The following is a 144,179-nucleotide window of genomic DNA, read 5'->3' as shown; positions in this document are numbered from 1 at the left end:
TCCTTTTTAGAAAATTCTAACACCTCATAGAATCATGGGGACACAAAGGATTCCTCTGAGATCATTTAGTTCATGTTCTTACTTTAGGGATTAAACTATACCAGAGTGATTAATTCTCATATGCTTTTGATATAAACAAAAAAATAAATCCATTTTCAATTCTTATTTGGTTTCCCAGTTCTAAGACTATGGAAGGATGTGGCAATAAGCAGTACTGTGTGCCATTGTGTAGCTTTTGGTGTTGGGGCACTGACGTCAGAATAGTGGACAGTGTAAGCATGATTCTGACATAATCAAGAAAGTCTTCTAGGTTTCCTAAAGATGAATGCTATTGGTTATAACATCTCCTCTCTTCTTTAAATAAAACATTATCAATTTCAGTCAAAAGCAAGGTTATTTTATTGAGTCAATCAGCTAACCAAATTGATTTACACAAACTAATTATTTTACTTGTTTCATTACCTTTTTTACATTCTCCATAAGTTTTACTTCCATTTTGTTCTCTCAATGTCCCAGGTTGGTTGGTTGTGTCTCCTCTGACACCAGCATTTGTAGATAAAATGAAGTTATATAAAGAGATTAAGTTCTAAAGTCAACACTGAACGCAACGATCTCAGAGACTGAAATTTGATATAAACCTGATATTAAAACATCACATTGAAGATTGCTCTACCTTTCTATAAATTCGACTCATCCAATTTTTCTCACAATGTTGAACGGATGACTCGTTTTGTTTTGTTTTGTTTTGTTTTGTTGGTTGAACCTCTAATATATATGTGACTTATGCTTGGAAGCCAAGGGCCATGATGTGCAAAAATTATAAAAAATACCTTATAACAATAGAATTACATAGCATGGCAAGATTCTCAGTTTACAGAGCCAACAAAAACCAATACAGACTGGGAAATCAAAACCATATCTCTCCTGATGTTTATTGTTGGACATATATACACATTCTCATTGATTGGAATGTCAGACGGAATTGCCCACATTATTTAGATTGTTATTATTATTACCATTATTATTTTGGCTGAAGGCATATGACCGAATTCAAGTAGGTTAGATATATACATATATAATGGATCTTTACCATACTTTACTGACATTTCCCATGCTAAAATTGCCAATGATTTCCAATGCATTATTTTCAGTCAATGGAACTCTGTTACAGTTGACACTAGCGACCACTTTCTCTTTCTACTTATTAGTACTATTCTTCCTTGGTTTCTACAATTCTTTTCTGATTCATCTGTCACCTCTGTGTATACTTATTCTGAGTCATTATGGGTTTCTTTTTCTTAAACCAACTCTTAAATATTACCGTTTCTTTGATTCTTCTTTGCTTTACTTCTCTCACTTGCTCACAGTATCACTTATCATCTTGATTATCCTGAGTTCCAAATATTCAACCTGAGTTTTTTTGTTTGTTTGTTTTGTTTGTTTGTTGAGACAGACTCTTGCTCTGTCGTCTGGGCTAGAGTGCAGTGGCATCATCATAGCTCACTGTAACCTCAAACTCCTGGGCTCAAGTGATCCTCCTACATCAGCCTCCCAAGTACCTGGGACTACTGGCATGTGCCACCATGTGGGGCCTCTAACCTGAGTTAGGGGCCATTTACCACATTTTATTGCCCCCTTACCATTTCAACCTGGATATCCCATAGACATTTCAAAACTAAGCACATGATCTTTGTTCAAACCTTCTACAACATTTCTTTTTTGGAAAAAATAATACTATTTTTATTTATTACACTTAAAGAGTCCTAAATAAGTTTGTTATTATGGCTTGAGGAAAAAATGGGGTTAATTGTTTTTTAAATGGACAACTAAGATTTTTTTCATATTAAACTCATTAAGCCAATACATACATTAATTCATTCACTCAACAAAAGTATAATTCAGACATGGTACAAAGTACATATTATGCTAGATTCTGGGGATAAAATGGTGAATAAAACAAAGACTGACCCTGCCTTCGAGAACTTTATGATCTAGTCATAAAAAATACATTAATAAAATATTGACACAAATAATTTTCACAAACTGTGGTAGTTGCAATGAGTTAAATGATTATTGACCTTTTCTGGAATGCCAGAAAGTTTTCCTGAGGAGAGATATTTGAGCTGGAATTTAAGGAATGAGCAAAGGTACTTGGGTTAAAAAAGAGGAGGAAGAGATTTCCAGGCAGTTATAAAAACCTACGTGAAGACTTTCACCAAGGCCAGGGAGGCTGGAATACAGAAGGTGATGTGGAACGTGGCAAAAGACAATGCTGGGGAATTTGGCAGGGGCTAACACCTTGAAAGCCACATTAAGAACTCTCTTTGGTCTTTATCCTAAGGGCAATGGAAAGTATGAGAGGATTTTAATGTTTTGAGCAAAGAAGTAAAACAATGAATAGATAACTTCTGGTAGGACTTTGCAAGACAGAAATTCTACTTTTGCCACTAAGGCAGAGATAGCAAAAATTCTGCACCTATATTAATGAATCCTTGTGCCTTATCCATGGCAGACATCACTAATCAATCATGACAATTTCCTATTAATAACTTGTTCAATTTTCCAAAAACCTCAGTCATTCTAGCTTCCATTTTTGCCATCAAACCTTATATATTAATAAAATTAGTCTATACATCCTATCACGGCCACCTCGTGAATCTCTCTTAAATCTGTTCCCCTCTCTGTGGCTACTGCTATAGTTTAAGCCAATGTTTTTTATTTCTTGAATTATTACCAGAGCTTCCTTAATGGTCTCGCTGGTACTAGCTTTCTTTCCAGTATGCCAGCTACAGTAATGCTACCAGGATAATCTTTGGGAAATGTTTAATATAATACAATTATTATGGCTTAAATTGTGTCTCCCCAAAAATCATATGTTGAAGTTCTAACCCCCAGTAACTCTCAGAATGTGAACTTATTTGGAAATAGGGTCACTGTAGATATAATTAATTAAGATGAGCACATATGGGAGTAGGGTGGGCCCCTAATCCATACTGACTAATGTCCTTACAAAAAGGAGAAATCTGGACACAGACATGCACACAGAGAACACCATGTGAGTATGAAGGCAAAGATGGAGGTGCCATGTCTACATCCAAGGAACACCAAAGATTTCCAGCTAACCGCCAGAAACCAGGGGAAAGCCATGGAACAGATAGATTCTTCCTCACAGCCTTCAGAAGAAAAGAACCCTGCCAACACCCTGATCTCAGATCTCTAGCCTCCAGAACTGTGAAACAACAATTTTCTATTCTTAATCCACCCAGTTGTGGTACTTTGTTAGGGCAACTCTAGAAAACTAACACAACAATCGTATAATATTCCTATACTCTAGATCTTTAAATTGTCCAATGGCACCCATTGTCTGTTATCAAACATGGATGTCTTATCATGGTAGAGTATACAAGACTTAATATGATCTTGGCCATATTTACCCCTTCACTTTTATTTCTCATTGCTTTCTTATTTACTACATTTCCTTTCTCTTATATTTTTTGTGCTTACCAATCTGTACTTGAAACAGGATTTTTGCCATTGTTTCAATCTATTATGATGCACCGTGGCATCTTATTCTCTATAAATCACTTCAAAGCAGATGTAGATTTCCATCCTGTCTGTTCCTTTGGCATCCTTTCTCCACCACTTTTGTCATGTTTACCAGGACACTTTCAACCTTTATTGATATTTCCTGCCCACTCACTCATTCCTCACACATGGAATTCTTTAAGGAAAGAGATTTTTGACTTGTGCATCTGGCACTAGTGGAAGTTAAATATTTTGAATAGATAAATGAGTCCAGTCTTCAATCCTCTCTTCTTCACTCCTTAAGGGACCCTCTTTCTTATTCAGGAGGGTGCCTTGATGCTCTATGCATTCTCTTTTAGTTTTACTTTATGGTTAAAAGGCTAAATTTTTTGTTATTTTGTTTTAATCAGATGATACATTTTCTTCAAAGTTGATATTTATTTACAAGCTGGTGAAAGAACATGTTATATATCTTTTAAAGTCCTGTTGGCCAGGATTCACACATTTTTGAACATTCAATGCAGGAAATTATTAGGCAAGGGAATAAAGTAAAGCTGTTTTACCTTATCAAATGTCTTTCCAACTTAGAGGTTTGGTTTAGAGCTTAATACTAAAGTGTACCTCACAGCAGTGGTCAATACTTGAAGTTTAAAGTGAAATTCAATAACTACACAATGTTCTTGGCTAGAAATGCATTGCTGTAGAAGACAATATTGTCAATGGAAGGAGAAAGAAATACAAATTATCCAATACAGCATTACATTTAATATTAGTTTAGCAATATTTATTTTAGCAAATATGTATGATAGTTAATAGAATTTTGGACATAGTTAATAGTATTTCCTTAAAAAGAAATTTAAATATGATCATTTTCAGGAAATTATGAATTCCACTTGCTGAATTTTTTAGCACTGTGTATCTCAACTCTACTCTTCTGTTTAGATAGGCTGGAAGTCATCATGAGGATGAGAGTTGAACCAGGGTGGCCGCCTCTTCTTAAATCCTGCAGGTAGTGTTTGATATCTCTTTGGAACTCTTTATGAGGATTCCTAATGCCTATTCGCCATAACTTTAGGGATTCAGCTGAAATCCAGACACACACACACAAACACACAAAATCTTTGATATCCTTTTTATATAAACCTGAACAAGTCAATTAACCTACACAGGACTCAGTTTTCTTATGTGGGAAAGAGCACAATCTACTGTAAAGTACTCTAACCAAGTACTACTGACACCACTAGGACAGGTAGGGAGACACTTTAAACAGGAGGTAGAAGCACTTTGATTCTGGACTTATTTGCATACTAGTAATAAAAGGTAGAATTTGGTACTACATTCTGAAAGCACAAAATACATTTTTGAACCATTAAACATTTTCCTTTATTTCATATTGTCATTTCTGATTAAATAAAACATGCCTCCAACTGTACTGGTCAAATATGTAGGTCTTCATTAGGCCAATTTTAAAACACTTCCTATTTTGTGAAACCCACAGAGCTTACACTTCAGAATTTTCCATCCCTAACTATTCCTTTCACGTCATAGGAAATCTATTTCATTTAAAATAAAGAAAAGATTTTAAATTAAGACACAAAAGATCCAGAGAACTCTAAATTCAGTCCAGTTCTTCTTTGAAACTGTAACTGACAAAAAATTTCTTTTGCTTACTTCAGTTTGTGTTACATTCTTAATTTTATTTAAATGTAGCTATTTTTTAATTTCCGTTTCCTTTCATGTAAAAAAAAAAAAAAAGAGCTGTCCCAGGGGATTATGGGCGTAAAGCTTCCTGAATTACATGTATCCTGCAAAAGCTAGCCTGTGTATCATGCATAACCTTCATAAACACTACAAGGTCCACCTAATTTGGTATGGACTCTCTGGAGCTATCACCTGTCATCAAGTTGTGTGTATAGCACATAAGTTAAAGAAATTCATAGCTTTTATTTTACAAAGGCCATACGTACAAAAGAAAAAGAAGAATCAACTTCCCACTACAAGTGCATAGAAAAAGGTTAAGTTTAATACATTGGTAATCTTATTTTAGGTTTTATAGAGGATTATTTTTCACTTTTGAAACAAAATATTACAGTAAACTAGTATCTCAATAATTAAACATTTAATGATTTTTAACATGCCCCATGGCACCTGTACTATGTGAAATCCCGTTTTAAAGTATCAGTCCTCAATTGAGAATACATAATTTTCAACTACATAGATACTTAAATGTTCATAAACAGGAACCACACACTAGAAAATTACACTTGAGAGTTTAAAGGAATTTTAGGTGTCAGCTAGGAGTGCATGCAACAGGTACCAGTAAAATAGAAAGAATAAAACAAAAGGAAAGAATTGAGTTGTTTTTTTTTTTTTAATGTTAAGTAGCTCTATTTGGCAACCACATCTGATATCCTATTCTTGCATTTGATAATTTGAAAGCTATCGTACTAGTGGTAGGTACTGATCAAATTCACACAGGAAGTCCAGAGTTGAGAAGGCACTAAGACCACCTAAAAGGGCTCTACATCCTACTAGTGTGCTCATGTAGCTTTCCTCATGGGAAGGATGGCCAATTGCTATAAGGATTCTGTTACTCTTCATTCCAAAAGAAACCACAAATTATGTTGGGAGCTGCAAGGTGATAAACCCTTCAGAGAAATTAAAAGATCAGGATTAATGGATTTTTATCCTTTGCTATATTGAAGGAGAAAATGTTTTCCTGGATAACATAGAAAAGTAGCCTAAACAAGAAATGGAAATACAAGAGGTTTTGAGAAGGCAAAGGGAAATAAAACCAGATCAGGTGCAATGAATGAAAGAATACTACACCAAGGAAAATGAGAAAGAGAAGGAAATTTAATCCATTAGAGGGATTTTTGGAAAGAGATGTATAATTTCTGGAAAGAAAGTAATATGCTATTTCTTTGAAAAGACAGGAGCTTCTTCCAGAGTTAGGAAACATGAAGAACTTAGTTACTGGATCTACAAAGAAGAAATAGAATAGAGATAGCCATTTGTAAAACCTACATCGCCATCAGTAGTTGTTCTCTCTTCCTGAAATGAATAGCTTGATCATGATGGAAAGTTGGCTTGAACTTACCAACTTACTGGCCTAGTATAGTACCTGGAGTAGTCAGTCAATCAATGTAGTTTGAAGATGAATAAATAAATTAATGAATTGTCTGGCTCACTGTCACTTACTTATCATGTTGATTGGGGATAAATGACATAAATGAAGAAATTTGGGAACAGTTCTTGGAACTATGAAGACTTGAGAAGGAAACTAAAGGATTTTTTAGTAGCATGGTCTTATGTATGCTTCTATTAATATTTTAGAGTTGGAGATTTTGTACACAGAAGATTAGAAAAATAATGATTAGTTAAATAAATAGAACAGGTTCATTGCTGCACCAGGGATTATTCTGCCAAATTGATAAACACATGGAGTATATTGCACAGAATCATCTGGAAGCTTGCGAGATTTATACCATAAAATCAAAATCTAGGAGGAGGAAAACATTGTAAGATAAAACTATAAAACTAAATATAATGAGGGACATTGGCTATTACAATAAAACAGGCATGTAAATGATAAAGATGAAAAGTTCATAGTGAAAAATTACTAAAAAGAAGGTCAAGAACACTATTATATGCTCAATGCCCATAGTGTCAGCAACATTTGAAGTATAATTTAAGATAGTAAAACACTAAGATTTGTCCTTTGAAACTCATGATGACAACATTGAAAATTGTACTTTGTCCAAGTAAAGACTTAGAAGAGGTAGATGGATTCTACACATCATGTCATGAACATATAAGCTTTTGTGGAACTCTTCAATTCTGCTTTTGCTATCATGAAAGAAAGCACCTCAGTGAACATGACAGAAGGGAGAGAACAAAGTAAAATAGTAGAGAGAATTTTCCACAGCTGAATTACTGAAAGAAGGTCTTGTTTCTGCTTGTAGAACTAGAATGAGCTTAGACCTGGAATTGTGCCTAGACATGGCTCCAATGTAGGGGTCCAGGGCTGGATCATATTAGGAATAGTGTTCACCTAAGTAGTTAAAGGCCTGGTAGTTGGAGGAAGAACCTGGGTCTTATTTGAAAGGAATACAGTACTGAATGGCAGATTTTAAAATCAAGCCAAGGCAGAAAATAGGAGTGGTCAAAATCAGAAGAATTAACCCATTAACTGCCATGTGAGTTGTATTTAACTCATGCTAGTTTTGAGCCCTGGGCCTTGTGAAGCGTATATAACTCACACATCTCTACCTTGGGAGCCACATGGTGCACAGGCAACTCACGCTGCCATGCCATAGGATACATGGAATGAGTGCCCCCGGGCAAAACCCTGCAGTTGGTTTGTGAAAATCTTACTTGTTGATGTTCTTATTGTTACAATTAATATTGACAATTTAATTCTAATTTTTTTTCTTTTTTGAGACAGAGTCTCACTCTGTTGCCCGAGCTAGAGTGCCGTGGCATCTAGCTCACAGCAACCTCAAACTCTTGGGCCCAAGCAATCCTCCTGCTTGAACCTCCTGAGTAGCTGGGACTACAGGTGCACACCGCCCCCCCAGCTAATTTTTTCTATTTTTATTAGAGACAGTGTCTCACTCTTGCTCAGGTTGGACTCGAACCTCTGACCTCAAGCCATCCTCCCACCTCGACCTCTCAGGATGCTAGAATTACAGGTGTGAGCCAACATGCCCAACTGACAATTTAATTCTAAAAACATGGATTAAATGAATAGAAATCAATGAATTTCATTTTTCTATTTATGTTTACCTGTAAATTATACTTAAGCTTGATAAGTTAAGAAAAACACTTTACCCTTATGAACTATTTTTCAAGTTTTCACATTACATTTTACATTACTAATTTTCAAGTTTTTATACTACATTTTTATTGAAAAAAACAGAAAACAATAAAAGAACACACAGTTTTCATTAAATTAGAAAGGATCATTTTGTTTTCGAAGCTTTTATTCTATGTTTGTAATAAAACACCATGGCTCCAAAGAAAAAAAATTTTTTTAGTGTGACAGTCAATGTGTTAAAGGTGAGCAAGTATGTTATAGAACAGTTTGTGACAAGTAATTCATGGTGAAAGCAACAGACAGAGAGCAAGAGAGTGTTTGGATTACCCTCCTAGGGGTTGTTTCCTGCATGAGACATGGGTGTGGGCAGGAATACAGACAGGTGGCAGTGGCAGCAGCTTAAGGGAATCAAAGAGCACAGATCTGGAAGGGAAAACAAATATCATGATGTTGGGAATTTCCAGCTTCCCTGTAATCTGTTAAAAGTTTCATTTTCTCATGGGAAAAGGAAGTTTAATATAATCTTGTAAAGTACAGATTTTAGAATCAAAAAGGCTTAATATGAAAACTGGCTCTGCAGTACTCTGTGACCTTGGGCAAATAATAATGATAATAGTATCTATATTGTCCTCAAATTCCTTATCTGTAAAATGAGAATTATAATAGCAGTAGTTATAGTGCTGTAATATCAGCAAGATTAAATAAGATTCAAAACAAATTCAAAGAGTCGTACCTTGCATATAGTCATCCCTATGTAAATGTTAGTCTACTCTTATTATTAATATTCAGTTAAAGTAAATTATCTGATAAATTCTTTATTTGCCTTGTTGTAAATAATTTTCCACTAAAATTCTATCAACTTGACTGTCAAGGAAGATTTTGCTGGAGGGGTGGAAATGAGAGACCCTCTGGAGAAAGTAATTCTGCTCTGTCATCTTAAAATAGTGCTTCTCTAATTCATTGTGCTTATAAAACACCTAAGTATCTTTTTAATGTGTTCAATTTAATCCAGTTGTCCTGGCACAAGGACTCTTGATTCCACATTTATAAAAGATCTCAGGTGATGTTTATCCTGCTGGTCCTTGGACCACACTTTGAGTAAAAAGGCCGTAGAATACCTGAAATAGAGTGAAGAAAACATGGCAGAAAGTGTGACATGTAACACAGATTACCAAAAGGCAAATTTCAGAGGCCATAGACTGTTAAGATTTCTTGGACTAAGGCCTGAAAAGAAGATGGCTCAAATCCAAAACCAATGATATAAAATGCAGTTTTCAAAAGTGAAATTTTGACTTTATAATCTCAAAGAATCCTGAAGGGGATTTCCATATACCCACAAGCATCAATTAAATAAAATAATAACATGTACAGAAAATTAAAGGAAAATAACTAAGGAAGAAGAGTGATCTAAGCATGAAAGAATAATGTTAGTAAGTTGATAAATCTTAGAATATATTGAGGTTTCTTAAGCACCCCAAATTACTTTTTAATGATATTTTTATAGCAAGAACAGCACAATAAAAAGACCCATTACAAATCGATTAACCTGTCAACTGATGAGAGAGAGAACTCCAAACTCCTCAGTTTTCAGCTTGATTCTGACTATGGTCTACACTCTGGAAAGTGAAGAAGGAAAATTGATACAAAGGATAAGAAGCTGATTAGTGATAGAAATACTGTATTATACCAATTTCTCTAAACAGGTTTGAATGTTTCTGTTTAGGTAGGTTGCATTCTCCACTAATTAGAGATCATTGAACAGAATCTTTGCAAAACCATGATGAACATAACAGTTCTAGAAGGTCTTAAATGACCAAATATTGTCCCATTTGTTTTAATAGTGGTTTGCATGATGAAATGTCTAATGAACATGATGCTAATTCTTGACTGGATTTGGTACATATTTTTTAAAAGAAAAAAAGATAAAATATTTTTGTACTATTTTTCTTCTTTGACAAATGGATTCCTGTTCATCTTTAAAGAACCCATCCAAATGTAATTTCCTTGATGAAATAATTTTTCATTTTCTTAGATAGAATTAGTTACATTCTCTGTGTTCCCATTAAACTGAGAATAAATTTCAGTCACTGTACTTACAACAGTGTATTTTGGTTTCTTATTCACATGTCTATTTTGTAATTTTATAGGGAAAGGCTTATTTTTATCCTTGTAATTCTATGTTCAGCACAGTATATGAATTTAAAATCAAAATTTTAAATATCAAAATTGGAATCTACACACATAGAACACATGCATACACAGAATATAATTCAATCTTAGGTTGTACTCAAAAAATCAAAATATAGTGTCTAGATTAAGGGAGGTGTAAATCCCAGTCAACTTAGTGGTACTCAAACTATGTCAAAAGTATACATTTTAGAAAATACAGTACAGTTCAGTCATCAAGGGCACAGACTCTATAGCCCAGACTACCCTAGATTCCAGTGCCGTCTCTGTCATGTGCTTCAGCATGTGCTACTGCATAAAGCTGCTAGAATGAGTAAATGAAATTAGCTATATATAAAACACTTAGAATGGTGGCTAGCACAAAACAAGCACTGGGTGTTATTGTTACTATAAGTTATTGTGAATTATTATGGGTACTGCCCTGTAAGAGCACCACTGATACACAGCCCAGTCCAGAGAGAGGTGACCAAGAGAACAAAAGAATCAAAATCATTTTATAAGGAAGTTCAAAATATCTCAAGCTTGTTAGGCTGGCATTGACATTTGGGAAGGGTGGAAGGGACAAGAGGACAGCTGTCTTCAAAAATGAGAGAATGACCTAAGACACTCAAGAGAACAAAAATTGTACCAAAATTGGACACCATAGGGAGGAAGATTTAGGTTCAAATAGGGAAGGCTTTTCTCATATGGAGTAAGTAGAATGGAATACTCTGAGGTATTTAAGCCGGATTTAGAGCACTTGTCAGGGATGATAAATATGAGAATGAATCATTGAACGGTAGGAGGGCTGGGCTAGCGGATTCATCTGAGACCTGAGTTTTATCCTATTTATTTTATGAATGAAGAACTGAAGGCCTGAAATGTGAAGTAACTTGACCACAGACAGACAGAGAACTAAACAGCTGCAGATCCTGGCCTAGAACCCACTTTTTCAAATTCCCCCTCTAGGGCTCTTTTCTAGAAAGTCTTGCTTTCAGAAGGAAAGTATTTTCCAGAACAAATAGGCGTGTGCTCCGAAGTAAGAGCCTGAAGCAAATGTACAGGTGAGGCAATGCATAGGTGAGAAAAAGTGAGTAGAGCAAGCCATGTAGCATAAAGTCACTAAATCCTGGATAAGCAATGCCTGGGGCTTCTCTGGTGACTCCTTGTATGCTATTCCCAGACATGAGTTCTGTATGTAAACTTGATCACAGAGTGTTCCGAAATGTAAAGTTTTGTGAGAATACACTACGTAAACTTGAGAATGTATTTGCCAATTTTGCTCTGTGTGTCCCAAATTTTCATCTGGAATAAATGTGTACTAGGTTTTAGTTCATTGAATACAATAATTGAAATCAAACCCCCTCTCTGATTCTTCTACCAAGGAGTCAGGGAGTCTATGTTCGGATATCTCAATAGACATCATCCCATTTTAACTATCTTTAACAGTAATAACAAAACTGAATGAGGAGGGGAAAAGAAATTTTCTTTACATAAAACCCTGTTGGTTTATAGAAGAATTTATTCTACTTTTTCAGGCATTGGTCATATAAAGAATAAAATATTATTTAATGGGTTGATTGATAAAACATGAGATCATTCAAGTTTATTATGGACAAAATAATGAACAAATCTTAACTGGGCTATAAAACCGTACTCTATACTCCAAGTAGGTTTTGTAGTCAGCAGATATTTTGCTCACTGTGAGCAAGATGGAATGTTTTAGAAATCATTCTTCTCCCCAACTTCTTAAAATGTTTGAGTATTATGAATCTGCTCCTTTGTCTTTCCTTTCATTAAAATATATGCCTATGAAAGCAAAGTCTCCGTTTTGTTCACTGATATACCCCCACGTACCTAGAATTATACTTGACACGTATAATTTGTACTTGATAAATATTAGTTGAATAAATGAATAAAAAAGTGAATGAATTGACAAGTGGTGGTGGATAGAACAGGGGGAAGGGTAGCTCATCAAAACTACTTTAAGTTTGCCAGATTTAGCAAATAAAAAGGGAGTTCTTATAGTAAAAAAAAAAATCATTGTTCATCTAAAATTCAAATTTAATTGAACATCCTGTATTTTATCTGACAAGTCTACACTTAGAAAAAAAGAAAAACCCTAAGAACAAAAGTATGTGAGGTCATTAATATTTATCTATAATAAAGGAAGAAATAAATTTTCTTTCAAGACAATGTTGATGGATGTAAGGAAATCACAATATATGTGTTTAAAAAATAAAATAAAACTTAAAAAGAATCAAAAGGGATAAAGGTAAATCCTCTTTAAAAACACAGTTCAGTTTTTAAAAATCTCTCTAGACTCAGGGATGTTATCATGTATTCAATCATGTGTGTATGTGGGCGTGTTTTGGGATAAACCCTAAAACAGTTTTTAAGTGTTTTTTTATGCTTTGTCCTTCTCTACTTGGAGGTCATCACAGGAGAGTTGTTGCTGTTTGTCACAAACATGGCATTACATTTTGGGTTTTACAGTGGACTCTTAAAAGAATTATTACATTAAAAATAAACATCAATTCACTGTTCCAAAACATCAAACAGGAATTATTTTATTCGCTGGCACTGAGAACTAGGTACTTGACAATTCTCTTGGGCTGACAACCTCTTAATGATCCTTCAATACTCAATTTAGCAATTAGCAAGGGTGAAAAAAGATATTATTTGTGAGATTACATGTCTCCCTAATGATACCATAAACTCCAGGAATATTAAGAATCACATAGGAAATGTCCACCTTTTGTGTACCTGGAGTTTAACATGGATCTTGGTACATAATAGGTACTCAATTATTGATTTAATGAATCAAATTGTAAGACAAATGAAACAAATAGGAATGTCACCATCTTTTCTATCTTTTTTAGTTGACTTCTCAGCAGTATGTTCTGTTCCCTCATACCCTTATAATGTGTATTGAATTAGTAAATTAATAAAACCCTCGTGCCTCAGTTTCTTCATCTGTGGAATGGAGATGATAATATGCTTATCCCATAGTGTTGTTATGAAGATTAAATGAGTTAATATGAGTAAGGTGCTTGGAATAGTAACTGACACATAGTAAATGTTACCCATCACCATCATTAGAAGTAGCAGCGGCATTATTTATAGCTAGGCTTTTTCCCAGTAAGAGTTTCAGACTGGAGTTCTTTTGTCCTTGTAGTCACTCCTCCAGTTAGAAGCTTGCTGCTTGGGCTGGAGAGACTATTCTTTGGAGTTTTTTGTTTGTTTGTTTGTTTGTTTTTATTTCAGCTTATCATCATGGGGGTACAAAAGTTCAGGCCACATACACTGCCCATGTCCCGCCCATCCCCCTGAGACAGAGCTTCAAGTGTGTCCATTCCCCAGACAGTGCGCATTGCACTCATCATGTAGTTATACCCCCATCCCCTCCCCCCACCCCCCACGTCAGTCCGATACCCAATTGGTGTTATTCCCAAATGTGCACTTAGGTTATGATCAGGGAAACCAATTTGCTGGTGAGTAAAAGAAGCATCAATCCTTCTGTGAAAGCCTAGCCTAAAAAGTTTCCTTGAAAAGCAATGTCTTCCCTCCTCCCTGGGTTTGTTAGATTGTTTATGTTTCTTCCCCTTCTCTGCTTCTTTAGAATCCATTCCTGAACACTGGTTATAATAGTTTAACTCTGTTTAACTGTACTGTTGGGTGCCACAATTTCTCCCTTTTATTCTAAAAGCCAATTGGCTTATTGTGATGTCATTGTTTCTGTCATTTTTAATAAAAAATACCTCAACTGAAAGTGGAGAATGATCCTACAAATTGATTTTTGTAAGCCAGAAACACAGAATAACATGTTTTGTATTATATTGACTATTTAACAATTATATTAGAACTCCCTACCATCTATTGCTTGAATAGACTCAGATTAACAGACCCAGATTAAAAGTTTAGCATATGTTATGGCTTGGAAAATCTACTATACTAAGCTACTTAGTGTTCTTTCTACATTTATAATATCTCACAAGTTTTCTTAGACCAAAATTAGATTAATAATTTTAATTTTATCATTTAATTTTTTTTTTTTTTTTTTTTTTTTCATTAAAACCCTTTTTATTTGTTATTTTGTAATATTTACAATAATTACAATGTTTTAAACAAAATTTTAGCCATTATTTTTCTTAGTTCTTTTTTTTTTTTTTTTTTTTTAAAAAACAATAGTTTCATATTTTTTTCCCCACCCCCCCTTTCCCGAGTCAGCACCTTCAAGTGTTATATCATTTAATTTTTATTATTTAATAAACTCTACTTAGCAACATTAATCTGTGGTTATTACATGAAGTTGTTAAAATCTTCCCCCATATTGCCAAAATTGTCTTCCTGAACCATCTTGCATAATCACTGAAGATAGTAGACTAATTCCATTGAGCTTTATTGTTATGGAAGCATAACTTATTTCTGGTGAGATCATGTTCTAAACCTGCTAGAAACCAATGTCCCATTCCCTTCTTGCTGCTTTGTGGACTCCAGGGATGGTCAACCACCCTCAGTTTCCAACTTCACTTAATTCACTTAGCCTTTAATCTGTTTCACAAAGTACTTTCTCTTGCAATGAATATGTAAATATATACAATTAACTTTTAAAATATTTTTCAGTGCTAATAAAAGTTTCCGTTTTACAAAAATATGTACCTGGATGCATCTCTTACCTCTTTTTAATTATTCATACCCTAGAGAATCTAACCTAGTGGCTCTCAACTTTGGCTCTATGGTGTTTTAAAAATATAGCAGAAAAATGAACTAACTTCCAGAAAAGTGAATGGAAATTTTTATGGGTGGAAACCAGGCATCATATTTTTAAATAAACTCTATAAGACATTCTGATGCTCACCTGTGAGATTTTTCCCATTTCATTCTAATCAAGAAATAATTCGAAATAGTAATATAATTATTGTTTTATTATAGGCTAAAAATTCTTCTTGAAATGTACCTATATAAATAATAAAGAATAAAGCCAATATCCAAAAATAAGGAAGAGGCATATATTAGTCTTATTCCTTTATGTCCTGGTACATTATCTTATAATTGGGAACACATCCTTTTTGGAAAGCTTTGCCTGGGCTCTGGTGAGGAATGGTGGAATGGTAATGTTGCAAAGTTGCCTTAAGTATTCTTTAAGATACCCTGTACATGAGTGACATTAGAGTTTTTTGCTCTTCAAACGCCTTTTTTTTTTTTTTTTTTTTGCCTGTGAATTCTGCTTGTTGAAAAGAGCCAACCTAAAGTACAGTCACATTATGTAAATTAAGCTCTTCGGCTAATTATTAGTAATAATTTACAACGTGATGAAAAGATGAATTCATTTGAATGTTAATGATCAGCTTATATTCATACACTTTTAAAATAACTTGCAGCTTAAGGAAAATAGAATATGTAAGTGCACGTTAGAAACTTTTTCTTAATCCCAAACATATTGTATACATTTTAAATAATGCTAGACAGAAGATACCATATCATGATGCCTCAATTATCTATTTTAATATTAACAAAATTCAGAGAATTTGCTAATAAATATGCATCATGATTAAACAGATAAATTTCCAAGTAGTTTTGGAGCCAAACTTTCAGAAGAATCTTAGCAGGGGGCAAATATCCTTTCATGGAAAGGTTGTACTCCTAAGTTTAAATAATTGTGACTTGATCACTGAGTTATATAATGTACACTAATACCTGCATATAATAATGATACCTTAAAAAAGAATGTGGTCCACTGATTCCTAATATATATTCAAATATAAGCTAATAGCTCAGTTATTTAGGGGCCTATTTTCTAGTTTATGAATTATTTATTTCCTTTGTTTTGAAGAGGTTATTATAGCTTTTAGGGACAAGAAAATAACAAAGCTCCAGAGCTCAACAATAGTGTTGTGAGATATTTAAGCATGAGAGAGAGGCATTAGTTATAAAACCAAATAACTTTTAATTTAATGCCGGGCCAAAGCAAAATGTTCATAATTCAAAGACTCATTCTTTATGGATTATTGAATGGCATAAAATAAACTCTCCAAGAATTCCCATGTGCTTTAGGTTTGAAATGAAATATAACAGATAAGATTTTTGTCAACATATCTAGGAAAGGAGCTGATATCAAAAACTGTAGCCATGACATTTATTTGATACCACTAGTATTGACTGCCATTGATTGCGCTTGGCTGCCCTGAGCTCATTGAATTCCAGTATGATTTAAGTTTTTCCAAGGGGTATTCTATTTGGCCTTTACCCAGGATTAAATCTGGGCATAAGCAATGGATGTAATAGGACTTAACCCACTGTATGATAGGCAATTTTGAACTTGGTACAAAAAATTAATTTCTAAAATTTGAGAAATGCTTCTAATATCATCAAAATAATGACCAAACCACTAACTATGGCCACCACTAACTATTATCAAAATAAAATTTGAGAGTTGAGCCCAATCTCTCTCCCCCTACCCGACAAGATCCTGTTGCAGTGATCCCTACACCTACTGAAATGGTCCTGAATAAAGTCTACCTTACTGAGCTCTTTTTTTTTTTTAATGTTGCTTTATAGATATAAGGCAGTGCTAAGGGTAAATGTTGTTAGTGACAAGTACTGACCTGATTCAGGAAAATTCTATACACCTAAAACTTCTGTGAACAATATTCAGCTAAAAGCTACCATTAATTCAGCTCTCTTGAGTGTTGGAAGATTTTTGGGTTATTTTACTGCCAAAACATCCAAAAATCATCAAATGAAAAAGCTGTAAATTTTGTAACTACTCAAGATTTTACATCTTTTTTATTAAGCCATTTTATCAATGTCCCTCTGAGTCCCATTAAACATTAAGAAGAAGAATTTATAACCACACATGCCTAAGGAAAGTGAACTTTCTATTAGGCAATAGAATTGACACATTCTTTATTGCAATACAATCTTATTAGACTTAATTTACATAATGGATGTGAAATAAATTAATAGCTAACATAATCCTGTTTTGGGACATTCAACACCTCCTTCATCATCAAAAAACCAACATCTTTATGACACTGATTTAAGTATGCTAAAAAGTTATTTAAATTATCTTACAACTTCCTACATTTTAGTTAAATTCACTCAAGATATTTACTTGTGACTGATATAATGCTATGCTTCCTCATAGAAAGCATTCTTCCATGGAAACAATTGTAGAATGGCACTAGATGGCTCATGAAATAGGAGGAAGAACTCAAAAATAGGTCACTTACTAGCCATCTATAACAAATTTTATTGCTTAGAACAATGTAAGCCTGGAAAACATCTGTGACAATTGTCCAATGCAGTCTGAACTATTTGATTTTTAAAGTGTTTGATTTTTAAAATTCTTATTCTGATAACTCTTCTTTTAAAGTTGGTGTACTGAAATTAGATATGGGTTTTGCCTCTTTTATAGTTCTATTATCCCAATAAAAGTAATACTTAAAGTCAAGAGTTAGCTATTATTTTAAAAAAATAACTTCAGCCATAAAATGTCAATGACATCATTGCCCAAATCAAACAATTACCAAAGTTCCTTGGACATTGTTACTAGAGCATTTAAGTAAAAAAATAAATATATTGTGACTATAAAGCTAAAAGTGTTCTTTCTCACAAATTTCAAAAGCAGTGAACATAGACATACTTTTGGGAGGGAATTACAGATCTTCAGATCTTTATGATAACTTAGGAGCATTAAATTAAGAAATTTAAAAACTAATAAGATACTTAAGTATTAACAAGAAAAATCGGTTACAAAAAAAAAAAAGAAACAAGAAAAATCTTCTAGCATATACATTTCAAGATACCTAAACAATCACAATATTATCTGTCTGCTTTTCTGACTCTTGTAAAGAAGAAATTTGTTTTCATCACTTAGATTCTTCTTGATGACTTACCTTTGGAATGATCAGAATCAATGTTTTCCTAAGTGCCACCTTGCCTGGATTTGAATGTACTCCTCATGAACTGCCAAATGCATTTCTTCCCAACCCTCATGTCCTTATTTTCAGTCCCTCCACCTGGAATGTTAATATATATTTGATGATTATACTTTACAGTCTAGAATTCAGGGATCATGAACTCAAAAGCCATCAGAGACACAGAAGGTAATGTTAATTTGTAAAGCAGCTAGGAGAAAGGTAACTGAGAAACACAGAACCTATGGTGAACTACAAAGTAGATACTTACCCCAAAGCATTCAAATTCAAATTATTAGAAAACAAACAAATAAACAAACAAAAAAACAGAGCTAGCCCAGCAAGATAATTTAGCAAGATAGATAGCTTCAGCCCAACAGCTGCCATGTTGCAACTTTTAGTCTAGATCAGTGGTTCTCAAGACAGGCTGCCCAGTAGAGTCATGGCATAAATGGAAATAAAACAAAACTATACATGATCAGGCCCTTCCCTTAGAAATGTGGGTTAAATGGTCTTGGGTGGGTGCTAATGCCAAAGTTGAGGACTTCTGGTCTAAAGAAATAGATTTTATTGTATCACGTGGGTAGTATTTACGTTTTTCTACTTAGATGATAATTTCTACAGATCAGGAACAGGTGGTAATTTTCATATTTATAATAAAGCCAATTTATGGAGCTGTTTTTCAAATTCCAGTGAGAGATTTTCCTACACTGTTTTTGGTCACACATTTATTTTTTAGATAGTTAGCTGAGATAAGGGATACAAACAGCCATTTCAGAACATTACTTCTGTAACTATGTGTATTAGTCAGGGTCCACCAGAGAAACAGACCCAATAGGAGGCATGTGTCTGTGTGTGTGTATATAGAGAGAGACAGAGACAGATAGAGATAGATATATAGATAGATACAGACAGAGAGGTAGGAGTGTGTATGTGTGTGCAGTTGGGTGGGGGGTATTTTAATGCATTGGCTCATGTCATTGTGAAGGTTGGCAAGTCCAAAATCTGCAAGGTAGGCCAGCAGGCTAGAGTCCCAGGGAAAAGATCATGTTGCAGTTTTAGTCCAAAGACAATCTGGAAGTAGAATTCCCTCTTCCCCAAGGGACCTCCTTTTTTCTCGTAAGGCCTTCAGCAAATTGGATAAGGCCGCCCACATTATGGAGGGTTATGTATTTGACTCAAAGTTTACTGATTTAAATGTTAATCCTCTCTAAAGGAATATATTTACGGCAACATTTACACTGGTAATTGACCAAATATTTGGATATTATGGTCTAGCTAAGTTGACACATAAAATTAACCATCACACTATGCTAACTACCACACAAATGAAGAATGGAACTACTTGCTTTTTATGAAACAGAATTACATTCTCTTACTTACAATTAAGACTCTTGGTTACCTATCTGTTCTAACTAGCCAAACTAAGAGCTAAAAAAAATACAATTTTTTCTTATTTCCAGGCCTATGTTCCTTCTTTTATATTTTGTTTCCTTTAGAAGTTTTTGTGTTATCAAGAGAATCCTCTCTATCCAAGATCCCTACTACTAGAAAACTTACTTCATTTTATTCTTTGCCTATTTATCTTTCCATTTACTAAGTTAATGTTCTCCTCAAAGTGACAGACTTATGCTTCACAGGCTCAGAAACTAAAAGCAACTTAAACAGCTGCTGTAGTCGAAAGTATGAGATATGGAAGTACTATGGTTTGAATGTTTCTCCCAGAAAGTATGTGTTGGAAACTTAATTCTCAATGCAACAGTGTTGGGAGGTGGAGCCTAATGGGAGGTGTTTAGGTAAATAAATTAATGCCAATTATTAAAGGGCTTGAAGCTGTGAGTTCCATCTCTTGTTCTCTCTCTTACATGTGCTCTCTTGCCCTGCCATGTTCTGCCATTAAATGATGCAGAAGAATGCTGCCACATGCAGGGCCCTCTACTTTGGAATTCTCAGCCTCCAGAATTGTAAGAAATAAAGCTCTGTTCTTTATAAATTACCCAATCTCAGGTATTCTGCTATAGCAGCACAAAGTGGACTAATACAGGAAATATACTTATAATAACATGGTGGTTTTAAAAGATGGTTATAATTTCTTTGGATCTCCTCCCTTCCAGAGGTAGTGACTATGTCTCCCCCTTTTGAGTCTGAGAAGCCTTATGACTATTTCAACAAGTAGAGTACAGCAGAAGTGATGTTATGTGACTTCCAAGACTAGATCATAAAAATTCTTGCAGCATCTGCCAGGCTTTCTTGGGATTATCACTCTGAGAAAGGCTAACTTCCACAGAAGAAGTCTGACTAGTCTGAGATTGCCATGCCAGAGAAGCCACATGAACGAATTAGAGTCCTGCCAAGGTGTCAAACAAGTAAATGAAGTCATCTTGGACTCTACAGACCAGCCTATTGGCTGAATACCAATGAGTGACTTCATTTGCTACCATAAGGAGCAGATCTGATTTCTACCTAAATTCCTCACCCACAGAATTAATGCAGTACAATAAGATGGTTGTTGTTTTAAGCCACTCAGTTTTGGGATAGTTGTTACACAGGAATATAATCGGAACAACAAATAGTCAAGACAAAGGACTAAAAATTAAGAGCTGAGACATCTATCTTTTCTCTTGAGTTAAATGCAGAAGCAAACTTGAATGGAGCTGATACACAAAGAAGGCTGTCATAAAGCTAAATGCTCTCAAGAAAGACCAGCACAAGGGTGATGATAGCATCGTTGTGTTCTGCTGTCTATTTAATAACTCTGCTTTGATATAAGGAAGGGAAGCACTTCAAAAAATACATATCTAAGACCTCTTAATTTTTTATCATCCAGCTGATCTATCCCCAGTCATCCTCTATTCACCCAATTATTAATCCAGTGCAAGAAATTCAGAGTAATCCTAGTCTTCCCCCTTTCCTTCAATCAGCACAATAAATCCTGTTGAGTCTGCCTCCAAAATATTCCTCAAGTCCACTAACTTCTCTGCACCTTTCCATTGCCTTCCCAGGTCACCATAATTTCTTGCTTGGTTTATGGCAATAGCTTCTTCACTGGTTACCTCACTTCCTCTCAAAGCATCTCACTACTCTGCTTAAAACCTGCCTTTTCTTCCATTACCTTTAGAATAAAAATTCAATGTCTTCACCATGACCTACAAGGTCTTGATTGCCCTAATCCATAAACAGCATCTGCAATCTTATATCAAGGAGATCCACTATTTACACACAACATTCCAGCCACACTGGCCTTCCAAGTACCCCAAACTTTCCGAACTCTTTTCTGCTGCAGTGTTTTTGTGCTTGCTGTGTTCATTGTCTTGAACACTCCTCACATGTCTGACTCCTCATTCTCACATTTCCTAATATTCTCTATTATAGAGCACTTATTGTCCTCAAAATATTAATTACCAATTTCAACATTTATCATCACACTTATGTCTACACTTTCTATTTTTCCTACTGGCAAATAAGCCCCAGATGGAAACAGAGATCTTGTTTGTTCTAATCCACCACTTGTACTACCATTGTCTAGAACCATGCCATAGACATAACAGATGCTCAGTGAATATTTCTGAATCCCTGAGTGATTGAATGAGTACTTCAAGTTCTGACACTTTATTACATCTGTGAATAATTGAGTGATCTGAATGCCTAGATTTGGCTACGAGCACAGACTCTGCTGCAAAGTGCAGATCTGCTTAACTAAGACATTCTCAATAAATGTTTTCAGTTGTCATCGGTATGGCTCTCATTCATCTGTTGATTTAAGTATTTGCTGAATGCCTGCATTGTGCCCCATTACAGGATAGCGTAATGCAACGCACACGTGCCTCACCAATCTAGGACACATCACAGGCCACATTAATATTAGTACTTTAAAATTACTGTTTCCAACTTCTCAACTTCAAATTCAGGAACTCAAATGTCTTGATCCTTCCCACCTCTTCAGCAACAAAGGGGTCTTATATACATTCTGATATCAGCTTGAACTTCCTACTGTCCACTGCTACTCCAAGTTCTGCCTTCATCACATTGCTGTCTGGTTACAGTATACAGGCCTCTGATTTCATTAAGGTGCATATTCCTACCTTTTTATTTGCAGCATTAATGTTCTCAATCCTAGTAGTACCACAATATGTCAGTAGCCTTTGAAATGTTCCATCCCACTCTATTAAGCTCCATTGGAAGTGGGTGGGGTCCCATAGCAGGACAGCTTGGGCATCTGAGCTAGTTAGAGTAGACTCACAATACAAGTAGACTCAAAAACATATAAGGCTCAAATCAATAGAAGTACCTTCCTGGATCATGTGAGATAACAGGTTGGTAAGGCTGCTATCTCCCATGGAGTCATACAGAGACCTAGACTGATGAAGTTTCTGCCATCTTCAGCATGAGGCTTCCAAAGTTCCCTTGGAGAGGTTTCCATTGCAAGCATCAGGAAGGAGAAAAGAGCATGAAGAGCATGGAAGAACACTATGTGGGTCTTTCACAAGCCAGGTCTGGAATAGCGATATTACTTCTTATCATATTGCACTGGATAGAACTCAGTCATCGGGGTAACACCTAATGACAAGGAGAGATGGGACATGTAACACTTACCCGGGAAGTCACTTTCCAGTAACAATTCATGAATTTTTGTTCTCCCTGCCACAGCCCATAATTGTTTCAGAAAATAGTGGAACACTCCTGTCAGTTCACACACAGCCCTTCAAGTCCCCAGGATCTTCACATGATTCCACGGTATTTATATTGGATTGGTTTCAGGACTTGGCACCCCACATATCCAGACATACCATTCCACTCTGATCTTTAGTCCCTTTTGCTGAATCTGAAAACTTCTGCAAGGGTTCAATGTTCTCCCTATATCCTGGCTTCCAGAGCTTTCTATTGAACCATAAGCTATATCTGTAACATTTCAAATAAAATACAGTTTTTTACCTTCATGTAAACTCTTCAACCCTCAAACAAATCACTGAAAAAAAATAGATATTTTCTGGTAATAGTGCTGCTTAAAATCATCTACCAGTAATACTCATACCTCGACGCCAATCTTTCTGGGATCTTTGTTAGAAATTTGAAATGAGCCTGGATATTGTTTGGTATTTATGAAGCCATAGGGGCTAGAGAAAGAATTCCAGATAAGAGATAAGACTTGAGCAAAGACCAACAGGAATTCATCATTCATTCATTCATTAAATATGTATAGCTCTGAGGTTCAGAGAAAGAAAATAACTTTCTGATTTATGAACCAGATATTATACTCTTTACATTGCCTTTAAACTACTTTATGGTAGAAACTGTTATTTATTCTTTTACTAATCTTCAAAAATTTGATTACAAATCCCATTTCACTAAAAATGTAAGAGTACCTCTTACAGTTTAAAAATAATACTTGGAGGCCTTAATTCTGATTTCATTGATGACAATCTTCTCTCAATCAGAAGTAAGATTAGAATAAATTCAAATAGATTATACATATTTTCAAGATGAAGTCATGAAACAAACAACAATAAAAAAATAAAGCTGAAAATAAGGATAATATATTTGAGAATTGTAAACTATAGGCAGGAGTCCAAAATTTATAAAGCTCAGTCTTTAGAGCACTGGGTAAGTAATAAAATTTTGGAAAGTCAATAAACTGAAATGTTCCAATCCTTCTTTCTGAAGGAAAGCTGGACAGGCATGGCCTAACTGGCTCAAGTTTGAGGGGCTGCCTCAGAAGGCAGGAGTGCCTTTTGCTTGCATCTGTGGTGCATAGTGCCAGAGTCCAAATACCAAATTGTATTCCAAGAAGAGATGCCAAGGGTCAATTTGCAGAAATGTGTCCAAATATGCTGTCAAACCAAAGAAACCTGAGAGTCAAACCCACAACAGCCAGGAATCCAGGGAAGGGTACACCAAGAAACAATGGGTCAAAACTGGGTAATGACCAGAATCTAATGTTTTGGGCTGTCATTGTTTTAGGTGGGGTGGAGGGTAGGATAACCCAGTGTATTTAAAGGACCTAGAACAAGGAAGACAGCAAGAAAATTGGTTTTTGAAAAATAGCAGGATAGAAATTAATTCTACCAGAGAATATTTCTAGAAATGTGAAATAAGCAGTAATAAATGTAACTTGAGTTGAAAAAAACCGATAGACCTTGGCTCTTTCTAAACATATTATGTTGACTAAATTTTCAAATAGAGTTTTGAATTTTAACTAAAAAAGTCATTGGTGTAGAATAAGAAATTATTTCCAGAAGATTTATATAAAATATTATAACTTTAACAGGTTCTAATTCATAAATCTCCTTTTGAAACAGTTTAATTGGTTGTTACCCAGCAAAAAAAGCAGAGATTTACAGAGTGAAGGTTTGATTATGATAGTTTGGGAATTTGATAGCCAGATATTTTGAGTGTAACTCTCTTAGATTGGGTTTCCCTGAAACAAACTCAAGATACAAGAATCCACGTGCAAGTGATTTATGACAAAAGTGCTCCCTGGAAAAACTAGTAAGGGCATGAGGCAAGCAGGAAAGGAAAGGGAACAACCCAAACAAGAATGCAATTTCAAGAAAAGCCCCTGTCCTGGAGGATAGCTGCAACTCTACTCCACCAGGGTTCTCTGTGGTGTAGAGGTAGGCTATACTTCAGCGTTATCCTGCCCCAGAGCAAGACAGCTGGCTTCCATGCTCTTGCACTGCACCAGACCATCATTAGCTAAAAGTCACCCTTAGTGGACATAAATACCAGGCACTTCCAGCTCTCTTCACAGGCAGATGAAGTTAATCCTATTTTGAGCAGTCATAGGTACAGGTTGCTGGAAGCAAAAGTGCAATAAACCTAGGGTCAGGGCTCAGTGAAACAGTAAATGTATCGGAGGGAATATGGGCAGAAGATTGATAATTGTGGTGGCATTACAGGTTATTTTAGTTTATGTATGTGTCTCAGTCTGTTTGGGCTGCTATAACAAAATAACTTAGGCTGGGTTATTTATAAACAACAGAAATTATTGCTCACAGTTTTGGAAGCTGGTAAGTACAAGATCAAGATGCCAGCAGATTCAATGTCTGGTAAAGGCTCACTCTCTGCTTAATAGATGGTATCTTGTTGCTGCATCCTCACAAGACATGAGGCACAGGAGTTTCCTCAAGCCTCTTTTGTAAGGATACTAATCCTATTCATGAGGACAGAACTCTCATGTCTTCATTACTTCCCAAAGGCTCCCCTTCTTAATACCATCACATTGGGTATTAGGTTCCAAATTATCAATCTAGGGGAACACCAACATTCAGACAATAGCAGTATGTAAACTCTGTTCCATGAAAAAATTCTTTTTACATGATCATATGATTAAATATTATTTTACAAGGGCATAATATTTAAGTCAATTATAAGAAAAATTAGAAATCAAATAGTATATTATACTTCTTAATCATAACAAAAATAAACCCATAAACCTAGCCATATAATAAAATATCTAAAAGTAAATTATAACAGAAATTATCTGGGATGACAATAAATTGATCTAGCAACATAATTTTATAACGGCTGAAGAGAGTGTAAATTCACCCATCACTATCAAGACAGAATGGCATGAATTAGATTAAAAGGTAAATTATAAGAAAAATATGAGGTACACAGGGATGGTAATTGCATTATGATAAAATATATTATGAATGAAAATATTGCATAAATGATTTTGACATTTTAAATAAAAATGCTTTTAAGATGTATTTATAAAATCTGTAAGACATTCAGGAAGCATTTGATAGATGTGAGTTATAGAGCGGGATTTAAATTCACCTGTACCTGTCAATGCATAATTAAACTAATTATGAACATAGTACGATCAATACTATTCCTCAAATATATATGTAAAATCTTTACACCAAAAATACTGATCAGACCTTCATAAAAAATGAATTTTCTCTAATAAGTATTCAAAAGCAATATATGTTTCTTATCACAACTGAAGCAATCCAAAGATATATAAAGGAAAAAAATCTAAAGCTCCCACAAATTCTCCTCTATTTCTACTCCCTCATGTAACCAATTTAAAATTGTTAACTATTTATTGTTAACATCTCTACTGATATTTGTACAAATATATAGATATGTGGGTAATATTTGTTTTTATCAAAATGATAACCACATACACAGTACTTTTTACCTTCCCTTGCCCATTTAATATTACATGACCACCCTTCCAGATAAATATATACAAATATAAATATATATACACACACACATTTATCTCATTTTCAAATCAGAAAAAACTGTTCAATAACATGGATGACCCAAAATGTATTAAATCATTTCCCTATGAGTGATGGACATTAAAGATGATTCCTTTTCTAGATCACTATAAAGAATGAGACACTAAAAATCTTGTTCCTATGTCCTTATATGCCGGTATTTTATTTCTAATGTATAGATTCCCAGAAGTGGAATTACTGGGTCAAAAAGTGTGTAGATTTTTTAATTTAAAGGGTAAAAAGAAATTCAGTTGATAACCTAGTTTTCTATTTCACTGAGAAAACAGAAGCAATCAGAGGGGAACTTTGATAAGCTACTTGAGAAAAATTTACCACTTGCCAGTATATGTATCACATACCATGTCCTCCCAACCATCGTACATGAAATATCCATTCTTTTTTTTCTGACCATTTGCAATTTTTTAATTTTTAATTTTTATTTTTTATTTCAGCATATTACAGGGCTACAAATGTTTAGGTTACATATATTGTCTTTGTCCCGCCCAAGTCAGAGCTTCAAGCGTGTCCATCCCCCAAACGGTGCACACCGCACCCATTAAGTGTGAATATACCCATCCCATCCTCCCACCTCCCACCTGTCCAACACTGGATGAATGTTACTACTATATGTGCACAAAATGTGCACATAAGTCTTGATCCATTAATACCAATTTGATGGTGAGTACATGTGCTTGTTTTTCCATTCTTGTGATACTTCTAGTCTCTTCACCCATACACAACATCTCATTCTCTCTTGCCTACTGAAGAGCAGTTTTACTCCCACACTTCTCCCCTTTTCCTCTGTCTCCTACACAAACTCAGTTTTTCCATTTCCTCAAGACAAAAAATCTTGGTGTCATCCTTGATTATTCTCTTTCTCTCATGCTGCATATACAGTATAAAAATAGAACAAATCATGTTAATTATACTCTAATACGTATCCAGGATACAACTACTTTTCACTACCTTTAATGCTACAACCTTTGGTACAAGTCATTTCTTTTTCCTGGATTATGTCATTATTACCCAAAGAAGATAGTTCACATAATGGCTCACTCTTGGTGTTGTACATTCTGTGGGTTTGGACAAATGTATAATAACATGTAGCCACCACTGTACTATTGTATAGAATAGTTTCATTGTCCTAAAAATCCTCTGTGCTCTGCCTATTCATTACTCCCTTCTCCTGAACCCTTGGCAATCAACTATTTTTTTAATGTCTCCAGTTTTGCCTTTTCTGAAATGTCATATAGCTGGAATCATGTAGTATGTATTCCTTTTAGATTGATTTCATTCAATTAGTAAAGTGCATTTAAGTTTCTTCCATGTCTTTTCATGGCTTGATAGCTCATTTCTTTTTAGCACTGAATATTATTTCATTGTTGGATGTAGCACAGTTTATCCATTCATCTACTGAATGACATCTTGGTTGTTTCCAAATTTTAACACTTATGAATAAAACTTCTATAAACATCCATGTGAAGGTTTTTGTGCAGGCATAAGTTTTCAATTCATTTGGGTAAATACCAAGGAGTGTGATTGCTGGATCATATGGTAAGAGTATGTTTAGTTTTGTAAAAAACTGCCAAACTGTCTTCCACAGTGGCTGTACCATTTTGCATTCCCACCAGCAAGCAAATGACTTTCTTTTCTCCTCTGTATTGTCCTTCTTCCTCTGTCAAAGTAGAGTTGACTATATTTATATATTTCTGGACTTACTATTTTGTTTCATTTATATATTTGTCTCTTCTTTCACCAATACCTCACTGTCTTAAATACTGTAACTTTATAGTACAGTGCTTTAATTTGGGTGATATCAGTTCTCTGATATTATTCTTCTCCTTCAATATTTTGTTGGCTACTCTGGATATTTTGACACTCTATGTAAACTTTAGAATCAGTGTGTGAGTATCCACAAATGAATTTGCTGAGATTTTGATGTGTATTGCCTTAAATATATAGTTTAAGTAGGGAATAACTGCCATCTTGACAATACTGAGTCTTCCTATCTATGAACATAGATTATTTCTCCATATATTTAGTTCTTCTTTGCTACTTTTCATAAGAGTTTTGTGGTTTTTCTCATATAGATCTTACACATATTTTGTTAGATTTAAACCTAATTATTTCATTTTTTAGATGTGCTAATGTAAATGGCACTGTGTTTTAATTTCAAATTCTATTTGTTCATTGCTGGTATATAGGAAAGTGATTGACTTTTGTATATTAACCTTGTATCCTGCAACATTGCTATAATCACTTATTAGTTCCAAGAGTAATTTTGTTGATTTTTTCATATTTTCTACATAGATGATCATGTCATCTAGAAACAAAAACAGATTTATTTCATCCTTCACAGTTTGTATATCTTTTATTTCCTTTCCTTGTCTTATAGCATTAGTTAGGACTTCCAGTGTGATGTTTAAAAGCGGTGGTGACAAAGGACAATCTCACCTCATTCCTAACTTTAGTGGGAAACTTCAGCTTTTTCCATCAGTAAGCATTATGGTAGCTGTTGCTTTTTAGCTGTGGATTGTGTGTGTGGGGGGGGTGTGTGTATTCTTTAATAAATTGACAAAGTTTCCCTCTGTTCCCAGTTTTCTGAGAGTTTTATTATTAATGGTTATTGGATTTTGACAGATGATTTTTCTGTATCTATTGAAATGATCATGTGATTTTTCTTCTTTAGCCTGTTGATGTGATGGATTACATTAATTAGAATGTTGATCAGCCTTGAATACCTGTGATAAATCCCCCCTGGTCATTGTGTATGATTCTTTTTATACATTTTTGGATTCAATTTGCTAATATTTTGTTAAAGATTTTTGTATCTATGTTCATGAGAGATACCTGTATGTATTTTTTTGTCTTGTAATGTCTTCATCTGATTTTGATATTTGAGTAATACTGGCCTCATGGAATAAGCTAGAAAGAATTCTTTGTGCTTCTATCTTCAGGTGTAAGGAATTGGCATAATTTCTTGCTTAAATATTTGGTAAAATTCATCAGTGAACCCATTTGAGCCTGTTGCTTTCTGTTTTGGAAGGTTATTAATTATTGATTCAATTTCTTTAATAGATATGTATATATTCAGATTGTCTATTTCTTCTTGCATGAGCATTGGCAGACGGTGTCTTTCAAAGAATTGGTACATTTCACCTAGATTATCAAATTTGTGGGCATAGAATTATTCATTATATTTCTTTATTATCTATTTAATTTCATGAAATCTATAGGGATGTTCCTTCCTTCATTCTGATGCTAATCATTTACATGTCTCTCTTTTTTCTGAGTTAGCCTGCCAGAGTTTTATCAATTTTATTGATCTTTTCAAACAATTACGTTTTGGTTTCATTGATTTTCTCTACTGATTTCCTGCATTCAATTTCACTGACTTATGCTCTAATTCTTATTATTTCTTTTTTTCTGCTTACTTTGGATTTAATTTGCTCTTCTTTTACTGGTTTCCTAGGGTAGAAGCTTAGATAATTGATTTTGTTTTTTTCTTTTTCTCTTACTATATGCATTTAATGCCATAAATTTTCCTCTTTGTGCTGCTTTTGCTGCATCTCACAAATTTTGATAGGTTGTGTTTTCATTTTCATTTACTTCAAAATATTTTTAAATTTCTCTTGAGATTTCTTATTTGACTGATGTGTTATTCAGAAGTGTGTTGTTTAATCTCCAAGTATTTTAGAATTTTCCAGCTATCTTTTTAGTTTGATTTCTAGTTTAATGCTATTATAACCTGAGAACAGATATTTGTATAATTTTTATTTTTTTTAAATTTGTTAAGGTGTGTTTTATTGCCCAGAATGTGGTCAAAATTAGTGAATGCTTCATGTCAGCTTGAGAAGAATATATATTGTGCTGTGTTTAGATGAAGTAGCCTATAAATGTGTACTATATCCAGTTAACTGATGGTGGTGTTGAGTTCAACTATTTACTTTTTTGTCTGTTGGATCTGTCCATTTCTAATAGAGGGATATAAAAGTCCACAATAATAGTGGATTAATCTATTTCTCCTTGTAGTTCTATCAGTTTTTGCCTCAAGTATTTTGATGCTCTGGTGTTAGGTGCATATACATTAAGGAGTATAGAGTTCTTTTGGAGAATTGACCCCTTTATTATTATGAAATGCCCCTCTTTATAACTTTCTTTGTTCTGACATTTACTTTGTCTTAAATTAATATACTCTTGCTTTTTTTTTTATTAGTATAGCATGGTATGTCTTTCTCCATCTTTGTTTTTAATCTACATGTGTCTTTATATATGAGGTGTATTTTTTTTAGTCAACATATAGTTTGGTCTTATTTTTTAATCTATTCTGACAATCTGTTTTTTAATGGTTTGTTTAAACCATTGATGTCTAAGATGATTATTGAGAGATTTGAATACTATAATTAGTCACTATTATTGTTATTATTTTAAATAAACTACTACCTGTTAGATCAATTAAAAGTGAGAAGAATTTAATTTATGATTTCATTGCCTAACATCTACAATCCAGTATTGAATAGAAGTGTACCCTTCCCTGGTGGTCTAGTGGCCAGGATTCAATATTGAATAGAAGTGGCGACTACGTACATCTTTGCATTATGCCAATATCTGGGGTAACTATTCAACAATTTACCATTATATATGATACTAGCTATAAATTTTTATATATGTCCTTTATTAGGTTAAGAAAATTCCTTTCTATTCTTAGTTAGTGATGATTTTTATTGTAAATGGGTGCTGAATTTTCTCAAATGCCCTTTCTGTATTTCTTGAAATTGACTTTTCTTTTTTATCCTATTAAAATGGTGATTTACATATATTTATTTTAAATATTAAAAACAGGTGGGCATTCCTTGGGATAAATTTCACTTAGTCAAGATTTGATATACTTTTTATAATTTGCATGACTCCATAGAGTAATATTTTGTTAAGTTTTTTTGAGATTTTTGCGGTTTTGTGTTTATATTCCTGAGAGATATTGGTCTTTATTTCTTTTGGAATGTCTTTGTTAGATGTTCTCTTAGTCTCATAACATAAGTTAGGGAGCAATTGGTCCTCTTTTCAATGAAATATTTTCTGTAATACTAGGATTATTTTTTCATCAATATTTCTTAGTATTCATCAGTGACATCATCTTGGTCTTTAGTTTATTTAGTTTATTTTCTCTAGCAAATTAAATTTCTTTAAGTGATATGGGTCTGTTACTCATCTAAGGTGGGAGTCACTGAGCTTCTGTAAATCCATGAATTTGTACCTTTCACATAGTTGGGAAAATTTTGGCCACGATTTCTTCATTCTTTTTTTTTTTTTCTTTGCCACATGCTCCTCTTCTGTCTTTTGGGACACCAGTTACATGTATATTAGAATTTTTAATATTGTACTATAGTTCCCAGAATTTCTTTTTATTTTCAATTTTTTCTCTGTTCTTCAATATATAATTGCCTGATTCTTCAGGCAATCCTGAACTGAGTCTTCAGTTCCACTGATTGTTTCCCTTGAAATCTCCATTCTATTATTAAGTAAAATTTTCATGGAGGATGTTGTATTTTTCAGTTCCAGAATTTCTTTTTTTTCTTTTGAATAGTATTTATCTATCTGCTTAAATTTCTACCTTTTTAGTCATTGTGAGCATATTTTTCTTTACTTTAATATACCTTATTGAGCATAGCTCCTTTAAAGTCCTGCTATGTTAATTCCAACTTTGGGTCATCTTGGTATTGGCATGTGCTGATTGTCCTTTCTTTTAAGAAAAGATCACATTTTCCTGATTCTTTGCATGTTAAGTGAATTTCAGTTGTATACTGGACATTGTAAATGACATGTCGGGTATTCTGTTGTGTTCCTCTAATTGATTAATTTGATTGGACTCAAACTGTAACTTCTGTAGTAGCTTAGATCTCAGCTCAGTTCCTTTATCTTTAGCTAGGGTTTGTTCCACAGATATATGTTTCAGTGGTTAGACAGATATTTTTTTTTCTGCCAGAGAATTGTATACAATATATACAGAAAATCTGGGGTCCCCATTCTCTGGCTCTCATCTTTCCAGGATTGCTCCTCACTTTCCAGTGGTTAAGGCTGTCGTTCTGTCTTTTTGTGTTTTTGGCCAGAAAGCCTGTGGTTGTCCATCAGAGATTTAATCATCCCACATGGTCACTAACTACAGTCTACCTTCAGGCTTCTCCTTTCATAGTCACAAGCTCTGCCAGAATGCCTGAGACCATATCTACATATGACAATGGCTGGCATAAAAGAAGAGACATCTCTTTTTATTTATTAGTGAGGTTGCCAGAAGCCTTCTCCTATGCCAGAACGGAGTCTCATGTCCATCCTAAGGCCAATCACCAGCAAAGCAAATATATTATATTTGGCTCAGTGAGTTATATGGCCTTAAGGAGAAGGGTGGGTTCACCAAATAAATTAGAGATTCTGTCACAGAGGAAAAAGCTGGTAGTAGTTCTTGGATAAGCAGCAAAATAGTGTCTGCTATATAACCCTCTGCACTGCAAAATTCCAGAAGACACTTTTCACATAGACTAACACAAGAATTGTGTAATGTGGTGCGGTTAAAATTAATTACTACATAATTTATAAAAATAGAATTGGAAAATTCATAATGTGAAAACCGGGTTTATTTCCAAGTGCAGAGCCACTTAAATGGGAATGAGATCAGAGTTGGTTAAAATTCAAGGTATGGATACTCTAAGCATGGTTAAAAAGGAACGAAGAGACCATTCTGGGGAAAGCATATAGATTAATATATAATCATATTGACAAAAAATACAAACAAATAGAAATTATTAAACTAAGATTTTTCTAAAAAGCCTACAGTAAGTTTTCTCAAAAAAAAAAAAAAAAAAACAACGAAGGAAGTTGTATTAGTCAGGGTCCTCCAGACAATAAACCAATTATATAGAGAGAGAGAGAGAGAGAGAGAGGGAGAGGAGATTATAAGAAATGGGCTCACAAGGATTATGGAAGCTGAGAAGTCCCAAAATCTGTAGTCAGAAAGCTAGAGACCCAGGAGAGCCAGTGGTGTAGTTTCAATCCAAGTCTGAAGGCCTGAGAACCCACAGAGCCAACAGTGTAAGTTTCAGTTTGAAAGTCAAAGGCTTGCCACCCAAGAAGAGCTGATTTTCCAGTTTCAGCTTGAAGGCAGGAAAAGAATAATGTCCCAGCTCACCTAGTCAGGCAGGAGTTCCCTCTTATTCATGGGAGGGTGAGACTTTATGTTTTATTCACGCCTTCAATTGATTAGATGAGGCCCACTCACATTAGAGAGGGCAATCCTTTTTACTCAGTCTACTGATTTAATCTCATCCACAAACACTCTCACTGACACACCCAGAATAACATTTGACCAAATACCTGGGTAACTCGTGGCCTAATCAACTGGAGACATAAAATCAACCATCACAAAAATATAGCATGAGGTTATGGTAAAAGCAAACTTCTCTACTTAAAGAATTATTCCCAGAAGATGACAGGACCAAAATAGGCACTGATGAGATTGAGTTAGTTCAAGAGTGAAGACTGATATTAAAAATTAAGTCATCTTTTCACACAGATGAAGGGAGAGCTAAGGATTTTTTTCTTTGGGATAAATTCCTGGGAATTATATAATTTTTCTTTTCATTCATACAGTTTTTGAAAATTTGTTGTCAATTAATTCCTATTGGCTGAGAATTTCCAACTTCTGATGACTCCAGTGTCATTGAGAACTACCAAATATTATAAATGTAAATAAATAATCAGACAGGGTGGGCTTATCTCATCTGCGATATCTATTCTCGGTTTATTTTAATCAAGTACTATCCTAAAATACCTAGATTTACGTCAACATCTTTTTATGAAAAAACTTAACATGACTTAAAAAATATATTTAGAGTTCCCGTGTATCCACATTTGCATTTATTTACTCACTATATTACTCATTATCTTTCTTAAAAAAAAACAACAAAATTTTATACTCTGTTTCCTGCAAAATACTAGTATCACGAAAAGAATATTAGAAAGCTATGACACGTGGCTTCTAAAGGTTCTGTCATTAATTAACTGGACAATCCAAGGAAAGTAATTTTCCTCTTATGGAACATAGTTGCTTCATGTGCAATTGCAGGAGAAAAAAATGAAAATAGAGTTTGGTATAAAATAGGCCTTTCAGTTCCATCATTCCATGTTTCTAAGAAATAAGTAACAAGGTCAGGCTTTCTGCGTTAAATACCATCCATTCTTACCATTGCCATGGTGTACTGTTAATACAGTACATGTTTCTTTGGTCTGAGTCTCGTGAGTTAGAGAATTTTAGAGCCAAAAGGTCTTTATCCCTTTGTCTAAATATTATCCCTAAGCCACACAATTATTAATGTCAGAAGCAGAAATATGATCTAGATTTCCTAACTTCCAGGGCTACTTCTCTTCTTTCTGTTTCTAGTCATCTGAAAATGTAATGATTACAAAATATATAAGCCTAATGAATATTTTGAATTTCTCTTTCCTCCCCATATGAAAATTATGGAAGACACTATTTGTGAAGTAAATTAAAGTACAGGTTATCAGGCATTGGTCATTCCACATCTCAACTGTAGATTTAGCATTCTTCAGCAATATAAAAGTCTAAAGAGTGAAAGCGAAAAAGTTGTTTATTTTCCTATAAGAAACACTTTCCAGGAAATACACTTTTGTCAGAAAATAAATCCAGAATAATACTCAACAGCATACAGCACACACATCTGCTGAGGCAAACACTGATTTGTTTCAAAATATTGTCCAATTTAAAACACATGGTCTTCACACTCTATATATGTCATTTTTTTTATGAAAAACCATAAAATATCTACTAGTTGGAGATTCTTTCACTGGTGTTTCTATCTTTACCAAATATGTGGTTTTCTTGCTGTCTGTATTTCATTTCCCTTGCTTATTTACCAAACAAAAGCATGTTACTTTTACTAACTTTAATATCTAGACAATAGTTCTAGAAATAAAACTTTACAAAAAAAATTAAGTGATGATTTAGGTAAGGGGTCTTAAAATGGTGTCACTTTTGGAGAGGGACGGCCATGACCTTCTGTCCCTGTTCTTACCTAAGTGTCCAACCCCTCCACCGGAACCTCACACCCTCCCAAAATTGAGAACAATGCCTCACCCACTTCTCTCTACCGAAGAGGAGAGTGCTGGGGCTCAGGTTCTTAGTCTTGCAGCTTCTTGGATGAAAGGCGGGTGGCAGAGTGGGGGTGGGGGGATGGGGGGATCAGAGCGCCCTCTGTTTGCGCCATCCCCCACTTCACTGGACCCTTGTAGGGAGCAGTCTGTCTGGGAAAACATTCCACCTTCCCTTCAACCCCCCTGAACTCAATTTTCTATTTCCAGCTTCTGCTTTCTCCTGATGGAACTTGGGGCACAGAGCTTTCTCTTTCCCCTCCTCCAACATAATGTCAGCCACAAATTTTTCATTTTCCCTGACAGTCACTCAACCTCCCTCAGTCGAGGTAGCTCTGGAAGATTCATTTTGTAATAAAAACAGTTCAATCAGGAAAAAACAAAAAAAAAAAAAATAAAACAGATTCTCTCCAAACGACAGAAGCAAATACTTTTAAGACAGCAAAATGATGAAAATGAAACTGGCTCCCAAAACTTTATACTACAATTAATTTCTTCCTAAAACATTTATCTGCTGTCATGTAGATACAGCCGTGTGTATTTTCAGTAGGCCTAAAAGGGTAGTGTTTATCAATAAAATGTTCCAAAGTACCAAAACTAATTATACTTTATATTGCTAAATCTGGAAGTTGCTTTATTTAAAAAAAAAAAAAAAAATCTGGGGTTTCTATCTTTACCAAATATGTGGTTTCCTTGCTGTCTGTATTTCATTTCCCTTTCTTATTTACCAAAAGATAACTAGTCACTTTTTCCCCCTGGCTTTGCTTAGTTATAATTTTTTAAATCTTACAAACAGTTTTATTTTGGACTTTGATAATGGGAGATCCTGTCTTTAGGTTGGCTCTGTTTAATTTAAAATTTTACTTAATTTAGAAATGCACTAACTAAAATTCAACAAACTCAACATTCAAAAACAAGTGAAAATGGCAGCAGTTTGTTACCTAAATTCTAACTCTTAAGTAATGAGTAAATAGGGATTTTGTTTATTTATTTATTTTGCCCACACAGTCTCCTTTGTTTTCTAAAATAATGAATCGACATCATGCCTCAGGGAAGCTCCAAATGCTCAAGCTTGAAAAGCTTGCTCTCTGCTGATTATGTAGAATCTTGGTGCAGCCATCCAGCCTTAGGTTTCTAAGCAAAATAACAAAATTATTTTTCCTCTTGGCATAAAAGTAGACCCAGAATTAGGTCTCTGCCCCAAGGGAATGAAGAAAAAGGGTTAACTTGACACAGAACACAATCCCAAGTCAAGGACAAGAGCTCTCTTTACTGTTAGTGTTGTAGTATTGATAATTAAACAGTGGCTGGGTGCAGTGGCTCCCGCCTGTAATCCCAGCACTTTGGGAGGCCCAGGCAGGAGGATCTCTTGAGGCCAGGAGGTCCATATCAGCCTGAGCAACAAAGTGAGATCCCTTTCTCTACAAGACTAAAAATTAGCTGAGCATGGTAGCATGTGCATATAGTCCTACCTACACCAAAGGTTGAGGTGGGAGGATCCCTTGGGCCCAGGAGTTTGAGGTTGCAGTGAGCTATGATTGCACCACTGCACTTGAGCCTGGGTAACAGGGTGAGACCCCCATCTCTAAAAATAAATAGATAAATAATCAAATAGGGAAGGCATTTGTGCAAAACAAACTTATGCATTTGGGAAAGAAACAGAGAAGCAGAGGAACTGCTTTTATTTGAGTATACATTCAGAACTTTCTGGAACAAACAATAAAAATAGACACCTGAAAGAGAAAAATATAAAAAGACATCAATGCAAAGTATCACTGTCCTTTCTGCCATAGCCCCTCTTAACATAGATACACGCCCCCCTCAACTTTGCTAACTGGCATTTCTGAGATTCAAAGTACGAATCGCAAAACCCAATGCTTTCCTATGCACAGGATTGTGTTGGAAGATGGAAATGAGTCCTGGCTCTACCATGTATGCAAGTGACTTCATCTTCCTGGACTTGGACGTACATATACAAGGTCCATGTCCCTTTCTACTTCCTCCCCTTTCTTGTCAAACTAGAGAGCAGAGACCTCACATGTCTATTTATAGAACACTTAAATTTCTTTGATAAATCAACTATTCAAAATTGCTTTCCAATTACAATGGGCTACTTTTCCTGCTCTCAAGCAATTCTTTTACTAAGGCTATTTCTGTCAGTCTAGCAGGTGACCTCCAAAACCGACAGAATCTAGCCTGAATACATATAAATAACATTTATCTGTTATAGGTAAATATTGAACTGTGGAAAAGTTGTTTATGTAAGTCTGTCAGCTTTCTTACTATTATTTTTTAATCAATTCCAAATGATCTGACAGGTTTTTTTTTTAAGGATTCAAAACAAGAAGAGATGTCTAACAAGAGGTCCTTGAAGGTGTGTGTGTGTTTGTGTTTGTGTGTTTGTGTGTGTGTGTATATAAAATGACAGGATTGAGCAGGGTAATTTACCACAATTAAGTTTTAAATTGCAGAAAACACAAGATTAAAATATTTCTCACATATATATGTCCCTATTTTACCCACAGCAAATAAAGGTGAAACAGTAAAAGAAATACCAGCTAAATGAATAAATCCAGGAAACATTGTTATCTAGTGCTATAAAGTAGGAAGAGTATACTCTAATCCACCCACAAGTAAGCAAATGCATGTTTCTTTCTTACAAGTTGGCCAAAGAAATATTTCTAAGTCCTTTCTCCCTCTGCCAATAAAATTGAAATATCAAACCAAAATATCCAAACCTCCACTGATAACCAAAATAGGAATATGAAAGCCAGAATTTAGACCTAACAGTATAGGCAAGAAGGAGCCATTATCAATTCTTGTGCAGAAATGAATTCGAAAAGGACATATTTTTGAACCATTAGCCTGGGAGCAGTCTCCTTCACCCGTAACTCGCATTCAAGGGATTTATCAAGATGCTTTCCTAATTTAGGGATAGCCCAGTATGTTCTGAACCATAGGACATGATTTTCTAAAGGCACAAGTTGGAATAAACCCTGAGAATTTTCCAACCATCACATGCTAAATGTCCCAGAGAGAGTCTGAAATGTTCCCTTTCTCCCTCCCTGCCCCACAGGCTCAAAAGGGGCCGCTATTATTCTTGGAAGTGTATTATATTCTTAAGCACGTAAAGGCTGACATCCTTGTCATTTGCTAGTTTTAGTGCACATGGGGCAGCTTCCTTTGAGTTCCCAGAACTTTTTTATTTCACCCGTACAGGCAGTAGGACTAAGAGAGTTAAATTCTTTTCCAGCTATATAGATTCAAAATTCTATAATTGCCCAAGGTGATAGGTGAAAGGATGAAAGACAAAGCCTTGATCTGGGTTTTGTACATTCTAGGCTATATTGATTTCTGTAAGAAGTCATTTGTCTGTGAAATTTGTGGAACTGACTAGATAGTAATCAAACCACAAAATTATCTGTACATATATTTTATCTTGGGATTGTTGGTACTGTGCCCAGCCTTTGCATCTAACTACACAATTCAGGAATGCTTACTTCTTCATTTTTAAAGAACTGTCTTCAGTTGAAAAACAACGTTCAAACAATAGTTCTCAGTGGGCCAGAAAATAATGCTATTAATTTCCCTCCTTTTTTCTATACCAAACTATAAGCAAGGGTCAGTGTAACATGTTTATTCACAAAAAAATTAATGGTTTTAAAGATAAGTAAAGATTTATATTAAGAAATATTTAAAATTGTCAAAGTAAACTGAAAAGAGAAAGTTAATTTTAATCTAAAGCTTTAACTTCAGCTTTCTACAAATGTTTGTCATTTACGATCATAATTTCTACTTTATGAATTCCTTTTCTGAAGTCATTTAGGTACAAGTATTTTACTGAACATTCAGCAATAAAAATGATTTACTCATTGATTTTGGACCTCAAAAATCATTAGCTAAATAAAAAGCTCTCTAATAATCAATCAAAATATAATACTAGGTTATGTATTTCTGAAGGGCAATGCCATGTGTCATTATCTTTTGTACAGTTCAAAGAATCTAGCATATCACCAAGCACAATGTGCTTTGTATTAAATTGCACTTCTCTGTTATCTTGAATATCCACAAAAACCACATTATTATGCACTGGTTACTTACTGAAGAAGGTGTATATGGCAGTCTGCAGTCTGTCCTGAAGGACAAAATTCCTTCCAGTTGATTCAAGAGACTTTAATGAAGTTACCAGTTACACAGGTATAGGTACCATTAAAGGAACAAGCAAAGATGATGATGTCAGACCAGCAAGAGAGAGAAATTGTCACCACTCTTCAAGCTAAAGCAGGAGGGGAGGAAATACTATGTTATGGATGTCAGTGATAGCTGAGTTCTGGAGGCAAGGCTCCTCTGGTGGGAAATGTAGATCTGGAAGGCTACAGCCACTGCCAGAAAAGTAACACAAACAAAGGACAGGAAGAAATACCTAGTTTTCTCTCCTTTGGTGAGCTGATATGAAGATCCCATTCTCCTATTGACAAAACCTACAGCAAGTCATCTGTCAAAGAAACACTGGTGGTGCATAATATCGGCACAGAACCGAGCAGGGGAGAGAATGAATCTGGGGATCAATCCAAGAAAAACCAGTACAGAAAACATTACATTCCCTCAACACAATAATATTTCTGTTACTACCAATTCATAGAAAATACATCTTCTTTGTTAAAGTCTATTTAATAGAGGTAAAACATGTCAAACAGAATGGAAATCAGGTCAAATTACATTTGATAATATGTATGCTTTAATAGGAGGTACAGAGAACAGCAGATGAATTAGGGAAATTTTATTGGGAAGTAATTAAAATAATAAGCTAGAAGACATGAAATATGTGTCCAGGAGTTGAGGAGCAAAAGGAAAGGAGAGCAGGTCAGGTTGAGTTGACAGAAAGGAAGCGCCCAAAATCACCACACTGTAGGAAAAATCTAGAATGAAGGATTGTGCCAGGGACATAAATCAGAAAAAGATCAAGATTCGATCCATCCTGAAGCCAGTTTCCCTTAGCTCTTTTTGTGGGAAAAAGGACAACCAGAAAGAATTTTCAGGGGCTCTTGTTTCTCATCACAAATCTCTCCATCTGCTTTCTGAGTCCTAAGATAACTTGATTTTGCCCATCACTAATGATAAAGTACCTAAATTCATTTACTCTTTCTTGCATGCATTATTTTTACAAGTTGAGTTGCTCTGTCTCATTTATTAAAACAATCCTGCACCCCTTCTAATGTCTAGCTAGCACATAGTAGGTAATCAATAAGCTTTAGTTGAATAAAAACTAGTTAAGTGAATGGAACGAAGAAATGAACACACTGTGTCTGTTGCAGCAAGACATCAAAGCTGTAAAAAATAAAATTATAATCTGCCAACTAATTCACAAACATAAATGGCTAATATCAGAATGTTTAAAATTTTGCCATAGGTTAAAGGACTAAGAAACCTAGAGGTCTTGAACTGGAAGGAGGCACACACCTACAAAGGGACAGCTGAGAACACAGAAAACAAACAAAACTCTTCAGTGACTTCACAACTTTGTCAAGGGAGGGTTCTGCTTACCGTCAGCTGGGAGGGGACAAACAGCAGCTTTGTGGAAATACACTTGTTGTATTGGGTGCCAGGATGCAGAGTTCAATTTCCAGGAATTTTTGGTGATTTATTGTACGTTTTAAACATTCTCATATATAATTTTTTTCGTTCAGAAGATCCTTTTCACCATCTTGGCCATCTTTCTGTCTGAATAACAGATCATGAGTCCATTTGAAGGGGAAGAAATAGAAAATTTACCTTAATTTTAAACTGTGAAAAAAATATTTAGGCAAACACCTACGTTTTGAAATATCACACTGCTTTATGAAAACTTAATATTAGAACACAGCAAGCTGGATCAAATTATAAATCTACTTTTCTAGTAGGTGCCATCAATTTCCTGGAGGAGAACTTATAAATTCAGGTTTATATATGTGTGTGTGTGTGTGTGTGTGTATAAATAAATCCTTGGATATCCTGAAAATAAGTGGTATACATTGCTTTCTAATTGCATTCATCACACAAGCTGTGATAAAATATTCTCCTTTGCCAAGCCTATATCAATATTTATTTTGGCTACTCAGCTGGTGCTTAATAATTCAATGCTAAACTACTTCATTTATTTCTCTGGCTAATCTATTGCAGCAAAGATATATTGATTTTCCATAACTAAAGCCTCTAACCCTTCTTATCATTTCCACTCTGGCATCTCAAACATAACAGAGTGATGAGTGGTCAATGATAAGAAAAGCATCAGGGAGGAAGAAAAAAGAAAACAGACAAGACAGGTGTTGCAAAAATTAGGGTAATAGCCCAAGGTCTATCATGGGAGTTCCAAACTCTGTTCTACTACTGAGTGACCTGGGAATCAGTTCATTCGCCTATAAAATGCATGCATTGGATTCAATTATTGCTAAGATTCCCACTGGCTCTGAAGTACTGCACTACTCTCTGTGGGTTAACACTTCTTTTCCTTCCACTTGAAGCTACTAATTCAAAAAAATAATAATAAGATATCACTACTTCATTTGCACAAAGGTCACTAATTATAAGAATCTTGTCTAGCTGCAGCAGGGGAAGCCCAAAAGCTCTTAAAACTTGCAACTCCTATATCCAAAAGGGAAAATGGGGAGGGACACATACTCGAAAGAGCTGCACAACATGCTTAAAAAATGAGGCCTGCACATGTCTAAATTGCCGACCACCCTGGCTGACTTTTGACCTGACTTAGCATTATTTGAAGCAGCTTACTGACACTGCCAATAACATCACACATAATAGAACACACATCTTGTAACTGAACCACAGGTAGTATTGAGCAACATAAAGAATCCAGGAAATACATACTTAAAATGTAAAGTGCTCACAGAGTAGCCACTGAAGGATCTGGTAGTACACAGATTGCTTCTCTGAGGTTCAAGAGCCACGTTTTAGGATTCTTCAATGGCTGCTGCCATGGACTTGCTTTAAAAATCCTCAATCATTTCTCAAGACATCACATTTAACAAAGGGCCACATCTAGTTCTCTCAATATAGAGTTAGCCTAATATTACTAGATATGTTTAGGGCATAGAAATAAAGCATGCCTTCCAGAAGTTGGATAAAAGAGAAAAACAGCCTTTTAGAATTAGTAGGTACCACTCTAATCTGAAGCTTATACTGTCCTTTTCAATCCTAGCAGAGAAACAATTAATAAAGGAACCCATTAAGACCTGATTATTGCTGCTAAAAAAGGAAGGTAGAATTTCAGTCCTTTGAAGTAACTGAGAATGATTCAGGCCTCATTACAGAGATATAATCTACATTCATACATTTATGTTAGTGATTCAAATCTATTGGGAGAGATTGAATTCCGTTAAATAGTGCATCTTTCCTGTGGAACTTTTCTCAGGCTTTCTCGGGCTAACCTAAGAGGTGACCTAACAATGCAAAGTAGTTGGGTATTTAGGGCTTCAACTGTGCTATAAAAGAAAGGCTGTACAGAAAAGAAAAAGAAGAATGAGATATAATCTAAAAAGCTATGTCAGCTTTTCCTTTGGGCTGTTTTGTAAATGCCCTTCCTGTCATCATGCTGTACAGAAGAGTGGCGAAAGGGCTCTAGAACTTTCAAACGCTGCACCTGCTGCAACTATGTTTTAATATGGAAGTTTTATAGATGGCTTTTCCCTCATTTTAGAGTAAAAATAAAACTTCTAGCTAAAAGATCTGAATAGCTTCTTCTACTGGAGCAGAAAGTTGGTAGGGTGTGTGTGTGTGTGTGTGTGTATGAGAAAGAGAGAGAGAGAAAGAGAGAGAGACAGTAGCTTTGGGTTGGGAGGGTGTCCAGTGTGAGTTAAAATTTTTTGAATCCCAAGCTGGCATCAATAGTGTTGGTTCCCAGTGTAGAGAAACCCCAAAATAATAACTTCCTGTGTTTTGTAACTTTTCACAGCAAAGTTTCTATTGTATGGTTTCATCAAACATAATTTTTAAAAAACATGTAGTTTTAATTAGTTGTGAATCCAAACATTTGGATTCTTCTGAACCATTGGGCTGAAACCCAAATCCCTTAGAAACCCTGCACTTGCTTTCAGACATTTTTCCGATTAGGTATAAAGCTGTGAACTCGAAAATTGGAATTAGCACTATGGGTTTACTTTTCAATATCCATGCTTTAAAGAGCAAGATTTGTTTGACGTATGCTTTTTCATTTGCTTAACTTTCCAATTAATAGCTACAGAAATCGGAGCTAATTATATTAAAGTCAAAAATCTGTGATGTTCACCACATTGTTGAAATCTTCTGAAAAAACATTGCAATGAGTTATAAATAATGCAATTAAAATCTTGATTCTAGCATTAAATGAGTCTATTTAAAGGCTCTGAATGCACAGGAAAATATAATAGAGCATGCATATCAATACATTTTCAAATCACTAAATATGTAATTGGGTAATCATTCCTAATGCCCATCTCTAAAGCTAAATTTTTAATTTCTTTGTATTTTCCTTGCTCCACAGCCAAGTTTGAGGCCAAACCCACATTATAGGGATTCTGGCTTGTTTTGTGAATACAGGCTCTTCCGATTAGTTCCCTCCAAATTACAGATGCAGTTGTTAGACTCTCCAGTTCACCTTGAAGTGTTTTCCTGTCTTAGACTGACAGACTATTAGGTTGAACCATATGAAATTGCCACTTTTGTAGGTGGAAAACCCTAAAATGTTGACAGTTTCATAGGCTTCAACAAGACACAAATGTCTAACTGCCTTACATAACAAATGCTTTACACCAATACATGTTTAGGCATTCCTTCTAGTCAAACTTTGTCTAGTTTAGAGTCATTCCTAAAGAAGGGGTCTTCTAGGATCTTACTCAGATTGGAACGGATTATCACGGTATTCCCTTCTTTGTGCCTCTAAACTCTTGGCAAAGGCTTTCTAGCCTTGGACTTAGTTCTGTCTGTACCTGGGTCGTCAGCTAGTTTCTGTGAGCAGTGCGGGAGCTGGTGACGGAGTGTGTGTGTGGAAATGTGTGAGAAGGAGAGAGTGACTGGTAGTGCAGTTATATTGTAAAACAGAACCCTTTAAATATTATAATTGAAGATAGAAAAAAAAATGCCCCTTTATGACAAAGCGCAAAGGAAATTGCACAGAAAAGAAAACAGACAGCAGGGTATTCGACCAAATTGTATGGTAAAATCTTTGCGATCTCAATAAAGTGCGTTCGCTTTGAAGTGCACGCGTGATTCAGTAAAGGACTCATGTTAGCAATTAGAAATCGGTTATTTGGGTCCCTGATTTCATTTGCGCCGAGAGAGGCGACTTTTAAGGGTGACGATAAATCTCCCTGAGCTTAAAAGTCAGAGAGGGCCAAAGTGTGAACTTTTTACTTCAGCAACGGAAGCGAGAAATCAGTGATTCATTAAAGCGGAGACCTCCTTGGAAGCTGGCAGAAGAGGAGGAAAGGAAGCTAATTAATGTCTCCCTTTTCTGTGCTCGCTCTGACCAGTTTATAATTTGCTGCTTTGGAGGGTTTATCCTCAGCATCTTCTGCTTTCTCCCCAGCCCTCCCCGCTTCTGGGACTGAGAGAAGGGGGGAAAAGCCAGCCAAGCACCAGGCTCCAGGTGGCTCTCAAGTACTTCACTGCCAAAAGAAAGAGGGGGAAAAAAACAAGTGAGAAAGGGGCTCCGCAGAGGGGATTGGTGCAGCCCAGAAGACAGCAAACTTCGGGAAGCGTGAGGACACAGTTCGCGCCGGTGGCCGGAGCAGCGAGCACAGCACGCTCCGGCAGCAATTAGCCCGGGCTGGAGGCACCGGCCGAGGCTGAGGCTGAGGCTGCGGCGGCGGCGAGCAGGGACCCGGCAGCCCCCGAGCTCCGTGCAAAGGCATCGCGCTCTCTCCTCGCTCCCCTGCTCTCCCCCCTCCCGGCCCCTTCCCCCCTCCCTCTCCCTGGCGTTCCCAGCAGCCGAGGGTTTCAGATGTCCCACCGCCGTTTGACCCCCTCCCCCCGCTTCTCCACCCCTGCAAATGAGGTTTGACCGGCAGAGGCAGAGCCCACCTCTGGCTTAGAATCACTGACATTTAGACTCCGGGCTTCAACCTGTTTACAAGCGGGCTTTCCAAGAAAGGGGGTGTGGGGGATAGGGCCAAACAAAACACTAGCCGCCGTCCCCCCAAACCAAAAGTGACTTTCCGGAGGCTTCAAATCAACAGGCACCACTAAAAAGAGAAAGGAAGAGGGGGAAGAAAACAACGGCGACCGGGCAGCTGCCTGCAGTTCTGACAACTCCAAGGGGACACCCTTTTAGAAGTGGCCAGCAGGCTGGGGCTCTGCCGAGAGGGACCAGAAGGTGCCAACCGCAGAGGGGCGCAGATATCTCCCCACACCCCCACCCCACCCCCTTTGGGTTTTGTTCACCGTGCTGTCATCTGTTTTTCAGACCTTTTTTTGCCTCTAACATGGTGAAGAAAGGAGTGAGAAGAGAACAAAGTAACTCCTGGGGGAGCGAAGAGCGCTGGTGACCACCGCCACCACCGCCACCACAAGCTTCTGCTGCTGCGGCCACCCACGTCCACCATTCGCCAGCGGACTCGAGAGGCGCAGACAGCGAATCCTAGAAAGGAGCGAGGAGAGTCGGCTCTTCCGAGGAGTTATGGATGTTGGTGCATTCACTTCTGGCCAGATCTGCGCCCAGAGGGAGCTAACCAGCAGCAACCACCTCCAGCTGTTTCCTTGCCTTGCACCAGGTCTTACCCTTCCAGTATGTTCCTTCTGATGAGACAATTTCCAGTGCCGAGAGTTTCAGTACAATGTGGAAATGGATACTGACACATTGTGCCTCAGCCTTTCCCCACCTGCCCGGCTGCTGCTGCTGCTGCTTCTTGTTGCTGTTCTTGGTGTCTTCCGTCCCTGTCACCTGCCAAGCCCTTGGTCAGGACATGGTGTCACCAGAAGCCACCAACTCTTCTTCCTCCTCCTTCTCCTCTCCTTCCAGTGCGGGGAGGCATGTGCGGAGCTACAATCACCTCCAAGGAGATGTCCGCTGGAGAAAGCTATTCTCTTTCACCAAGTACTTTCTCAAGATTGAGAAGAACGGGAAGGTCAGCGGTACCAAGAAGGAGAACTGCCCGTACAGTAAGTCACAAATGCGTGCTCCCCGTCCTTCCAATTATCCACCCCCACCCAACACGGGGGGCGGGGGGGGAATCTGTTCCAGATGTGGCCAGCTAAATATTTACGTCCCCAACCCCTGTAAAGTGATTAAGTGGAATACTTTCACACTAAATCAACGCCCCCCCCCCACCCCGCATATACATTGTGCTGCCTGATTTCCTCCTCTAGGCGCGCTCTCTCCACACCCCCACCCCTTGCCACCCCATCCGCCCCTCTCTCCAGCCTGTCACTCCCTGGACCTCGCAGGGCGCCCGAGAGGGCGGCTGCTGTGCGAAGATGCCCCGTTCTGTCTCCACCGCCCTTCCCCACCTCATCCAAAGATCTCCTTTTCCTTCCTTCTGGATATGGCTCAAGTAAACACATTTTGTTTCTTTTCGCTGGCAATCTTGTTACGAGTTTTGGGACAGGCTCCTCAAGCTGAAAATAATTACCCGCTGTCAATTATAGGAGCTTTATGGGAACTTTAAGAAAGAAAAGTCAATTCCACTCGTTACCCACCCCCATCCCTTTACCCCACTACCTCTAGATAGGAGCGAAAAGCATTTTTCTGGTTTTGATTTCTTTTTTTCTTTTTCTTTTCGTCCTCCTCCCCCTCCCCTTTTTTTTTGGTCCCTCATGTTGGTTTGAATGATTGCAGTCCATGAAGTTAGCTTTTCAGGCAGCACCGCTGCTATTTGTCTTCTGCTGCCTTCCCTCTTGGTAACATGATGCTCATGTCTGCATTGTCAATAGCGTATGTGCTGCTTTGTGGTGTCCTGTTGTACTGTTTCTTCTGAAACCTCTCATATTGCAGAGCCATAGTACTACAACATTGTAAACATCTGGGACTGGATTCATACAGACCTCACACAAATTTCATTGTCATTCTTTTATTTTCAAAGTAAAAGTCGTAAGTCTGTTTCCATGGCTATAGTTTATCCCAGAGTGTGAGGTTTTCTCCTCAGTATAAATTATGCCTGGGATCCTTAGAAGTGTCTTTCTTTCTTTTAAACTGTTTCTCTCTGTTCCTTTCCTTCTCCCTCTCCCTCTCTCTCTTTTTTCCTTTTAGGATTGTGGGCTGGATAGGGGGAGGGAGAATGAGCAGAGAAGGGGTGGATATTGTGTCTCTTCTTGAGTCAATCCACCAAAGCTAGATTACTCTGTTGACTTCCTTTCCTGGTTACTTTCAAGTGGTGAGACTTACTCATCTTCTATTGATTGTTATTCGAAAGGATCCCAAGGCTATGTAATGGCACACTGAGGACGTAGACAATGACATTTAAACATCTTTAATGACCAGTGGTCACTTGCAAGTCAGCTTTTAATGGGATTTTGTGTGTATGTGTCAGTTGTTGGGAATTCCAAGCATATATTTGTAATACATTGGTCACACATTTCAAGATTCCTTGGTTCAGAAAGTACCAGGTACTAATGGGAATGATGGTTGACTAGAATTTAGCATTTTATTTTTGAATAAAGACTTAGAAGAATTAAGACCTAGTTTTCTTCTTTGGGGACTCACACACATTCAACAGTGAGTTCTGTTCCTCCTCAGCTACTAGTTCTATTTACCAAAATTACCAATATGTTTGCAAGTAATAAAATTATTTGTAGAAGTATTTTAAAGTGTTCCATTTTAGGTTTAGTACTAGAGATATTAAATACTCCATTACCTATGTGTTTTTTTTTCCCATTCTGATTCATAGAAAGTGTCTGAAATAATATCATTAACAGTGAAGATTATTTTTGCCTAAAAGTCATTTGTTACTTGAATTCATTAGATACTATATACAGCCTTTATGGTTGCTGATTAAAATTTTAAAACCTTTGTTTACTTCTAAAACAAAATAATTGTGGTGTCATTCAGTTAGGAGGATGGGGAAGAAGCTCTCCAAACACTGGGCTGGACAGAGTGCTGGGAATTAAAAAAAAAAAAAAAAAAAATTTCCATTGACTGAATTTCTTTCTACTTTTAGTTCAAAAATCAAAAACTTTTGAGTTGAAAACTCAAAAGAATATATTGAGATTTCAGAGTGTTAGCCTGGAGCTTTTTTTTTTTTTTGTAAATTTTTGACACTAATGAATTTGCCTTTGCTGTATTTTAAGTGTCTTTTTGATGTGATGCAAGAACAAATCTGCAGTATTTTAGTTTATGCAACTTAAATAACTGTTTTCTAAAATAATGATTGCTGTGTGATTATTTAGTAAAATGATTTCCACAGTACACATTGAATTTTATGTTTACAATAAGAACTATCTGCAAAGAGAAAAGCATACAATTTTTATTGTGTAAAATGGGCGTGGACAAGTTCCATTCTAACTGTCCAAAATGTACTAATATTTTTTCTGTGTGATAAGGTATATTAATAGTCCTCGTTAAAATTACAAGCTAAAGATCTTATATAGTAATGCAATCTTAATTGATAAAAATAAAAAAGGAGGTTCACTCTGCTAAATATTGTCAAATCATAAAAAATTTAGGCTTTCCAAGAATCTCTGTATCAAAACGTAGCAAGTGTAAAGTACAAGTTGAAAAAGGCCTAATTTCAGATGTGGCCAGGTAATCAGAATGCTGCTACAATTTCCAGCTGGACTAATTTAGCTGAAATAAGTGGTATCATGAAGATATTGTCTAAATGTTGCGTAATTACATGTGAACAAACTTTTGCCATGCCCACAGTGTAGCCAGCCAGCCAGCACACCAAATGGTAGCCTGTTAAGTATTAGGATACCTAACCTCTGAAGAGTGTCAGTTCCTTTTCCAAAAACCACATTTCAGTAACAATTTCCTAAACAAGTTATTAATTATTCTCAATACAGAAAGCTGTTCTTTTGAGGTTTCCTTTTTTGAAGATTAATTTTCTTTGTTACTTTTGACCCTAGTATTATTGCTGCTAAAATACAGTAACAGCTTATCTAAGAGGTTATGTATTTGTGATGTCCTGGGTAATTAAACAACTGTTTTACTGGCTTTTTGCCAGCAAAATGCTAACAAAAGAAAAGTAAGGAAATAACCCATAAGTATTGCAAAATCATTTTTAACTTCTACTTCCAAAGCTAGTTCCCAGAAATTGGATGGTTCTAAAAATACTGCATGTGCTAAAGAAACTCTTCTCAGTTTGGGTGATTTTTATAATTTCTTTTCTGCGGGGAGGGGGACTTTTTTGTTTGTTTGTTTTTTGCTTCTTTGCCATCATATGAGAGTAGAATAAAGAGAGCAGAAATAAATTATGTTTCTCCTGCTAGAAGTCGGAGAAAGCTTGAATAATTTAGAATAGCTGTTGTGTATCTGTCACTAGATATGTGCAGGCTCATTTAGGTTTTGTTTTATCATTCTTTACATCTAGAGCTTTGCCCTTGAAACATTACCACTCGGCTCCAGTTCTTGCCTCCTAGAAAGGCTGGATACAGCTGTTAGGTACCCTTGCAACTGGGACCAGTTGACTTATTTCTGGACATGAGTAAAACAGCTGTGGGCTTCTCCCATGGTTGTCACTTGTAGAAAAGAGGAATCTAGTGAAAGGAAAATGTATCCCTAAACTTGAGACAACTAAGGATGGATTCCCAAAATGGAAAGTCACAGAGCTTATGGGCCTTTCTAGGAAAGGGGTATGGAAACAATGGAGAAATCAAAATGTTCTGAGTACGTGGTGTGTGCCTTTTCTCTTTAAATAGGTATTTTATTTGATATAGTAGTCCCATGATTTAGCTATAACTATCCATATTTCTCGAATATGAGCTAAAGCTAAAAAAAGTAAATTGTCCAAGGTCATTCAATTAGAAATTGGCAGAACCAAGTTTCGAGCCTAAGCCTATTTGGTTATATCTCTCCTTATTTACTATACCTCTCTGCTACTTCCAACACTGATATCAATTTATTAGAATTAGACACCCCAAATCTCTAAAAAACAAATTATCCAAAACCTTACTTACTTCTTACTATGAACACCAGTTCTTTAGAATTAAATTGGAACAGAAGTAAAATGACAGTGGGATAAAAGTGAAATATGTTAAATATATCATTGCAGGTGTCCACACAGTATCAGACAAAGTTAGTGTATTCTCTGGGTAAAATCTCTCTTTTAATATTATGTTTGGAAATGTAATTGCTTATGGACACACACAAAATATGCATACATCAATCTCACTTATGGTAACAGAGGTCATTAGGAATACATGACTATTTAAGAAAAATCCATGAATGTCATTGTGTATAGTAATTGTTTACAGCTGAGGGCCAAATGCTTAATTGTTCCCATGTGTAATAAAATAATTTGATTGTAAATACCTGTGGGAAATTGGGCTGTTGTAGAAACTTCTGATACATGACTCTAAAAAGGGAAACATCTTAGAGACTTAAAGCTATATGTATATTAAGAAAGTTTTAAAATGAGTCTGCAAATCAGAAAGGCATTTCACCACATAAAAATGACAGATTATTGTCTAGGGTTAAAGGTTTGCATTATTACTTTTTAATCAGAACTAGAGCTTATTGTAGGAAGCTAAATAGAGAAAAATAATTGTTGAGGAAAATAGGGACTCAAATATTATCTCCTAATAAACACACAAGAGTTTTCTGGGGAGAAAACTATAGACGATTTATGGCTTTCACTGGTATCTTATTTCAGTTGTGGTTGTTTCTAGAATTTGGTTGCATAATTTATAACCGGCAGCATTTAATCATGAGCATCGAGGATTTATGAAGGTGGAAGGCACTGTATTTAATGTTTACATGACACTGTCCTGTTACCTTTACTGCATTCCTACCATATAGACCCTCCACTTTGATGGCTTTATCATAAATCCACTGAAAATGCACAATTCAAGAGCGTTTCCTCTTCATAAACCTGATTTATAACCACCTACTAGAAGAAATTCAAGAAAACAGTTGGCAGGAATCACATACCGGTATTGGAGTATGGGAATTCAGAGACACCAATCTCTAGGTCTTGGATATTACAGTAACCTATTACCCTACCCCAGGTATGGCCCACTCTTTAAAAGCAGGTGTTTTCAAAACGATATTTAAGTACAGAATTTTTTAAAAAGAAGAAAAGAAGAATCTATGTCTTATAGAACCAAAGAAACACTATTGTATGCATATTTCTTCTACATTTTTACTATCCACTTTAGAGTGAAAAGCTTTATTCCAGTGCATTTCTTTAAAATTTAAAGAACTTACAGCAGAGCATGAATGAGGACTTTAAATTCTTTTACAATTACCTTAATGTTCAGAGGCAAACTCCATTTATTATCCCAATGTCTAACTTTCTACAAGCCAAAATGTTGGAAAAAAGTTGACAGCTCATTTGAAATGGAACTAATGTTCCTCACATTTATGAGCTGCCTATGAATATCTACATCTTTCCTAAGCCTTAAATGTCTGTATGCTTATCCAAAATTGTAGCGCAAATGATATTTCTTTATTATGCTTCAGAAAGAAGAGTAATACATGTGTGTTAGTTCAAAGTGATTTTAATCTATCTTAACATTAATTCTGTGAACTTTGCAAAGAAGAGTAATTCAGATGACATTTTTAGTATTACTGTTCCAACATTTGTCAACATTAATAGTTGATGTTTACTTAAGCAAGTAAAATATTAGCATTTTCCTCTCAGAAATTAAAGAACTCTTCTAATTTTCCAGTAAGACAGGGAATAAGATTCATACTTACGTAGTTTTAATACAGTTGTATCAGTCTAGATATATATTGAACTTCATTTTGTCTCAAGTCCTTTTCCTTTATGCAGAAATTTCTTAATCTTTCATGGTATATTGCAATGATCTAAGATCACTTACATTTGCCATTTGACCAAGGATGTTTGTTACTTGGTTTTGCAGGTATAAAACATTTACTTTTTATAATAGGCATTCTTTTTTCTCAGTGCATGTTACCTTTACCTGTGCCAATCAGTCAACATAATAATGAAGAAATAATTTTAATTAATTCATTAAAATTAATGAAAGGAAATATACCTGCATCTTGGGAAGTCACCAGTGACACTAGGACACTGAATTACTGAGTGCAAAATGTTGATGCCTTACAGAATTAAAATCCATTATTTAATATGTACAGAATTTATACAAATAGAAAGTTTTCAGATATTTAAAAGGGAGCCAGGTCACCCACAAAATAATGGCCTTAAAGGCTCCTTTGCCTTTAAATCAGATCAGCTGTGTTCTTTCTTTGAACACTGTGTTCTAATTGGAACAATAAATCAAAGAAGACACTCAGAGTAGATTCCCATGTAAGGTGGACGACTGGACAGTGACTTTTTGCTGCTGTTAACACGTGCATCCAATTACCATTTGATAGATTCATAGTGCTGGCAGTAAAGCATTGCCTTATTTTATAGTTCACCTAATAATTCTTCAACCTAAATCTATCCACCTTTACCTATACCTAATCTGTCAGTGTTTGTGTTATTAATCAGGAATTTTCAAATGTTTGGCATGCTTCCTACAATGAATGATGTCATTAAGATATTAATGAATCATCCTACTAATCCTAATAAAAGGCAAAATATAGATTAAGTTGATGTGCCCCAAACTTTAAATAATCGTTAACTAAACAAACCTAATAATTTTACCACAACTATAAACTAATTTTGAAAAGTATGGGTTAAATGCAACCTAATTCTGAAGCGCATGGCATAGCCTCAAGATTTAGAGCTTTTTAAAAAAGGAATTTAAAAATTTTTTAATAATTATTAATATTACATTCTTTCAGGGACCTTGTGTTAATTTCCTTTACTAATAAATATGCATGTTATTTCATCATTAACCTCTTTTTGGAGACATTGCTCCAGTGTTAAGGACAACCTGACATATTCATAGATTTTTTTTTTTATAATTTATGGCTAATCAATGTCTAATAGTTTTATTTTGAGTCATTCTGTGACAACACGCTTCTGAGGCATTGTGAATTCCTCATATTTTACCATCCCTTTGCCACTCCATTATTTTCTCCTGCTTGCTTGCTTGGCTAGATTTTTCCTTTTCCCTGGTTGATTGGTTGGTTGGTTTTTTTCCTTTTCCCTGGTTTCTAAACCCATTGCATACCTTGAAGGCCAGGGAAAGTCATTCAGTAGTATTTCTTAGCACCCCAGGTGACATTCGGGGCCAGAGGCCTAAATATTTATACTCTGATCATTTATATTCTATGCATAAAAATCTTTGACAATGTAAATTCAATATGCTCCATCAGAAGCCTCTTCTCATTTTGAATCTCCAGTGAATTCTTCCTTATCCCAGCACTCAAGGCCAATTTCTTTTAAGCTCGGCCTTCAATGAAGTAGGCAAACCACAAGCAAGCACCCTTCTGCGAATGGATGCTGATTGTCACTAGGTCATCATTCTGCATCTTTCCTCCAGGTTAAGTTTCAGCTCCAAATAACTCTCCCTGCAGGTTCATTTTACCTTTCTTTTAATTTCTTTTTAGTATATGTAATACTTACTAGCTACTTTGTCATGTTCCTTTCTGCCTTTGTCAAGACTCCTATAAGAGAAAGAAAGTGAAGGTGATTTAGGAAATCAAATACTTATTTTTCTTCTACTTTAGTCGTCATTTATTTCAAAGAAGGTTAATGCTGATTTGGAGGTCTTTGATATTTCCAAATTCCAGAATGTCACACAGATTATCGAGCTTCTCTGTATGTTCCAGCCAAACGTATGTAGCTTTTTAAAACAAAATGTATGCTCTCATTAATACTGGTTATTAATGGCAAAACAATGTAAAATATACATGCAAATGTACTTTGGCTTGACCAAACATAGAAATGCACAGATCTTTATTGGAAATATTTTGAAACACTGACAAGAGTTAGAATCTGAATTAATACTGTGTGTTCACATACTTCTGAGGAAGAATTTTTTGGCATTGATTGCTGAATTAGATTTATATTTATTACATATAGAATCTGGCAATTTACATATGTTAAATTTATCTCTTACTGTAATAATAATTAAAAGTTAAATGTCTTTTTTCAGTTGTTTTCAAATATTATGTAATTTCATAAAGAATTATTAAAAGAATAATTAATATTCTGTAACATGGAGAAAATAACATATGACACTGATTTATATACAATTTATGATATAAAGTGAAATATATTTAAAATGATATTAATAATAGTAATTACCAGATTTGGGCATTTTTCAGATATTGCTATAGAAAGACATGATTCCCATAAATATGAAAAAAGTGCTAGAGATATTAATCAGATTACAGTATAAAAACTTGATGAACAAAAATGCTGCAGTGTTTTAAAGCTGAAAAATGCTGATACCCAGGGAGCAAGAGAGATGGTAAAGAACATATAATAAAAATGTTAGAAGCCAGAGGAAAAAGTAGAAGAGTCTATAGAGTGTTTCGACACATACTGTGAAAGGAGGAGAAGATGCTTTGCTGGAGTGACGAAGACAAGGGTTCTGAACTCCCAGGAAAGAGATTAAGCTAATGAGTAGCACTGTAAAAGGGCTGACATGACAAGAAAGGTGTGAGAGAAATATAACCCCTGCCCTGGCATTCAACTGGATGTTAAATTAATTGCAATGAGAACCTGTGATCTGAGAGGAATCCCACAGAAGGAATCACGGCCATCGTATCAAAGTAGGGAAGGCCGAGTCCTGGTTCTGCTAGTGAGGCAGTAGGATAGAGTGATTAAAAGGGTGGGCTTTGATTCAAAGTGAACGAAACTATGGGCCCAGAGTAACTTTGGGCACGCTGCCATCATAAAACAAGGACATTAACAATACTTAAAACCTCTTTCCTACATGATAAAGATTAAATGAGATCATTTATTCATTCACTGACTCATTCAGCAGAAATTTGAATGGCTGCCTTGTGTCAGATACCGGGTGAGGCACTGAGAAGATAAGGTGTTGAAAAACGTTGGTGTTTCTGCTCTCAGTGAACTTACGCTCTACAGATAGTGTCAAAATCCAACCAAACAAACAAGTAAGCCAAGAGATATAAAAAAAATTGAGGTGAGGGCTATGGAAGAAACAAACGGGTGCTTTAACAAAAAACAACTGGGAACTATTCCAAACCACATGGCTAGAGAAGTGTTTTGAAGAGGGAGCAGGAAAGGAACCCCATGGGGAGAGTTTGGTGCCTTCTCCAAGAAGTACAGAGAAGGGAAGGTACGTTAAGTCTTGACTTGGAAGAAGTTTGGAGAAATCTGAATTGATGAATGTTAACAGATTAATGGTTCCCGGCACATAATAAGGCTTCATTGAGTGGGTAATAAAGGAAAAGTAAATGTGATGCTTCCTCTCGTTTCAAGGGAAAGCATCAGGAAAGCAACTAATAGATCATTTGATGAAGCGGGACTTAACACTGGAATTGAGGAAAAGGGCAGGAATGAAGAATATACATGATCTTAAAAAAAAAATATTAAAACTACTTGAAATTTGATTTGAAATTACAGTATTCAGAGTGTTCTGAAGTATTGGGGAAACAGCAGAGGCCTGGTTCTTCAAGATAATGGTAGCAGACACAGGTTGAACATCCCTACTCCAAAAATTGGCAATCTCAAATGCTCCAAACTCCAAAACTTTTTGAATGCCAACATGATGCTACAAGTAGAAAATTCCGCACCTGTCCTTATGTGATGGGTTGCAGTCAAAACATAGGCACACAGCACACAGTTAATTCAGTGTCCTCAAGGGAGAAAAGACTCCTCCAGCCCCCCTCAGCTGCTGTTCTTTAACAGCTGTTACAAATATTCTGGTGATGCTACTGTGCTGCCTAGTTACCACGAACACATTTTTTCACTGAATTAATGATATGTCATGTTTCTTACTGTTAAGTACTTATGTGTGAATGAGGAAATGAGTAAGGAAATGATTGCTTTTTGGCAGCATATAAATTCAGAGTAAGGAATGATGGTGATGCCAAACAACCACAAGTTGTCCACATGGGTGACTGAGATGGTGACACCTTTGCTTTCTAATGGTTCAATGTACACAGACCTTGTTCAATGCACAAAATTATTAAAAAATTTTGTGTAAAATTACCTGCAGGCTATGTGTTTAAGATGTATAGGAAACATAAATGAATTTTATGTTTAGATTTGGGTCTCCCCCCCAATTTATCTCATTATGTATATGCAAATATTCCTAAATAAAAAAAAAAAAAATCCAAAATGAGAAACACTTCTATTCCCAAGCATTTCAGATAAGGGATACTCAACCTGTGTTTGAAAATTGAAGGTAGCTTGAGAAAATAGCAAGGAGTTAAAGATGAAGAGTAGAAAGTAACAAATGTGTTCAAGGACACAAGCTATAAAAGAACAAAAGAAAGAAAAAAACAAGAATAGCAACAAAACAGGCAACCACAGAGATTCAAAGAAGACAGATTATAGGATGAAAGGCAACAAGAGAAAAGTAACTCGTAATTTTTAAACATTTCTAAACAATTCTTATATTTCAAGTTATGATATAGTTTTGAACCAGGATTATCATAAATGCTCAGCTCTCGGTAAATTCTGTAGTTGTTTCTTTTTTTGTTTGTTTTTTTCTCATCCCATGACTGAGAACTTTTTGGCTCCCATCCCTCAGAGAGTTTGCAGTCTACATCTAGAGAGTGGAGATCCTCACAGGAAGTTGGAACATCATATAAGGCAGTGTATACTCAATGCCAAGAAGCAGAGCGGAATTAAGTAAACAGCAACCTTTAACTGAGGGAGGGAGACATGACAGCAGGGGCTCACACTGAGGATAAGGGATCCAGCTAGACATAGAGTTATATAAAAAAAGAGGAGTAAGAATCTCCTAAAAGAAGGCACAGAAAGAAGCATGTGGGTACAGAACCAAACAGGATGTTTTCAGGAAACAACAGGCAGGGAGCAGAAAGTCTGCATGCTTCTGAGCATCTTATGATGGGCAAAGCAAGGTACAGTAGCATGTGCTATCATGTGAGAGGGAAATATGTAAATATCCTTGTATTTAAGGATGTAAATTTTCTGGCAAAATATTCCATTAACATGGTTTTCATTTAAACTTGGTTGGCCTTCTTTATTTTTATGTTTTTGGTTTTTTGTTTTCTTCTTTTGTTTTGTTTTTACTTTTTGAAGTAAAGAAAAAACTGAGAAAGAAAGCGGAACAATTTTTGTAGGCTATTATCTATATTATAATCGACATAATGTAAATATAGTAAATAGAAAAAAATTGTAACTTGATTTAAAAAAAAGAACTAATTTTATACTAGGGACATGAAAAAGAAGCATTTCTGCTGATCTTCGCTTGATAACATCACCCTAGTATTCCTGATTTGCCAAATGATCTTTACCTTAAAATTTAAAATACTCCCTCGAAAAGTTCTTAATATGTATTTATCACTGGGAAGGGGTCCAGCAATTTCCAACAGATTCCCAAAAGGAACACCTGAGGCATCAGTATTTCTTGTTCCGGTTGCATATTTTCTTTTGTCACTTGTAGTTTAAATTGTCTTAGATTTACTTGATTTAGGTGATCAGGAAAAGAAAGTAGATTGTACTTCTATTTTTTGTGAAAGGTTATACTTAAGTATTTTTAACAAACTTGGAGAAGGATGTAGACAGCATATATACAATTACATACACTATTGAGACCATGAGCCCTGGAGTGAGATTTCTTGGTATAGAATCAGGGTTCTAAAACTTCATAGCTGTGTGACTTGGCCAAGTTACTCCCTGGGTCTTGGTCTCTGTGTCTATTGAGTAAAGATAATAATGTCACCCACCTCATCAATGTTAGGAGGATGAGTTCTAAATTTACAGATGAGACTATAAATGTGAAATTGTGGTGAATATAGGACCTGGCAGATTTTAAGGGTTGAAAACATTAGCTTTCATTACTCTTTTATGCTATGACTATTTGTGTTATTAATTATCCCATTATCTGAAAAGATCCCCAAATCATGGAATAATTTTAAAAATTAGGCAGAAAATTGATAACATATTTCCTAACTCACTTTTATAGTTTTTACATAAAATGTTTTAATGTTTTCATTAATTGAGTGAAAATTTTGTGATATGGGTAAGATAGTCATTGTTACCCCATACTATGTTTAGATGAGAAAATTAAGCTTAAAAGTTATCATGCCAGACTGAAGTAATATAGTTAGCATACATGAGTCAGGATTCAAACCTAGCCAGTCTTAGCTGGGGTGATTTTCTGTCTTGGTTTGCCTGAGACAGTCCTAGTATATGCCTCTTGTTCTGGCATATTTATTAACAGCACTCCATTCAGTCGCAAAATTACCTATTACAAAATCATCCTCGTCTCAGTCAGTCTGGTCTACATTAGGCACAAACCTACACAAGCTAGTTCCCTATTAGTATTTCAATTTCTTCCCAATGTCCTCAGAATAATATCTGCCTTCCTTCTCATGTCATATAAGGCCATCATAATTTGCTTTCTACCAACCCTCCAGGCTTATTTCTTACTATACTCCCCATTATAGACATTTTAAGTTGATTTTTGTTTAAGAACATGCCTGTGCCCTCATGTTCAGCCTTTGCAGACACTGCTAGGTCTGCCTGGAATGGCATCCCTGCCCTCATCTCCAGCTTTTCTTCCTTTCAGATTACAGTTAGATGTCGTCAGTGGGAAGCATTCCTGACCAGTCTGCTATCTTCTCAAAACTTGTGCTCTCCCCAAACTCTATACTTACTATTATAACACAATTCTACACTTGATTAATTGACTGTTTACCTATCTAGTTTTCTCATAAACAGAAAACTTGCTGAGGGTGAGAACCATATCTCAGGGACCTTTACAAGCAAGCACTTAATATAGTGTCTGGTATATAATAGGTTCTCTTTTATACATTTTTAAAGTAAATTACTCCTGTTAACTGCATGACCTTGATCAATTCATCTGATCTGGAAAATATGATTACCATACTACCTACCTAAAACTGATGGTTGAAATAAATGGTCTCTTAAAATTTCATTCAGTTCTAAGTTCTACAATTCTGAGAACGTGCAAAGTAAGTTAGTAAGGCTATCGTTATTTAACTGACTGTTAAGTACTTAAATGCATTCAAATTTCTGAATAAAAATTATGTAATCAAAAACTGGATAATTTTTTTATATTTCTCCAATTTTCCTATCAGAGGTTCCTATGGTTTATGTTAAAAGGAGACTAACAATGACTTTACTCCCCTTTAAAATTCCTGCTGGCTGTGAGATAGTTATTTAGGTTTCAGAGCTGTATTTGAATTCTGGGATAATTTGGTGACAATTAAGAAATGAACAATTTTTCCTAATAATTTTAGAAAGAAAGGATAAAATACTGCTAAGAGTGAGAACAGAGAGAGATGGTTTGTAGTCTTGGCTATGTCAAAACATTTACTGTATAATCTTAAGCAGGTCATTTATTTTGGTCTCACAGACTTAATCTACAAAATAAGTATATCGAGCTAATTATTAAAATAGTTTAGTATACTCATTTCATGGGTTAGCGGCCACATTCCAGGATCATGCTATATTAGGAAATAATAGCTATAGTATGATGAATAATGTCCACCCAAAGACATCAGGTCCTAATCCTTGGAACCTGTGAATGTTACTTCATGTGGTAAAGTTTTTGCAGATGTGATTATGATAAAGATCTTGAGATGAGGAGATTATCTTGCATTATCTAGGTAGGCCTTCCTTAAATGCCATCATCAAAGTGTCTTTATTATGAGAGAGACACAGAGGGAAATTAGACATACACAGAAGGCAGAAGGCAATTGGACAATGGAAACAGAGAGAAAGATTCAAAGATACAATGCTGTTGGCTTTGAAAATGGATGAAAGAATCATAAGCTGAGGAATCTCTTCTCTAGAAGCTGGAGGAGAAAAGATTATATTCCTAGAACCTACAGAGGAAGTTGGCCCTGCTTGATGTTGGCCCAGTGAAATCGATATTGGACTTCTGACCCCCGAACTGTGAATACATTTATAAAAGTACAGGTTTTAAGATACCAACTTTGGTAATTTGTTATAAAATATAAAAAATGAGATGCTGCTGTAGAAAAACCTAAAAATGTGGAAGTGGCTTTGGAATTGAATAATGAGCATAAGCTGGATCAGTTTTCAGGTACATGATAGAAAAAGCCTAGATTTTCTTAAACAGACTTCTGTTAGAAATATGGACATTAAAGGAGCTCTGCTGAGGACTTGGAAGGAGATGAGGGGTACAGGAGAGAAAGCCTACATCATCTAGAAAATATATATATACATATATATACGTATATATATCTCATCATGAAGAGTATGTTGGTAGAAATATGAGTATTAAAAGTGCTTCTGGTAAGAAAGGAAATGAAGCTCATATTATTAGAAATTGGAGGAAAGACAATCTTTGTTATATAGTGGCAGAAATTTAGCTGAACTGTGTCCTACAGTTGTGTGCAAAGCAGGATTTGTAAGTGATGAATTTGAATATTCAGCTGAGGAAATTTTGAAGCAAAGTGTTGAAGGATCAGCTGTGATTCTTCTTGTTACTTAAGGTAAAATGCAAGAGGAAAGCAGATAAAGTAAAGGAAGAACTGTTAAACAAAACGGAAACAACATTTGATGATTTGCAAAATTTTCAATGTATCCTGATTGCAAAAGATACTAAATTAGGAGATTCACAGTTAGGAAAGCATGCTTTAAGAGAAGGCTGGATGATCTTATGCTACTGCTGAAGAAATGAGACACGTGACTGATGGATTTCCTCAGTCATCTCAACAAAAACTAAAAATAGAATAAAATTATCCAGGAAAGATCTGCAGAGAAACCTCTCGTGGCATGAATCCCCATGGCATACACAGGAGGCCCACTAAGTTTTTGAGAATGTTATATCAGCAGAAACACAGCCAATGTGAACTTAAAGTGACAAAGACAGAACAACATGAAGGAAGTCCGTCAGACTCCCAAAATTCTACAGGCAGCAAACAGGTTGATAAAACTATTCTGCTATAAACATATGATAGTTTTAAAGAAAAAAGCTCACTGTGAGTACAGAGCCTTGGGCACAGAGGAGTTGCCTTGAGCACAGAGGCAGGACCTCAAGCCACAGATGATTATTCCTAGATCTTGAAACCTAAGTGAGTTTGCCCTGCTTGCTTTTGAAATTGCTTGGGACTGGTGATTTCTTTCTTCCTTCCATTTTGATCCTTTTGAAATGAGAATGTCTATAATTATTATACTATGCCTGTTCTACCATTATATTTTGGGAACTGATAACTTATTTTCTAGTTTTACAGGTTGAGTGATGGAGAATAATTTTGCTCCAAGATGGATCATACTCAGAGTCTTATCCATACCTGATTTAGATTATTAAGATTATAAGACTTGAGATTTTTGAGCCACTGACATAGATGGTAGAATATAGAAAGCTGAATAATGGCCACACAAAAATATTAGGTGCTGATTCCTAGAACCTCTGACTATTACCTTATATGATAATGCTTTATAGAGTGATTAAATTAAGGATTTTGAGATAAAAGGGTTATCCCAGATTATCCAGGTGGGCCCTAAATGCCATCATAAATGTCCTTATAAGAGAGAAGCAGAGGGAGATTAGATGTACACAGAGAAGGCAGAAGGTGATTTGAGGATGGAAGCAGAGATTTGAAGATGCTCCACTGTTGGCTTTGAACATAGCAGAAGTGCTGTGAGCCAAGGAATGCGGCTTCAGAAGCTGAATGAGGCAAGGAATGGATGCGTCCCTGGAGAGCTTCTAGAGGACATGTAGCCCTGCCAGCACTTTGATCTCGGCCCAGTGGAACTGGTGTTAGAATTCTGGCCTCCAAAACTGTGAGAGAATAAATTCTTGTTGTTTTAAGCCACCACGTTGTGGTAATTTGTTACAACAGCCCTAAGAAAGTAATACAGTAACCTATGACAGCTTTGTGTGGCCCAAATTAAGGATAATTTGAACAATAAAAGTAGTATCTTATGGTGGAAAGCACTAAGCATGGACTCAAATAGGTGCAAATGCCAATACTTTATCCAGCTCTTGTTAATTCTGTGACTGAGATAAATCTCTAAGCTTCTGTTTCCTCATTCCCTCTATAAGGATTAAACAAAATAACATATGTAAAATATCTAGCAAAGCATCGGGGTTATAATGGAACTTCAACTTTTAGTTGAATCTAAAGGGATAAAAAGTTTAAGTGACTAGCTGTTTGTAAAACATTGTTTAAAAAATATAGTTTATTTGCTCATATTACCTTGTCTGCCAGGTACTACAAGAGCAAAGGGCTTTGATTGTTTGATGCAGAAACTCTCCATAAAAGTGGTCTGTTTTTCAATTGGGTTATAAATTCAATCTGACTGGATTAAAGAGTTTCAGTTAAACTCATCCAAGAGCCTTTTCTGGAGATGCATGCTAAACCCACGGGAACCTTTCCTATTTAAAGAAGCCCCTTCATAGTTAAGGGTGGTAGAAGACCAAATTTTTAAAAATAGATAATTAATGTTGTCTTAGTTCATCTTCTATTGCTTATAACAGAATACCTGAAACTGGGTAACTTATAAGAAACAAAATTTATTTCTTGCAATTATGGAGGCTAAGAAGTCCAAGGTCATGAAGCCACATCTGTTGAGGGACTTCTTGCTAGTGGGGACTTTCTGCAGAGTCCTGAGGCAACACATGGTGTCGCACGGCCAAGGGACTTAGGACTAGCTCAGGTTCCTCTTTCTCTTCTTATAGAGTTACCAGTTCCACTCCTATGATAGCCCATTAATCCATTAACCTATTAATCCATTAATTCATGAATGAATTCATCCATTCATGAGAGCAGAGCCCTCATGACCCAATCATCTTTTGAAGGTCCCAGCTCGCAATACTGCCACAGTGGGGTTTAAATTTCAAAATGAGGTTTAGAGGGAACAAATATCCAAACCATAGCAAATGTAATTAAAATGTCAGTAAATGGTACTTTCTGAAGGATGTTTACAATGTTTAATACATTGAAGTTACTGTATATTTGCTGTCTTTGAAACTAGTACCTTGCATCATCTGTCTTCTCTCACGATGGACAGAATTCATATAACATCCTACGTTTAAGCCTCTCATATCTCAAAATGTTTCCATACATACATAGTGCAACTCTCCTAAAACTTATTACCATGTCTGTTTTTATCACTTGAATTTTTAAGGCCTGGAAAAAAGCAGGATGGTAAAACTGGCATTTCCTTTTACAGAAAATTAGTTTCTCTTACAGTAATAGGGGCTATGAAGTTGGAGACAGCCGATAAAGGTTTTCTTGTCAAGTCTTATGGTAATGGGGCTTTTGCCCAGCTCAGGCTGACTGTGACGCCTCATAGTTCAGAGTGTTACTTCTTTATTTCCTTAATACTCATTGTCAACTGAGTGCTGGAGATACAGTAATTTGAGAGGAGAGGTAAGGTGGTGATACTAGGAAAGGTGGATACAATTAAGAATAGGGCTTCTGTGCAAGGGAACTGGGTAAGAGACATGACCCAGGATTACCTAGAGCACAGAGAGCATGCTAGTGTGAGGATGAATCCTACCAACCCTCATGGTGTTCAAAGATTTTTACTTGTATTCTCTGAGACCAGGCAAATAGCATAGGTCCATTCAAATCTCCAGGAGGTTTCTGAAAATTTCTTAATTATAGAATGGCCACGGAGACAGTTAGTTGTACATTCTAATTTTAAATGCAGCCCTTACTCATTTCCCTTTATAAAGAGAAGATTCCCTCTAATAATCATTTAGAAAAAAAGTTTGGAGCAGAAGGAGAGGGAGGCCAGATTGGAAAAAGGTAATAATAATAGGAAATAACCAGTACTTCTTAAACTGGGTCTACGGACCACATGATCAGAATGAACTAAGATGTTCATGCACAAAAATTTGAACTTTAACACACACCCCCAAGTGATTCTTAATACCAACAAACCTCTAAGAAACAACAAAATTGAGAGTGACTCTAAGTTAAGTGTGTAGGTGATAGGAGAAAAGGCCAAAGGTGTTTTAAGCTTGAGATAATTTGAAAAATTTGGCAGAAAGAATTTTATGCACATACTCCATGTTTGCACATTTTCCATTTTTTTTTGTACATATATTCTAGAAAAGCAGAAAGTGCCACTATCTTCTGTAAAAAGTAAGTAATTTTTAAATAAGTTAAAACATATGTTTAAGTTTAAGTATTCCATGGTTTGTGGAAGAGATTTTCTGATAAGTCTGAGATTAGGTTAGTTTTCAGCTCACCATTCTAAGTGGCTGAGCACATGTGTGCTAAAGCTGGAGGGAGGGAAGAGAAGACATGATACCCACGGAGAGCTGGCTGTTTTCTCACCATGTCAGAGGACTCTGCCACTGCTATTTATGAGGAAGAGCTGGGGATGCTACAGCAAATGACAATTGTGTAAACAAACTTTTAGAGATCCAGGGATCCTCCCTACTTCTTTTTTAGGCCACAGGAATTTGTGCATACATGCCTCCAACCTCAAGAGCGTTGGCAGGAACCTACCCCTCAGAATGATCACTTGAATTTGCAACACAGCTTCCAAAGCTGAAAACATGAAGAAGGAATATTGATGAGATTCTGTAGCGTCTTGGGAACTATCTTTTACACTCAAGGAGTTCTCTAATGTCTTATGCTTTATTGAGAAAAAAAAAACCATCTATTGTGAAGAATTCTTTTTTTCAGCTGTGGAAATTATTTCAGTTTCAGTTTTTCTATGTGACTCTTTCGTCAAGTGATTGGAACTGGCATGACAGTAAAAGCTGCGACTATCCACATTGGGCATTTTATGAATATGCAAATAATAGGCTAACTTCTGGTATAATTAACATTTCTTTATACCTACAAAAAGATATCTAATACCAGATTTATACCTCATGTAATTCATGGAATATTTTCTGCAAAGTCATGGGGAATATGAATCTGAAAATGCTGATAAAGAATTCACAACATGTAGCAAAACCTCTGATGCATCTTTTTTTCTCTAACCATTTTTGAAAAATTTTTTTTCTTTGTACTGAAGGCTTCAGGTTCATTTAATAAGTTTAACCAGAAGAGGTTCAACTGAGTTTAGCAGTATGTAACCACTGATATTGGCCATAATTTATTAGTCTGTGATTGTTATTGTACTGACCACCCTAAAGTAGTGTGGTTGAGTTTTTCACAATCCCAAAAGACTTCTTGGGGAGTTGAAATTATTTGTTATATCCTGCTCTGCTGTCTTATAAGGCACTTGGCCAAAGGCATTTTTGCCCTCATGTTTTGTGCTCCAAAGAAGGCATCAAATGATTTCTACTATTAAAGAATCTGAATTGCACGCTGCCAATTTCATTCACCGGAAAAATGCCATACATCAGTTGATATATATTTTTCCCTTTTTGGTGATTATGATTATAGAAAAAACATGCTGTCTCTGTCCTAAACCATCTTACTTTCCCATGTCCTTATTCAGTGACTGGCACTCTAATTGAATTAACAAACTTTCAAAACTACTAATAGTGACATTTTGTGATAAAGTAGAGCTGGGAATGAGAAAGAGAAAAATTAAAACTTGGGAATAGGTTGCATTATTAAATTCATCCTTCTTTTATATTAAAAATAAGCAAAGAATTCATAAATAGTCCTACAATCTCTTAGCTTGATTATATAGAAAATCCTCATTTCTCTATGTTGATCATGGAAAATGTTTTGAGGCAGTTCAGTTTTAATCAACATTTGAGTTCTTCATGTGCCATTGGTTTTATTTTTTTTTTAAATCATTTTGTACACCAGCAGAATCCATTTAATAAACAGGTAGATTTAAAAAAAAAGTATATAAGGATTTTATTGGGTAGCATTGAATGACTGACGCACACTGGGTGAATGGTCTTAACTACTGATATGTAGCTTCTGGTTTTAGATATTGTTTCAACTCTGTTTTAGAATAGGATAAAATAATAATAGCTAACAGTATTACATGCTCAATTAGTCCTATGTACTTTATATGTGTACTCATGTAATGATCAAAACAGCCCTAGTGTATGGATACTACTTCATCCCATTTTTCCCATGGGAAAATTTGAAGCTCTTAAGAGACTAACTTCCCTGAAGTCTTACAGTTCATAAGTGGTGGGCCTAGGATTTGAGTCCAGGTAGTTGGCTTCAGTTCACATGCACTTAATCACTATGTTATTGTGCCCTTCAGTAAGATACGACTGGTCTAATTTGAACTCCTTCAGTCAAGCAGAGGCAAAGTAAGCACTATGATGCATCTGCAAATTAAACTTTATAACTAAAGGAAATTTATGTAGAGTATTCTGTGCTTTCTTGATTGAACTTTGCTATATAAAGACCAAAAACTATCTCCTTTTGCTGTCTATAAATTTTCGCCTGCAGTTGCAAAGATCTGGCTCTTGACCATTTTTGTTTTGATACTCATGATGGCTAAAAAAGAAACAGATAATGTATGTGTATGTGTGTGTGTGTGTGTGTATGCATATATATATTTCTTTACTGGTAGTAACTTTTTCAAAGGATGGTAAATGGAAATGTTTTTAAAATAGTTTTATACCATGAATTCGTTTTTCTATCAGTTCTTTCAGCTTGAAATTCCTTCTGTCATTTATTTAATATCAAAGATTTTTAACTTACATATGAGGAAAAATATTTATTTTGTTTTCTTGCAATTTAAGAAATATTTGTCTTGATGCAAAACTGCCTGAAGACATACTCTTTCACTAAGAAAACAAAATTTTAAGATAGTTTACTTAAGGTTGCTGATATTTTCCCTTTTATTTAATCTCTTCATAGTTCCCAAGTTCAAGACTTGTAAGTATTCTCTTTATTAAATTCATTCATATTAAACTCCCACATCTACACATAGCCATTTCTAAGTCCAAAGGATAACTTGAAAATTATATAGTCACTGTATCAAATTAAGTATTTATTTTCCCATCTTAGCAAATGCCTTTTCTAATGAATTTCAACCAGACTAACCCAGAATCAGCTTTTGGAATACCTCATGCTAATGGTAGATTTGCTTTATGCTTTTGAAGGTGAATTGATATTCACAAATCATATGTCACAAGCCACTAAAAGTGTCAGAATCCCACAGCAGGCCCTTGGTGGCTTGTTAATCTCTCCTGTTTAAAGGAAACAGACTAATTCACTTAAATATAATGAAAGCCATGCCTGCTCCAGCCCAGTCCCTCAAAGAGCGTCAGCGGATACAAGTCCTGCCTTCTTTCTTCACCTCCTTCTTTCCTGGCTCTGACAATTAAACATGAAACTAAGAAGCAGTGATTTCCTCAATGTTGCCATGTCTGAGTTATTTCAGATGTCACATATGTGAAAAATGCAAAATGTGGGGTTTTTTTTCCCATCAAAAATATATACAAGAGGATGTCCCTGCCCACCTTTCACCATTGTTCTCAACAAAGCATAAAAGATAAACCAGGATGTTAAATGCATGGACCAGATGTATATATAACCTTTTGCCCTCATTATTCTAATTGGCTTCCATTAGATGGAGGGAGAGGAAAATAAAATAACACAAAATAGGAAATAATTGATACAGAGGTGAAAGAGTGAACTTTTCACATTGGATTAGCTAACATCTAGGAATATTATAATCAGAATGATAGAAGAGCAGTTGCAAAGGATTAAGTCAAAGGTGATTGATATGATACTAATAAAAGGGAGAGAAATAATTTCTCTTAATTATATGCACCCAGAAATTCTCCAACTCTGGTCAATTGTGCCCAAGCTATATTATTTTTAACACTTCCCATATTTATATTTATTTTTGTACTTTGAAGGAAGAGCCAAATGTTCTTTGACTCTTATTGCCCATATACACACAATCACATTGTGGTTAATTATGTTTGTAGTTAGTTCTCCCCCTTCTAACCTTGTGTATTTTTCCCTTTTAGTAGCATTAGCTATTTGTGGTTCTCTACACTGTCACTAACTGCAATATGTAGTGAGGTTAGATCTTCCTATCATGTACCTCAGTGACAAAGGAAGGGATGTGAGACTGAGATGAAAACAGAATCTTACTTTCAAACATATGTCTTAATCAAAGCTTAGAGTCATAAGAGTGAAAATCTGGAGTTAGGACATTTTGGGGAAAAACAATTTTCATTGAAAGCATACTGTACATGTTAGTCATGGCTCAGAGTAGAGTAGGAATTTTATGGAGCAAGAAGGGGGAGGTGCAAGAAGAAGGTTTTGAGTTTCCTTCCAAATGTATTTTTAAATAGCATTACGGCATCAGGATTTATGAAGAAAGAAAAAATAACAAAAAGTAAGGGTTTTTTTTGGCAAATTATTTGAGAATGGAATTGACCACCAGGAAAGAGGCATGAAGAGACCAAAAGGATATGATTGATTAAAGAGCTCCCGAATGTGGCAACGTCTGGAATCCTACAAGACAATCTGCCAAAGCCTGTTGACAGCTAATCTTGGAGTATAAAGTCTGAGTGAAGGTCTTAGGTAGGGAAGAAGCTTTCAGAGGTCATTTAGGTCACTTCAATCTCTTTCCACAAGCCACACTCTTTGTTATTTTAGACATTTCCCACCCATACTGGCATTTGACAATAATAATTGTAATCGGAGAATCTACAGTATTCATTAATATCTACTTCTAGGTTTTGGCTATAATACCTATCTATCTATTAAAATTTGTAATTCAAACTTCTATTTCTCTAATTTTAGCTCATTGTGTCTTGGTTTCTTCTCAGTAACATGAGAAATAGTTGGGTCTAAATAACCTACTGAAAATCATTCCATTTTCTATTTAAAAACCATCCACAGAGATTATATTGCCACATTTCTATCTTGGTTTCCTTAAACCAAAAGGATTCATACTCTGGTTCAATTCATTTGGAGACATTATTTGGTTTATGAGATAGTTTTACATATATAATCTTATTTGGTTTTCACAATAGCTCTATTAATCTCTATCAATTAGGCAGGGTAGGTGGTGATATGTTCATTATATATGCACTTAAACTAGAATTCTCTTCCTCTGATTTTTCATTAATAATTTCTTCACTGCACAATTATATTTGTCCTAAAGGGTTTGTTAGCCACAACATTATTTTGGACCAGATAATTCTTTGTCGTAGGAAGCTGTCCTGTGTATGGTAGGATGTTAAGCAGCATCCCTGGTCTCTAACAATCAGATGCCAGTAACACCACCCTCCCCGTTATGACAACCAAAAGTCACTCTTGTCATAGGCCATGAGCTGAGGGATTTACAACCGGATCATATCTGGAGAATAACTATTCAATCACTATTAGGTATCATGAGATTCTCTAAATGTTAAGATGTGCATCTTCCTATTAATACACCTAAAATTTTTGAGTTATCATTTTTTTTATAATAACTGTGCCTGTCACCTCAAAGAGGATATAATCTAGTGCCTTCCTGTAAAACTTCTAAAGCCTTTGTTTCCCATCAAAAAGTAATTTTCTACCTTTCCTTTAAAAAGAGCCACAGTAAGAAATGCTATTTATTTTTCTTTTTTCTACAAAGTTTAATTGCAGAGAAGAAAATATAACTCAGATGAGTTTTGGAAGTCTCCTAGCCACCTAAGCCTTGGTGGATAGCCAGGGTCTGAAATCTGAAGTTTTCTTTCTTTTTCATGGTGCTCCCTGAAGTTGTGAGTTTCTGAAATACATAGTGAGTTCTACAATGCAACTCAAGTATAAGGAGGTTGTGTTTATTACCAGTTCCTAATTTGTTGCCTCATTACCATGTGATCGAGGGCCATCTTATTTGTGTAACTAGGGTTGTATGAGGGAGCTAGAGAGACATAAGCTATGAATGTACTTGGGGCAACCAAGAAAATAACTACTAAAAAAAAAGAATAATTAAGGATTTCCGTAGACCAAAAGCATCTACAAAATTATGAGTGATTTCAAGTTCATATGTAATTAGTGACATCCCATACTCTAAGTTAAAAATAAGTTTCCTAATACCAAGAACAAATACCAAGTTGCCAAAAGTTACTTTCTTCATATTGCAAAGAAGCTCGTTGAAGAAAGATATTGTCAATGACCTTATTGGAAAGTCACATGTAGAGTTGGACTAATCCTTCATGCTCCATTTTTGCTTTTCAAAAAAAGTCTCTTTTTTGGTGCTCCTTGGGTATATAAGACAATTCATGTGAAATCCCAAACTCTGTGGAACTAGCTTGGTCCAAAGTACTCATAGAAAATTTATGGTTGTCAAGCTTTATTTGAAATTTCTTCAAATCTTCCAATCTATATTTTAAAATTTGCTATTGATTTCAAGAATGTCTAATGGCTGAGTCTGGCTGTTTCACTGTAAGTATAATTACATTTCCTTATGAAAGGTTAAAATCCCTATTTCATTACTTCTATTTATTAAGTTTTCTGGTGATAGTCACAATTAGACACTAAAAGAGAATTATGTTTAATTGAGATTCACCAGTTGCTTTCGTGGAAGTTTACACTTAAAGGGCCATTATCTTCAGTATTGCTAATTCAAAACCATATTATCAGTGCATTAAATGGTGGAAATTTAGAGAGCTGAGGCAAGAGAAATAAAACTTTCTTTTTTCTGACATGTAATTTTTAATTAAATTATATTCATTTGTTGTTTGTCCCAAGAATAAACTCCAGGAAAATTGATACTGTCTTGGAATATTGGAAAAGTTACAGAGCACACTTATTCAGGAATACATTCATTATTCAGCAAGTATACATTATTGGGTACTTAGTACATTTCAGGCCTTGTCAGATATTTTGGGGGCAACAAAATTAGTAATTGTTGTCTCCCATATTGTGCTCACAGCCTAAAACCAGAGAGAGACACATGAAAACATAGTTGTATAGCACAGTAAGCCCTGAAATAACAAGACAGCAGAGGCATGAAAGAGGGGAAGAGGTAGCCCTGCCTAAGTCTGAATGTTTGGGGCAGGAACCGTCAGAGATGAATGATGTCAATTTAAGTTTCTCCAAGAAAGACTCTCTTTGGCAGAAGATAAAGAATACATAGAATATCTCCAAGATATTAAGGACACAGTGAATAGAGTGAGAGTAGCACACAGAAAGACAGATAGGATTACAACAATTTGTCATGCTGGGCAGGTATGTGCTCTCTAACTTATAGTATTCATTAATACTCTGTGATATCTGCATATAGACTAGAGAATATGACAACATGCATACAAGACTAGCTACTGTGAATAATATTAAATATTAGTGTTGTCAAATATGAGGAAGTACAATAAGGCACTTTGTGCTACATGCTGGGTTATAGTAGCTTTCCTTATATCCTAGTTAATTTTATCAAAAATAATATGGAACAGGTGATGTTATTTCCCTTTTTCAGAAGAATTAAGGGGTAACTTGTTCAGGTTGACAAGGACAGTAAGTAGCAGAGCCATGATGCCAAGCTAGGTCTACTTAAATGGAAACATTATGGAATATCATCCCTCGTCTATGTGTTTTACCTTGTTTGGCAAGGCTTTTTAGAGTGTATTGTATCTTCAAGAGACCTTCAGGAATGGAAGCAGAAGCATAAAGGCATGAGATTTGTTTGGACAAAATAAATACAGATCCCATTCTGGCAAAGGGAGCAATTGAGAGAGTGGTAGGAGGTGGCTTTGTGTGTACGTGTATTTGAGAGAGAGACTTTTTGCAAATACAGAAGAAAGGGAATGAGAATCATATCTAGGTGCTTAGGAAATGGAGACTATAAAACTGCTGAGTAGCTAAACCAAAATCAGTGAAAATTTTCAAAAAAACTTACAGAAAATATCAAATGCAGATTTATTAAGTGCAACACAATAATAAGTTTGTAAGGCACAAAGAATCTGTAGAAGCCTAATGTGTCTAATTCTTGCCAGACTATGCAAGACAGACTTCTCTCTCCTCCCTGGCTCAGCTCCTAAACAGAGCTGTTATCTCCAGAGATAATTCCAGATGCTCTGACCCCTTCCAAATTCTTATTTGATGATCAATCATCTGGAGTGGAACTCTTACTCCCCATTGAGTTTTCCGAGTGATGCACCAAATTTTGCTCTCCTAATTAACACTGTGGGTCATCCCCACGCACCCAGTAGTTCTTAGAGACTGGACTGTCAGACTCTCAAATCTATGACATTGCCCTTAGAGAGGAGAGGGATGGGTAGACCCCTTGAGTGGCCTTCAAATGCCTCAGTATTAAAATAGAAGGCTCTCATGAATGTCTGAAAAATCTCAGCTGTTATTTCCCCAACCTAAAAATTTTTGAACTCAAAAAGCAATAAACTATAAGTTAAGACCCAGGGAGCTTCTGTAGGGTAGTAGAAGCTGCTTTTAGCTGAACTAGCAAACCCTCTGATTGTCATCATTCCAGTCAAGATTTCAACACTGAAGAATAATCTTGACACAGATTTGCTGCTGCTGCAAGGCAATTCTTTCTATTTAAAATTTTTATTATTGCTTGTAAGCACAGAGTACCTTTTAATGTAGACATTTCTGGACACTTTGTGTTCTCTATTGGGTCAATGAAATAACTAAGAAAACATTCATTCAGAAAAGTTAGAAGTTGAAGTTAAATAAATTAGGGAATTCACCTATGTTTTCAGCAGTAGCAGGCCTCCTTAGAAGATCCAAATATCAAAGTATCATTAAAACAGAATATTTGATAGATAAAGTCATGCCATTAATTTTCATTGGCAATCATGCAGTTGGGGATTGGGTTGATAGAGGTATCTTGCTTCTTTTAGTGGTGATAATAATGATTGTCGTCATGCCCTGAAAATATTCATTAAATACCTGCAGACATAAGATAAAGGGACATAAGATTCCAGCCCCTATGTTTAAAAGTCTTGCAATCTAATATATTAATAGAAAACAAGGCAGGTGGTATAATCGTAAGTACCTATAAAAATTCCTAATTGTGGAGTACAAATGGAATGACCTATACAATCAATACAGAAGCAGGCAGGAGGAAGCCATGGACACAGACACCCACGAGATGCTCTTTGAAGGAAGGCTGCAGTTTAGAGGAGTGACTACAGGAAATTGAAAGTGGTAGCCTGGTATGTTCAGCAATCAAGAACCCAAACTTGTGGCTAAATGAATGCCCCAGGGAAAGGAGTGTTGGAGATTAGCAGGGAAAGCGAAATGTGTGTATCAAAAGCCATCAAAAGATCTCAAATGTCAGGCTAAGTAGGAAAGTTCCTTAACACATTAAATGTCTTGCGCTTTAAAACTACTTTTCTTGTTGGAGTATCTTTTAAACAATTAAATGAAATCTGTTTTAATTAAAGATGGTTATGGTTTGATTAAGATGTCATTTTACTGTGACATAATGAATTATAACACTTGGACTTCAAAATTCTCCAAGAGTATCTTGGCAAAAGCCATCCCATGAAATCATGATCTGTCATTATGAACCCAAGTATTGAATCAGTACCAGTCAATTCAAATTCTTTGTTTTTCAGGATTGTGAGGGTTGGGATGATTTGAACGGCAACTCTTAAGGTTCATAAAAGGTAACCCAAGAAAGTGACTCAGTCTAGGAAGATGGCATTTTCTAAACAATCACAGGACTGACCCTAGATCACATGTTTCCAAGATGGGATTAGATTTTCTAGTCCAGTCAATTTAGATCACTGTTACCTAGCCAGTAGGAACTACATGAGGGGCAAAGTAAACAAACATTAAGGAGTATCTGCCATATGCAAATGATTTTACATATGAAGAAAGTGCCATTGTCACCATTTTATAATTAGGAAAAATAAGATTTTGAGATATTAAGAGTTACTGAAGTTATCCAACTAATAAATTCAAGACTTTAGCCTAGTCTCTTAAACTGAAAAGTTTAATATATAACATCTTCCCTCCAATTCAGTCTACAGGATTGGCCCTGAAGAGATTTATCTAATCCAGACTTTCCTTCTCCCAGGTAATGTGGAAGTTTTTGTGATTCAGTGACTTCCCTGGAAAGTTGAACAATGACAAATGTCAGGTAGAATAATTAAAGATTGTTTTCCCTATGAGATCCAGAATATCATATATAAGTATTTTTGAATATGCATGTGTGATTTTTGCAATGCTATCCATCTAATGTGTGTTAATATAACTTTTCCTTATAAAATCTCTTACGCAAAAATGTGCAAGTTTAGAGCATACCTAACAGTAGGAAGAAAATCCTCAAAACTTTATTGGCACATAAACTAAATATGAGCGTTCTGCAGGGTCCTATGAATGGTTCCAAAGAAGTACAAGATGGTAACCTGCCTTTTCTGAACTTAAAGCGTTGTTAGAGGCTCTCATTGGGGTGTAACTCTGCACATAATAAACTGCTGAAAGGCTTGAGCCTTTGCACACTGAGATTTGAGCATGTGTGTATTGCATCACATAGAGAACAAATGTACCACAAAAGCAGAGAGTCTTTCTTGGAGAATATTACTCTGAGATTTTTATTTTGGGAAGCTAATCCTATTAATTATATAATTTGCATTTTTTTCTTGACTTTTAAAATACATATATCAATTTAAAATACAATGTACTAACTTTTAGTGCTGTCATGGGTAGAGCATGTACCATTAAAACTGATGTGTGGAGATAATATGCACCACATGGTTTCTTACTGTCTATATGTCTGGCTTTAATCACAGATTCTTCATGAAATGTTGCAATCCTGGGGTGAGCTAGCTGTTAGATTCTTCTGGGGTACAGGCTGGGCTGTGGATTATAGGTGAAACTGCATTACAAGGCTACTGAGGTTAATTATGTCTGAAAGTTTCCAGTACAATCCACATCAGTTGACACTCTGTGCATACTACATAAACAGTCTGGAAGGAGACCTTTATTAGCAGAGCAAGAAAGCAGCTAGCTGTCTGTGTTCTATAATGTCCTTTTGTTTTTTAGGGCTTCTGACTCAAATAGCCCTTCTGTTTTATTTAATGTATGCTTAATCAAATATGTACTTATTAAGCCAAATAATTAAAAGTCAAGAGGATCAAATCTTGAGTATAAATTCTCTATATTTAGGAACGGCTCTTAATTTAAAACTATGTACCCCAGGACAGCAGCCCATTGCTTGCCAGGGAAAGCATACCAGTGTTCACCCAGAATTTCAAAGTACATAGTGTGGCACTGGAAGCCATCCTAACCTGCAGAAGTTTTGTAAAAAAAATTAGCCAATGAACACAGGTTAAAGATCTTCTCCCTTGAGTATGTGTGTCTTATCTATTGGGACTTCTGCCATGTAGAAGCTTCCTAATTATCAATGAACCATAATCTTCTTATCTGTAACTCTCTTTCTGTTCCTAAACAAAGGAAGGGTGGAAAAACACTGGGGATTCAGGAATCTAAGCTGATCCGGAAATGCCTTTGCCCTGCATCAAACCTCCTGACTTTGAAGTCGCTCAGCCTCTGGGCACACCAGTTCTACTTTTCCCCACAGGAATATTGCTCCATCATCTTACAATGTGGTGGATTTGGTAAATTCTGGAGGAGATAGAGGAAAATGCTTAATTTGTAGAGGTCTTCCTAAGTCCTTCTATGGCAGAAATGATTGGGAAACTTTAGAATCCTGATAGCCTTGTAAGTGAGAAGGCACTTACTTAGCTATATTTAGTTATAAAGAGAAATCTACATTGTCCAAGATGTTGAGAAAGCAGGAGAATGTTGCTCCAAATTGGCATTTTTGTCCCTAAACTACCTAAGCACTTCACAAAGAGTGGAAAAATAGCATAATGGTTAAGAGCGAGGACATTATCAGATGCTGAAGTTTGAATTCTGGCCTCTCCACTTAGGACGTATGTGACCTTGAGCAAGTTATTGAACCTCATGTGCCTGCTACCTCTCAGCAAGATGGGGATACTAATAGTACCTCACTCAGGGCTATCAGTACATTTCAATGACTTGAAATATGTCATCTGGCAAGTGGTAAACAAAATTCCAACTGGGAAATCTTAATTCCATCCATTTCTCTGATAGCATGTTTGTTATTAGTCATTTAGGTATAGATCAACTTTTATATCAGTAAATTAATGAAAACAAAAACAAAAACAAGATGACAAGATCACTTTTGCCCTGAGCCCAGCACTGGCAACTGTGACTTTGTATAATAACTTAATCTTTTGGGGTTCAGGTTTCCTCAGCTGTAAAACAAATAGGTTGAAGTAGATCCTTTTGGGTATAACATCTAAATACTCCAACTCTAGGGTTTTGTTGTTGCTAAGCCAAAATAACTCATCATGTTTCCAAATTGCATTAGAATTTTTTTTTGTATAAAATCTTAGGAAATTACAGGTAGTGTCAGTGATCTAAATGGCATCTCTTACCTACACATACATATATTTCCTTTGTAACAATCTTTTTTTCTAACAGTTTTGGCAGTTGAAACAGGAAGAAGTGAAACATTAGATTTTTGAAAGCAAAGTATATTGGGGGAAAAGGGATGTAAGGTCACCCGGTTAGTCTGAAGTGTGTAATTCTTTTCTCTCTCACCTCATTCTTGCTTCTTAAGAATGGCAGTTGGGTAATACTGCATCAGTTTGATAAAGCTCCCCTACCCTTCCTAACAGCTAAAACCATCTTAGACACCTTTTTGTGGATACTCCTTCCATTAAAGCACCAGAGAACTTTAGAACTGCTTTTTCAAAATATCAGATAAATTAATGATTTCTTGAGTAATACTTTTCACTAGAAGAGTCTGACTGAGAAACACAGTTAGTTGATAATGCCATAAAATTTCCTTATTCTGATTAAAGACATAGAGTCCTTCTGCCTCCAGAAACACGCGCAGAGAACAGCCCTGGGACATTGATACTAGAAAAGGAACAGATACAAACTCCAATGCATTTGGCTGCCAGTAAAGAGCTCATTTTGTTTACATTATTACTCTCCAAAGAAGACGAGATGAAATTGTCATTATCCAAATGTTGTCCAGTGTTTTCCAACTCAGTTTCTGAGCTAAAGTAGGAGATTGCCAAAAATCATGTTTACAACATTGAATGCATTGTGTAATAAAGTGTTAGGTAGATCAGCTAATAAAATTACTTATTTTAGACTTAAATCTAAGTTGAATTTGGATTTAATTCACTTTCCCAACAGGGACAAAGAGAGTTGATTTTCTGATAAACTGAAACATACCCAACTTTTTGTTGATAATGGGGGTAAAATCCTTTATTTAGATATTATCCATGGGAATCACTCTTTTTCAGTGGGAAATTTGGCCAATCTCAACTGAATTGCTAATGGGCATCTATTTTAATTGATTTTGATTCCCAAATTTGTTAAAATGAAGTTGGCAAAAAATAGTTTTTAATTGTCCTGTTGGCTGACCTATGGACTCTGAGTCATAATGGAGGTGGTGAAAGTTTAGGAATGGGGCTGAAATTAAATCCTTAGATTCCCATCATTGACTTCCTAGAGGAAATCGTAACAATTAAACCTCCCTCCCTTTCCTGACACTGCGCATTGTATGACCAGCATTCTCTTGTTAAAGTATTAGTGGATCAAGCCTCTTGGGAAAAGCACTGATGTGCTTTGAATATTTGGCCCAAAGTACAACTTAGGATAATTTGTCTCAACTTATTTTGCTTATAAAATGCAGAAAAAGAAAGCTGAATTATGATGCTTTAAGTATATTATAAATAAATACACCCTGCTCTCAAAATAGTTATGCAGAGTTATATACAGGAAGTTATCTCTTCTGTGCTGTATTGTACTTTACTGTTATCATTTCTGTTTTGCTCAGGTATTGTAGAAAAATAGGGACTGCTATATTCTCTTTGTTTTATGATACCTTCTGTACACTAACACCTATTTAGTCTTCCTTTGTTTTGTACTCAGGAGTCTGAGATATTTGTTAGTTCTCTACTTCTGTAGTAAATGATACCATTTAAATATACATTGTAAATATATAGCAGGATATATCCATACTCAGAGTCCTTAACAAGCTTTCTGTTTTACTTGAGTCTTTTCATATCAGATTCTTATAATTTGTTTCCTCTTTTTATTAAATCTTTTCTTTTATCATTTCCACAATATAGACACGTATCCTATGTAGAGAGGGAATACACTTTAACTTTACATACCCTCTTTAGAAGATCATTTTTAGTATTAGGTTGGGGCTACATACATCAGAGTGGCTTGGTAAAATGAGGCTTTACACATCCTGAAGAGTCCAGGAGACTATACTTGGCAAATAAATTTTCTTATTTCCTGTCCCATTTTCCCAACTCTAAATAACAAGCGAAGTCAATGTTCTTATAAATTATATTTTCCTTTCATGCCATTTAGACCATAGTTCTACACTACATAGACATGTAATTTACAGACTGGGTACATGCAAAGAGGATGAAGTCACTGCCTTTTTAAGATCTGAGTTTACATCAACACTGCCTACCCACATAGAAATCCTAATGAATGGAAAAGGGAACTGGTATTACAACGGTAGTGAATCATGAAAGCTAATAAAACCAACATCAGACTAAAGCTGCATCTGGAAGTGAGGTTTTAAGGAGCAGGCAGGAATGTGCACTAATTATTGGATTGTTAATATGTTACATGTGTTTTGGAGAGGAGATAGTGTGACTCAGGGCAGGCAGTAGCTGAACCAGTAGCCCTGGGTTTTATCCATCACAAATTTAGTATTAAAACTTCAGCTACATTATAACTTTTCTAATGGAACAAATTCCCATACAGGACTTGCTGCTACAGCCCATTATACCTACCACTCTTTTTAGAGATTTTAACACTTATATGAGGATAGGGTCTATTTGGATACCTTCTGAACTGGATGGAAAATTTAAATGTATTTGTTAAGTGGTGATTATGGTTCTACTGTAACAATGAATAAAATTTGAGGGTTCTCAAGGTCTTCAGATGCAATTAGATTTAAGAGTAAATTGATTATTTGACTTAAAAAAGCCAAGTAATTGTCCTTTAGTATGAGGTAGTTGGAAAGTCAAGGAAGATATAATATAATATTAAATAAAATATAGTACTGGTTATTTTTAATGGTTTAAGAAGCACTTATAATTAAACGTATACTTTTCTCATAGCCAATGTAAGAAATGCTATTAATCATAATATTAAGGCAACATACATGCTAGACAAAAACATTTTAATAAGAATTAAGAACATGAGCATTTAACATGCCATCCACTCTCTACTTTCTATTTAAGAGTTTTACTTGAAAAGGAATTATCAGAAATGCAGCTTAAGAATCTAGCATGTTCCTTGTTAAGTGGTCTGTTTCTTTGTATTCTCTTAAGAAAAAAGAACATTCTCATATTTAAAAGGTAAAGTAGATCCAACATATTTTAATTTTCCTAAACTAAGAACTCCAGAGAGTTATAGCTTATTATTCACTATCTTACTCTATGCTTTGCATTGTGACCCAGTTGCATTATTACCTATATGAAAGACAAAAGTAGAGAGAAAAAGCCTTAAATTATTTATGAAATACAAAGTACCTTTTCAGCTATATCATTTTATTTCAGAAATGGAAACATATGAGCTAGAGGGATAAACCAGAAGTGCTCTTTCAAGCTTTCCCTGTATTGTAGCAGAGAAAACAAGAGCCTTTTCTTCATGTTAAATTGTTGAGTTTTCTCTCTCTCTCCATTGCTGACTTAGTAGACAGCTCACTTAATCTTAAAGCTAATAAGAAGAGACTGTAGAGCTTCCACCAATTTCCTTACTTATCCGCTTCTTCTTCTGAGAAAAATTTTCTAGATACATTCCAACTTCACTAAGAGAATTTTCCAATTTAGAAGGTATTTGAGAAGCTCTCATTATATTTGGAAAGTATCCTCAGCATTTATTATTTTTATTTCTATGTAATTACCAAGAGGTTTGAGGCAATTTAAAAGTACAAATGCAAAACAAAACCAATAAAATGAGGAAATGGGAATACAAGTTAAATGTGAGGGTTTAGTTGCAGTAGTTTTATTGGAAACTGTCCTAGAGGTTGCTATAAAGCATAACATTTAGCTGTAAGCTTACTGAAATGTAAAGAAAAAAGAAAAAGTGGAATGAAGCATATAGTTCTTAACAAAAAACAAAGTGCAAGAACAAACAAAATACCAAAACTAACAACAATAACAACAAACTGGTCATTCAGAGGTTAAGAGTATGTTAAAAAAACAAACAGGTCATTTGGATAATAAAAATATATTGTGGTTTTGGATTCTTATGTGGATACTGAGGAGAGAGTATGGGTTACATATTTGGAAACTAATGTTAACTAAGGAAAAAGTATTGAGCAGACACAGTTCTAGGTACTTGATCTGCATAATCTAATTTATAATCATTACAAGATCACTATGAAATGAGTACATCTCTCTAAGAAAGATGAGAACACAAACTATGTGGTTTCATTCCACCTACACCACTATGCCATATTAAGGAATTTGTTTTTTTTAATACCAAAACATTTTTTCTAAGAAAGTATCTCTTAACCATTCTTGTGACAAGCTTAGGATATAGTATTAATGAAGAAGCCTGAAAGTTTTATTTTTAATAGTAACAAAAACAACTTCAGTTAACATTTATTGAACATATACTATAATGAACTCATTCAAACCTCAGAAAAATCCCTGTGTTACGTACAATTAATACCCTTATTTTACCAATGAACAAAAAGAGTCACAGAGAGAATCCTGAGGATATTTTCCAAATATTATTAATATAATGAGAACTTCTCAGATATCTTCTAAATTGGAAGGTTCTCTTAGTAAAATCAGAATGTATCTGGAAAATTTTTGCTCTGCAAAAGAAACCCAGGTTCCCATAATTATAGAAACTAGAAATTGCCCAGGGTAATGTCTGAATCATGTACTCCTATTTATCTAAGTTAACACTGGGGTGGGTTTTAGAATACTTTGATGGGTGTTCTTGGGCTTTAGACTGCTGAGCTCAAAAATCAGTTGTGTCAAACAAAGTTCTGACAAGAGCAGGGTAGGATTCAGGTAGAGTTCCTGGAATGCACAGTTGTTGTTTTGTTCCCAAAGTGTAAGAGCCTGGTTTGCAACCTGGCCCAGGTAAGGGTCATGCCACCTCTGTATTGGTGTTGCCTTTTGGAGGCACAAAGGGCCAGGCATGAGTTCCCTCTGTGGCAGCTTTTGCACTATGTACAAACAACTCTTTTACTGAACCCTTGAGCTCTGACAATAGATTTTAATGGTGTCCTGACTTTGTGCATCAAAACATCAGAAAAGTCTTTCCAAGCCCTCACCCTGCTAACTGGGTCAATGAGATGGCATTATCTTTGTTTGTCAGTCCTGATGTTGTGGCCATTGCTGGATAATGGTTCCCCACCCATGTATCTATGCATCCCCAGATGTGCTCCTTGTTCATGAACAATGCTTCTAATTAACTTTTGGCTCTCTTTAGCCTGAAACGGAATCACTAATAGTAGCATAGCTGATTGATTCTATGGACATCTATTAGCTTCTAACTTTTACTACTGAATTTAAATTAAAACACACTTCCCACTTATTAGAAAATCCAGACCTTAAACTAAAAAGATCCAGATATAAATCAGTAAATATTTAAATCTAGATTTTGTGTGTGTGTGGTGTGTGTGTGTATGTGTGTTTAATTTAAAGAAATGAACATATTTGTTATTCATCTTTTGGCACATATTATTAAATTGAATCATATACTATTGATTACATTTCTCCAAATTATTTTATAAAAATGGAAATTCCCATGGTTCAATCTAGTACTTCTAAATACCAAACTGATAATAGTAGTTAAATATCAATAGAAATGTTGGTATACTTTATTTTATTTTATTTTTATTTTACTTTTTGTAGTGATGGGGTCTCACTATGTTGCCCAGGCTATTCTTATTATCTCAGTTTTTCAGACAGACAAATGAGACAGATTTTCCATAGCTAGTAAGTGGCAAAACTAGGATTTGAATCTAGGACTGTATAATTCCAAAGGCTATGAATTTAACCACTCAACTTCATTGTCTCAAAAGCTTTTCTAGAAGCCAATTTTTAAAGTTAAAGCATATTCAAAATTTTTAAATTTAACAGATATTTCAAAACAGCTTTTTTGTTTTTTCTAAAGATATTTAATAATAGAATTAGAATATCAAACTATTTTCAAAACCAAGTATGAGTCAAAGTGATACAGTATATACACATATATATAACATATATGTGTTTTTATATATACCATCATTTCTGAGGTATATAAAAAAGAAATGCTTTATTTCTTTTTTTATAAGAATCACCATTGTTAAAACTATTAAGGCCATAAAGTGACAGTGAAAAAGATGAGATTGTTAAATTGCTTTATACTTGAACTCAATAGAGATTAGTCTACTGGGGTAAGTAACAAGATAGGAGAGAAGGCTGAAGAAATGAAAGAGAAGGTGAAACAAAATAGAAGGCAAAAGACTATGGAGACAAGTGAAAAGTGAGAAATTTGCTCTTAGTAGAAAGTGGGAGACGGGCAGGGAGTGTGACCAGAATATCCCGGAACATAAGCACACCTTTTATTTAATCTTAAATGATTTACACGGACATGGTCTATATCCTTTCTCTAGTGGCCAATGTTAAGCAAAGTCTGCTATATACAAAAATACCTTGAATGTGTTTTTGGGAGACACATTAAGAGAAAGAAGCACTGTTTCACAATGCAGCTAGTGCAGAACATAAAGAAGAAGAAAGTCATGGAAAGTGAGATTGAAATTTTAGTGGACACGTGTATTTAGGGTAAGCAAAAATTTAGAACCAGAAGTGATGAGGAGAAGCTAAGTTCCCCACCTCCCATCATCCACTACATGTAGGGTTGCCAGATAAAAATACAGGACTTCCAGTTAAATATGGAATTCATTCAGATAATCATTTTTAGTATAAATATGTCCAAAATGTTGCATGGAACATGCATACACTTAAAAAGCCGTGCATTGTTTACCTGAAATTCAAATTAATTGGGAATTCTGTATTATTCGCTAAGTCTCGCAACCTGCTCCTGAGAACGTCCAGAGATAATGGGAAGGCTGGCAGGTTCCACCTTATCTGGGAGAGGAGTGATAGAAACTTGTGCTGAACTTTCTTTACAACTCAGAGGGTCTGGTGAGCACAAATATGCACAATTAGTGTCAGAATGATTATAAAATCCAGATCTCATGTTAAGTGCCCTTCCTTCTGTCCCTAATTCTGTTTCCATTTATGGCAAGACTCTTCCATTAGTAAGTTTTATTAGTGTTAACTTTGTTTAATACTTACAGAATATTTCATCCTACTATTGCCAGTGGTTTCATAAAAGAAAATTACATTTTTAATTACTCACTGCTAGCCTGCCTTTAAATGCACAACTTTTCAGAATAGTTGAGACATTTCTTTAAAAAAAGTTGCAAGTCTGTTAATGCCTTATTAATCACTTCATCCATGGAGTAGATAGAAGGCAGGTAGAATCCTTGGGAACTTCTGTTAACTATCCTCATATTTGTCAAATATTTTCACTCAGGCAAGTTCTATTTACATTTTATACCAAACCGTGACAGTCTTAGGAAAAATGACATACTGCAGAATGACTGTATGGAAGACTCCTCTATTTACCTTTCAGATTAAATAAAAATATAACATGGTCCCAACATAAATAAAATAATATTATCCAGACACCAAAAATAATTCTTCTATATAAGAAAAACAGTAGAAAAGAAAATAAATTATTTTTCTATTAGGAATATAGAAACTTTGAGCCAGAGCCACTGGGTCCCATCCACCAGTACAATGGAACCCTGCTATAAGGGCATGAACTCAGTTGAATTAGCAATTGATCGAACACTTATGATGTGCTCTAGCTAAATCTTTTGCTCTGTAACTTTTGCTAAAGTTACAAAGTAAGTCACAGTCCCTGCCATCAAATACAGTTTTATTCATGTAGCAATCAATATATGGGCAAAGTATAAAAGGTGTCCAAAAAGAAAAAAAGAAAAAGAGTGATTTTTAGCAAGAGAAGGCAGATTTGCCAGGGAAGAAACATCACACAGAGCAGTCCTTTGAGTTTTTGAAGGATGGATAGGGGTTTGCCAGACATGAAAAGGAAATAATGTTCATACCAGCCTAAGATATGTGAAAAATTCTGCCAGTCTATCGGTATTGTTTGAGAGTAAAATTTGAAGTGAACAGAGCCAGACTGGGAGAAGTTGCCATATTATAAAGGATGCTCACACTTCCTCATGATGATAACATAAAAACCAAAGTGCTGGAAGCAGGAATATGTGACTTGATCACATATGTAACTCAGAATGATCACAGTGACATAAAGGAGAGATTTGAATGAGGCAAGAATAGGCCCTGGGAGCGTAGGGAGGATGCTATTTTAATAGTTTAACTTTGGCCAGAGACAAAGGGGTGGATTCATTAGTTCCATTTATCCATTTTCCCACAAATATTTATTGAGTGTCTACTATGTGCTGGGCCTTCTTCTAGGTTTCAGAGTATACAGGAGTATATACTCAGTATATGGAAGCAAACAGACAAAAGACATTCTCACCCTCATGGAGTTTATGCTGTTGAGAAGAGAAATAAATTTTTAAAAGTGCATTCCTAAATTTAAAAAAAAAGGTGTAATTTTAAATTATATTTTTTAAAAAATAGGACAAGGTGTTGTGCTAGAACTGCACTATTCAATACAGTGGCCACATGTAGCTACTTTAAATTAATTAACTTAATGAAAATTAAATAAAATTATTCAGTTTCTCAATATCATTAGCAACATTTAAAGTGTTTAGCAGTCACATATTGGAGAGCATAGATTATCAGGCATTTCTTTCATTGCAAAAAGTTCATGATGAAGCTACTTTGAGACAGATTATTTATATCAGATTATTTATTTATAAGGAGATGATATTTACACTGAGCCCTGAATGATGGGATCAAGTAAGCTATCTCAAAATCAGGGAAATAAAGCTCAGGCAGAGTGTGTGAATTCTGCATTCCAACTCCAGAGGTATGGAGGGGTCAGCTGTACAAATGCACCGAGAGGAAGAGTAAGGTGAGAAAATAACATTGTAATTGAGCAATATGGGAATCCTTGGTGCCTGATGAAAGGCAAGTGGAAATCCAATTTTGTTGAGATGAGAAAGAGAATGAAAAGTAAGACAATGGGGGAAAATGTTTACATTTTTTTGTAAAGGGGAGAAAAATTTGGAGAAAAACTTGAGGTCAGCAAAATGTTGTTTTTAAGATGAGAGATATACAAGCATGTGGCCATATATTGTCAAATATTGATGATGGTAATGGTCATTCACTTAGACCACGATGAATGGAAGTTCAATAATGGAAAATTTTAATGTATTAATATTCTTGTAAACAGAAGAATAAAGAATCTGGTTGAATTTATTTAGTTCATTTTTTTACACATTTTTTCCTCAGTGTATATTCATATCAAATCTTCCCAATTTCTCATTCTAGTATTGATTATTTTTCAACAAAACAAACAATATACTTACAGTGCTTCTCAACTTTTTGAAATTTGAAGACTATTACTGAGGTTAAGATATTTTGCAGACTCCAACATGGGATCATCATTCATACATCATGATAAAAAGAGAGTATGGATGCTTTAAAATAAGTTTTACAATTTTATCACTAAAATATCCATATATATTTGAAAAATGGTGTATATGTACAAGAAATGCTTATTTAAGTTATAACCAACGTGTGTTGTGACTATCAATTGTAATAACTAAAATCTTTTGCATGCCTGCAGCCACAGATTGGTGGTCCATATACAATATGAAAAGAAGAGAGCTAACAAATAATTGTACATAATATATGTAGCCTGAATCAGGGAAGTTACTAGGAATATACAAGTGCTTTTATCCAAATTCCAAAAGTTATTTTTTCAATTGAAATCCTTTGAAACTCCAAAAACTTCCTTTCTTTTACTGACCCCTAGAAACTACTGACCCAGTACATACCATAAAATCAGAACAATGCTGAAACTTACTGTTATTATTAGCAAATGTTCCACAGAAAATCATCTTGAAGGAAAACTTGTACTCTCTCAATCCTAAGTATTAGAAATATGAAATATTTTTCTCTGGAAGCAGAAAGTGGGTCAGGAAGTTGGTAAAAAACAAACAAACAAAAATCAGTGAAACCCTAATTGTGGATAAAGGGGGAAAAAAAGTTTAACTTTTACCCAAATTATAACTCAGTTCAAATCTGACATTTGTTTGAAATTTAGTAAACAAAAAACATTCATTCACTCTTTTTAACAATTTTCAAATGATACATCTTATGGTTTTACAGCAACCTAGTGACAAGTACAATTGCTCTAAATGCTATTTTGCTAAGAGTTTGTCTTAAATTGAATATGGTGTTGTCATTTGCCTGAGGTTAGCCACATTCAGGCATGAAATTCAGTAACCCCTTCATGGGCAACAGGATGCATCAAAGGGCTTGGACTGGGAAAAGAGTTGGCCTCAACCTTGGAGCTGACTGCTCTTCTATGTTTTCAGTTTCACCTGTCTCGCTGCTCTCCATCGACGTCCCTTTGTTTGCTCTCCTGACCAGATCTCTAACCATCCAACTTGGCTTATCCTGTCAGTCCCTGTGTCTGGAGTCACCTCTGTCTCCCTCTCCAGTTCTTTTTTTTTTTTTTTTTTTTTGAGACAGAGTCTCACTCTGTTGCCCAGGCTAGAGTGAGTGCCGTGGCGTCAGCCTAGCTCACAGCAACCTCAAACTCCTGAGCTCAAGCGATCCTCCTGTCTCAGCCTCCCGAGTAGCTGGGACTACAGGCATGTGCCACCATGCCCGGCTAATTTTTTCTATATATATTTTTAGCTGTCCATATAATTTCTTTCTATTTTTAGTAGAGGTGGGGTCTCGCTCTTGCTCAGGCTGGTCTCGAACTCCTGAGCTCAAACGATCCGCCCACCTCGGCCTCCCAGAGTGCTAGGATTACAGGCGTGAGCCACCGCGCCCGGCCCCTCTCCAGTTCTTTATCACAGTCTTGCCTTGATCTCTCTGGATGCAGTGGGAATTTTTACTCTCCTAGATTGTTAAACCATCATTAGCAGTATTTTCTCAGCATCAGTCATTCACGTACTATGGCCACAAATGTTGCCATATCTGTCAGGTCCCTATTCTATTCTTTACTAAAATCTTTTTCTTTAAATTGAATCATTTATTTTTAAAAAGAAATTATCAGATCACTCTAATAAAGGAAAAGCCAATATCTATTGCCATAAGCAGAAGGTAATCAAAGAATTATAATGAAAACAAGACATTATTGTTAAATTCTAGCTATATGTTCTGCTTTTGCAAAAGGATCTACATCTGAGACCTCATGTTTCATTTGCTAGTAAGGGAAATAAGCAAGCTCTCCAGAGGCATTAAAGACATATTAGCACTAAATCGAGACTTTCTTTGACAGAATCAGAACTGAAAAGCAGTAAATGTCTCATTATATGATTTAATATTATTGCATGCCATGTCTATGTGTAACCTCAGAAGTATCTCATGTACCCTCTACCTATTGTGTACATATATAATGTTACATGTCCCCACATTTTAGGAGATAGTATTTTAACATAAAACCACCTATCAGAGTTTACACTAAATGTGGATAAAACTGGATAAAACCTTAAATGTTGATCAGTTAATACCAATTCAATATTAATAACATTCATCGGGTTTGGGGCAGATGGGAGAGGGAAGGAAGGGATGGGTATATACACACCTAATGGGTGCAATGTGCACCATCTGGGAGGTGGACACACTTGAAGCCCTGGCTCGGGTAGGGCAAAGGCAACATATATAACTGAAACATTTGTATCCCCATAATATGCTGAAATAAAAAAAAAATTTTTAAAAAAACTGGATAAAGCCATCAGCTAATGCATGATCTTCAGCCATATTTCCTGTGATTGAGCTAAAACATTAGGAGTAAACTTTAATGATCTTTAGACTTTAAGTATCCAAGGTAAGTTACTATTGTAACAATTCTTTCTCTTGTCAGGTGATGAGACTTTATTAGGTTTCATACCATAGATTTAGTGGGGATTGAGTACTTTGTACTTAACTTGTACATAAAGTAAAACTTGAGATGAAAAAAATCCATTTTTAAGTAGAGCTTTTAAATGAAAAAATATTCTTATAAAATATAAACTCTGGACTAGTTATTTTTATTTGCTTATGTAAAAGTAACCCTCCCCCCACCCCCATTTGAATCTGTGCCAGTCTCTGGAGATATTTCTTCCCTGCAGTTGGGAGACTGATAGAATGATAAGGAAATTATTATAAAACTAATGAGATCCTACCAAATTATGGGATGCATTTGGGGAAAAGGATTAATGCTTTGGGCTAGTAGATAATGTAGTAAAAGCTAGAGACTATCTTCATTATACTAGAATTGTCTCTATGTTTTACATTCTTTTTATTAATTTGAAAGAGAGAGATTGTCATCCTCAAATTTGAAGACATCACTGAACTGTAAGGAATAACATTGCCCAGCTTAAATTACTGAAACATCTCAAAGCATGCAACTGATTTTTAAAAAAATGAAGATGAACTTTAGTGTGGGCAAGGTTATAAAAATTTCCTAAATATTTTCATTCCCTTTCCTGGAAGGGTCCCTTGGTTTCCTCCTTCTCCCTGTGTTTTACTAAAGTGCTTGATCCATAGCTGGCAGTCAGTAAATACTGTACTTTGAATAATGAATTCTGTTTTTTTCATAAAAACTTCCATAACCTTCTTAATCCCAAATCCTTGTTCCTTTGAACTCCTATTGAAGTTATTGTTTATACAATTCATTTGGCAACTCATATATTATGGATGGACTTGTGACATTTAATTCTAGTATTTACTAACTTTTCCCAAATTGTTTTATCCTTTAACAGAATGTGCCTAATATCTTGTTCCCTGAATTTTAGTGGCTGAATTACAAGTAAGGTCTAGATGGTGAAGTGTGACTTCTACTTCTTTGTATCCTATGGTAAATAATGCATAAGTGGTACTTCTTAAGTGATCATTGATTTTTCTGTGATGCTCATGAAGATCAAATTTAAGACTAAAATAATTTTATAGAGGAGACAATGAATTAAGGAATACCTAGTAAGTGGTAGCGTGGATTGAAAATATAAATTTATTAACTTTCAGCTAGTTTTAAATACACAACTATTATTGGCATGATGAGATTATTAATAAATACATACCTATTTTTTAAAGCTTACTGTAGAAAAGAAAATAGTAACTCCTTAACCTCTGCCTTCAATCATTGCCAAATGGTATTTCTGCAAAGCCTACTGGATTAGTTGGAATGCAGAAATAAAAATAGCCACTATTTGTTGAATATTTTCCACAAATTAAATAATTACTTAAATAAATCCTATGAAGCAGCAGAGTTGTTCAATATCACTCAAAATAGTAAAAGACAGGCCTGGGTTCAGGTCTGTCTGATTTTAAATTCTGTGATCAATCCACTATCCATGATTTCTCCTCAGTCACTTGGGTCATATTCAGGAATGTTTCTGTTCTTACATTTAGGTCCTATAGCAGTTCTGAACAACCATAATAATTCCCTAGTTGATTTAGGTCTTCAAGTAATGGATGTGAGATCTCTTCCAAGATAATTCCCTTAAAATAGAGTGATCTAAGATGTGGAGAGCTTTCATTGTTCTGCTTCAAAGAATAGGTTAAAATAACTTAGCTACTTGTAAACTCTAATAACTTTTTTTTTTTTTTTTTTTTTTGAGACAGAGTCTCACTCTGTTGCCCAGGCTAGAGTTCCATGGTATCAGACTAGTTCACAGCCACCTCAAACTCCTGGGCTCAAGCGATCCTCCTGCATCAGCCTCTCGAGTAGCTGGGACTACAGGCATGTGCCACGATGCCCAGCTAATTTTTTCTACATATATTTTTAGTTGTCCATATAATTTCTTTCTATTTTTAGTAGAGACAGGGTCTCCCTCTTGCTCAGGCTGGTCTCGAACTCCTGAACTCAAAGGATCCACCCACCTCGGCCTCCCAGAGTGCTAGAATTACAGGCGTGAGCCACTGTACCCGGCCTCTAATAACTTTTATGTCTTTTTTTCCTAATGATGGGAATGTGGGGTATGGGAGTTACTAAGACTATCATCTTTTTATCTGATTATATAAAATAATGAATCATATTATATTTGTGTTTCAATGTATTCAGTAAATCATATCCATGACCTAATAAAGTAGAACTGAGAAGTGTAGTTTTATTTTTCTAATTCTTGTTCCTTTTTAATTATTCCTTAAAAACTAAACTGAACTTATTTATATCTAACCCAGCATTTATTACATATACAAAATTTCCAAGAAGTCATGCTCAATAAATCTGTATAATATAAATAGGAAAGAAACCAATTCCCTTGTAAAACATTATAATAGTTATTAGATTAATAAACATGTATTGCCATTTATTTCACCTGGAAGTCATGTACAAACTTTTACTCTAGAATCTAGAAATGGGACAGAACCCAAAAATATTAAAAAATAAGAACAAAGACTTGATTAGAATATATTTTTCTAATCAAGATGGAAAGTATAAACTAATTCATTGTGTAGACCAATTCTTAACTCAGGGTGCTTTGATGTTAAATTTCTAGTATTTGTATAGGGAAGTGGGTCATCTCCCCTGCCCCCAACTGGGCTGATTCTTTCTTTGACTGCCAGTTCTTTTTTTTTCTTTCAGGTAAAAGAGAAAAAATAAAATCTTAATTCTCTTTTCATCTCTGTCTTTCTGAATTTACCCAAGGTGATAGATTCTAAATCCTAGAAAAAAAGGCCAAACAGTGTATCCAAAAAAAAAAAAAAAAAACCTATTGCATTAGAACCTACATTCTCAAAAGGCATTTTTTTTTTTTTTTTTTTTTTTTTTTTTTTCAGAATTTCATGCCTGGTAACATTCTGCAGTCCTAAAGTGAGAGCTACAGGCTATCAATGATTTATGTTAATACTCTCAGAATAATAAAAAGTAAAACTATCACACTGACAAAAGACAATATCTGTAGCCATCATGATAAAGAAACATTTCACTGTGTCCTGGGATTAACACTTGTTTTAATGCCTGCATATACCACGTTCTTAAACTTTCAAAATTTATTATGTCTCATAATATTTTACTATTAGGTCAGCTCTATGTACTTTTTAAAGAGCTAAAAGGAGCACACCAAGAAGCTAAAAAGTCCACACTTTGTGGATATAAGGGTAGATTTTAAAGGTTTATGACTCTCACTCAAGTTTACAACTCTCATGCAATTCATGAAGGGACTGGGAAAGAAGCAAGCCCAAGGAATGTTATTCCTACTCTTTGCACCCCTTTCATTTCAGCTTCCATATTCTGTGTTGATGCAACTTGTCCTTCTACCACTACGTCAGTCTCATCTGCCACTGTCATTTTATAGATTTCCCCTTCCTTTAACAGCACTCTTCCTTAACTGTCCAAAGTGGTAGATGAGTGTGAAATGGAAAATTTCATGGTCACTTTGGCAGTCCTGGCAATTGGTGAATGGGCCAAAGATGGGACTACATTCTAACGTTCCTCACTCCTGGTCTCCCAAAAATCCTGATTGCTTACCGTTTTCTGTCCTATTAGCAAATAGTGGAGAAATTTAAATAAAGTTAAGGAAAATGAAAGAGGTTATGCTTTATTTTAAAGGAGTGTATAAAAATGAAGACCTGAGTCTTCAGATGCAAAAGATGAGTGTTGATAGGAACATGAAAAGAATGGGGAAGATGGCCTGAGTGCCAGTCCTTTGTTTGAGATAATAAGCCTGAAAGAGGGAAAGAATTTAGCCAAAAGTGGGAAGGTGAGAAGCTGAAGAGCAAAGAGCAGAAAGCATGACATTAAAGATAGGGGTCAAATGGCCAGAGGAAACCTTGAAGATAAGAAGACATCATTCAAAGAATTGCAAAGTGGAAAAAAAGAAGGAAGTGGAAATTTCTCAGCATGGGCCTAATAGGTTACTGTTTTGCAAATAGAGTGTTGAAAGAAGGTTATCACTGCATTTTAGATAATTTGCAAATACACAACAAGGAAAATTGTCTTGAAATAACAGAACAAAGCCCATTCATTTAAAGAAAGATAATTTCCCTAATAGAGCACCTTATACTAGATATTTTTACAAATGTGTTTTATTTTTCTATTTTCCTTAACCCCAAATTTCTTTAATCTACTGTAAGGACAATATCATCATTTGTACATTTTAAAGTGAAAAACTAATTAAATTCCAATATGTGTAACATGTTTTGAGTGGTAGTTTATTTCTATTACTGAACTCTAAAATAACTTAACTATTCTGGTCATCTCTTTATAACATTTAAAACCTAAGAGGTATAGACTTCAAATAAACACAAATTTTAAAATGTTCGTTATGCTTGGATTTTAATTTCTCTGGAGACAGATGAGAGATTTTGGAAATTTCAGAAAATACCCTCTTTAAAGCATATCATTGTGGGCTTTGATCCCTTTAGAAAGAAAAATAGTAACAGGAAAGGGGCTTTTTAAAATTAAATATAGTTGGTCTTAAATGAACAGAAAATTAGAATCATTGATTTGGCTTTCCATAAACATCTATCCACATTCTAATTGACGTTCTTAACATGCTTTCAATTCATTATTATATCACTGGTTAGATAATCTCAATCTAGATATAGCTTGCTTTTCTGCATTAATTCTCTATGTTATCTTCTTACATTCCTTGCTGAATAACAATAACATGTCTCATTCTTTTGTCTTTGATACTTGAAACAGAATGCATTAATCACAAACAGCTAATGAAAATTAATACAGTGCTTTAGCTCAGCTGTTGGGGCATTTTTAAAAAATAAAGTTATAGAGAAATTTTATATTGTAATTTAAAACTGGGGAGAGGCATTTGTTACAATTTAGCCTTTTCATAATGAACGTTTCTTTGAACTTGTGCTGCAGCGAGGGAAGACGAGGGGAAAGCTTTGCTGATCTTTTAAACACATCAAAGCCTCAGGAAGCTAAACACGCTGGACAGATGCTTTTGTCAACCTGAATGGTATGTGTGCTGCATCTTTCCATGCAGATATGGCATTTATCTCCTCTGAATGGCAGAGGACCTCCGGTCGCTGCAGGGACTCTAGACCAGGAGGTCTACACAGAGCTTTATATTTTCTGTTTCTTTTGGTATCCCTCAAATTTGATTAGTAAGTCTTCTTTTCTGAAAAGCAGTTTTGTACTCTGAAAAAAATTCTAAATACTGGTTGTAGAAAATACAGAAGAGTAAAAAGAAAATAAAAATCACCAATAATGTCTTTACTCAGAGTAATCACTATTATTTTGGATTATCTTCTTCCTTTCTGATATATAAAAACTGTATGTGCTATATATGATATATGTTGAATTATAGCTTTTACAGAATTGTAAACATACAATATCATTATATTTAAATCTTACATTATTAGCAATCCCTCAACTCATTAATGCTATTTCTAACTTTTTTAGCATATTTTCTGTGATTGTTGATGCAAATATAGGAAATATAGTCATATATTACAATAATTAGGTTAGAATAATTTATTTAACACATACATTTAATTAGACATTTAGATTGTTTTCAGTTTGTCATTATTACACATTATGATTCCAATATACTTTTTAATACATAAATCTGTTTTTGGCTTCTCCAACTATTTTATATTCTACTAGTGGTAGGCATATAGAAAAACGATTGATTTATATCTTGTGTTGAACCAACTTAAAGAACTGTTGAGGTTTTCAGTGAATTATTTTTGTGTTTTAGTTAGGTAATCCTATCATCTAAAGCTAATGATAATATGGCTTCCTCTTTTCAATACTTATCCTTCTAATTTTTGTTTAATATTACATTGCACTGACCTGAACTTCTTGGTTAATGTTAAATACTAGTTGTGTCAGTGGGTGTAGTTTACTTAATAATAAAATATATTTGAATTCCTGAGATAAATCTCACTTGATCATAATAGCATCTTCCTGCACTATACTGTTGCATTCAATGATTAGTATTTTATTTAGAATTCAATAGTAATTTTCTGTTTGTGTTATCTTCATAATATATCATTATCAAAGTAATGCTACTTTTTGCATAATAAATTGGGATCACTCTATATTAGTAAGCATGAGCTTACCTATTTTAGAAAATTAAATAACATTCATAAGTAAAACCATTGGATCCTAGAGCCTGCTTTTAGGATTGAAGAAATTATTTGGTAATAGTGGTGGTAGTAATAGTGTTATTCTATCTTTATTAAGATAGCTCCTTTAGGCCAGGCTAAGTGGCTCACGCCTGTAATCCTAGCACTCTGGGAGGCCAAGGCGGGCGGATCGTTTGAGCTCAGGAGTTCAAAACCAGCCTGAGCAAGAGCGAGACCCTGTCTCTACTAAAAAATAGAAAGAAATTAGCTGGACAACTAAAAATATATGGAAAAAATTAGCCATGTGTAGTGGTGTATACCTGTAGTCCCAGCTAGTTGGAAGGCTGAGGCAGAAGGATTGCTTGAGGTTGCTGTGAGCCAGGCTGATGCCAGGGCACTCTAGCCAGGGTGACAGAAACGGGACTCTGCCTCAAAAAACAAAACAAACAAACAAACAAACAAAAAGATAGGTCCTTTTTTCAGTTTGAGTTAGGTGTTGGGAAGTATAGGATGTGAGGAAATTTGATGCTCACCTTTTGTTATTTTCCTGATTTACCATTCTACCTTGCCCCTCTCACCAAAAAAAAAAAACAATTGGTTGGTAAGCACTTTGTTTTATCCATGTCACTTCCTCTATCTAGACTTCACCATAGATGGAACATAACTCAGATGAAAAATAACTGACTTCCAAAATGTGCAAAACAAAGATAATAATAATATAACTGCCATTTTTACCATATACCATTATCATTTTTCTACATGCTTTAAAGACATCATCTCATTTAATTCTCACCACAGTCCTAAAAAAAACTGGGCTTGGCAAGCTTAAATAATTTGTCCAAGATCACAAAGATAATAAGTGGTGGAGTCAGCCTGAAATTTCCAAAGCTCAAATTCATAAGCATTGCTCTATATAGTCTCATTGTCAATGGTTACTTATTACAGAAATCATTCCTTGAGACAGTCCTCCCCCTCCTCTCTCTAGAGGAGGAGGGCTTGGGGAAATGAAGCAATATAATTACAACAAAACAAAACAAACGAAGAATCTGATAATCAGTGATTTTGATCATAGTATTTGGGACAGCTTATCTCTCAATATTATGAAACCAAACCACAGAAAAATATGAAAATAAAATATATATTAACTAGCACAAAAGCATGCATTCAAATATCATGAAAACAATTTTGAGAAACATTAGTATTTCTTGGACTACTTAAAGAATTTTTCAGATAGAAAAAAATTATATAAGTCATCTTCATTAAAGAGATTGAATAAATTAGAATTAAAAAATGAAAGTGAATATAAGGAACTGAACTTTGCATACAAATGACTTAAGAGTTAGCAGCCATAGGAACCACAGCTGTTCAAGAACATTAATGAAATGCTGATAAAAACTTGTTTTTAAAATATGTTAAAAATTTGTGGGTTCACTAATGTGCAATGACAAGGATAAAGCAATTATGTCTTATTCATCTCCAAATGTGGTTCCAAATATCCACATAGAAATGGTACATATTTTATGTTATCCTATTTACATTTTCTTCTTTTTTATTTTCTAGTCTGTCAAAGGATCTGAATCCATAGAATTGTCCTCTCTTTAGATTTCTGTTGAAGTCATTATCATGATTAATATTCACTAATTATATTCTGACATTTCAAATATTCAACAATATGAATGGTTATATGAATTAAATGAGTATGCATGTGTAAACTAGTATATGCTATAGTTTGTTTACAGAAATTTTTTTCATTTTCACAACCTCTACATTTTCAACATGTGCAGTCAATGGAGAGGAAAACAATAAATTAAAGCTAGACAGGCAAACTCTAATGATACAGTTTATGTGCTATATGAATTTGTACAAAGAACTTGTTTTCCATGATTAGCATCCATGTACTAAAACATGGCTTAAAATAGTAACCTAAATAAATAAAATTTCATTGATTTCCATTAATAATGCTCAAGTTATAAATCAATGAGTAATTTAACATGTAAAAGTATTTGGCATGTAGCTTTCAGAGCATAAAATCTAAGTGATTCTTACCAGTAGAATTCCCAAGAAGGCTTTTGTTTAAATTTTTTTAAAATTACTTTTATAAAGTGTCCTTGATATGAAAGGGGATTTTTTTTTGTTATATACTAAGACGTATACTAAGTAGAACATTAGCTATGAGTAGGATGGGAGATACAACCAAAATCAAAGTTTAACTTGATACAAAAAAGGAAATCTAGAGTCTTCTAGTTTACTTTGGCTCGCTTAAGACAAGGGAGAGTAGGTCATTTCTTCTCATTGTTAAGAAAAGACGCATGAATGTCTCTTGGTAAGTGATCATTGTTGTGAGTGATTATTGTGATGTTATAATCCACATATTCCTACCTGTAGGCCTAAGTCCTTGTAAGGGATGGTTAAAAAAAACATAATCTCTTCAGATTTATGACTTAATCTCTTGCTGTTATTCATTATTCTTTCATGTGGAGGTTAAATTCTGAGTCTGGCAGTATGTGGAAAAGATTAAATTAAACCGAATACAATATTATATCTTTAAAGAAATTCTATAACATTAGTAAGGGAAAATGTTCAAGTGAGAATGATTAAGAGGGAGAAAGAGAAAAATTCTGTGATATAAGAATTTCTTTTATGCTCACTTATTATTTCCCTCCAGCATTTATGATCAATTTCCACTGAGCCCTTCCTGGGTTTGTTTATGACCAGTATCTTTATTTTCCAGCTGACTAAACAATGTCAGGCATCAGCTTCCTTGCTCACCTGTTATTTCCATCTTGGGTGATAGCTATTCTGCAATAATATCATTTTTCTAGAGCTAATAGAACATTAGACTGAGTTTGAAAAAACCTGAGTTTGAATTTCAGCTGGACTAACAACCAGGTGAATTCATTCAACCATTGGGATATCCATTGTGTCCAATCCAAATTACTGACATTCTTTAACATGACCTCTAAAGGCACTTCCATTGATAAGCCTCTAAAGCATTTCTGAATTCAGTTTTTCCTGTGTGAAGTGACCATATTCACCTATGAAGCAGGGATGAGAAGGTGGCAAGCATTTATTTTTCAAGTGAACTGAGAGAGACCCTATGTTGGTATTGGGTTTTAAGAGAATGGTGTAGAAGAGGCCTAAGAATATTCCAGATACAAACCCAGAATATTCTAGGAAAGGGCCAGAAGATGCAATATTTTCAAATGGATTCTTACTTTGGAGTTTAGGCATAATAAAGTGGGAGAAGATGGAAGGCCCAATGTTGAGAACATAAGGATAGGGCATAATATCCTCATTAAAAAATGATTTGGGGTATGACAAAGTTTCAAGACAATTAACAGGCTTTCCTAGAAGCAGAAAACGGGAAGATAAATTTGGAGTAACATTAACTATTATCGTTAGGAAATGGCACCCTTCCTAGTCGTAGCAGCCAAAGAGATGAGAATCATCTTTTGCCCCATGTGACAATTTGTTTCTGAAAAGAAAGAGGGTGAGACTCAGAATTCTTAGTGCAAGAGAATGAAGCCTCTATGCACGGGCAGAGCACGGAACCAGACCTAAAACAGAGATGCCAATGTCAGGCTCTGCCTTCCCTTCTCCTGCCACCTCCTGCCTCTTACGACAGTCACATTCCCCACACATGGAATACGAATGAAGAGAGACTGAGATGCCATCACACATCATTTATTACGCAAACTGTAAGCCTTACATCATGTCCTTCCATTGCACTAAAGAGGCAACTATTAAGAATATGGAAATCGAATCACACAGAGAAGGATTCACTTCATCTGTTAACTAAATGGAGTTAATATTTTGAAAACCAATGCAGTCTACTGGTTAAGTTTGATGTCATACATGAATTTAGACCTTGAGTCAGCTCTTTCAGTTTCAGCTTCCTCATGTATATAATGGAGTATATAATGGGGCCATCCAAGTAATGACCACAGTGTGCTTAGCATGGGGTAAAGAACATAGTGACATCCCATAAATGGGAGCTCCTATATTTTTGTTATACTTTGTATAATTTTGTTATACTTTAACATGGTTACATGTTGATTTTCTCTCTTCTCCTTTGTAAAATGAACTCATGACAAAATACCACCACTGTTGGCTTCTTTGTTTAGGTCTATACCCTCAGTACTTAGCATAATGCTTTGAACTTATAGATTTTTATTGCTAAACTTAGACCATTCTATTGTCTGAAAAGAAATCTCAGTATGCAAGAGTTAAGTGCATCATTGTTCCAAAAACACAGCTTACTTCTATAATAAATTACACAAAAATGTTGAATATTTTTTATTTTAATGTGTTTTTACATAATTACAGAATTGTAAAATACTAACTGGTTTACTAGTTGTAATTTTTTTTGCATATGAAGTCTATTTTTAATTAAAATGTATTAAAATAGAATAAAATATAAGAGGGACCAATGTAAGTCCTAATGCATATACTATCATAGTAAGCCTAGACTTAGAAACTTTCTAGAGAGTGCTAGTGATCAAAAGCAATGTTTTTTTTGTCACGTGAGCCCCTGCAATCTGGTGTATTAAATTTCTTCTTCATCTCTGTCCCCTCTCTTTCGCCTCTTTCTCTAGCCCTTCTCCCTTCTCCTTCTCCTCCTTCTTCTGCTCCTTCTGCCTTTTCCCCTTTTCCTCTTTATCTTCTGCTAACTAGAAACGTCTTTCATATCATGTGCCGAATATGTTTCCTTCCTTCCTTAAGCCAATTATGTACCAAGGAAAGGTAATCATTTAAACGCTTGGTACTCAAAATGTGGTCCTAGGACCAACAGTATTGAAATCACCTGGGAGTTTGTAATGCAGAAGCTAAGGCCTCCCTTCAGGTGATCTGCATAAAGTTTGAGAGGCGCTATCTTAACCAATCTTGAGAGTAATCTAGGGAAGATATGGTTTCCTCCACTAGAGGGCAGTAGGACATATGTACCACTGGGCATTGCATGTATTTCCCAAGAATGATTAAAAGCTCTTTTAAGAACCACCCACAGTTGCCAAATGGATAGTATGCTTATTTCCTTTAAAGGAAAAACAACAAAGTCAAACCAGGTTACATAGAGAAATTCAACATGTGAGAGTAATGAAATAAGCAGTTCCATGGCACTAGAATAGTATAAAATCAGGTGCCAAATCCTAAATTGTATCTTTGGCTCTTGTTCATAGATCATAGAATTGTAAAGCTGGAAAAGGCTTTGATAATCACCTCTGGGGCAACCTCCTTATTTTACAGATGAGGAAGGAGACTCTGAGAGGTTAACTGGCTCTTCCATATTCATACAGCGTACAATTTGCTAAGCCAAAGCTGGAACTAGAAAGAGTCCCTACCAAAAGAAAAAAGATTTTAACGAGATGCTAAACACCTTTTGGTATTATTCCACTGGTGAAATGGGGTTCATACTTGTGCTTTACACATCTGGTGGGTCTAATATTGTTAGTTCTTATTTCTGAAGAGGTGGAGAGCTAGGCAAGGGGGAATTTGTAGGTTTTTTCTTCTTTTTTCTGCATGTTGTTTATATCCAGCTGCACTACCATCAGAGCATAGCTTGGATATTGCAATCTCAAGCCCAAAAGTGTCCACATGTAAATGTCAACCAACACTAAGTATTGAGTAACCACAATATTCATGGCACCGTCTGATACTCCTTTTAGCAGAATGCTAGCATGATTTCTGCACATGGTGGTCTTTGTTACATGTATTATAATAGCTTGGCTAGTAACTGCTTTTAATTCTCAACCCCATATGCTTTTTGCATGCAAAATGGGATCAACAACATTGTGTCAGACCCGAAGATGTAAAAAGGTGATGAAAACTGAGCTAGTATATTCTCATTCATCTAAGAAACTGGCAAGGCTTTACAGAGAAAAGAACCCTAATCGCACATATAACACCCTCAGTACAACTTGCTCACATGTCTTCAAAATGACCTTTTAAAGAATGTTTTAAATGTCAGTGATTTTTTAGAAAACATTGAACTAAACATGGCAATTGCTTGAGAAAAATCTCCGAGTCTCCAATTAAAGGCATAAAGCCACATTTTCAATTTCCTCTTCCTCTTTCTCTTACTTATCAATGCAATTATTTAATAAAAACTAGAATCACATAAAATTTATGAGCATAGGGATATGATAGATATCTTGCAAGCAGTTTCTAAGAAAAAGTCCAAATTGTTAAGCAAAACTCCCAAATGAAAAATACAATGAAACAAATTCTTGGTGGAGTAACCCCCCAGCAAAAAAGGAGCTCCTAAAATAAGCACAAAAAACTTTTAAGGACTATCTAGTCTAGCTTAATTTGTATCTTGACAAAAGGAAAAGGCTTGCCAGAAATTGAAACTTAGCTCCCAAATAGATTTTTCAGAGCCATGTCCTCAAACCACAGAAAAGTACTTCTCATTTATCCATCTCTCCTTTACAATTAACTCTAGTATATAAATGAAGCCAAAATCAATTGGCATAATTTTACCAGGAATCACTGATTATAGTGTCTTTTCTCCATGAGCTCATCTTTAATTATCAAGAATATGAATGTAAAATCCAGTCACTGAGATTGAATCAGCATCTGAAAAAACATCCAAGTAGTTTTTTCTATTCTAGCAAAATAGTCAATAATATTACCAAAAAAAATGATGTATGATCAATTGACTTAGCAATACATGATTTATAATTTGAACAGTTTAAATTGTTATTTTAACATCTAAAAGATAGACCAGATTTTCTATTATTTATATAGATTATGTATTTTCTCTACCTTAATAAGAGCACAATAAGCATGAAGAAAAACAGTAGCATTTAATATGCTTTATTTTTAGCATTCACATAAAAATACATATGCATTTTAGGACAGTAATATTATAATGTGGACTTAGTCTACATATTTCATCTGAGAATATCCTTTTTTTCCTTCCCCATTATAATAAAAGAACAGCTCTCAATCATTGCCAATAATATTAGTGGCACACTCATGTTTGTATCTCAAATATGCTTTTAATTTTCTGAAACAGAGGCGAATTGCTGGTGATATCTTAATGTTTTAAGGTAGTTAATGCCAAAAGGATTGGATCAGATCTTAAACTGAATATTTCCCAGATGTTTGGTAGGGTGAAAGGTGGAACAGCTAACAGAAACCAACTTCCTATCCATGTTAGACTTACTTGGGTGAATTTAAAGTAAGGATTAATTAAACATTGAAACCTTATGAGCAGTCAACTTCACAGCTCCCAGAGATAAAAGCTGGGGTCTTGCTCAGTTGTAACATAAGCCATATGTTGAGAAAGAGAAGTATCAACTGCCACTGTCTCCTTGCACCTTGTTTATAAAATGTTCCTTTAACAAACTTTCTTTTGAAAATGCACTACTTTTTGGAAATGTTGAAACACTATTTACTAAAGAATTAAACAACTTACAGTTTTCAAATAGGTATTAGAGAAATATTGAAATAGCAAAAATATATCCAAAGTATTTAATTCATGGGAATAAGCTCATAAATGTAAAAAGACAACTTAAGAATGACAAGAGGAAATTACTATTAATGGGGCTTATTCTAGATTAGCTTTGTACTGGCAGATACCCTGAGGACACTAAGGCTCTGAAAACTCGATGTCTCGATGTCTCCGTGGGAAGCCAGGCTGCCTATTATAGGAAGAGGAATTTGGCACAAATTCACAGTTGTTTGCCCAGATTCAGTAGAGACTAAAGATGAATTGGAACAAGGTCTTGCCAATTACCCATTATTAAGGGTTGGGTGCTTTAGCTTGACAAGATTTTGCCACCTAAACAGCTGTTTTGTGTTGGAGGCTAGAGGGTAATTTTGCCAGAGATCTGAGCCATAAATTTCAAAGCAAATGTTTCTGATATTGGGTGCATGCTCATTTTGTGTGTGTGTGTGTGTGTGTGTGTGTGTGCTTTCATTTAAATTATTGTGTGGATATAGGTTCTAGTTTAGGTTGGAGGTGTTGATGAAGTAGAAGACAGTGATGTCAAGTTAAAAGGCTGTGATCAAAATATGTCAGCCAGTTAGGGAGAGATCTGCTTCTACAAACGTAGTAAAGACCAGACTTGACAAAACCAAAAGAAGTCAATGAGATGAACCTATTTGCTAACAGTAAGAGCAAACTCTACATCAGTAAGTTTTCAAATATGTCAACTAGTTATTTTGGATAGAAACCTACTTGAAATAATTTTCCTTATATGGTTTCCTCTTCTTAGATTTTTTAAAAAAGTATGTTATGAACATAGATGAGATTGTCAGTATGGGTTAAGACCTCATAGATGAGATTATTGTAAGGGTTAAGGGAAATGTATAGAATCTGTCTGAGAAAGTATCTTATAAAGAAAATAACCGATTATATATTTTCCTGCCTATAATATATTTGCCAGAAAATTTGCTGCCAAAAGTGTTTGTGTCAGGATTTTGCTTCAGTTTTCAAAGTCAAAAATATCTCTGACTTTTCAGTGTGATTAGCTTGCATAGTAGTTAGCTAGCAAGGGCAACTGGAAAAAGAAAACTATCAGATTCCAATGAGTAGTACACTCCTCACTTGACATCTATGCCAGTATTTTTGGAGGGGTTAAATGAAGGTGGAAGAAAAAAGCAAGAAAACAATTTCCAGGTACAGCCATTTAACAGTATAGTATACACATACATCTCTGGAAGTTTGTGAATAGAAAGGCATCTAAGGAAATGTCTGTGAAGCATTCGTTTTGGAAATCAACTTTGTGTAACTGGACAAGACATGTGGCATAAGCCTGTATAATTAGATCACATAGCCCAGGACCGCAAACATTATTAGCAGCTGTCTTCATCAACTGGCAAGTTGGAGAAACAATAAAAAGAGGAACTGAAGATGATGAAAGAGGAAGGGTGTGAAATGATTGTAGTCTTCCAAGTAGTCTTTAAGTCTTGACATAAAGAAAAGACTTTGTCATCCTTCTTGTAGTTAAAGTGTTGAATGACTGAGAAGGCAAAGAGGGATGAGAAGGCTGTTTGTTGGTTAGAGGAAGAAAGATAGGATCTCCTACCATGTCAGAAAGCTGTTAAGCACTCAAGATGAAAACACTCATTAGGGTTTTAGAGTCAACAAGCAATTGTTTATATTTGGATGTTTGCAGCAGACCTCATTACCTTAACATCCTTGGCCAAGTTTCTGAGGCAAAGAAAGTCCAGGGTGTGGACTGAGATATTGGACTTAGTGGTTAGAGGACTTTCTTTTAAAACCTTTTTAAAAATGTTCTTATGACTGCACATTTGTGTAAAAAAAGGGAACAAAGAGGTCCTTGGCTTTTACTGTGGTTGAAGCAAGTAGATTTAGTAGAAAAAGACAGAACAGAATAATTCTGGTGTGGGTTTGGGAGTCTGTTTTATTCTTTCTCTTCTTATAGCATGCAAGTCAAAGTAGCCCTTTATATGCTTAGTATTACAGATGGCTTTTTATATGCATTAAGGATCAAATATTGTCAGTGTGATTTTCATAGGGTTATATTTGGCAATCAGTCCCTCCAGGTGCCCGTTCATTACTTTGAGTTGATTATACATACACAAAACAATGTGAGGATTCCATCTCAGGCTGGGGACTATATTGAAGATTGAAGACAAACTGGGGCAGTCGAGGTGGTGGTGTGCTGCTCTATAGTCCTGCCTGTCCTGGAAAAGCTTCTGATTTCATTCCATTGAATACCCTGGGTAGAGCTGGCACACAATTAAAAAGGAAATACCTGCCAATAAAGGGTAGCATCCCTTTTCCTATACTGTCCCTTTTCAATCTGAGAATTGAACCACGGTGAACAGAAGAAATACCCAGACTTTCTTTTTCTTTTTTCTAGAGGAAAACGAGTTTGCCAAAATTGAAACAAGTACTTTGCACATGATTTTCTTCAGATACATTATTCTCTCTCTTTCTAACACACACACACACACACACACACATACACACACACATACACACACACACACAATATGGGTCAGCTGCTGGTAGTACAGCATCAAGGGAGCCCATATGAAGAAATAGAAGAGTCATGCTTTCAATAAACTAAGAACAAGTTGGATCTCTTCCTATCTACAGTCTAATTCACTGTCCTCTTTCTTCACCATACTTTTCCCTTCTGCCATGTGATCAAGGATCAGAATTTTGAAAGAACTTGAAATCTGCAAACTAGACATGTCTCCTTGAAATGAAAATATTCCTAGTTCTTATATCAATGCATAAAGAAACAAGTTCAGCTACTGTGTAGCTGTAATCTCTCAGTAAGTAAAAATTGCTTAACAGAATGCTATTCTTGAGCTTCATTTCCGTGGTCTGCCATAATTTAATTTCTTTGAGCTTTTTAAGGACGTGTCTATTTTTATTTACTTCTGTTTTGGTTAGGTTTTATTTCTATTTTAAATTGTTTGTCTAGCCTATTTTTTGTATAAAACAGATGTATGCATATCTATTCATCTATCTACGTACCTATTGAATATCAGTGACTGTGAAATCTATGCTGTGTGGTGGGTCCTGAATTTGAGTCTATTTTGTTAAAATATGGAGATTTCAAATATATCTTCTTCTAAAATTAAATTATGACACTAAATTTGACATCTATTTGAACATTATTTATAAGATCCTTATATAAAAACAAATAAACAGGGTTTATTTTGAATCTTATCCAGGAATAATCTACATTGAAATATTTTGATGTTTGTATGAGATTAAAGTATGTTACAAACACAGTTGTTTTCTGATCTTCCTGAGTTAGCAGGAAAGGAAGAAATATTTGCAATAGAAATTGAATACTATGTGATTGTGGATGTTGCTTATTCTACTTTATAGATGTTTCCATTAATTTATTAATCTGACTGACTAAAAATCTAACCACTTTACATAGAATTGTATTTTGCCATTTGATGGCAATTTGGCAAGTTATTTCAGTCTTTTCCAGCTTGTTTTTCCCTATCCCATATCTGTGCACCAAAATTTTAATCACCATAGATTATTGTAAGTTAGTTATTTTATTTCAGTTGAAGTTAACAATTATCTGACAATACTTTTCAGGCTAGTCAGGATTGAGCAAGTCAATTCAAATTTTTTCTTGCAATTTAATTTATCCACTAAATAATATTGAGAGGATCTTTTGGGGGAGGGATGCTTTCAAATTTTGACAAATGAATGGAAATGGAAATATTTCTTCACAATATAATATGGTGGGGTTTATCCAGCTGAACCTAGGTATACTACAAAGAAAGTCTAAGATAACTTTTCTTTTAATATTGTTTTTCTAAATTTTTAAAAGTTTTAATAATTTTGGATAAAATTTGAATTGAGTAAAATTAGACATTTACAATTAGCATGGTTTGGATATATATTTTAATGCCAGATACACAAACTCAAGTCAGTTCCATAATTTTATTTCTTTCAGTGCTTCTTCTCTGTTAATTTTTAGTTTTTGGCTTTCTCTTTATCTCTTGTCCTCTAATCTGGATCCCAGAAATATATTATGTGCATGAGAAGTCAATAACATAGTAGTCAGAACCTATCTTCTTCTCTTAAATGGTGAAATTTCAACATATTTTATTTAGAACAGTTTACTAAAACTTGCACCAAGACAAGTATGAAATAACACGTGTGTGTGTATATGTATATCTGTATACATACATACATATATGTGTATTTTTTTCTCCACTTATTTTCCTTTTCACATTTTTAAAGTTCTCCTAAGTGTTCCCGTTGATTATTTGGGACCAACACATCAGTTTTCACTTTCAAACTTGGATCAGATAGATCATGTTTTCTCTTAAAGGGCATGTGCACTTTCTCAAGAACATACTATTTAAACCAATTTAAGCATTTTTTTTTAATAAAGTGTAATACTGAGATATTTCTGGTCTTTTTCCACCCTTGGGAAACAGATCATAATGTATCAAGTAGAACTTATCCTCCCTAGGAATTTGTTTATAGATAGTTTATTAACTCAAGACTGAAAACAGCAAAAGTATTCAATGAGCATTAAAAAAATCTTACCTAACATTACATTCCAAAAACAATAAAGCATATATGTTGGATTCTAATATCAATTCTTCGTTACATCTCTCTTAGGAAAGAGCAATAATGCTTCCTCCTCCCATGTGGTTAAGGCAATAGTATCTGTCATTAGAATATCTCCTAGCCCAGTGTTGCTTTTCCCATATTGTCTGTGCTAGAATGTCTGACTCTTGTGGCAATTTTTAATCTTTGATTTTATACTTCCTCAAAATACTGTTTTAAAGTACCAGGAAAACCCTTTACATTAATTTCTATGAAAGTACTTCCTCCAATATGCTTTGCAAAATACTGGTTGTGTACTTCATTAGTGATCAGAAATAAATGTGTGATGATGTCTTTTTCTATTTGCAACCTAAGGGTTCTGCTTTCTTTGCCAGTTGTGTGTTGTGGCAATGACAGGGCATTTCCATGAACATTGGGGATAAAGAATCACTTTTACCTTCATGTCTGGCCTAAAAAGGGCAAGCTCTAGTTCAGAGAGCCATGGCCTTCCTGAGAATCTTTATTGAACATCTCGCTTCTAGCAGAAGCCAGAATTCCTTATTGCCAATATCATGTTACAGAAATATATAGCTATATATGGCAAATGAATCAATGTTGCAATTTGTCAAGTATATATAAATAGATAAATTTTCTTTTGCACAGTCAAAAATTCACATAAGTATTTATATTCCTTATCAAGTATTAAAATTACCTACTATCTAAGTAACCATGGAAAGAATCTTTAAAATCATTAAGAGGCTCATTATACATTATTCCATACCATGTTGTAGGCTTGTCAAATTTACAATACACATGATTAAAGTGAGCCTTGAGCTTGAACTCCTCACACTTGTTCCATATTAAGTATTTTAAACTACATAGGGCTGTTTATGCTTAGATAATTTGTGAACACTTCCGTATATCAAGTGAGACTTTTTCCTATAAGAAAGCCAACATCAAGATGTGTTCTACTGACCCATTTTATTTTTCTCATTGAGGAGAAAAAATATTCTATATTGTAATTAGTTATATTAAAGAAATTTATAAAAACCTTGGTGAATGTGGTAGACATTTTATAGTTTATCTTTAGAGTAAGTAGCTATATTAACATGGTGATCATTTATTGGAATATGCCATGCACTAATTCCTCTAACCCTTTATGTTGGCTTTAAATGTTTTTCTTCCTTTATACATAAAATGCAGTGGTCAAGCTCAAATAGAATGAATTATTTCTATGTAATGAATAAGATAAATTAGTCTATAAAACATTAAGTAAATATAAAACCTTTGCCTGGCTGTCAATAGTCTGTTTACAGGAGCCTCATGGTGTGGTAGAAAGCACATGGATTAAGTATTTATTTCAGGCTCTAAGTAACCTTCTACGGGTGCTTGGATAAGCCCCTCAATCTCTCTGGATCTCCCAGTGTGATCTATTATAGAAGGAGAATCAGATGTGAAGCCGACAATCTTAGATTTCTTCAAACTTTTCTCTCACTCTACAGTTTGCTAAGACGTACCATTTTTATTAAGCCTTAAATGATCTCAACTTTTCTCACTAAAAATAATACTTGGGTTTATTTTAATTTGGTCATTTTAGCATGTTGAGGCTTTTAAATCCACAATTTAAATTGGACTAATCAGAGGTTTTGATTGAACATAGAAGATTTCTCAAAATAATCTATAATGACATAGTTTTTTGGGGGAAAGTATGATAATTGACAAGCTTGCCAAAGCCTCCTTATCATAATAGATCTAATTTGGGGAGTCAGTTGGCTTCTATTAGTGCATAACATGTTTCCAATATTATTTTGCATTCTGTACAGATTTTCCCAGAAGCAGTAACATTGCAGTGACTACCCCTTATTTCTTATGGTTGATGTAGGAACTCTCTATACTGAATGGCAGACTTTCCTTCCTTCCTACCTTCAATGAGAAGACACGAGCCACACAAAGATTCCCTCAGGCTTTTTCCCCAAATGTGAAATACAGGAGACATAACAGTAGGGCCAAAAGTGGGGTGTGGTCATGATGCTCTGGCATGAAACCAGGATTTCTAACTTCCTAGAATTTTTGAAGTGTTTATTTATCTACTAAAGGAAACAAGGGAGAAAAAGTCAAACTAAAAAATTGCTTCATAAAACTTTATATAAAAATATTTTTTAATATAGAAATATATTTATCTGTCAGAAAGAAATATTTCCAGTAATTACTCTCTGCCTTGCTCATGGCTTTGTTGGCATTCAAATGAATTGGACTGGGCTTTTCTGAAATGATCTTCAGTCTCCCTTTCTAAACTCTTCTGTGTTGTGCCATTTCCTATTTATTCCATTGCAAAATGGGATCAAATGTCAATTATCTTGGGTCACAGCAAATGACTCAAACATGTAAGTATTTCCAGTTTTTTTTTTTTTTCTTTCCTGGATTACTGGTAGTTGGGAATGGGGATAGAGTTCCTATCTCCAGGGATATACACGTTTTTCTAGGTCTTTATTTCACCTAAAACTAGCTATAGAATCTTTTCTCACTTTGTGAGTTAAATTTACATCAGCAATTACAGTGGACAATTCTCAAGAATTCCAAATAAATTCTTGCCCTAGAAGCATGTCTTTTATGTCTCACTATGAATATAGCCTAAGAACACAGAAGGTAATGCTTAAAAGCATTACAATATTGATAAATTATTTTCTATTTCATGACATATTTCCATAAAGTTAAGTGGACAAACAAAATCTCTACTGGTTGGAAAAAAATTAGAAAGAAAATATCAAGTTTATTAAATCTATTGATCTAACACAATGTAGTGAAGAGACACATTAGATGACCATCTGCAAATATTTGTTGAATAATGATTCAGTGTGGAAGATCCAGAGTCCCATTTCATTTGCAGCAAAAATGCTGTAAGAAATTAATCATTAATATCATTTAATAATGAATTTACAACTTGGGACTATTGTCCCTAGATTATATGGTAAATTTCTGATGTTTTTAATGTTAGATCAGTGATAATGTTAAATGACAATACTGGTTAATTAAATATAGCTTTAAATTGAAAAGTATTTCAGGATTTGCCACTGTACTCACCAATAAGGCTGAGCTAATCACTGCATTTATCCTAGGACTTGAATTGTTAGGTGAGATTGTAAAAGGTCATTTTGGTCTTTAGCAAATTGAGAAAGATACATCTTCTCGTGTAGAGATGGTAAGGATTTTTTTTTTGGTAATTCAGGTTCCAACTCTGTCTGTAATTCTAAATGAATATCAAGTGTATCTCAAAGAACTGTGGCAGATAGAGAAGCTAAATAGCTCTAATGCATTATGCTGAAAAGGCAAACAGAGTATACAGTAGTACAAGGTGGACCAGACCTCGATCAATGATTAGCCCCGTCTTGTGTTCTCCTTTTAAAGGCAATGAGATCATCCTAAGGCAAGCATATGCCTTCAATTCCGGGTAGAGATTGGGGGATAAAGTGAACCCCTATTGCTTTGAGATTTCTTAACCATCAACATAACTTTAAGGGGGCCATACAGTCTTTTAATTTTTAGCGTCAACACAATGAGCCCTTTGAGAATGCCTATAAAATACTTAAAGGAATAATAGTTGAAGGCACCTAAGTTTCCACTCTCATTTACACACTCTTATTAAGAAGAAGAAAATAAAGATTCTGATAATAATCTTGTTGTAAGTCTTTAAAAACCTGACTATAGACAACAACTCAGTATATTGGTACAAAAATCCCAAATCCACATTATCACAGTCATGCATGCAGATGTTAAGAATCCCACACCTGCCAAAAACAGGCAGAAGAAAAAAGCCCTTACTTTTTTCCACATTCTTTAAAATTCTTTCTTTGGTGTTAAGTTGCTGCCATTATTTGTGTCTATTGCTGTTTGTGGTTCTGCTTCTCTGCACATGTTTCTGTCAATGCTTTTTTACATCAAAGCTGTGCTCTGTCTCTGAATCGTATAGAGCAGTGTGTGGTCCTTGGACCAGGAGAATCAGCGTTGCCTGGGAACATGCTGTTAATAGAAATGTTAATTCTCTAGTCCCAACCTATAACTACTACATCAAAAAGCTCAGCAATCTGTCTTTAAACAAGTCTTCCAGATGATTCTGATGCAGGCTCAAGTTTGAGAACTGCTGGTATAAAAGACTAGTTAACTTGTCATCATTCTGTTTCAGCAGATAGTAAATGCATATTCAACACCTACTCTCTGAGATTCTATGCAACTCTGTCAGCTATAGGCAATTAGTCCCAATTTGCAAATGAGGAAACCAAGACTCAGGGAGTATAATTGACTTATCCAAGGTCACATAGCTGTTTAAGTAGCAGAGCTGAGTTGTGAAGTCAAGCCATTTTTTTCTTTTAAACCTATCACTTATTTCCCTCTCATTTACAGCTAAACTCCTCCATTAATTTCATCACATGAAATTACTTTCCCTTTAAAAAACTGTGCAGTGGGGAGAGGGAGGAGGATAAAATAGGAAAGTAGGTAATACAAAAGTAAAATTAATATCACAAATGTTCCCATTACACGCAACATACAGCAATTACGTACATTTTGACATTCTTTCAAGGCAGTTAAGCTAAAATGTAGATACACTTTTTGAAATCGTTGAATCAACCAAATATGCAGTCCCTGACAGGTCTAAATCATGTGAACCCTTAAGCTAACAGGCACTGAGTTCTGCTACCCCGCAGCTAAGTAAGTGCCTTCCTTAACCAGCCTTCAGCAACCCATCTCTTCTTCCTTTTTGCATCTACTACTTGTGGACTATTTTGTTGGACACATGCCACTCACAAATTTGGTGACAGTTTTTTATTCCATAATCTCTGTGAGATTTTTTTAATCTCATAATTGTCAAAGGAAAAAAAATGGCACTAGACAATTATTAAAGGCAACAGAGAGAGACGTTCTTCAGAAAACTGCAGGAGAGATTCTAGTGTGAACTGAGCCCAACTCCAACCAAGACAAAGGTGACTGAGGTTTTTAAAGGAAGGACAGATAGGGAACAAAAAGGTAATATAGGAAAGTGAAAATGGGGAGATAAAAAAGGGACTAGAGGCTATGTGGAAATGGAAAATTATAGAAGGGGGAAGTGGAGAAATACTGACAGTGGTTTGGAAGGGTGAGTTGGGACAATGTACATTTGGCAGTTTGGCAGCATTGAGTTTTCTTTAGCAAAGGCTCAGTAGGGTGTTTGGGGGTCTGGGCACAGCCTAGTGCAGGTGAAAGCCAGATTAAAGTTTATTAGTCCATAATAATAAATTTAGCGCAGTATTCAAGAGGTCCTTTGCACTATGTGGGAGTTCACAGCTCCCATAAGGTTTCGATGCTTCAATTTAACTGTTTCTCATTTAAAGAAGGGTGAAAATATTGTTAGTTGAAATATTTCTAGTTATTATGATGAGATTATTAATAGATATTGAAAGAGGTACTGGAGGCATGATCATAGATAGAGACCTAGAATCCACTGGGCATCCTGGTGGTAAAGTAACATTTTGTTGTCTATAACCATGAATGGAATCATGTTTTCAACAGATTCAAGGGTGTAATGAACTATCGGCTGAAATAATAATTGCTGTGTATGTTTTTTACACCAATGTTTATGAAGCAAAATTATACCCAGTTATATTATTTGCAAATTCTCAGAGTATTATAATTTTTAAAACATAGGAAAAATTACTACATTTGTTTAATCATAGACATAAAACTACATATTTTTGTTTCCCCCAGAATTGCAACATCACTTTTGTGTAGTTGTCTACTCTCTGTAATACAACTGAGAACCTTTGAAAAGAGATACTAAGATTTCTACACAAAAGCTTATGTCCTGTACACAGAAAAGAACATCACCGAACTTTGCTTATATTTTTGACACAATTCCAGCAGGCTTACGAACACCGTTATTTTAATGTAGATACTCAGTACTTCTGAGAATATTCTACTTTCACAGCAGAGAAACTCATTAAAGCTAATGGTGATAACCCTGAGTCATCAAAGAAACATTCAAATTTGCTTAGTAATCTCCATATGTGAAAGCAGGAACCTAAAGATATAGGTGCCAAATTATTTTTTTATAAATAGGTAAAGTCTGGGTGCTGGAAAACTTTAGTTACACAGACCTATACGGAAGTTCTCCTCTTTGTGTTGACTAAATGTTATGCTTCTCTAAAACACTTTTGAAATCTAACAATCAAACAAGCGTTTGCTAGCATATGAAGAAAAATATTTAAAATGGGCAAAACTGTGTTTATCCTTGTCTTGGTTATTTTGTTATTGTCAACTTTATTTGACAAAGTACTAGAAAGAGAATGGGCTTTGGATCCAACACCAAATCTATCATACCTGAGTGGGTATATGTTTACCAGTTCACTTAATTTCTCCAAGACTCAGTTTCAATATTTATAGGACATAATGCTTATGTCTGGTATATTTTGTGAAGATTAATTGAGATATGAAGAAGATACAAAAGTATATGACACATGAGAGTCACTCTGTATTTGTTCTTGATTTTTGCGCTGTATACTATCTTTAAATTCAGTTTACCCCAAATGGTGTTTTTCTTAACTGTCATGTAATATGTTTTATTGTAATTCTCCATGTATTTGTCTTTCATTCCCAATAGAACATAGACTTTTCAAGAGAAGAGCCATAATTTATTTGATTTATATTTCCATTTCCTAAAAGAGTGCCCTTCTCCTCCTACATCTTCCTAAGTATTTGAAGTAAACTGTCCAAAGGCCCTTAAATAGATTCACACTACTACCTGGGATATTCACATGTCAAAAGTGATGTAGTTACAACTTAATATAAGTAATAGAATTTCACTGCAAAAATATGTCTTTAAATCTACAAAATATCTGTTTTATAAGAATGGGAGATTTTTACATGTTTCTTTGCATAACAAAACAGTGCTTTTTAAATAACTTTTAATTTTGAGATAATTATAGAGTCATATAAGTTGTAACGAACATAGGGAGACCCAGTATACTCTTCACTCACTTTCCCCCAGGAGGTTCTTTTAATGGGCATTTAATTATGCATCAAAGTATACACATAGAGACCTATAAGCTATTGATATAACAATCCCCCCCAAAAATCTGGAGCTCCTTTCCAAAAATAATTTGACAGGCAAACTTGATCATCCTCACCAAAGAACAGAAAAAACTGGAGTGATTCTTTATGAAAAATAGAGAAACCCTCTAGACTTCAGTCACTTTCACATTCACATATGTTTATAATAAATGCAGTCATTGTTCATTGCCCACAAGGTTATCAAATTATAACTTACTGTCCATATGATGCATCCAAAAATTTATCTTAAAAATTTGAAAGGACCTTAAATTATCTAAATCTTCCCTCTATTTTGAAGCAATAATGCTAAACCTTTTTGAGCTAGTCTGAACTAGTTGCAGAGTGGAAAAAATGGTTGATTGATTCTTTGAATACTGAATTCCTATTTCAGGCAAATGAGAAAGAAACTCAAGGGTACCTAAGCGAAATGTGATCTACCATGTGTAGTGCACTCTTGGAAATAATCAGTCAAGGATTTGGTGATATTTATATCATGATATTTTTCCTTCTGCCTACTAGTGTGTCGCTATAATTTATTCCTACTACTTTCCATTCACCTTCAAAAATCCTGGACTACTCTTTGCTTAAAATAATCTTTCATTCCTCTTCGTCCTATTAAATTCCAGTTTCAAAAGCACACATAGGGAATGTCTTGCAATTTACTGACAATATTTACTTGCTCCTTGGGCAAGCAAAGTAAGCAGCAGCCTGAATATATTACCCGGAATTTTACCTCCTGCTTGGCTCTGTATCTTCTGCTTGTGACATATATTAGATTTTGTTCTCTGAAACTCAGACATCATCCTCTGTGGCATGCCATTATCCTTGGGAGGAGTAGCACATTAAGTCATTAAAGACAATTATCTTGATGAGTCATTTTGTCAGATGGTTTTCCAGTAGGATTCCCATGTGGGAATGGAAGGTGGGGGGAAGATGTGATGGAAAGTAAAATCAGTCAAGGATGGAGAGAGAGCAAGATGGTCTGAAAGTCAGTGGCTCAGGTGTTGCATACTGAACTATGTCACCTTGTTACCTTGTATCTGAATCAACTTAAGTATCTTCTATTTTTTCATCTGTAATCAAGAAAAACAATACCTCCTTAGAGGAATGCTATGTGAATTAAAGAAACAGACTACAAGAAAGTACATTTAAAAATATGCAAATAAATGTATGTGTTTGCATATACCTGAGGGCAACTACCAGCATAAGGGAAAGGATGTTAAACATATAAGTATTGTGTCCTTCACCCTTTACAATCTTTCCTTGGTTTTTGGCTTGCAAATAGAGTGAGCTCTCTCTCTCTCCTAATAAAAAGGAGCACTGTGTTAGGTAGGAGGCTTCCTACAGATAGAAGGACAGAAAGGTCCGTGGCACTTAGTCTTGGCACAAGTCTCTGGTTATGTCAACTGGGAAACTCAAGCTTTTCTATTAGTCTCCACTAAGGCTAACCTGTGAATGAAGAAGAGGAAAGAAGACATTCATCTCTTAGGAATGAGCCACTCTATCTATATGGGATGAGTATAAACATACAATTTGTAGACTACATTTAGGATGGTGTTTCTCATGATAGGTAATATATAATAGGTAATATATAATAAATGATAACTTATGATCAACTTTCATATTTTTATGGGCTAAGCCAATGGGAATTTTGTATATTTAGGATTTATACAGCCCATTGAAGTTTCCTTCAAAATTTGAAGAAGTTTCCTTCTGTTGAAGGAAAAATTGCCTGTAATAATAACTATGGAGATACTAAGCTCTAGGAAAATTCTAATCATTTTATATGTATTACCTCATTTTAAACTTCACAACAAGATTATGAGGGAGGTATTATTATGTTGCCTATTTTGCAAACACAATTGAGACTTGGAGCAGTTCAGTGACTTCTCCTGTGGATCATTCACTAACAAATGCAGAGATTGTACTTTTTTTCAACTAAATCTAGTCAAACCTAGACATTCTGGCTCCAGAGGATGCATGCTAATTGCAATGCTGCTTCTCTACCTTTAGCAAGTTTTCCTGAGAGTTATTAAATAAGTAGTTTTATTTTCCAAGGTTTTCTTAACTCTAAAATGGGTGGGCCCTTTGTGTAGAATATCAAATGCCTTCCTTAAAGCTACCTACAAACTTTTCAGAGAAAATTATCTTTAGATGCACCAATCAAAACTTGTGTGTGAAGGGAGAAAGGCCTCTTATCTATTAGTTACCACTTCCCTCAGTTTTCCATTCTTTCTAGAAAAAAAAAAAAACTTTAAAAATGTTGATGAATTTTCCCCCAAACCAGAATAGTGATTCTGCTATTTTAAAGACAGTGTGGATGTTGGCGTTAGTCCCTCTGTATCTCAGAATGTCAACACATTTGCCAAAAATGGATTTATATGTTAAATATAGCCAAGAGACTTAGTTTATCCAAGTGCCCAACAAAAAAGAAACAGTTTACCACTGTTTTTACTGATTGAGGTAATCTGATGTATTATTGACATATGCTATAGATTTAATTTAATACCATAGTACAGATATGGGCTCTGATAAGTTATTGTGAAATCTAGGTTAAGATGAGTAGAGTTGTTTCAATATTTATGAGGTTGAAAATGCAGGGTTAGCAAAGGAAGCATTTTAATTAAAACAATATACTATATATGCTCAGAGTAAAATGAAGGGGAATTCTTTTAAAGCCTTACTGCTTGTTTCCATATATTTGCTGGAAATATTTGCTACATTCTTAGATACATCAAAAGAGGTTGCTTGGGTTTTTTTCCCAATTTTTTAGCTTTTTGTTTTTAGAACCATCAGAAAATAAACTCAATATTTTCTTTTGATTTTACTTTTTTCAACTAAATCTATATGATTCTTTACACTTAGGTCTTTTAAATTGTATATTTTAGGTATCCTGGAGATAACATCAGTGGAAATTGGAGTTGTTGCCGTCAAAGCCATTAACAGCAACTATTACTTAGCCATGAACAAGAAGGGGAAACTCTATGGCTCAGTAAGTATTCCGCTTTTGTTTCCAAATCACTGCAGTAAATCATACCACAGTTTTGGAATGTTTCCTCCAAACATTAAATAGCTTTGTTATCATTCTATTGCTAGTAAATAGAGCCACAGTGGGCTGGTCACCAGAGTTTCAAGGGCTGGCAAAGCAGCTCTTCCAACTCTATAATCTCCTCTGTTGTTCACCCATTAGTCTACCACACAAGCTGTTGCTGGCATTTGTCTGTGAATGTTCTGAACTGCTAACCAGTCAGACTCTCACGGAAGCATCTGGTCATATTGGCACAGGAGCAGCAGACAACTTGGAGAAGAATCATTAAAAACAAAGATCTTGAATAGAGTAGAAACCATGTGCTATGTGTGTGTTGCAGCTGAAGATAAAACAGGGGCTCAGATGTTTTGTATTTTGTTAAAATCTGAACTGGGGAAACATATCAAGAAATTCATCATTTTGCATGTTGTTCAATCAACTCTAGATTTGATTTACCTATGCAATAGTCATCAATTCAAATCATGCCTAATCATCATATATATGTGGAAATATTATCCCTTGCAACAGAGTGCTTGTGGAATGAGTATCCAGCCAGTACTTTGGATACATCCATACCTGTGTTCCATACCAAGTGTTAAGTATTTTCAATATCACCTCTGCAATCTTGGATCAAACTCACTTAGACCAATTTTATTAGCCTAAGCTCTCACTTAAAATAATAAATGGTGATTTTAGAATTAAAATTGTAATTGTAATTATAATGAAATTATAGACACTGCAACAATTTACCCTGTTTAAGTTTTTAAATAAATATGTCAATCATATCTACATCTACTATATTCCAGATACTGTTTGAGATATCAAAGATGCATAAGAAAATAATGCTTAAGAAAGAAGTATAAGAAGTGGGCCTTGACTTTAAATAATTGACTTCAAATAATTTATCTAGAGAAAGTGTGAAATAATTACACAACAATTAATTGTTAAACATAAGGAAAGATGAAGAGTAGTATAGCAGCCCTATGACAAAGTTGGGAACAAAATTTCAATTTCTTTATTATCATTGGAATGATGACAGGAGTGGATCAGGTAGATACATTTCACTGTGTCAGTCCCAGAGATAGATAAAGGAGATGCTAACTGAATTTAAATTGTTTCCCTAGATTCTACTTCAGGGGAATACATTGACACAAGCTATAAACTTGATCTTAAAAAAATTTTAACTGCACTTTTTTTGGAGGATATACAATATCTATCGCCAGAAATAAAACCTATGACACAGATCTCTTAAATACTCTTATTTTCTCTAACCAGATCTTGTGTCATTTTTACATTGTTTATAGGATCAAAAGGAATTTCACTTTAAATGTATACATAAATTTATTTTGTTGATTAGCATAAGGATGATTATAGTGACTGGTTAGAGCCAGTAGCTCCCAAACTTGAGTATGCATCAGAATCATGGAAGGGTTTATTAAAAGACAGAATGATGGGACCCATGCCCAGATTTTCCAATTCAGTAAGTCTGTGGTAGGGTTCAAAACTATGCATTTCTTTTTCTTTTCTTCTTTTTTTAAAACAGGGTCTCACTCTGTTGCTGGGGCTAGATTGCAGTGATGTCACCCTAGCTCACTGCAGCCTCAAACCCCTGGGCTCAAGTGATTCTCCTGCCTCAGCCTCCCAAGTAGCTGGGACCATAAGCACACACTACCACGCCTGGCTAACTTTTCTATTTTTTTTTTGTAGAGATGGGGTCTCACTATGTTGCTCAAGCTGGTCTTGAACTCCTGGCCTCAGCAATCCTCCTGCCTTGGCCTCCCAAACTGCTAGGATTACAGGCGTGAGCCACCATGCCTGGCCTAAGGATTTGCCTTTCTAACATAGTCCTTGGTGTTCCTGATGCTGCTGGTTCACTAACCACAATTTGAGAACCACTGGTCTGGACATAGAATAGAATTGCATTTTTTTCATTAGGTCCACTTTTAATTGGGGAGTCAGAGGAATTTTAGGTAAATTTCTCCTTTATGCATTGCTCCAATTATGAGCCTAGAAGAGTAATGGACCATTTTAAAAAGTGGTTCCATTTAGGGGTTCCCATCATAATCACTTTTGAGGCATTTTTTGGTTTTATTTTCATTAAACATACTGGGCCCCTCCTTGATCTACTATATCAGAATTACTGGGGAAGAGGACCAGGTATATATTCTTTAAAGAGATACTGATGTACATATACTTAGTCAAAAACCAATCTTTAAATTAAAGCCAGCTAACACTAATTTAAATTAAGGAAGAAAATGTAAATAATTTTAATTAATATAAAAGATTGAAATAATTTTAATTGATAAAATACACTCAGTTAAAGACATGACATTGAGAAGAAATGGATAACTCTAAAATGAACTCTGACATAAAAATATTTAATACTTTCCCTCTCATTTCTCCACTTTTTTCTTCTACCCCAACCCAGCTCATGAATTGTGCTTATGCTTCCCCTTGAGTGCTAGGCTCTGTAAATTATTTCATTCCACCTCTTTATCTAAAGTAGATGCCCAGTCTCTTTTTATTATATCACCCTATTTTAATGATCTACAGTGGCACCTATCTAAAATTTATCTCCGTGTATTTGTTGCTGACTGTCTTCTCCCAGTAGATTGTGACCTTAGGGAGGGCAGAGCCAGCCTTATCTCCCACTGTATGCTCAGCACTTAGAGCCATGCAGAGCTCAGAGTTATACAATGCACAAATCCAACTACCTCTCCTAGTAGCTCAGCCCATTAGAGAACATGCTTTCTACTTCCAGGCTGTCTCAGAAAGGAATCCATTCTCTAAACATAGTGTTCTGTTTTTGAAATTTTGCATTACTACCAGCAATAGTGAAAAATTATGGCTTGTTCAGAGTATACCATCAAAATTCATGAGTACATACTTATGAATGCGTATAATTCTCTACACCAGGTGACAACTTTTGTAATTCCTATCTTAATTTTATTCCGTATAATTTCCATTGATTCCATAAGGCTTCCTAAAAGTCTCGATCGGGTAACCACCCAGACTGATTGATTAAACCAGCTCTATTTCTATTCTCTCTTGAATTATTTCCCTCTCTTCCTTTTTGGGAACTATACATCTCTCTTATATTTTCATTATTTATTCCCCGAAAAATGTATCTGTTGTATTCTGAGTTTTCTCCTGACTCGTGTAATTATATAACTAAATTATAAAATTGAATTAAATAGAAGGAGCCATCATAGAGCATGATTTAAGGACCAAAAAAATTTCCCAGGTAGCTGAAAAAAATATCCAAACTTTTTCTAAATGACCAAAATCCTGCTTTTGAGACCTTGCTCAAAGCAGGTCTCAAAATCCACATCTTACTTGAATTTTTTTTTTTTATTCTTATTTCAGCATATTGTGGGGGTAGAAAAGTTTAGGTTACGTATATTGCCCTTGCTCCCCCACCCTCCCGAGTCAGAGCTTGAAGCGTGTCCATCCCCTACACGGCGGCGCGCATCGCACTCGTGCGTATACACCCATCCCCTCCCCACCCACATCTGCCCGACACCCGATCAATGTTATTCCTAAATGTGCTATTAGGTGATGATCAGTGAAACCAATTTATTTTAACAGTAGTAGTCATGATTCGCCTAGATCCTGTAAACCAACAGTTCGCAACCTTTTTGGCACCAGGGACCTGTTTCGTGGAAGACAACTTTTCCCTGGGACGGTGCGGGGCAGGTGGCGGGGAAGCGGAACTCCCCAGTGATGCCAACTGTGGGGAGTGGCCGTGAATACCCATGAAGCTTCGCTCAGTCGCTGCTCACCTCCTGCTGTGCCACCAGGTTACTCAGTTTCATGGAAGACAATTTTTCCATGGACGTGGAGGTTGGGAGCTCAGGCAGTGATGTGCCGCCGGGTTCCTAAACGTCACTGACCAGGATGGGGCCGCGGCCCTGGGGTTGGGAACCGCAGCTGTAAACAACCTAGATTCCTAGGTCCCTCCTCCAGAGATTCTGATGCTTTTGAGCCATGACTCAAATCTTAAAAAGCACTTGAGAAGAAGAGGCGGATACAGATACACTCCACTTTAAGAAACAGTACTCTATAAATTAATTTGGGGGAGGAAAAGTAATTAAGCATCCCACTTTTCTGTATACAGCTTTGTCTCAAGTATGAAATCACCTGAAATAATCTCAATCCTCCTTTAGTCTCAAAACTTCATCTCCTTTGTTGAAATGAGTATAATTATCCATGTTAAAATAATAATCTCTGCTTTGAAAACCATATAGTTTTAGACAGACTGAGATGAATAAAGAGAATGAAAATTAACCATACTAAGGATTTAAATTCCTTCCCGATGCAGAATTTTGTTTTGTTTTATTAAAATCCACATCTTAAATAATTTACATTTATTTCTTACTTTCAACCAATTAAGTTATCATTTATGTGTTACATTTAAATGTTACTTTATAAAAGAGGAGCATTTTAGAACTGATAAATTATAGGAAAGGAAGCTTAAACTGGTACCATTAACATAAAATATACGTACTTGTGATGGCTCTGATAATGTTCAAAATTATAATCAATCCCACAGAAACCTGGATATTTAAGTATACACACATTCAGGAATTTGGAATTTACTAGCAATCTCAAAAAGTCTCAAGGTAAGAAAAACTGCCCAGTAGAGGCCTCAACCAAAATATGCCCACAGTACCCTTGCTTTGGATGAAGAAGGTGGAAATGGATATAAATAAAATGTAAGCCCCAATTTCTTAGCTTCTTAACTACCTTAGCTTGGGTATAAGAGAAGAGGGACATTTCTGAAGGTATTAATAGAGTGTTGAGATCATTAAGGTACCTCCCCTTTGTTAACTTCAGGGTAAGATCCTGGATTTGTGGAGTGAATGAGAGTGATTCCTTGTCCCAACAGATCTCCTTAAAACCATTTGGCCACCTGAAACAAAGCCTAGGAGCTATAGCTATGAGGTGGAATTTCCCAGGATCAAAGTCTTCAGGCTTATCCAGTATACGCATTGCTAGTCACCACATTCATCATTTATTTGACATGGTAGATCACAAAACAAGGAATTCTATGTCCCAGTTTTTAATCATTCCTAGAATTCAGAGCAAAATTCATCAAAATTTCAAGTTACAGAAAATTGTAAATAATTTGGTAAAATTGAGAAATTTGGTATTTGGAAATGAGGAAGATATCTCCCTTTATAGTTATGTAGAACTATTGTGGTTTTACTATAAGATCTGCTTTCTTATCAATGTGTGTGTATGTATTATGAATTTATAGGTAAAGTTTACAAACTTGATAAGCCCACATTTTTCCTGCCATTCTATTTTTCCCATGGGACCCCTGGCTATCACTATGAAAGAAGGGTTATAGCACTATATTCTTTATTATTGGTTCATCACAAATATTGTTAGGGGGTTGTCTGCCTCTTGACAATCATTCTAGGCACTGCAATCATGGCATATTCAAAGCACAACTGCTTTATAAAAGGGCAACCATATGATGATCAATTAAAATATATCATGCACTTTCAAACATAGAATCTGTTTTGTGGTCATCAGTTTTACTCTTCTGTTATTGACATTATGTATTAAGTGCACCACTTATGTGCAAATGGCAGCTACAAACAAAACTCCAACTGGAGTTCTCTAGATGGTCTGGGTCAAATGGAATCAAGTGTCACCATAGGAATAAAGACTATGTTTTTCCTTTGCAGAAAGAATTTAACAATGACTGTAAACTGAAGGAGAGGATAGAGGAAAATGGATATAATACCTATGCATCCTTTAACTGGCAGCACAACGGGAGGCAAATGTATGTGGCATTGAATGGAAAAGGAGCTCCAAGGAGAGGACAGAAAACACGAAGAAAAAACACCTCAGCTCACTTTCTTCCAATGGTGGTACACTCATAGAGGAAGGAAATGCTTGTGGATGCAGTAGAACCAAAGGCTCTTTTGCCAAGAATAGTTGCTATTCTTCGTGAAGACAGTAGCTCAAAAAGCAAAGACACATTGCAGATGTCTGCTTGCTTAAAAAAAAGCAAGCTTTTGAAGGCTTTTGTACTCACTGCTGACACATGATGTTCTTTTAAATAGTTCTGTGTCATGCCTTATAATCAAGATATAGGCAGATCAAATGGGATGGAAGTTTTCCCAAATGAACAACGTTATGGCTGGGGTTTTTGTCAAGTTTTCGTTTTCGTTTCTGAACTTCTGAGATAGAACATAAAGGACATGGAGCAATCTGTTGAATGATCTTCGGGAAAGTTATTTATGGAATACAGACTCATATCAGAGACTTTCATTGCTCATTCAAGCCTAATGATTCAATGAGCAGTAATACACGCAAGCATTTACTGGAAAGCACTTGGGTCATATATGCACAACCAAAGGAGTTTTGGGTGTGGCATTATGAAAGAATTGGATAGGATAAAAAAATATAAACATGTTAGTGTGAAACTGTTCTAACAATATGAATAGTATGGTATGCTTGTGCATTCTGCCTTCATCCCTTTCTATTTCTTTCTAAGTTATTTATTTAATAGGATGTTAAATATCTTTTGGGGTTTTAAAGAGTATCCTCAGCAGCTGCCCTCTGATTTATCCTTTTCTTTCCTTCAGCACATCACATGCATGTCCATGACAATGTTTTTAAAACTTGGCAAACACTTCAAAAATCAGAGATGAGATTAGGGAAGCAATATGAGTGCCCTGTGTGCTGTCAGTTGACTTAATTTGCACTTCTGCAGTAAGACCCATCCACAATAAATATGGCAGTGCTGTGCCATGGTTTGAGCGAGAGATGTCTGCCATCATATAAAAACATATATTACTCCTGAGGCTTCCTTTCCTAAGCAATAGACCAGAAGGCCCAATTCTCCTCCTTCAATACATCAATTTGTTTCTAAGAACACACAAAAAGAAGGAAAATTAATTGCTAAATACAACTTAATATCCTAGCCTCATTTTTTACTAATGATTTCTTGCCATATATCACAGTGGTAAATGATGAAGAGGCCGTCTGCCTGTGTAAGAACCCTTTGTAAGTCCCACATAATGCATCTTCCCTAAAGGAACCATCGAGGAATTTGGTATGAAGTGCAACTCTCCCAGGGGCTTAAACTGAGCAAATATATCCTGGTATATGTGTAACCTTGTACTAAAACCTGTTCAAGTTGTATGATCTACTCTTTACAAAACCAAATAAAACTTATTTTCTGTAAATTTAAAGAGCTTTAGAAGGTTCCATATTGTAACCATAATGAAATTTATTTTGTTAGAGCAGGTATAGAAAACAGTACATAAGAGTTTACCAGTCATCATCACATTGTATTCCACTAAATAAATACATAAGCCTTATTTGCAGTGTCTGTAGTGATTTTAAAAAATGTAGACAAATATTATTTGTTCTAAATACTTTAAGCGGTAACTATAAGAGTATATTGATGCTGCAGTTTTATCCTCATATTTCTTGTTTTGAAAAAAGTCTGTTTATTTTTATTGTTTGGATGCAGTATTTTGGTATAAGGAAAAGACTCACTAAATGTGTCTTTTAACAAACTTTAACCTCTAGAAAGGCTGGTGTTTTTGATTCTCTTATAACTTATTTGTGTCAATGCTTAACCAGCACTTCCAGTTAATCTGTTATTTAAAAATTAGCTTTATTAAGTAATTTTCCCATAAAGTCATCCCATCAAAGGTCTTATTTTTCTCATTCTTCAAAAAAGTTGGTATTTCAAAAGAAATGCTTTTGAGACACCGTGTTTTGGCTTATGGCTTAAGTTGTATTTCATGGTACTTTGCTTCCAACTTACTTTTTGACAAATGGGATTCTAAAAATGTTTAATTTTTGTGGTTGGAATCTGGATGTTAAAATTTAATTGGTAACTGAGTCTGAGAGCTGTAATGTAATGCATTACTATCAGAAATAGATATCTTTTTTCTTTTATTTTAAAATAATAATTGCACCTGACACATGAACACAGACCACCCACAACCAAAATTAAATGTTTGGTGAGATAAATATAGTATTGTATGACCACAGGAACAGCAAATAGGGCACAAACTGGATTCTTGTTTCACATAGCCATTTAGATTACCAAAGAGACTATGTGTAAACAATCATCATTGTGGTACTCAAGACTCTAAAATAGCTTCTAGCAAAATGTATCAAAGCTTGCAGAGGCCAAAAATAGAAAACATCTCCCTCCCTACCCCCTACATCCTCCCTCTCACACCCTCAAAGAGATAAAGACAGAAACTGTTTGGTAAGGAGTAATGACATTCTCCTGCATTTTAAAATGGCATCTTTGCTTGATATTGAAATAGAATTCTGGTACCCTTTGCAACTACTGAAGGAAAAGCAGTTACAGCCCTGAATGTTATAGATTAAAAAAAAAAAACAATGAGCTTTTGGGATCTTTGTTTCTGTGGAAAGTATGGGCTCTGGCCCACAAAGCTAAGGTGCATCAGCCACTAATTTGTGTCCATATGAATGTTGGTTCTAAGAAGACTCCTCATAAAGATATGGAATCATTCCCTCCTCCTACCTCCCAAAAGGCTTAACAGTGTATAGTATGTTACATTTAAATAAAAACAATAAAAATGCTGGGAAAAGAAAATAAAAATATTGTCTTTGTTTTATTAGCCTAAAACTCTACCTAGTAATAAAGAGAGCAGCTCAAGTGTTGTGTGTATGGCAGGATGTGGTTAAATGCCCCCCAGCCCCAAACAACAACAACAGAAAAAAAATTACTCAAACATTTGTAAGGTTTCTTTAATGTTTCACATGTGTGATTCAGCTATCCTTACTCTAATAACAACCAAATGCTTTCGATTTTTCCTAAGTATCCAGGTCCACCTAGTTTACACAGTGGATAAAGAAGAATGAATTGAAAACAAGGATGGCTTGTGAAACAATGAAAGGTTTTTGGAGGAAAGCCAGGAGGCTGCAAAATCTGATTTCAAGGGGATGGAGTAGGCCAATGAATTTGATTTGAAAAGTAGAGAGAAAAAAATACATAATAATGCAAGTTGCTTCCAGGACCCAAGAAATTTTATGAACAAAATTTAAAAGGATCAGCATTAATGCTGCATAGTTCTAATAACTTAGATGTTGTTAATTCAGGGTTTATGATTATTCAGTGAAATAAAATTTACCTTTTCCATGTCAGTGAATGAGTTAGCTGGTCCAAACTTTGTCTAAATAAAGATATCTGTAGGAAGTTTGAAATATTTAAGAGAAGATATCTAGTACATTAGAAGTAGCATATATACATGCAAACAGATACCATTATGATTAAGAATTTTTGTTGTCTATTTCATTAGACAAGACCCTTGAAACTAAAGAAAAGAGTCATATTTGGAAGTATGCTGGGGAAAAAAGGGAACTTTGAGTTCTGTGGGAACTGGGAAATGAGGCAACACAGATCTGCTTTCTCTCATTTCCTCTTATCTGTGATTGGCTTTATTTGGTTGGCTGCGGCTTGCTTCCAATTTACTTCTTTACAACTCCAAAATCCAAGGCTTCTTTTTGTCAAGAGCCAAAAATTGCAACATCCTAGGTATTACTTTCATTGCCAAGTTTGTATAACATACCAACCTCTAGACCAATTAGTATGACAAGGGATTTGGATGTTGTGATTGGCCAATCTTCAGTCACATGACCACAGAGGAGCAAGGTGCAGATTTTAGCAGCCCACACACTTGGAACTGGTGAAGAATGATACACCAAGGAGAAAGCAGTCCTGGGCAGGTGCAAAAACAAAATGATTTTTAGCTACATCTATTTAAATGAGACCACTGACAAACATACTTCTTATTCCTGTAGTTTTTTCACCAATTCAAATTATCCTTCACCTATTTGCCTAAATCAGAGAGACTTCAAGATCTTTCTTGTTCATACATTCTTTAAAATGGAAAGGTTATACCTGTTTAGTTTTGTTTTGTTTTAAGCCAAGAGTAGGGCCCTGAACATAGCGAGGCTCACTGTGGTTCTGAAAACTTTATGGAATGATAATTGGGATGAATACAACTTTTCACTGAATAAACAAGCTGATGCTAAATATTAACCTGTATCACAGCATGATGTTATAAGCATTTCTCTATGTTTATCCCAAGTGTGTACTAGCATATTCAAGTATATCAACACATAGAAAAAAAATCTGAAATCTTGATGTCATTCATTTTTTAAAAAATTATAAAGTTAAAAAACGGAAAAAGAAAAAAACTTGCTTTATATCTTTTACTGTCTTGTATACACACGTGACAAAAGAAAACTTTATAACTTGCATTTTTCTTTGCTTTTGCAGATTAAGAATAAAAACCACAAAATGCCCTTGCAAGTGGCTAATCTACTGAAAACTCCTTTATAAACACTGTGCATTAGTTAAAATGGAATAATCGTGATTAAACTAATGAGATCAAAGGAATTAGTCTCATTCCTAAATGGCTAACAGTGAACATTTCCATGAAGCTTCTCCATGATAGCAACCAAGGGCAACAATTCCACACTCAGAGAAAAGCCATATGCCAACCATACATGCATGTGGCATGTATTATCTTACACGTTATTATTATCCTCCACAAAAGAGCCTATGTTCATTTTTTAATATAGGCAATTGCATCCTCTAGAGATGAGCACAACGAATGAAGAATCAAAATATCCTATGTTCTTCATTACAACTGTAAATTAAACATATGCCTTGGTACAACTTAAGCAGTGACCCCAGCTGTAAAATAACCAACTGCAGTGTGGCCTTAACCCTCCTAAAGTTTGGTTTTAATTACCTTATACACATCTTAAATGCCCAAATCATCTTACAATTTTCTAAATTATTTAGTTATCATTTCTGTGGTTCATTTAAGCTGCTGACAATGCAAATATTCTCAGGTCTTTCAAGGAGAAGTAAATTAAAACCAGTGTTTCATGAGGGATTATAAATAAAAAAAAGACTGATTTTTATACTTATCAGAAGCATTAGGGTTATAGGTCACATCGATTCAATTTAACATTAAAAATATTTTAACGTCAGGTGTTTAAACACCAGATTTCTGGATAGTCATTTTTTTCAGTGACATGATCAATATGTTCAGACATCAGTGGTTTTTAAGCCAGTATCTATAAACATGTTATTAAAATAATCTGTTTTGGGGAGCTTTCCAACTGACGAAAACAAAAGAGAAACACCGGAAGATGGCATTGCATGTAAGTAAAGGTATGGACAATATCTTATTTGCTTTCCTGATGTATTGAATACTGGGCATGAAATGCATTTGACAATTCGAGCTTACTCTCATGCAGCAAATAAATGAAATTGAATAGGATTTTTAAAAGTAAGTTTCAGCAATTGTTTCTCCTCATCTTGTAAAGTTCTGCACTCCATCCTCCAACATCTCCTAAGAAGTAGTCACATCAGCATATTTCAACGGCAACAGTTAATTTTTTTCTTTCTTCTCATTTTTAATGCCATGTGATATTAAATAGCTGTGCAACGTGTAGGGGATTTGGTTTCAACTTCCCAACTCATAGTTAGGAAGTTGTCTGACACATCTAGAATCATAAGTATTTCAGTCAATACACTAGAATTGTTTGGTACCAACCTTAATATTGGCAAAGTGACCTTAACTTTCTATGGCATGTCACTGCAAAGCCCCATGTACAGTTTTGCTCGGTAACTCTTTACTCAATCAACTCATAGATTTTTGTATTATCCTCATAATTGTGTGATGCTTTAACCTCAAAATTTATTACATAGTTAGCCCAATGGCCTCAAAATTATAGATTCAAATAGTTACATTTGACTTCTATCTCAATACAAATGTTAGATAAGTTTGATGTAGGCCAGAAAATTTAGTGTGGAATAGACATTCTATTGGGAATTTTGTTTTTTAAAAATCTTGAGCTTCTCTGTTTAGTATAAAAATAAGACAAAACATAATCAAACTAATACTTAACAATATTTATGGCAGCCTCCATTAATTCCTGATAATTTATAGCAATTTCTACAGAGTAACACATCTCTTAATAATGACTTTTTTACATAAAATATTTGAAATTACACTATCAAGGACATATGACTATAAAATAATTGAATTGGTTAATATTTCAAAATTTATACTTCTAAATGGATATTGCCAACTTCAGATTACAACATTAAAAGACTTTATTTACATTAATAGTCTTCATCTTAGAAATCAGATGCTCTCTTAACTACCTCCTACCTCCTGTCAAGGCATGTTTTGACCCCAGTGACTTTGCATCCAATTCATCACAGTTTATACTAGGGTATAAGAGGGACCGATGTTTTGTAATGTTCCCTTGAAAGGAAGCGCATATACACTACTAGTTTGAGGGCAGGTAAAAAAGATATATATGTCTTAGTAAAACAATGGTTTAACGATAATTTAGTTTCTTCCCTCAACTGTTATAAAGCATCACTTTTATAGAAAGTGAAAATGGCAGTTGTCCAAACCACAAGGAATAGGGCCACAAGAAAATGAACAAATCTATCTATGCTCTGTGTAGCTACCTATCTTCTGTTAACTTCTTAATCCTTGCATAAATAAATTAGTAAATGAAGACAAATATGCCTATTTACCATATTTGCTTACAAGAAAACAATTCAGATTTTAGAATCCTTGGTAGTAAATGGAATGTAGCATCATCCAGATCCTAGGCACCAGGCATTTATTCCCCATCTGCTGAAGACAAGTTGCATGTCTCCACTGGGGCGCCACATCCCATGAAGGCTCAGTGTGAAGTATGCAAACCTTGTGGGATATCCTCAATTGAGGATAATTCTACAGAGTAATTCCCTTACTGGGAACCTCAAACATCATGTGATCAACTGAAAAATTTGTTGTGTCTTGGTCTCCTATCAATTGTTTCCTGTTCTCAGCTCTGCTTTCTTCACCCTCTGACAAATGTTCCCAAGAGCATTTCCCAATTAACTTCCTACATGGAAATCTCTATCACAGAATCTGTTTCTTCTTCCAAATGATGATTTTAACTTAAATAGCATGTGAATTTAATAAGTCCACTGGAGAAACCTGAAGTCACGCAACAGTATCCAGGAGCAAGTTGATCAGGAAAGCAGCAATATTTAGGACTAGCTTGGAGAGAGGCAACAGTAAAAATGTATTTACAGATCCAGTTCCAGGATGTAAACTAGAGAGGCATGTGGGCACTAAGCTATGCACCAAGTTCAGGCCAAGGCAAAATGGCAATTCTCTAAGTTCTTTCCCTTTTTATTTTATGTAAAAACCAGCAGAGAAAATCTATAATAGATACAGTTATGTTGCAGAAAACTTAAAGATTAGAGAAGTGTACTCACACATTCCAAAGGGAACATTCCTAAACATTTCCTTACAGAAAATAAAATGTTTTATAAAGGGAAAATAAAAGATGTGTAGGCATATGATCTTCTCTGTCAGAGAGTTCATTTTAACTTACCTTGAGTCAAAAAAGCAAAGGGTAATATTCCCCAAACCAAAAAAATTGTTTCAGAATAGCCTCTCCAGTTTCTGGAAGCTGTCTATGTATTTGCATTTTTGTAAAGAAAATTGCTGATAACAATTTGCTATTATTTTTTTCTAACGTGCTATGTTGAAATCCATTACTGGGAACCTCAAACATCATTATCCAGGACAATTCCCTATTATTATGTTGGAAATGGAACTTAATTTTAGGTTTCCAATTCCCAATCCCAAGTGGGAACTAAATGTCACAGAACAAAATGTCACGCAATGAGATCGGATACTAAAATATGTGACGGCAACCAGATGTTTTCCTAACAATTACCACACAGCCAAAGCCAGTCAAAGTAGTGAGGTAGAGCACTTCTCACAAGCCAAATGGCCCTCCACATTGTCACTTAGCATGTTAGTATTTGCTAGTTCATGTTCTGATGAGCACACCCTGGATGACTCTGAAGAAATACAGAATAAAATGAAAACTATAATTATTTCTATGAAAGACATTTTTAAAGAAGTTAGATTCTAATAGTTCTGAAATAGAAGAACTCATATTATCAATAATACAATCGAACTTCTAATTAAAGTGGAGGGAAATAGGTCCTTGTTTATTCTGCTAAAACCTCATCACCATCATTCCTGCCCCCAATATACTCACAGTAACGACTTTGCCAGCTATGAGGCATGTGAAGAAGCAAAAAGAGAAATGGGAAATATGAGGGGTTTTCAGCTTAGATATGAAGAAGCAAAATTAAAACTGACCAAAGAACTAGAACACCACTCCCCTGCTGTACCTTGGATGCTGTTTATAACACAGATCCCTGAGTCTTATAGTCTTTGGATTGATTCCTCAAAATCAACATCAAGTTGCCAATCTAAGATGGCAAATGATTTTTTTTCAGGACAGATAGCCCTTTTGCTTCTCGATATCCAGTTTTAACACCACGGTAAACTGGTGGCTAGCAGTGGAACCAAAGATGAAAACCAGAAACACTCTTTGAGCCTAATGGAAAGACCCAAGAGAAAGTATTAGTTTAATAGGTTAGAGAAAATATTTCAATAGCCAAAATCCAGAAATAATTATATGAATTAAAAAACCTTCTGGAATAAAAATAAATTTAGATTAAAATAAGTGTTAAAGGTCATCATATGGTGTAAATAATGTTTTAACCCAAGAAAACTGAAAATAATATATCTTTAATTCACCTTACATGTGTAATGTTTCTTTTCTGAGGACTCTAAAATCTCACATGAAGTAGTAAATTTTTATGTTAATATGTCTGAGTATAACACAGGATAGGATAACAATTTTGGAAGTGCTTTAAGTTCTAAAATGTCTCCTCAGATTTTTTTCTAAGACACAGGCTTCATTATATCCAATACATCACTTCGTGGCTAAAATACAACATACTATAAATGGGATTTTTTAAAAAAAAATCCTGAGTGTGCCAAGAAATCTTAAAATGTAAAAGTACCTACTGTCCCTCTTTTTTTGCTTTCATAAAAATAGTCTTTGAAGAACCATGCATTTGCCTTCAGAACTCCAGGTATACAGAACACAGGAAACAGGTGACCTAGTCAATTAGGGGAGAAAAGGCCAAGATATGCCTTTGTATGATTTTGTGAAAATTTTTATTTCATCCATTTGTTTTAACTGATGCAGTGCATTCCATTTTATGAAAATATCATCATTTATTTATCCTTCTTTAACCTGATGCATATATAGGTCATTTCTAAATTTTTATAAACACTGATGCAATAAATGTCTTGCACAAGTTCCTTTGTGTACAAAGTCAAAAGGTCTCTTCAATATGTAACTGAAGATGGACTTCAGGGTTTGAGCACCTTTCAAATTTTCCACATATCGTCAAGTTGTTCTCCAAAGTGTCTCCAAAAGAAAAAATTTAAATGATAAATTTTAACATAGTATCAGATCATAGTATCAGCAAACAGATAATTTGACTTTCTCTTTTCCAATTTAGATGCCATTTATTTCTTCCTCTTACCAATTGCTCTGGCTAGGACTTCTAGTGCTATGTTGAACAAAGGTGGTGAAAGTGGGCATCTTTGTCTTGTTCCAGTTCTTAGGAAAACTACTTTCAATTTTTCCCCATTCAGTATGATGTTGGCTGTAGGTTAGTCTTATATGACTTTTATTATTTTGAGATACGTGCCCTTCATGCTTAGTTTGTTGAGGGTTTTTATCATGAAAGGATACTGAATTTAATCAAATGCCTTTTTTTTTGGCATCTATTGAGATGATCATATGGATTATTCCTAGATTTGATAAATGAATTCAATAAAGTCTCAGGATACAAAATCAATGTATAAAAATCAATAGCCTTTCTATATACCAATAACAACCAAACTGAAAACCAAATCAAGAATACAATCCTATTTACAATAGTTACGAAAATAAAATACCTAGGAATATACTTAACCAAGGGGGTGAAAGATCTCTGCAAGAAAAGCTGCAAACATTTATGAAAGAAATCATAGACGATACAAACAAATGGAAAAACATCCCATGCTCATGGATCAGAAGAATTAATATTGTTAAAACGACTATTCTGCCCAGAGCAATCTAGAGATTCAGTGTAATTACTATCAAAATACCAACACTATTTTTCATAGAATTAAAAAAAAATACTAAAATCCACATGGAATTAAAAAAGAGCCTGAATAGCCAAAGCAATCCTAAGCAAAAAGAACAAATCCAGAAGCATCACATTATCTGACTTCAAATTATATTATAATGCTACCATAACCAAAACAGCATGGTACTGGTATAAAAATAGACACATAGATCAACAGAACAGAATAGAGAACCCAGAAATAAAACCACATATCTACAATCAACTGATCATTGACAACGTAGACAAAAACATACATCGGGGAAAGGGCACTCTCCTCTATAAGTTGTGCTGGGAAAGTTAGTAGCCATATGCAAAAGAATGAAACTTGACCCATATCTCTCATCACATACAAGAATAAACTCAATGGATTAAAGACCTGAAACTATAAAAATTATAGAAGAGTACATAGGTGAACCTCTTCTGGACATTGGCCTAGGCAAAGAATTTATGACCAAGACCTTGAAGGCAAATGTAACAAAAACAAAAATAAACAAAGGTGACTTAAACTAAAAAGCTTTTGCCAAGCATGATAGCTCATGCCTATAAAGCACTCTGGGAGGCCAAGGCAAGAGGATAGCTTGAGGCCAGGAGTTCAAGACCAGCCTAAGCAACATAGCAAAACTTCATCTACACAAAAAATAGAACAATTAGCTGGGCATGGTGGCATGTGGCTATAATCTCAGTTACTCTGGAGGCTGGAGGATCTCTTGAACCCAGGAGTTGAGGCTGCAGTGAGGTATGATCATGCCTCTGAACTCTAGCCCAGGCAACAGAGTGAGATCTTGTCTCTAAATAAATAAATAAGAAAAAAAATCTTCTGCACAGCAAAAGAAATAATCAACAGAGTAAATAGATAACCTACAGAATATAATAAAATATTCACAAAATATACATCAAAGGACTAATACCCAGGATCTACAAGGAACTCAAACAAAGCTACAACAAAAAACCCCAAATAAACACTTTGAAAAATGTGAAAACAAGTTTTTCAAAGGAAGACATATAAATGGCCAAGAAACATGAAAAAATGCTCAACATCACTAATCATCAGAGAAATGCAAACTAAAATCATGATGAGATACCATCTTACCCGTCAGAATGGCCTTTATTAAAAAATCAAAAAATAATAGATGTTGGTGAGGATGCAGAGAAAAGGGCACACTTATACCCTTCAAATTTTTATTAAAGATTTCAAATCTTTATTAAAAACCTTTAAGGATGAATTATAATCCTTATTTTACCATAAGTAAACTGACCTTTAATTCAGCTAACAAATGACTGAGCTAGGATTTGAATGCTGGTATGGCTAACTGCAATGCCCATTTTCTCTCCAGCACAGTGAGATTGTTGAGATTGGTTCTTGATAGCCCTGTGAAGTAAATTATAAAAAGATATGATTTGTTATTTTATCTTAAAGGTGTGGATAATACTTTAAAAAGACAAGGAATGATAATGATTTTCTTCATTGCACAGTATACTCTTATATTACTGGAAGGATTGGAAGATAGCATATTTTCTCAAACATAGCCACTACATTTGGTTTTAGGGTGACCTGAATAACAGATAACATGTAAAATATTTTCTACAGGTGTTTACTTCGTATTTTCCTGAGTGATTGAAAACTATTTTGTGCGTGTGTGTGTACACCATCATGTATATTTATTCTTGAATCTGTAATTCTACCTAGGTGGCAACAAGTCTGTTGCATATTTCATGCTCAATTAAAAAGAAATCTTACAAGATTTCCATGTATTATGGAAAGATCACCATCTGTCCCCTATTTAATTAGGTCCATACTGATTATGTTAAATATGTTCTGGCTCCCTTTAAGATAATTTTCTAAATATACATGAAGAAGAACCTTTTTAAAAATGAATTGTTGACAAGAAACATGAGGAATTTAAACAAAGAAATAAACTCCAAGAAAAGCTTGACAAAGAGAAATATCTCATCTGAATAATTAGATTTAATAAAATATTATAACAAAAATTCTCCTTCACCTCTCATGACTAATCCATACCAAAATGCAAATGAACTTGAAACCAATCATTCTGAAAGGTTCAGAAGTTTGATTAATTTTTCCTTCCTGTTACTTCACTTTGGAACACCTTTAGGCTTTTGGCATCTAACTGGAGCCAGGAGGGGAAATGCCAAAATACTAAAGGGAAGGCTTGTTCTTGAGGTAATTTAGATCTGATTTGAGGAAGCAAAATGTTACTATAAATTTTATGTTAAAAAAACCTCTGCCTGTGAAATTTCCAGTGGGTGGAATAGATATAAGAATTTCAGATAGTAAAACAAAATTTAAATAAGCATGCGAAAGTAGAGAATTGTCAGAGGCTTCATGGGAGTGCGGGATAGCGTACTTAGCTCTAGGTCCTGGGGGTTCTCTCCTTTGCTTTGCCATTAAATCTGTGATTGTTTTCAAATGTTTCCCCTAAATTTTCCTACCTTAAATACATATAGTAGCGAGCTCTCACCATGCTCCATCACTAGGGATATGTAAGCATTTGAACGACATTGAAACTCCTTTTTCATTCATTTATTTATTCACTCAACAAGTATTTGCTTGCCAACTTCAAGGAAGGAGTAAGTCTAAGTTCTGGGGATACAACAATGAACAAAAAGTTTCTGCCCTTATGAACCATAAATTTCAGGAGTAAATAAACAAATAAATATGTAATGTGTTAGATTTTATTAAGTGATATACAGAAAACTGAATTCATGTTAAAAATATTTTTATAGAATGTTTAGAAAAGGCCTTTCTGAAAAGTGCCATTTAAGCAGTGACTTGATGAGTGAGTGACCCATACAGACATGCTGGGAACAGTCCTACAACGTAGGACCAGCATGTACAAAAGTCCTGAGGTGCCCTCATGTGTTGGAATTGGACAAGCTGTGAAGACAGTGTGACTGGAGCGGAGTGAGTGTGGAGGAGAATGGGAAAAGAAATAAACAATTCCTGAGTCTAGAGTATGTGCTGATGTGTGGAAGAAATAGTAACCAGCACATTCACTGAAACAGTTGCTATTCTACCTTGATATAGGAATACAACTGGAAGGGCTCTGCTACCTAAGTTTACAGTTGCAGAGTCTACCTTTCACCCAATTTGTCAAGATAATTGGGAGGAATGGAATTTAAAAGGAGAAAACAAGAGAAGATGACTGGAAAAAAATTAATCCTCCCCTAATTAAGCTATGCATTATGAACAATTCGATCATATCTCAGAATGATGCTTCTAGTTCCTCTTCTCCCTTCTCTTCTTTTTCCTTGCATTGCATTGCCTTCTCTTCCTTTCCTTTCTCTTTTCTTGCCTTCCCTTTCCTCCCCCACTCTTGCCTTTCTTAACTTTGCCTCACTTCTTCTCTCAAAAGGTTGCATGCTGTATGATTTCATTTATGTAATATTCTTGAAATGACAAAATTATAAAAATGGAGAACAGGTTAGTGGTTACAGGTGTTAAGGAGAGGGAGGTTGTGGCTCTGTGGTGATGAAAAAGTTCTACTATCTTTACTTTATTAATTCTAATACCCTATTTCTAATATTGTCCTGTAGTTTTACAAGATGTTTCATTGGAGGAAATTAGGTAAAGAGTACAGAGGATCTTTCTGCATTATTCCTTAAAACATTATGAGTAAAACATTATGTGAATCTACAAATATCTGAGATAAAAGTTTAAATACTGAACATCAGCCAGGTGTAGTGCTATGCGTTTGTGGTTCCAGTTACTCAGGAGGCTAAGGCAGGAGGATCACGTGAGCCCAAGACTTTGAGTCCAGCCTAAGCATCATAGAATGATCCCATTTCTAAAATAAATAAATAAAATTTTAAAAATAAAAAATAATAAAATACTGATCATAGTAATACTAGAGGACACCTTGAGGCACCTGAACTCCCTAACTCACAACACACTTCCCATACTATCTTTCTGCTAAGGCTGCCTTGGTACCAAAAACACTCTAGCACATTTATCCCTGGTATAGTAAAGCATCATTACCAATCATTAAAATTCATTAGTACTCTCCTAAGCAAGCAAGCTGTGATACTGTGATGAATGACTTTTTATATGTTGAGGCTGATGAGTGTAGCAAGTTAAGAGCAGAAAAACCACCCAGATGAACAAAAATCCTTTTAGAGGAACAAGATAGCTCATCTAAAAACTCATACAGAATGGAAAAGAATCAGGAAGCATTTGAAACACTTCAGCAAAGAAGAAGAAATTAAGTTGTCCGTCCTCCTTTCTTCCTCTTTCAAAGCAATGTATGAGTCTTTCCATTTCACCAAATTTTCTCCAATACTCTATATTATCAGGATTTTTAATTTTTTAAATTTTTTCTAATCTAATAGGTATTAAGTGGTCTCTTATTGTTGTTTTATTTTCTAGGAATTTGTAGGACTTCTTGGTATATTACACATATTAATCTTACTCAATAAAATGTGTTGCAAATATTACTTCCCCTTTGGAACTTTATATGAGTTTCTATACTATAAGTTTTTGTCTTTCTTAAAGTTTTGTTAAACCTCTGAAACTATTTGGCATACTAAACTTTTGGTCATTAAGACTATGTATATGGCAGTAGGGATAGACAAAAGTTTTAGTAGAAGAGACTAAAGTGTCAAAAAATAGACCCATATATACATTGGAGTCTGGTTTATGAGTAAAATGACTATATATTCTAGCTTGCCAGGAATAGTTTCTGCTCATGCCTGTTTTTGGAACATAATTATTAATAATGTCCCTGTTCAATTTCAAAAGCTTTTTGGTTTGGATGAAACAAAATATATTGTCATTCTATACATAACAGGGGTGAACTTAGGAACAAATGAGTACCATTGGCTATCCATATCAAAAATAACAAAATTTTGTTCATATCCTATACCATAACAAAAATAAATTCCACATGAATTAAAAATCTAAATGTGAAAAGAAATCTTCAAACTTTCAGAAATAATTACAAAAGAAAAGCTTTACAACATTAAGATGAGGAAGAATTTCTTTAAAATGATGTGAAAACACAAACCATGTTAACTTTTTTAAGCAAACATAAAGAATACTTTATTAGAATATTTTTCTTTTTCCATTGGTTCATATTAAATGGCTTTACCTATACAGTTGTAACAGGCAAATTCAAGCATGCTCTTAAAAAGATTCATCATTAGCTGTTTTCTTTCAGTGAATGGAAGTGTTCGACAAGAAACAACTCTCTAAGGGAAGCTTTATAATTTTTTTTTATTTGTATAGATTTAGGGAGCCCATGTGCAGATTTGTTACATGTATTAATATATATTGCATAATGGTGAAGTCTAGGCTTTTTGTGTACTCTCAATTAGTATACATAGTACTCATTAGGTAATTTCTCATCCCACACCTCCCTCCCACCCTTATGAGTCTCCAATGTCTATTATTCTACTCTCTATGCCCCGGTATAGTCATTATGTAGCTCCCACTAATGAATGAGGACATGCAGTATTTGACTTTCTGTTTCTGAGTTATTTCACTTAAGATAATGGCCCATATCACAGTTCCTATTCTATGGAAAATGTTCAATAAATGCAAAACCATTTGCACTCTTAGAAGGTTGTACTAGTTTACATTCCCACCAACAGTGTATAATCATTCCCTTTTCCATTGCATCTGCACCAACATCTATTGTTTTTTGACTTACTAATAATTATAATACTAACAGGGGTAAGGTGATATCTCATTGTGGTTTTAATTTGCATTTCCCTGATGATTAGTGATGTTGAGCATATTTTCATAGGTTTCTTGGCCATTTGTCTATCTTCTTTTGAAAAAAATTTGTTCATGTCTTTCACCCCCTTTTTGATGTTTTTTTTGTTGTTGTTGTAGTGTTTTTCTTGCTTATTTGTTTGAGTTCTTTGTAGATTCTGATATTAGCCCTTTATAGGATGCATAGTTTGCAAATATTTTCTCCCATTCTGTAGGTTGTCTATTTACTTTGTTAATTATTTCCTTTGTTAATTATTTCCTTTGCCAAGCAGAAACTTTTTAGTTTAATTAAGTCACATTTATTTATGTTTGTTGTTGCTGTATTTGTTTTGGGGGTCTTAGTCATAAAAACTTTGTCTAGGACAAAGTCCAGAAGAGTTTTTCATATATTTTATTCTAGAATTTTAATGGTTTCAGGTCTTACATTTAAGTCTTTAATCCATCTCGAGTTACTTTTTGTATATGGTAAGAGATAGGGATATAGTTTCATTCTTCTGCATATGGGTCTCCAAGTTTCCCAGTACCATTTATTAAATACAGCTTCCTTTTCCCAGTGTATGTTTTTGTCTGCTTTGTAAAACATCAGTTGGTTGTAACTATATGGCTTGATTTTGGGGTTCTCTCTTCTGTTCCATTTGGTCTTTGTGTCTAATTTTATACCAGTATCATGCTGTTTTTGTTACTATAGCTTTGTATTTAATAATATAGTTTGAAGTCAGGTAATGTGATCCCTTCAGATTTATTCTTTTTGTTCAGGATTGCTTTTGCTATTTGGGCTCTTTTTCAGTTCCATATAAAATTTAGGATTGTTTTTTCTAGACTGGTAAAAAATGACATTGGTATTTTGACTGGAATTGCACTGAATCTGTAAATCATTTTGGGCTATATGGACATTTTAACAATGTTGATCTTCCAATCCATGAGTATGGGATGGTTTTCCATTTGTTTATATTATCTATGATTTCTTTTATCAGCATTTTGTAGTTCTTGTAGAGATCTTTCACCTCTTTGGTTCAGCATATTCCTAGATGTTTTATTTTCTTTGCAGCTACTGTAAATGTTATTGACTACTAGGTTTGACTCAACTTCACCGTTATTAGTATATGGAAATGCTATTGATTCGTGTACATTAATTTTGTACCTTGAGACTTTATTGAATTTATGTACCAATTCTAGGAGTCTTTTGGTGGAGTCTTTAGGGTTTTCTATATATAAGATCATATCATCAGCAAACAGGAATAGTTTGGCCTTCTCTTTGCTGATTTGGATGCCCTTTTTTTCTTTCTCTTGACTGATTACTCTGGCTAGGACTTCTAGTACTATGTTGAATAGAAGTGGAGACAGGGGGCATCCTTGTCTTGTTCCAGCTCTTAGAGGAAGTGCTTTCAACTTTTCCCCCACTCAATGTGATATTGGCTTGGGTTTGTAATGTATAGCTTTTATTATTTTGAGATATGTTCCTTCCATGCTTAGTTTGTTAAGGGTTTTTATCATAAAAAGGTGCTGAATTTTATCGAATGCTTTTTTTTTTTGCATCTATTGAGATGATCATATGGTTTTTATTTTTAATTATGTTATGTGGTGAATCACATTTATTGATTTTCATATGTTGAACCATTTTTGCATCCTTGGGATGAAACCTACTTGATCATGGTAAATTATCTTTTTGATGTGTTGTTGTATTTGGTTTGCTGGTATTTTGTTGAGGATTTTTGCATCTACGTTCATGACAGATATTGGTCTGTAGTTTCTTTTCTTTCTTTCTTTCTTTCTTTCTTTCTTTCTTTCTTTTTTTTTTTTTTTTTTTTTTTGTTGTGTCTTTTCCTGGCTTTGGTACCAGGGTGATACTGGCTTCACAGTATGAGTTAGGGAGGATTTCTTCTTTCTCAATGTTATGGAAGAGTTTCAGTAGGATAAATGCCAGTTCTTCTTTATAGGTCTAGTAGAATTTGACTGTGAACGCTTCTGGTCCTAGGCTTTTTTGTTGTTGGGAGATTTTTTATTAGTGTTTCAATCTTATTTCTCCTTATTGGTCTGTTCAGGATTTCTATTTTTTCATGATTCAAGCTTGAGAGGTTGTGTGTTTCCAAAAATTTATCCATTTCCTCTGTATTTTCCAGGTTGTGTGCAAAGAGGTTTTCATAGTAGTCACAGATGATATTTTGTATTTCTGTGGTATCAGTTGTAATATCTCCTTTTTCATTTGATTGAGCTTATTTGAATCCTTTGTCTTCTATTTTTGTTGATCTAGCTAGAGATCTACCAACTTTGTTTATCTTTTCAAAGAACCCACTTTTTGTTTGTTAATCTTTTTTTTCTTTTTTGGTTTCCATTTTGTTTAGTTCTTCTCTGATTTGGGGGATTTCTTTTTTCCCGCTAAGTTTGGGTTTGGTTTGTTCTTGTTTTTCTAGTTTCTTGCAGTGTGACATTAATTTGTGATCTTTCTCTCTTTTTGATGTAAGTATTTAAGGCTATTAACTTCTCTTTTAGCACTGCTTTTGCTGTATCCTAGAGATTTTGGAAGCTTGTGTCACCTTTGTCATTCAATTTGAAAATTTTTAAATTTTCATCTTGATTTAATCATTGACCCAAGGATTGTTCAGCAGCAGGTTGTTTAATTTCCATGTGTTTGCATAGTTTTGAGAGTTCCTCATGAAATTGATTTCCAGTTTTATTGCATTGTGGTCTGAGAAGATACGTGGTATGATTCTGATTTTTCTAAATTTGCTGACACTTGTTTTGTGGCCTAAGACAACAATTTATTTTGAAAAATGTCCCATGTACTGATGAGAAGAATGTATATTCTGCAATTTTGAAGTAGAATGTTCTGTAAATGTTCGTTATTTTTATTTGTTCTAGAGTCCTATTTAAGTCAAGTGTTTCTTTGTTGATCACTGCCTCAGTGATCTGTTTAGTTCTGTCAGTGGAGTGTTGAAGTTCCCAGCTATTATGATGTCACCATTTATTTCTTTACTTAGATCTAGTAGAATTTGTTTTGTGAATCTGGGAGCTGCATTAGGCTCATATATATTTAGAATTGTCATATCATCTTGTTGAATTGATTTCATCATTATATAATGACTATTTGTGTCTTTTTTTTTTTACTATTGTTGATTTAAAGTCTACTTTATCTGATATAAGAATGGTTTCCATTTATATGGAATATTTTATCCACCTCTTTACCTTGAGCCCATGAGAATCTTTGCAAGTGAAATGGGTTTTTGGAGACAACATATATTTCGATCGTGGTTTTTTTTTTTTTTTTAATCCATTTGGCCAATCTATATTTTTTTTATGTGAGGCATTAATACAGTTTATTTTCAATGTTTGTATTGTATTGATATCTGAGATACTGTTCTGGTCATCATGTTGATTGCTACTTAGTTGTTTTGTTTTCTCCTTTGTCTTATTGTTTTATAAGAGCTGTGAGTTTTAACTTCTGAGAGGTTTTACACTGGTGGGCATCAATTGTTCCATTCCAGAGGAAGTTTTATGAATTTTATTGTTTCACATTATCACATAACTTTTGTAGTTAGCAAATAATTTTGCATTTTTGTTTTTGTTTTTGTATTGGATAACACCCTACCATAGATTAGTAGCCTGTAAAATGAATTTTAAAATCTCTCAACTATAAGTTACCACATCATAACTTTACCCAATGAATCCTAAGGAAAAAAGAATTCAGCTGCATCTCAATAGCTTGTAGAATAATTAGGAACTATTAGGTTTTGGAATTTCACTGTAGCAATTCCAGATAGAGTTTTAAAGTGTCATTTTTCTTGTTACCTCTCTCACACTGTGATATGTGGTGGAGAGTACCAATAATTAAGACAACCCACTATTTTGGGAGCATGTCAATTGAGCATCCACTGTGGACTTTATACTCTTTTAAGTATTTTTTCCTGATTGTTAAGCACTTCTCTCTTGAAAGTTTCTCCAACTTTTAATTATTTCTTAAAGTTTTAAGATTTTATTTTATTTTGCTGGCCTTTTACTATTCTGTTAGGAAATTTTATGAACATTATTGTTTCAAGTTACCAAGTAACTTTTGTAGTTAGCTACAAAATAGTTCCTATTTAAGAATATGCCTATGTAACCCATTTCTATTTTCTAAAATTGATCTATGAAAGTGACATAAAGGTGGAATGGTAAAACTGAGAGGAGCAAGTTGAAAACCTACTATCTCATACCAGCCACTAGTTTTTTTATTCATTTGTTTTGTTTTTTAGACATTTGTTCCTAGCAAGGATTAATCCTGTGGAAGAAGTATATGATAATTTTCTATTTTCATAGAGCTATTTGTTTTGTTGGGAAGAGAAAGAATTTTACATGTATAATAAGTTTATACACATAAAATACAGAAATAAGTGTGAATCAGGTCTCAGCTTAATGTTAGTACCTCGATGAGAATGTAAGCTCCTTGACAATAGAGACCTTGACTGTCTCATTCAGCTCTATCTTCAGGGCCTAGGACAGTGCCTGGAACATAGTAGCAACAAACTCTGTTGCTACTTGACTGTCACTGACCATGACCATCGTCTTGACTGTGAATGTGGCAGCAAGCCAAAGAGGAAAAGTTCATCTGACTTAGAGAGTTTGGAAAGTCTTCTTGAAGCAAACAGGGTTTTAACAGTGAAGTACATCTTTGATTCTTACAGAGCTGCTGAGAACTAATGAACATTTGTAGTGAACCATAATCCATTGGCTTCCAAATCCTTCACTGCACTTTAAAACTATTTCTGATCTTTTTCTACTAGCAATACTGTTACTGCAATGCTACCAATAATGTTTAGACAACTCTTTGTATATTTATTTGTGAAATATTTCACTTCATCATCTTTCTACACACCAACAATTCTGTTACTTCGATATACTATTTTTGAACTCCATTATCACCAGGTGTGTGGTAAGATGCTGAGGGTGTGAATATAAAAGAGACATGGTTCATTACTCAGTAACCTCATGGTGCGGTATTCTTGAAATGTAATTGCCATATTTAACAAAAAATATAAAAAGCCAGATATTGTTAGAGACTTATTGTGTTCTACCCTTAGAACCAAGCAGCATGCTACATCTCTCCATAATCTTGCAAGCTAAATTCTATAATCACCAATTTTACATCTGAGGATTCTATATTCGCAGAGGCTGAATATCTTCCCAAAGCAAGAACTTGTACTCTTGGAATCCACACTTCATTGTGCTGACTATATTATACT

General features: G+C 35.0%; 1 protein-coding gene across 1 annotated transcript; it reads left to right on the top strand.

Moving 5' to 3' along the window:
- The first annotated feature begins 46,624 nt into the window (after window positions 1-46,624).
- Window positions 46,625-123,036, top strand: FGF10 (fibroblast growth factor 10). The gene is made up of 3 exons (XM_069492669.1): window positions 46,625-46,949; window positions 117,003-117,106; window positions 122,839-123,036. The coding sequence occupies exons 1-3, from the start codon at window positions 46,625-46,627 to the stop codon at window positions 123,034-123,036; spliced, it is 627 nt and encodes a 208-aa protein (XP_069348770.1).
- Window positions 123,037-144,179: the final 21,143 nt, after the last annotated feature.

The sequence above is a fragment of the Eulemur rufifrons genome, chromosome 17 (genome assembly GCF_041146395.1).
Source record: "Eulemur rufifrons isolate Redbay chromosome 17, OSU_ERuf_1, whole genome shotgun sequence".
In the NCBI taxonomy this organism is placed as follows: domain Eukaryota; kingdom Metazoa; phylum Chordata; class Mammalia; order Primates; family Lemuridae; genus Eulemur; species Eulemur rufifrons.
This window is presented reverse-complemented; position numbering and strand designations above follow the sequence as displayed.

Excerpts from the sequence above, each read along its gene's own strand:
- FGF10 (XM_069492669.1), top strand. The coding sequence starts at position 46,625 with ATGTGGAAATGGATACTGACACATTGTGCCTCAGCCTTTCCCCACCTG. Across the intron at positions 46,950-117,002 it reads GAAGGAGAACTGCCCGTACA|GTATCCTGGAGATAACATCA; the intron begins GTAAGTCACAAA and ends TGTATATTTTAG. Across the intron at positions 117,107-122,838 it reads AGGGGAAACTCTATGGCTCA|AAAGAATTTAACAATGACTG; the intron begins GTAAGTATTCCG and ends TTTCCTTTGCAG.